The 143,140-nt window shown below is 44.1% G+C and overlaps 3 protein-coding genes across 5 annotated transcripts; all 3 read left to right on the plus strand.

Annotated features, from left to right (window-relative positions):
- The first annotated feature begins 1,461 nt into the window (after positions 1-1,461).
- Positions 1,462-2,497, plus strand: MTLN (mitoregulin). Of its 2 annotated transcripts, none has more exons than XM_080814236.1 (2): positions 1,462-1,820; positions 2,398-2,497. In XM_080814236.1, exon 1 carries the CDS (start codon positions 1,533-1,535, stop codon positions 1,701-1,703), a length of 171 nt encoding a protein of 56 aa, XP_080670362.1. In that variant the 5' UTR covers positions 1,462-1,532; the 3' UTR covers positions 1,704-1,820; positions 2,398-2,497. The 2 variants fall into 2 exon arrangements, with proteins under 2 accessions (XP_080670362.1, XP_080670363.1); XM_080814237.1 differs by having other exon boundaries at positions 1,469-1,820; positions 2,401-2,497.
- Positions 2,498-8,131: 5,634 nt separating this feature from the next.
- NPHP1 (nephrocystin 1) lies at positions 8,132-74,318 on the plus strand. Of its 2 annotated transcripts, none has more exons than XM_080812791.1 (20): positions 8,132-8,230; positions 11,331-11,404; positions 15,943-16,003; positions 17,053-17,177; positions 22,220-22,451; positions 22,758-22,859; positions 25,948-26,048; positions 26,380-26,422; positions 27,498-27,585; positions 28,897-28,991; positions 30,505-30,633; positions 40,709-40,783; positions 44,352-44,462; positions 45,921-46,003; positions 48,500-48,576; positions 49,945-50,044; positions 59,302-59,414; positions 68,875-68,948; positions 72,158-72,202; positions 73,828-74,318. In XM_080812791.1, the coding sequence occupies exons 1-20, from the start codon at positions 8,162-8,164 to the stop codon at positions 74,098-74,100; spliced, it is 2,070 nt and encodes a 689-aa protein (XP_080668917.1). In that variant the 5' UTR covers positions 8,132-8,161; the 3' UTR covers positions 74,101-74,318. The 2 variants fall into 2 exon arrangements, with proteins under 2 accessions (XP_080668917.1, XP_080668918.1); XM_080812792.1 differs by having other exon boundaries at positions 27,501-27,585.
- Positions 74,319-86,834: 12,516 nt separating this feature from the next.
- MALL (mal, T cell differentiation protein like) lies at positions 86,835-115,330 on the plus strand. Its single transcript, XM_080812793.1, has 4 exons — positions 86,835-87,038; positions 108,957-109,124; positions 111,057-111,179; positions 113,656-115,330. Exons 1-4 carry the CDS (start codon positions 86,931-86,933, stop codon positions 113,716-113,718), a joined length of 462 nt encoding a protein of 153 aa, XP_080668919.1. The 5' UTR covers positions 86,835-86,930; the 3' UTR covers positions 113,719-115,330.
- The last annotated feature ends 27,810 nt before the right edge of the window (positions 115,331-143,140 follow it).

Here is a 143,140-nt window from a genome sequence, read left to right on the forward strand (position 1 = left end):
CATTGGACCCAATGCCATCTTTATCGTCTGTCTGCCAAGATGCATTCTACCTCAAGTTTGAAAATCCATGTGCTAATATGAAGTCAGCCACACCCCAGTCTAAAAGAGTTTAGACTCCACACGCTGGTCTCTCTTTCCTGACTGTACTGGTTTTAAAATTACCACAATGTGTAACAAATTACCACAAATGTAGTGACTTAAAACATGCACATTTATAAAATCAGCTTTGCGTGGGTTAGAAGTCCAGGCACATTGTCCTCTGTTCGGTTCTCACAAGGCTACAATCGAGGCATCCACCAGGCTGTGTGTGTTCTTACTTGGAGGGTGACCTGGGGGAGATGCTGCATCCAAACTTATTCAGGTTGTGGGCAGTTTATTTCCTTGGACCACAGAACTGAAGGCTCCAGCTTTTTAGCTGTTGGCTGGAGGTATCCTGCTGTTTCTAGAAGCCACCTGCAGTGGCTACATGAGCTTCTTCAACACGTTCACTCACTTCATCAGGGCCACAAGGAGAGTCAGCAGTCTGTTGAAAAGAAATGTTGTAGAGCATAAAGGAATCCCAGGAGTGACATCCCAGCACCTTTGCTTTATTCTATCAGTTAGAAGCAAGTCACAGGTCAAGCCCACACTCAACAAGAAGAAACTACACAAAGGCATGCACATTGGGAAATGGAAATCATAGGGGACCACATTAGGGTCTACCACAATGACTTTTATCATTAGAATTTTTTTAACCATAGGTCTGGTATAGCATGGCACTCTAGACTTCACTATCCAATATTGTAGCCACTAGCCCCATCTGTGACAGGTGTGATGGAAGAGTGGAACTTTGAACTTCTTTTACAAATTTAATGAATTTAAATTAAATTTAAAAATTGATATTCAACTCAGTTATTGGAGAAATTTGTATGTGTCTTTGTAACAACCTGGGTATATGAATCTAATTTTTCAATGAACTTTTATGAAATCTAGAGACTGATCAAGTATTTTCACTGAAAATTTAGTGTTCCTATTGAGATATGCTGTTAATTATAAAATCACCAGATTTCAAACACTTAGTATAAAAAAATCTCATTAATCATTTTTATATTGATTACGTGTTGAAATAACATCCTGTATCTTTGGACTAAACAAAATATACTACTAAAATAATTTTAGTTTTAGAATGTTTCTTTTTTTTTTAATAGGTTACCAGTAAACTGAGTTACATATGCGGCTCGCAGTCTACTGCTGAGAGAAAAGACGGGTGATCTTACAATGTGGAAAGGCACACCATCAAAGTCAGCTAATAAGGCAAGACAACAGCTGTCTAATGCCAAACAGTAACCCCTGCAGCGGCCCTGAGGAAGGGAAATCCGGGCAGGGGACGCCCACAGGCCAGCCAGACTTCAGCAAGAAGAGAGCCTGACAAAGCTGTTTTGAGCCGCCGCGCCGCTGGCCGCGCAGCGCACGCACCGTTTGACCCCGGGAACGCGGTGCGCCGTTTGACCCCGCCGCCGCGCCGTAGGTCAGGCTGCACGCTGCCGGCAGCCATGGCGGACGTGTCCGAGCGGACGTTGCAGCTGTCTGTGCTGGTGGCCTTCGCGTCCGGAGTGCTCGTGGGCTGGCAGGCGAACCGGCTGCGGAGGCGCTACCTGGACTGGAGGAAGCGGAGGCTGCAGGACAAGCTGGCGACGACTCAGAAAAAGCTGGACCTGGCCTGAGACCCCGCGCTGTCGGTCGGCGCCGACCCCCGCGCGCCCTCCTCGCCTCGCCCACGTGGGGGCTCAGGCCGGGTTCACACTCACCGCCTGCCGCGCCTTGTTCTTTTTGGAGAGTTGGTGAGTAGTACTTACGGGGCTGTGACTAAGGAGACACTGGGAGCGGGCGAAAATCTTGCCCCAAGGATTCTGAGGAGGTTTTGCTTTCCCCAGTAACTTACTTTCCCCAGTTTTGCTTTCCTAGTTCAGTTCACTGCGTGCCTTTAGTGGGAATGTCTTACCCTGTGCAACATTGTTGCACCTTGACGTTAAACTTCAAAAAGGGAAATCCTGGAAAGAAGGAAAAGAAGAAAGAAAAGGGACCGTGGAGGTATTCCTGCCACCTCCTACCCCCTTATCATTCTTTTCAATAATATTCTTGGTAGACCATAGTACATCTTTGCATTCACGTTTTGTAATCTCCAATTCGAATTCTTTGGTTGTTAGCAGCCTGGTAAAGTGGAAAGACCCGTGGCCAGGAAGTTAGGAGCCTTGCATCTAGTGGTAGCTTATCTAGTGGTAGCTTTATCATCTGAGTTGTGCACATTTAATTATCTGTAAATCAAATCTTATAGTTCATAGTTCTTAACTACACAATAGAATAATTTGAAGTTAACGGTTGTATATTTCTGATTATTTTTCTCTTTTCTGTTTCCAGCAGTTTGTCGAAGATGGATATAGAGCGCTGGACGGATCTAATTTCTCCTTGCACTTTATGAGTCAATTTTATTTTCAAAATAAAAAAAAATCTAAACATCTCTGAATCTTCCATCAAAAGGAAAGGAATATCTTGCCAAGCAGTTTACTTCATCAAAAGATCTGGATTCTCAAAACAGATCTATTAGTGTTTTTGAGGAGATGGCCTTGTTCTTAAGGAATCTATGCCAGTTCTTTCATACAGCTGCAAAGCAGAGTTGGCCTAGTGACCATGTGAATCCTTTTGGCCAACTGTTACTGGATCTGTTCAGGAAAGCAAGTGGCTGTGTAAAAATAACTGAGTTAAGGGTGAGGTATATGTCCCAAGTATAGAATGATAACATACTCTGATTATTACTGGCAAAAATTTCATTTATATGTCAGTATAGAATATATATTAAAGGAAAAACCCTCTTGACTAAAGCTTAGTGATATATTCCAACTATTATCTAAAAATCAAGAGTTAGTGACTAAGTCCTTGGTTATTTTGGATTTGCAAGAAGTGTTTTCTATAACACTGTTCTTGCTCATTCTTGTAAAGATTAATTTTGTGTCTCAGCACATTTAACAGCAACTCCATATTAACATAAGAAAAGCTAGAAAAGTTGTTTCCACACAAAACTTTTTTTTTTTTTCCATTTTACTGGGCCATCATGATCTATTACTTCCAATTCTTGTTTTCATTCTGTGAATGCAAGGATTAAAATTTTGATTCTTAGAGCTCTTCCCATCTGGCCTGCAGTTTGCTTCTCAACCATATGAAAAGGTAAAAGCCATTAAGTGGGAATTTCCTCATCGTTCTTCCTGTCAATAGCACTGTTGAGGGCAGTGGTTTTCAACAGGGCTGCACAACATAATCATCTAGAGAGCTTTAAAAATACTGATCCACTCCCCACAGATTTGGATTTCCGTAGTTTGGGGTGTGCCTGGGCATTAGATTTTTAAAGCTCCGCAGGTGATTGTGATGCCCAGCAGAGGCTGAAAACCAATGGTTTTGAGGCTTTATCGCATTAGTTTTCCTTTCTCAGAAGAGAAGATGAATTCTGCATCCCATCCCTGCTAAGGACCTTCCTTGTTCTTTACTACACCATTTCTGTCTAGCATCTGCAGTCTCTCCCTGCTTTCCCTCTATTTACAAACATACAGTCAAGATCTTGACTTAAAAAAAAATCTTTAGTTGACCCCATCATTTGCTAATTAGAAAAAGTGGTCCACTATCACTTTCTTCCTAAATATTTTCCCATTTACCTGCTGCAGTCTGCTCTCTGTACCCCCCGAGAGCTATTGTTATCCAGTGGCCATTTCTGAATAATTAGTTTTCACCTTCAGAGTATTTGATAATGTCCGTGTCTCCTTGAAATTCTTCCCACACTTCCCTAATAATTTAAAACTTTTGCGTTTCCAAACTTTTACTACTGCTTCCTTTTGTAGGTTCCTTCAATTTCAATCCTTGGTCCTCTGCTCTGTCCTTTCCTTTTGACTACCCAACCAGTCCCTAGGATTAACTATTATATCCAAGCAGAACCCCCTCCAAGATATTTCTGTTCCACCTAATCCTTTTATTTCCAGCTTCACATTTAAACTGCCTAGTGGGTGTTTTCATTGGATAATCTTACTCAAGAACTCAAAATCAATGTGTACTGTTCACCTGGCAGGAAATTCTGCACACCAAGTGACACTTCTATGACAACCCTTGGTAGGTGGTACAGCTACATGATTCTAGTCTGTCACCGTAAGTCATAAGCTCTTTGAGGCCAGTGCCTTAAACATCTTGTATCACAGGTTCAACCACTGCTTTCCACCAAGGTGCTCACATATTTGATGCTTATATCTTGAGGTGAATTGTTTTAAGATCCTGAAATAGCCAACTTTCTCTTCTCTGCTGTAATTTCTTTTTAGTAGGTTCCTAATGATGTGGTTCCACTAGTTCTACATAATGAGTCTCTCAAAAGCTATTAATTTCTTTTTCAGTGTCTCATATGAGGTAGCAATACAAAGTTGGTATTCACTTTAACACACCGATGGAAGAAAATCATAATGAGTTTTACAAAATAGCTTGTTCGTAGGAGAAACAGTCGCCATGTTTTGCTTGGTTTCAGCTACCCCACTGCAAGACTTTCTTGTTTTAGGTTACTTTTGATGTAGGAAAAATGTTACGGTTCAGAGCTGATGGCTAAGAAAGAATTCTTGAGATACCTGTGGTGCAAAAGGTGGTTTTATTAAAGCATGGGGGCAGGACCCATGGGCAGAAAGAGCTGCACTAGGGTCATGCGAGAGTGGCAATTATATCCTTTCAAGTTGGGAGTGGGTTAGGGATAGGGTAAGTCTAAGGAATTTTGAAAACAAGGTTTCCAGGACCTTGAAGGGGTTAGCTATTGTTAGCAAAAAGTCATTTATTACTGTTTAGCTAAAACTCAGTCATGACAATTATATGATCTCTCTGATATGAGGAATTTAAGAGGCAGGGCGGGGGGTTGTATGGGGTACGAAAGGAAAAAATGAAACAAGATGGGATCGGGAGGGAGACAAACCCTAAGAGTCTCTTCATCTCAGGAAACAAACAGGGTTGCTGGGGGGTGGGGAGGTAGGGATAGGTGGCTGGGTTATGGACACTGGGGAGGGTACGTGCTATAGTGAGTGCTGTGAATTGTGGAAGCCTGATGATTCACAGACCTGTACCCCTGGGGCAAATAATACATTATGTGTTAGTTAAAAAAACAAAACAAAACAAAACCCCTATTATTAAAAAACAACTCAGTCATGAGACCCTTCAGATGTTGGGTCATATGCTTTGGGGATAATTGCCAACATGTATCTTATGAGGTAGAGATGAAGGAAGTTTCCAAAGTAATTTTTGTATGTTAAAGTAGACTTACAGAATCCTGGGGGTCAGGCTAATGATTGCCCTTTGCCCTTAGCAAAGTATTAACATTGAGGGAACGGTTCCTAAAGGAAGGTCACTGCCTGTTTCAGAGACTTGTCAATGTAAGTAGTAAGGAAATTCAGGTTTTCTTTTGCCTTTGTTTCCCACATCACTTTGATTTTCATAATGGCATCAAGGGATAACAAGAAAGCAGCAATGACTACTGTTAAGGTGACTGCTGATCATTACAAATCAAAAGAAATACAAATTAATGAAAAAGACAGCTGAGTAATCTCATCCCTATAGCACACTGAACACTTAAATAGAATTTTTCAGCCTTAAATGTACACATGAAACACAAGGGTATTATTAAAATACAGATTCTGATGCCGTAAGTCTGTGGTGGGGCCTGAGAATATGCATTTATGCTGATCCAAGATTCAAAGGAATAAATGGTTATAACCCTGAATATGGTAGGAAATGTATAAAATTAAAGTCATCTTTCCACCTGAGGTGAACAACAGTAGGAAGCTTTTCTGCATCCTTCCCCATTGCTTATACATATAAAAAACACGTAGGGGTTTTGTTTATTTTTATCAACATAGACTTACACTATATTCATGACCCTGTAACTTTTCCATTTAAAATATGGAAATCCTTACAAATCAGATAATAGAATATTTTTTTCTAATTTATAGATACATATATTTAAAATAAATAAGGATTTCATAAATGATTAATTTTGCTAAGCTCTTACAATATCGCTTAGAAGTACTGATTAAAAATATTTAAAAATATTTTATAGCAATCCTTTCTCATTTGTTGTTACAGGGTTTTTCGGTTTTGTTTTGTTTTGTTTTGTTTTGTTTTTTTAATATAGAATGCTTGGGGCACCTGGGTGGCTCAGTGGATTAAGCCTCTGCCTTCGGCTCAGGTCATGATCTCAGGGTACTGAGATCAAGCCCCGCATCGGGCTCTCTAAGCAGGGAGCCTGCTTCCCTCTCTCTCTCTCTGCCTACTTGTGGTCTCTGTCTGTCAAATAAATAAATAAAATATTTTTTAAAAATATAGAATGCTTCATGAATTTGCATGTCATCCTTGCACAGGGGCCATGGTAAGCTTCTCTGTATCAGTTCAATTTTAGTATATGTGCCACCCAAGTAAGCCCTGTTACATCCCCTTTCTTAAAAATGTTATTTATCTATTTGGGAGAGAGAGAGTGCCTGCACACAAGCAGGGGGAGGGCAAAGGGAGAAGCAGGCTCTCCGCTGAGCATGGAGTCCAACGTGGGGCATATCCCAGAACCCTGAGATCATGACCTGAGCTGAAGTCAAACGCTTAACCAACCAAACCACCCAGGTGCCCCGTTACAAACCTTTTTAATGAAAATACTATGTCTGGCTATTTAAGTGAATTTTTAAAGAGTCATAATGGAGAAGTTAATTCAAAATAAAGACATGAGCTAAAAAAGCAGATAATACCAAGTTTGTCAAGGATAAGAACAAAAACCCATAAAGGTAGAGTAAATTGGTACAACTTTGGGAAAATAGGCAGTATCTACTAAAGCGGAACATAAAACATGCCCTGTGGCCCAGCACTGTGTACATATGTTTGTACTATGCATATATGTAAGCGACAGTACTGTTTATAACAGCCTCAACTGAAAAAACTACCCACACGTCCAGCAATAGTGGAATGAGTTAAGTCTGTTGAGTGTATCATATACATAAAATACCAAAGAGCAATGAGAACTGAACAAATTGCAACTACATACCATGAGAGAGATGCATCTTACAGACATGTTGACTGAAAAAGGCCTAACAAGATGCCAGGACACACTGCATGGTTCCATTGTACAGTTTTAAAAGAGGCAAATCAAGTTTTTTTTGTTAGAAGTTAGGACAGTGTTTACTTATGGCATAGGGAGGTGGGTAGGGATTAGGAAGGGAAGACTACTTAGGGTACTGATAACCTGTATCCCATTCTGGGTGATGTGGCATGAGGGTGTGCTCAATATGAAAATGCAATGAGGTGGACACTTGTCACTTTTCTCTATGTATATTTGAAGAAAAAAGTACACAAATAACTAGCATAGTAGTTGGGCCTGTGGAATCAACCTGTTTTCTGTGCTGAAGATCATTCAGTTAGTGTAGTCCATCATTTGAAAAGTGAGCTCCACCATCATCATTCTTCTTCGGTGTAGTGCAAAGTTTGGGAACTGGGACTTAAAGGATTCAATACCACCTGGGAAAATGGTATTACAATCTCCCTGAGAGGATCATAATTATTTGCTCACATATTTGCTGAACAAACAAAATCACCGTCGTCCCAGAATTCAGGATGGACAACGCGCAAAACTAAAGTGAAACGGAACCAGCATTTCCCCAAACGGCAAAGAACTAAAAACTGTCCTTTTAAATGAGAATATGCGACAAAATCATGTATCCCATGAAGGCCACATAGGAAAGCTATTCTTGCAGTTAATTGAAGAGTTTAAGATGCTTAAATTAGACCTTAAGTTTCGTTTAGCAAAACTGGCATCAGAAAACAAATGCCGTAACACGGGAGAAACCCGACAGTAATGGCGTGGTAATACTGAGGTACCGTAGGACATGTAGTTCCCGACACTGTCGGGCATTCTCGCCCATCTCCACCCCAACCCTGCAGAACTGGCCGGTAAAAGAGGACTACCTGGGCAGCGGGCCTAATCTGAGCCTAGGACCTGCAGAGCGGCCACCACAACACACGACGACCTCCAGGTTCTTTTTTTGCGAAGTGGACGCGCAGTGATTGCGTCACCTTCCCACGCCGCCGCCGTGGTTTCCCTGGCGACCGGTGCGCGCTCAGCGCGGAGGCGAGGGAGATGCTGGCCAGGCGACAGCGCTATCCTCTGCAGGCCCTGCAGCGCCGAAGTCAGGAATTGAAGCTACAGGTAGCGTCTGGCTGTCCAGCGGGGGGGCCTGGGCACCGGCGGCGGGCGATATCTGGGGTGCACCCTAATCCTGGCAGCCTATCTCCAACCCACGTACCTTGCCGAGTTATAGCGCTCCCTCCTCCACCCCAGCGTCCCGGCACTAACCCCGATTCTAACCCCTCCTGCTTCTAAACTCAACCCCCGGGGAAGCTGAACCTCCCGAAAATCTTGACCCATCGACTAAGCGCCGTCCCCCTCCTCCTAACATCTCGGTCTCCAACCTGACAACTCCCTTAACCCACCTCACCGCCAAATCTAATCTTAACAACCTTTTCCAACCATCTCTGCGCCCATCGCTTTCCTCCACTCTCCATTGCCCCCTTACCTTCGAGCCGTCTTCCTTCCAGTAGGGGCTGTTTTTGCTTCACTTGAACTCAGACGAAATAGGCATCAAAGAATAATCCGAATACGTAAGAAAAATACTGGGATACGACAGATTAGCAAAGGACGTGAACTAAAGAAGTGCAAAGAACTCATAAACATGAGAAAAGTTCACTTAAAAAATAATCAAGTAAATGCGAAGGAAATAAAATATAACAAACATTTAAAAATGTGTGCTCAGTACTGGGGAGGGTATGATGAAACACGCACTGATATACGCTGCTCCAGAGTGTAAGGGACAGCATTTCTGGAAAGCAGTTTAACAAGATGTAGCAAATATTCACGCTCCTGGGCTCGGTAGTTACATTTCTAGGGATTTGCCATATATAATAATAAAAAATTTATTGGGACAGAGATTAAAGTGTTAAATGTTCATCATAGTGTTACTTAGAAAAGACTGGATATCATTTAAATGATCAGTAATAGGGGAATGGATAAATAACAGTATGGGATATAATAGTATGATTAAAATTTTGTTGAAAGATTTTAGCATGTTAGGGAAAATATTTGTGATAAAATCTTAAGTTAGAAAAAGAATATAAAATATAAAATTAAATATACAGCATTTCAATAAAATTATTTTATATCTAATATACATAGAAGAAAAAGTGAAGGAAACATCCCAGGATATTAACTGTGTGCTAGAATGCTGATGTTATGTTTCTCTTCATACTTTTTGATATTTTCATAATTTTGAACACCAACTGTATATGCCTTTAAACAATAAGAAGAAAAAGTAAGAAGTAATTACTGGTTTGTTAGTTTATTTTCCAAAATCCTTATTTCACTTTGCTAATTTTACTTTTTTTTCATTTGATCTGTTACTAAATAAAATTATTTTCTAATCTTTGACAGACAAGAGATTTACTGAGTGCTCGTATTTGGTCCTATTTTGGACCCTCATTTAAAAAGTACAAAGATTAGGGGTGCCTGGGTGGCTCAGTGGGGTTAAAGCCTCTGCCTTCGGCTCAGGTCATGATCCCAGGGTCCTGGGATCGAGCCCCACATCGGGCTCTCTGCTCAGCAGGGAGCCTGCTTCCCTCCTCTCTCTGCCTGTCTCTCTGCCTGCTTGTGCTCTCTGTCAAATAAATAAATAAAATCTTTAAAAAAAATAAAAAAGTATGAAGATAAAAAAAAAAAACTACAAAGATTTGGGGTGCCTGAGGCTCAGTGAGTTAAGCGTCTGCCTTTGGCTCAGGTCATGATCCCCAGGGTCCTGAGCTTGAGTCCCACATCAGGCTCCCTGCTCAGTGGGGAGCCTGCTTCTCCCTCTCCCTCTGTCTCCCGGCTCCTGCTTTCACTCTCTCTATCTCAAATAAATAAATACAATCTTAAAAAAATAAATAAAAATTAAAAAATTAGAAGTACAAAGATTTGATAGATAAATATTTCTTAAGTGACTTTTGGATTTTACAGTGGTACGATAAAAACGAAATACTCTTCTAGTAGAAATAAAACTTGATGAGGCTTTGACTTACGTTAGCTTTGGCTAGATGCTTAATATGGTTCTGTATCTGATTTTAAATTTCATGGGACATTAGGAGAATCAGGAAAGTTTCACAAGTAAACTGCAAAAAAATTATTACTAAAACAAAGATGAAACAAAGCAGTTACAAAAATTAGTCAAACTGCAGGAAGACTTGGCCCAGGGGTCTTCAGTAGCCTGAGTGTCTGGTGTTTGATAGTGGAAGCTATGTTTTCCCTGTCTCCACAGCCTACACCTGAAACAAAAAATGAACAGATTTCCAACTTGGTGTCCAAGTGGTGGACAAGTAATCAAGACACCATCTGGGTCACGCCTGTTATGACTGACTCTGTCAACAGCTGTGAATTTGTAACTAACACTCAGATGCAGAATAGGAAGAGTAGAGAAGAAACTAGTGAATTTCAATTTCTCTTCTTTTCCTCTTCTTTCATCTGCTTTATCTTCTCCACACCATCTTTAGAAAAAACCCCCAAAGAAATAAGCACCCACATAATAATATGGGTATACATGATATGTACCCATATCATCTTTAGAAAAGAACATATGTACCTATTTCTTTTGGGGGTATATTGGCAAATTTACATGTAGTGTTTAGAAAATGCTAAGTCAGGGTGTAAGATATAAGAATGAAGATAAACAAACTTGTGACATACTCATACAATACTACTGAGCAGTATGAAGGAATGAACTAATGATTCTCTATGACAGTGTCTCAGAAACACGCTGATTGAAAGGATGGTACAAAAGAGTACATCCTTTCTGGGAACTTTCTGGGTAATGGTAATTTTCTATATGCTGATAGGGGTTAGAGTTACATGAGTGTATGCATTTGCCAAAACTCAGCAAATATATATATTGAGATATGTGCACTTCATTGTATGTAAATTTTTTACTGAACTTTGAACTCTCGTTAGTGATACCTATAGTGCATCATTGATGAGGATTGCAGTTTATTTTGAAATACATAAAAAATAAGAGGGATTGATGAATAGAGGGATCAAAAAGATATAGTAAAATGTTAATAGTAGAATCTAGGTAGTGGGTATATGGGGGTTCTCTGTGAAATTCTTTAAACTTCATGTATGTTTAAAAGTGTTCATTGTGAAATATTAGGAAAAGAGAATTAAAATTTTATTTCCCAAGGTTATATGGTATTTAACAATATATTCTAACAGTCTCTATTTATTGTAGGTTGATAGCTTGCTTTCTGAGAGTCGATTGAAGGGAGCTCTAGATGCCAGTAAAAGGAGAGATATTTACCAAAGGTAAAATCTACTAAATTATATAAACTTCCCAGAAACCATACTTACATTTCAGTGGGCAGTATTTATAGCATAGAAATTGTTTGAGGCATTATTTCTTTCCTTATTTATGCTACAATTTCTAAAAAGACACAATAATGGGAAATAATAATAATAAATTAATAAAATAAATAATATTTATTTATTAATAAATATTTTATTAATATTTATTAATAAAATAATTAATAAAATAAATAAATAATAAAAATTAAGGTTCCCACAGTGGTATGTTATATGTCTACCTGAATTGCTATAAAACGTTAAAGTGGGCAGGCAATAAAAATATTTGAAGACTGCTGAGAACTGCAGAATTCAGTCAAGCAAAGGAGAGAATTTCACTGAGTGTCGTTGGAGTTGGAGGTTTTGGTCCACTTGAATCAAATGGAAGGATTACATCATGGTATAACTTGAATCTAGGAGAAACTAAGCTAAACCTGAAGGCTATGGACTTGCTGTTGTGACAATGGTTATAAAGACTGCTCAGTGTCCCAGACTGGGTGAGGCAGAGTTATGGTTCATCATTGGCCTACAGTAGCCTCAGATCCTGGGACCTGGTCAGAAAACTCTGTTAGCAGTTCTACCTTGCTTGAGATGGTAACCTTAACTCCCTTGACATCGGAAAACTGTTCTTTTGGTGGTTGTTTTTTGTTTTGTTTTGACAATTTAATCTCCCTAAGAGAGATTAAAATTAAATCAAGTTTGGAATTACATAGACATGATGAACTAAATCGTATTAGTCTATTCATACTGTTGTATTCAATTTAGGACATCATTAAGATAATCTGTGTGCTTTGGGTATTTAAGAGTGTGTAACATTCAAAAGAACATGAAATTCATTTTATTAGTTTAAATGATTCACCTGAACCATTTGAAAAAGTTTTACTTAATATAGGCATTCAAAGTGCTTACAAGCAAAATAAAATTAAAGTGAATTTTAAAATGTGGAAGGAAACTTAATTAACTACAGTTATTAGGATTGACTGTTTAAGGAATTCAGTTCAAATTAAATTAAATAATAAAGAAAGAAAAAGTGAAGGTGATTATACTTGCCTTACTAGATTTTAAAAATAGAATAAGGTTTATAGGCTGAATTTAAAGTCTAGAGAAAACTAAGTTTTTAAATTTTATTTTAATAAACTGATAATTATTACTTTTTAAAGATTTTACTTATTTACTTGACAGGCAGAGATCACAAGTAGGCAGACAGGCAGGCAGAGAGAGAGGGGTGGGGAGGCAGGCTCCCCACTAAGTAGAGAGCCTGATGTGGGGCTCGATCCCAGGACCCTGGGATCATGACCTGAGCAGAAGGCAGAGGCTTTAACCCACTGAGCCACCCAGGTGCCCCCTGATAATTATTTTTAAACCCAAGTAACTGGAAATAACCTTTTTCATGTATAAAAAGATCTGCATCACAGTCATTTAAAAATTCACATTGACATTTATATGTCTGAAAATATCAGTTAGCCCCGATGTTTGATTAATAATTGGCTGGATATACAGTAAAAATAATTTCTACTTAGACCTTTGAAGACATTGTCAGGTTTCTTTGTACTCAGTGACGTGAATAAGTTTGATGATTGTTCCTTTATAATTAACGTGTTTGGGGCTTTTCTCTTCAGCCTTGGTGTTTTGAAATTTCATCACAATGTATTCAGGTGTCGTTTTTATCTTGCTAAACATTCAGTGGGCCTTTTCAACTTGAAACTCTTGTCTCTCATGAGCTCTGGGAGATTTTCTTTTACTAAAAGATCATTCCTTTTTTTTTTTTTTAAGCTGTTGTTTGTCTGTTTCTTCCTGAAACACCTTTGAGTCAGATATTGAACCTCCTGGGCTATTCTTCTTGGTCTCTTATCTCCCCATTGGAAGTTTTTGTTTCTTTGTTTTTGTTTACACCTGGGAGATTCTCTTGTCTTTGGTTCCTCTGGACTTGTAAAATTTGTTGTAAACTTTATCTTCCATGTTCCTGGCTTACTTTATTGTATCTGGTGGTCCTTGGGTTATTCATTTTTATTTAAGAATGAGGAATTGATTTGATTGATTATTTTTTGATTTTTTTATTTGATTTTCTAAATAGCAGTCCAGGATTCTTCTACTGTTGTATATATAGGTCTCTTTCCGACAGTATTATCCCCTGAATAGTGAAGTTCTTTGTATGTGGGTGGGGATTTTCAGGGGGCTGGGAGCTAGGTGTTAGCCTAAGGGGTGCCCAAAGCCAGAATAGGGTGGACTTTAAACCTGGTATACAGAAAACTTATTTGGCAACTGTAATTGTCCTCAATTCATCAATTTTATTTTTTGGAGACAAATCTTCTGGTAAAGAGGGAGAGCAGAGGAGGTGAGAAAAGAGAAAGGGGAAGCTAGCTGGCTCAGATTTTCTGTAAACAGACTTTTTTAAAAGTCAGACTTCTTATAAAAGGGCCTTAATAAATCTAAACTTAATCAGTATCTTTACTCTCTTCCTAAATAACATAAAATTGCCTTTATAGCTTAGATGTTGTGAATATCATTTAATTAGTATAACACAGCATAATATGGAAAGCAAATCCCAGCCATTGCAGTTGTCCTCATCTGTAGAACTTCACGATATATTCCCTTAGACACACTTTAATTACCCAACCCCCCAGTCCTTCCTACCTGCTGACCCAAATCGTGGTGTTCTCTGCCTGGCAGATTTGTTCCTCTTAGGGGCTTCTTCCTCTCTTTATAGAAGAATATGCTTCCATCTTTCTTCCATGCAGCAGAAATTTGTTGAAATATTGACAGGTGGTCTCTCTTTCATTGTCTTATATTCGGAGTTTCTTATCTTTTAAAATGTTTTAATCATTTTTTGTGGGGTTTCAGGAGGTGGTGAAGATGAACATGTACTTGAGTTTTTAATCCTGATGCAGAAATCTTAAGATAGCTGAACAGTTAGAGGATTTTCACAATTTTATAGATATGAAGGAGATTATTATAATAGATTAATTTGTTTCATTGTTTTCTACTCTGGCTCTTAAGTGAACTTTTGAGTCTAGTTTCAGTTAGGATTCTTTTGGTCTGAGTAACAGGGCGCCTGTTAAAACTAGTGGCTCTACAGTCAGTCTCATTCCACAAAAAATCTGGAAGTAGGTTCTCTCAGGGTGGATAAGTGGCTCATAATGTTCTCAAGACTAGACCTTGCTGTCACTGTGCTCTGTCATCCCCATGTAGTCATGATGGCTCCTCTCACCTTTACAGAGTCCTCAGGAATCCAAATCCAAAAGCAGAAAGGGTGAAGGATTCTTTACATGCTGCACCAGGGAGGATAAAATGGGAGACAGTCCCCAAAATATTTCTTTCATGTTTTGTCGGCCAGCACTGGGCCATACACCCACCTGACCCGGATTGGATTCTGAGCACTGTCAGTGTCAGTGTCAGTCGGGGGCTGAGCCTGTCAGCACAGAAGAGCTTTTGGATAAGAAACTAGCAGGGTCAGCCACAGTTTAAGGGGTGCCCAAAGCCAGAATAGGGTAGGCTTTAAACCTGGTGTATAGAAAACTTATTTGGCAACTGTAATTGTCCTCAGGTTATTCATCAATTTTAAAGACAAATCCTCTGGTATTGATTTTTCCGATATTGATATTTTCCCTTCTTTCCTGCCTCTTTCACAAAGGATTTCTGTCCCCCTTTTTTTGCTACTTACTTTATTTCATTAGTTTCTATAAGGAAAAAAAGGCACTCAAACAGCATAAAAAATATTGACTCTTGCAGGTCAATATTACAATATTGCAATAAAAAAGTACACAAACAGCATAAAAATCTTGACTCTCACTGGTTCTTTTTTTAGAAAGCATTTGAATTTTGAGAGCCGTTATTATTAGAGGTGGCCCATTTCCAGTCATTTTTATACTTTACTTGGGTCTACGACTTAAGCTACAGTATATGAGCTGTCTGTGGAATAATTAAAACAGGATACCCATCTAGACAGGCCAAGCTCAAAGGGGGAACGCGCACTGCAGTGGGAAGAGGCCAGCTATAGAATCCTAAGCCCTGTCTTCACGTGTTTCCACCACCAACCAGCTGTGGCCCCTCCTTAGAAGTTCACCTTCCTTCTGCTGGAGTGAGAGTTGGCGTGAGGCTCAAATGAGGTGGCACTTGGGAAGCACCTAGCATTATCCGTGATGCTCAGTACACTTTGTCATTATCGTCCTTCGGGGTACCTCCTGGGCTAGATCCTGGGTTTATGGAATTTTAGAGCTGGAGAAGCATTTTGAAGTCCAGTGCTTTCCTTATTTTAGAGATGGGAAACTGAAACTCAGAGTCACTTAAGCTTTTGGAGCTGAGGCTGTCATACCTGTGTACCTTAGAGCGTGTGAGGATCACTTGAGCTGGTGGGTGGGAAAGCAGTTATGGGTGAGCTTTTCAACATCATGCATATAGTAATTGCCTTGCCAGCTTAAAGACTTATGTGTCATTCTATAAAACAACGTTCTAGTTTGACAATAGAAAAATTAATATTTTTTTCTTTCTTTTCAAAAATTTAGATGTGTCCAGTTAAAACAAGCAATAGATGAAAATAAAAATGCTCTTCAAAAATTAAACAAAGTGAGTATTACAGTTAATGATATTACAGAAAACCTGTTTGTATACAGATGTTATCATTAAGTGGGAATTCATTAGAGCAGGTAAGTTCCTAGGTTTGCTTTAGTGGTGGTGAAGTCTAACTGTGACCAGGGCCAGCTTGCCCGACTGGCTTACTGAGTGTGTGCTTGGAGCAGAAGAGGCAGGCCTCTGAAAGCTGAGAAAAGTTCAGCTTTGGTGAGCTTACCCAGCACTGAGGACCCAGAAAATCCAGGAAGAAGCTATTTTTATTTTTGCATTGTGTGAGTATTATGTTTTATAGTTTAGAATTGTCTTGATTTTCATTGCCCTGTGGGGAGAGTACATAATCTGGCCCTGAGGGTAAGTGGTAAAGAAGCTTCTTGTATCATATGGCAGCTCTAATATCAGTGACTCTGCAGAAATAGGAGGAACTAGAATTTACTCTTGGAAGTTCCTTCAGGATTTTCCCTATTAGTATGAGCCTGAGCTTCAGCCAAGTGTCCAGGGCCAGAGACTCACAGAGCATTTAAAGTGGAAGGCATCTCAAAGTCATCTCCCTACCTGTGTCTTGAGCATCATTCCGGAATTTCAGCGACACAGCACTCTTAAATTTAGGAGGCAGGCTGACCCTAAATTTGAAATCTAATTATGCCATTTCATGGGTGGGGAAGCTGAGTCTCCCAGAGGTGAAGCAGCTTTCTCAATGTCTCACTGCCAATAAGTGGCAAAATTTGGGATTGGACCTGTCTTTTTGACTCCAAGGCCTATCTTCTGTCTAGAACCTATCTCTTACTGACTGTAGAGGGTCTGGAATAGCTAGCAAGAAAACAAAACAAAAAACCAAGTAGTATAATTTTATTTCTTCATTTGGGTTACATTTCAACATAATAATCTATTTCTTTTCATCTTATTTCTCTAAGGTAGGCCTAGTCTCATATTGACTTTTACCTTGTCTTCTAGAACTTAAGGGTATATTTTTTTTCCTTCTAAAATAAGTATAATAGGAAACTGAAATAAATTCTTTGGTGAAATAAACTTATATTCTCTCATAGGCTGATGAACCTGCCCCTGTCGGGAACTATAATCAGAAAAAAGAGGAGGAGCACAATTTTTTGGATAAGCTTACCCATCAACTACAGGAACTCGCTGTGTCCATAAGTAGAGAAAATATAACTGAGTATGCTTCTTTCCTTACTTTCTTTGTCTCAGATATTATGTCACCAATAGTTTTAATGTTTGACTCAGAATAAAAACATATTAAGAGTATAGATATAAACAAATGGTGATAACAAGTATAATCAGTTGACATTTATTTATTATGTATAGTAGAAAGTCTTAGAGCCTGTAAAAGATGTAAAGAAGTGAAAATCACAATCTCTGCCCTTAGGTAATTAATCATTTAGTTGGGGAAACAAAAAGCGATCTGAATAGCTAAATAAACAGATGTTAGAAAATAAGGACAATGCCTTTAATGTCATTGTTGATACATAAAAAGAAATTATTTGGATTGTTTATTTGCTTCTTTCATAAACATTCCTTAAAAATTAGAGGCAGAAGTATGCATTGCTCTTCTGCTATAGTAGATGTTAATAATAGCCTTTGCAGAGTAGAAAGAAAACTTGATGGTATAAACAAACCCAATTTGTGGAAAGCAAAAAAGGAAAAAAATTAACTATTTAGACTCTTCAAGTGCTGTTCACATACTTTTACACTATATCCTGGGGAAAATGCCAAAGGATGTAGATCCAAGGATTCTAGAATTTCTACTAACTTCTAGTACTGAGAATGACAATGTAGTTGGTTTGGGACTTAACCTTCCTACTCTAAATAACTGTAGAATCTGGACAAAATATATGAAACAGCTGGTCGAAATCACTGAACATCAGTCCAAAAGGGCTGATGTCCTTAATAGAGGAAAACATAGGAACTGAGTTCAACATTCACCCGAATCCTCTCCCTGGGGAAAATTTATGGGCTGTGGCACAGGAAGGTGGATCCTAAACAGGGAGCAGCAATGTCACTGAGCTCAGGAGTCAGAGATCAAATTTTGGAGTTCCCAAGGCCACTGGGACTTGTGGGAGAGAGAAGGGAGTTGTAAGAGACAAGTATAGAAATCTGAATAGATTCCTGGGCTACACAGACTGTGATTCCATAAGCACTGGCAGAAAGTACCTGCTAGGAGACTGAGATTTTAAAAGATTCTGGAAATCAGACAATCCTGGAGAAATATTGGAGTTTGTACCCAGCTAGAATAAAAAGACTTTGGTGAATGCTTCAGGCATTTAGTGGAGATCACAGAGGGCCTTAGTCCTGCTGTCATTGTCATTGTCATTGCTCTTATTAAGAGTAATGAAAATACCCTAATACTGAGAACGGTGATCTTGAAATAAAGACAAGACTGAAGTAGATCTTGTCCATGCCTAAAACTAGACCTTAACAGGAACGTGATAATTTAACTGTGTAACAGAATAAAATTCAACACTTGATAAAGAAAGATGACATAATCCAAAGTCTCTAAATGTCTCATCTGTAATATCCCCTAATAGAGGAATTACTGGAAGTACAAAAAAGTAGGGGTGAATAAATAATCAGCAATTGAATAATAAGACAGTCAATAAAAGCAGACTTAGATCCGAACTAGATAATACAGTTAGCTGACAAAGACTTCTAAATAATGATTAATATGTTAAAAGAAGAAATGATGGATGAAATGGGAAAAAGTATTTTAAGTATTTTAAGAACATTCAGATGTAGAAAATGAACATTCTACAACTATAAAAATATCTGATGAAATAATGACTGAGAAGTTTCTCAGTCTGATTCAATATATAAATTCAAAGAGGTGGAAAATATCATATATTTAATAAAGAGAAAAAGTAATCGGTAGAAGCTCAGATGACCCAAATGTGAAAATTAGCAAGTAAGAACTATATAACAACTGTTTCCGACTTATTACAGAATTTGCTGGAAGAGATGGATAGCTTGGATGGATAAGGAGGAATCAAGCAGAGAAATGGCTGCTAACAAAATTTATAGCTTTAAGTGCATACCTTAGAAAAGAAGAAAAGTTGAGTATCAGTTATTGAAGTTTCCAACTTAAGAAAACAGAAGAAGAACAAGAAATAAACCCAAAGCAAGTAGAAAGGAGGAAATAATAGAAATAAGAGCAGAAAACAGGAAATAATAAAAAGACATACAGTAGATAACATCAATAATGCCAAAAGTTGATTCTAAGAATTAGTTAAATGGATAAATTCTTAGCAAGACTGATCAAGAAAAGAGAAAGAGAAGGGAAAACAACAACAACAAAAAAACCAGGGATGAAAACTAATCACTACGGATCTTACAGAAATTAAAAGGATGCCATGAAGATACTATGAATAAGTTTATGCCAATACGTTTGAAAATCTAGATAAAATAATTTTCTTGAGAAAAAAATGAAACAAGATGGGATCGGGAGGGAAACAAATCATAAGAGACTCTTAATCTCACAAAACAAACTGAGGGTTGCCGGGGGGGAGGGGCTTAAGGAAAGGGTTGTTGGGTGATGGACATTGGGGAGGGTATGTGCTATGGTGAGGGCTGTGAAGTGTGTAAGCCTGATGATTCACAGACCTGCACCCCTGGGGCAAATAATACATTATATGTTAATAAAAATAATTAAATTAAAAATAATAATAATTTCCCTGAAAAATAAAAGGTACTCAACACAAGCTGAAGAGAAAAATCTTAATAGTCCTACTAAAATATATATTAAGAAGTTGAATGTATGATTAAAAGACTGTCTTTGAGGGAAGTAGAAATGACTATCCTGCAAATGGCTCCTACCGCGTGTCTGCTGATGGAAGCCCTGGCGTCTTCAGAAAAACATCCCAAATCATCCACTAAGATTTATGTGCCTCTCATATATGAAATAAGAATGATTTCAGGGGCGCCTGGGTGGCTCAGTGGGTTAAAGCCTCTGCCTTCGGCTCAGGTCATGATCCCAGGGTCCTGGGATCGAGCCCCGCATCGGGCTGTCTGCTCAGCAGGGAGCCTGCCTCCCCCTCTCTCTGTGCCTGCCTCTCTGCCTACTTGTGATCTGTCTGTCAAATAAATAAATAAAATCTTTATTAAAAAAAAAAAACACCTTCCCACAGAATAAACTCTCAGGTGGTTTCACTGATAAATTGCTGCAAACATTTAAAAAAATAATACCAGGATTACAAACCTTTATAGAGAGTAGAAGAACATTTCCCAAGTCATTTTATGAGCTTTAGGTATCAAAACTTGACAAGAATATTGTAAGAAAAATGGCAAGGCCCTCATGAACACGTGAACAAACCCAATAGATGATATTAGCAAACAGAATCCAGTGTCTTTTCAAAATAACAATACAGCATAACTAAGTGGAATTTATTCCAGAACGCAGTGTTAGTTTAACATTCAAAAATCGATAATTGAAACTCACTCTCTTAACACAATGAAGAAGAACCATGAGTAATCGTTTGAAGTTCCCATTATCCTTGGCAACATTTCAGAATAATTGACTCATAAAATATGTGCAAAAGATCTCCTAAAAAAGGAAAAAAGCACATTGAAAATCAATATGACATATTTTGTGGATTTTTATTTTTATGGTATAAAAACTTCATTAAGTTACTGTTTATATTTAAGATCACTGTGTTATGAGTGTATCCTACAACTATTTTATACTAAGTGAACCCAGTACTCTTTATTCTGGACTATCTCATAACTGGCTGGTTTTATATTTAGCAATGTTCATTTGCATCAGTCTAAGTACATTGTTATCCCCGTTTTTAAGATAAGCTTCTCTAGTGCTTTCGGAGAACAAAGATCTGATTTATTCATTGTCATATCCCAGGCACATAGTGTCTGTCACACAGTAGGTGCCCAGCAAACGTTTGATGACTTTGCTGAGTGTTGAATGAACAAGGAGAGATTTAGTGACTCATCCACACTGGTATTATTTTAGTTCCTCTCTCTTCCTTCACCTCCCTTTGTACCTCCTTGATATCTTTCCAAATGTCTTTCTCTTCATCCTAAGGCTTGTTTTGTTTTGTTTTGTTTTGGTTTTTGGTTTTGGCTTTTTTTTTTTTAGTTTATACTGTTGTCTAGTTTCACTTTTCCCAGCTGTCTTTGCCTTTAGCCCTTTTTCCAATCTGTTCCCCACATTGTAGCCTAGTCATTTTCCAAAGTACAGATGAGATCATGGCCTTCTCTTACCTCATTTTTAGAGACCATGTTAGAAAGAAAGCTCGCTTGGGCTGCATTCTTCTCATCTCTTTTCAGCCTCATCTCTTTCTTACTCATTTCTTCAAAACTTGTCCTACCATTCATGAGCTACTTGAGGTTCTCCCAACTTGATCCTCCTTTCTCCACTCCCTCCCCCTCCTTTCTACACTCTTTTTAATTCATTAATTCCAAGTCATCCCTCCAGACCTAATTCTAAGCCTTTCCCCATCCCTACCCATGTATAGTGTAGGTTGAGTGTCCCTTTGTGTGTTTCCTTAATATTCTGTGTATACCTCTAATGTACCTATCGAATTATATTGTAATGACCCATTTTCTAGATTGTCTCTCTGTAAGCTCCTTGAAGACAGGGAATTGTTCACCTGGTTTACCAGGTTTTGCATCCAGGGTGTTTGACATGGACCTGACATACATCATTATCATCATAACTGACCTCTATTAAAGACTTGCGACAGGCAGGCACTGTTCTGAACCCTCTTTGGATTTGTAGCTCATGTAACCTTCATGACAGTCCTGTGAGGCAGGTTCTATTATTACCTTCACTTTACCAGTGAGGAATGGAAAACTTAAAAGAAAGCTATGCCAGGTCACTCAACGAGGAGACAATGGTGCCAGATGTGAACTCGGAGCCCATGCTCTAACCATGTGTTACAGTGCTCGAGCAGCATTTGCTGAATGGATGAATCCAAGACTTGAATACACGTCCCATACCCTCAAGTCCCGTGCATGCTCCGCAGTGTCCCATATGTGCCTCAGATACTCTGTAATCCCTTCCCCACTCAGTCCTTCAAGTCACACATTGTTCATTAGGTGGTGGAAACCATGAGTTGTGCTTTTTCCTTATCTCCTCTTTTTACCCAGTTCCAAATATGGGCAGGATCTTCTGTATGTAGAAGCTGTCCTCATACTCGATCTGTTCTTATACGTTATTTCAAGTGATCCTTATCATAGAACTGTTCTTCGCAGAATCAAGACACCTCCTGAAAGAGAGGAAGATGACGATTCTGCTGACGAAGATGAAGAAGCTGAAGAAGAAGAAGATGATGATGAAGAAGAAGAGAGTGAAGAAAGTGGTGGGGAGGAAGAAGAAACAGAGGAGGAAGAGAAACAGGAAAATGAATCCCACAGCCAGACAAGTAAAGAATACATTGCTGTTGGAGATTTTGCTGCTCAGCAAGCTGGGGATCTTACATTTAAGGTAGAAACAAGACTAAAACCTAACCTAAGGATAAGTTTGCATACCTGACAGAATAAGAAAACTCTACCTATGTGCCTATATTACATATTCCTGGTATTGTTTTTAAAGACTCCATCTGTTTTAATAAAATAAGTAAAAATTATGATTTACAAGCAGTAATCATGTAAAATTATGTCATCAAAGTTACCTGGTAGGAGAATGGTGAAATTAAATGCTATTCGATTTTAGAAAATAGTTTCAGTGTTGATAATTCCTGACTTAGGGGTCAATTTTAATTTAAAATGTCTTACTTTGTTTTGATTTAAGAAAGGGGAAATTCTCCTTATAATTGAAAAAAAACCTGATGGTTGGTGGATAGCTAAGAATGCCAAAGGAAACAAAGGTCTCATTCCCAGAACCTACGTGGAGGTTAGTCTTTATTGTTTATTCTTTCCCTTTTTCTCCTTTGAAAACATTTTTCCACTTAAAATTTTTTTTTCAAAACTTGTCTTCATTTTTAATAAAAGGTTCAGCTGTATTCTTTGATCAGTTGACTAGTGAATGACTTGGGATATAGAATTTACTTCAATTTTAGAGGGACAGGGCCTGGGGAAAACCTTGTGTGTTAACAGTGCTAGGGGTCTGTGAAGTGCTGTTATGCATGTGAGGCCTAGAATGTTATAACACAAAGTGCTTTGTGGATTCATGCTAATCAGAAAAATTAGTAAGAGTTTATTGTTTGTTGTCAAACGAAGCCACAGTTAACTTCCATTAATATATGATCCCTTATCAAGATGTACACGTACATATATGCATGTTTGCTGTCCTTTTTAAAAAAATATTTCATTACATAGCATGGTCGTTTTCTTTGCCAATATGTGTAGATATCTCTCTGGCTCAGCGCTGTCCAATAGGAAAATAATGCAAACTACAAATGTAATTTTAAATTTTCTCATAACCACACTGAGATGTCTTTTTTTCTGACACTACTTCTAACACTTAATTGTGTGATTTTTTTCTAACACCATATACATGTTGTTTTCCACACCAGTTCTCTGAAACCAATCAGGTGTCCGGTAATTCGATTTAATTCTGACACTAACTCCTGGAGTTTCTGCAGACCTGTCAAGTTAAGGGCTCACCCCACCAGCTGCTCTAATTCAGGTGCCAATCCCAAGTCCCATGGGCCACCTGTGCTTCTGAGTGACCAGCTGTAAATTTAGTTTCCACAGGCCTCCTCAAGCTTGATAACTTGCTCTAGGGACTCACAGAGCTCAGGAAAACACCTTACTTGTGTTTACCAGTTTATCATAAGGCTGCAGCTCAGGAACAGCCAAATGGAAGGCATGGATAGGGCAAGGTATGGGGAGATGGAAGGAGTGGGACCTGGATTTTCCATGCTTTTTCTGGGGCCACCCCACCCCCGTCACCCAGCACACTTCTTCGTGGTCACCAACCTGGAAGGCTTCCAAAACCCTGTCTTTTAGAGGTTTCAGTAGAGGTTTTGTTACATAAGCATGGCACGATTGATTAAGTGATTGCCCATTGGTGATTGAATTCAGTTTCCTACTCCTTTATCCTTGCTGAAGGTGAAGAGGGTGGTAGTGGTGGGGCCCTGAAAGTTCTAACCTTCTAACCACATGGTTGATTCCTCTGGCAGCCTGGGCCCCACCTATCACCTCATTAGCATAAACTCAAGTCTGGTTGAAGGGGGCTTGTTATGAATAACATAAGACACTCCTATCACTCAGGAAGTTCCAAGAGTTCCAGGAACTCTTGCCAAGAACTGGGAATAAGGACCAAATATATACATATTTTTTATTAGACCACATGCATTTGCAAAAAGGAAAAAAACAGGTGACTTTTTAAATAATGTATTTATATTATCTAATATATCAAAATATTATCATTTCAACTTATAATCAATATTTTAAAATATTTTCTTTTTTTTTTATACCAAGTCTTCAAATTCCAGTATATATTTTACACCTAAATAGCACATCTCAGTTTGAACTAGTCACACTTCAATGTCAGTAGCCCCACATAACAGATGTTTTACACAGTTCAAGTTTGAATCATCCTTTTCATTGGTAGCACAGTATTCCAATGCCATGTAGGTGGACATGTTGCTTCCAGCCTCTAAGAACTATAAATCATGTCAGATGGAGCTACAGTTAGCTTCCACTATGAGATACAAAAGATCCCCCCAAATAGTGGCGTAAGTAAGGTAGAAGCATATTTCTCTTGTGCATGGAAGAAGTATGGACGAAGGCAGTGAAGGGATGGTGAAGGACCATCTAATATTTTACTCTGTAATTAAGTGGGAGACAGGTCTTCCAAGGGTTATCTAAAGAGATAGATAAGTTGGCTGCTAGATCTTTTAATGATTTGAAGAACAAAAGAAGAAAGGGGAATAAGAGACCAAAAGGTATGAGCTGCTATCTTAAGACGGTTTCCTAGAATTTATACAAAAAACTTACAATGATATCTCCTTGATCAGAATTGAGTCTCTTGTTAACACCTAGACACAAGGAGGGTTTGAAAAATGTAGACTTTTAGCTGGCTCATTGCTAAAATCAGGGATTCTGTTAGAAAAGAAGAGGTGGAGATTAGGTGGTAGACAACCAGCAACCTGTGTTGTGATCAGTCAACACAGACATCTTTGTAGATTTGTCTGATTTATTGCCCTCAGACAAATTTCTGGGTGTTCATTGCTGGTTCAAAAGAGTTACACATTTATTTTCATTTAGTTTGCCATGTTGCCTTTCAGAAAAGCCACGCTTGTTTGTTCCCTCCTCCCCAGCATCTGACAGTACTTTTTCCCCACACATGTGCTGTGGATGGCTGCCATTCATCCTTTTGCCAGTGTGGTAGGCAAGAAAGAGGCCCGTTATTTTTATTTGCATTCATTGTACTGCTAATAAGGTTGAGCATCATTTCATACACTTTATGACCATTTCTACGTCTTCTTTGTAAATTGCCTTTTCAGTTCTTTTGACCATTTTTCTAACAGATTTGTTTAAATTGTATTGATTTATAAGAGTATTATAATATTTTCAGACTAAGGGTATTAAGCCTTAGAAATCTGTGACAGGTATTTTCTTTGTTGACTTAGAACAGTCTTTTTTTATGTTGCTAAGTCTGTCAGTGTTTCCATTTATGATTTTTGGTTTCGGTATTATAATTGGCAAGGACATCCCCATCTCAACATTACTTTCTTCTAACACTTTTCTTAACGCTTTCACACTTCTAACTTCTTTTATTTCTGCCTTCTTTTTTTATTCATTGTAATAAATTCCACTGGGAATTTATTTTGATTAAACTTGCTCTCTATCTCTATCCTTGTCATTTTTTCAGATAGTGAAGTTATTGACAATATGTTGAAATCTTTTTCCCACTGATTTTTTATACACCCATTGTATATATTCCCACCTATAGTTGAGCCTTTCTGAAAATATTTTTATTGGTTGATTTTTGCATTAGGTAAAAAGCACTTCATATTTTGATAATTTTCCAGCCCTATACTAAAGAAGGCAGCCAAGACTCAAGTGAAGAAGGCAGCGAAGAAGATGTGGAGGTGGAGGACCGAACAGCAGAGGGGGAAGAAGTTAAACAAAGGTAAAAGGTGTGAGAGGATATCAGAGTGAGTTTAAGAAACTTTTTGTTTATTTTTCTGTTGTAAATAATTCAAGAATTTTTGAAACGGAGACAACTTAACAGTTTGAGAACAGTGCTTTTTGTGTTACTATTTGCTTAAAGTTCAGTACTACTTTAATTTCATGATTATTTTTAGTGCACGATATTATTCTTTCTTGGTTTCATTTAGAGATGTAAATTTTTAGAACTTATTGACAATTAAGTGCTTTGTTCTTTGACTGGTGATGCTCCAAAATTGAGTCAATAAGCATGAGCTGTCTGTGCACTCACCTTGCTATTTTGGCCCCCCCAGAACTGATTCTCACTGGAGTGCTGTCCGAAAAGCTATCTCAGAGGTTGGTATCACCTGTTCTGTTAATGATGTCATGTTTTGTTACCTAACAGTTCTGATAGAGTGCAGAATCAAAACAGGATGGAGACTTTAGAAGATAACATCGGGTCTTAAATAGGGTCCAAGGCATGGAATGTACAGAGCATAAATCATATGGCTCTGGCTTAATAAGCCGTGCTCCAAGTAATGTTTCTCCTTAGGCCTTTTCTATAAGAAGAGTAGATTTGAGGGCTTACAACTATATCTTGATGATTCCACCTGAATTTTCTACCATTTGGATAAAGGCTGATGTTAAATTCCATTAATATGAAAAATTCCAGATGCACCTAGGTGGCTCAGTCATTAAGTGTCTGCTTTCAGCTCAGGTCATGATCCCAGGGTCCTGATATCGAGCCCCGCATCAGGCTCCCTGCTCAGCGGGAAGCCTGCTTCTCCCTCTCCCACTCCGTCTGTTTGTGTTCCCTCTCTCACTGCGTCACTCTCTGTCAAATAAATAAATAAAATCTTTTAAAAAAAAATTCCAAAAAGCTCAAGAAAGTAAGAAATTATCCATATTCCTATCATTTAAAAGAGTTACATAACAAAATGAAAATCCACTCCTTCCCTCCCATAAATAATCACCATTAATAGTTTAGTCAATATGCTTCCTGACCTCTTACCCTACCTATCGCTTACATGGACGTGCTCATATGTATGTATGTGTGTGTATGTACACATATACAAAAAGGCCATGAATTCTTCAGTGCATATCAGTTTCTGATGTTCACTCATCTGTTCGGGGCAGAGCACCACAGGGCGGGACCAGAGTAGGGACATTTTGATGAAAGATGTACAGGAAGCACCTGGTCTGGAGCACAGAGCTCTGCCCACCAGGCACTGCATGGGGCTGAGGTTCTTGGAAGTTACTAGGATTCAGTGATGGATGGCATCTTCTGGACTTTGGGCTTAAATTGCTGTATTTGTCCACTCAAGTCTACATGTTCGTGTTTTCCTTTTCTGCATCGTAGTTGCTATAGTGATAAGAGAAAGTATTATGGAGGTGAGGAAACAACTCAGTTTTTTGTCTTTACTGTCTTCAGCAGATAAACACTGTTGATGTGTTGACCACAATGGGAGCTATTCCTGCAGGGTTCAGGCCCTCCACACTCTTCCAGCTTCTGGAGGAAGGTAACAGTTGTCACTGAGCCACCACAAGCTTGTAGTTAAGCAGCGAAGTTTTATGTCTAATGTTATTGTTTTAGCCAAAATAAGCTGTTTAAAAAGTTGTTGAATATCACATCTCTTTGGTACTCCTCTATTCCTTCATCTTTCCTAGGGCAGATCCTTCCCTGATTCTGTTAGATGCCGATCTGTTTACCTGTGCTCTGGCTTCTAGACCCTTTGCTTTATTTCAAAAATATGACTGTTTTAATTATGAGCCCTTTTGTGTATCTTCAGCCCACCTTCCCCGCACTGGTTCCTGCCCTCATCAGTCTACGAGTGTGCCTGATACCCTTAAGACCCAGCTCCTCTCACCCTATCCCAACGTTAGCCAAAGCCTCCCTTTCTCTCCTTTTCTTTGCACAAAGACTTTTCTGAAGAGTTATTATCCATTTGCATTTCTGTTTTCTTATTTGTTCTTGGATTTTTCTGTACTAACAACATTTGTCCATAAGCTTGTTAAAAAGAAACAATGTTGGGGGAGTATCTCCTATATATCCTGAGTTGTTGAGTTATCTATGGAAAGGCTGCTTTGAGGCTCCTCTGCCGGAAAGGCTCTTCTCAGCCCTCCCTGAATGCCCAGCAATTTCTCATTCTTTGCATCCCAGGGAATTCCATCTTCCAAGAGATGCGTTCTTTCAGTAACACCCTTCCACTTGAGCACCCTTTATGGATCTAAGTTAGTTTATAATTTTTTTATTCTCTCTTCTACTTATTTTTTTTTAATTGTTTCCCCCACCCAACTGTAAATGACAGCGGCCGTATTTCTCTGATTCACATATGTATTTGCAGGTCCTGGCAGAGTGCCTAGCACACAGCAGGAACTCAGAAATTATTTCTCAAATGAATAAATGATTTTTAATCTGTATTCTTCATAACTAAAGTATGAGAAAACAGTATAATAATGGTTTTGTGTTAAGTAAAATTAATAATCATATATTTTTCTAAAAAGTCTTTATACATTTTCTGCTTTTTACAAAAATATTTGAATGGATCATCTTTATCACAGGGCACGCTGTTGGCCTAAAAGTTTTTAAGGTCTTTCTTAAAGCTACTTTAAGATCAGCTCTTATGTGCTTCTGTCTTTACTTTTTCTACAGTTATTCTTACCAGTAAGGAAATAGCCATTGGCATACATGTCTTAGAAAGCAAGTTCCTAGTGGGCAACTTGACATTTTGGATGTCTGTTTCCTAAATTTGTTGCATAAATTATACATTTTTGACTTTGTATTTCATTCCTTTCTTTGTAAGAAAATAAAGGAAAAATTATTTTTTCAGGGAATCAGTTTCGAGCAAGTTACTTCTTACAGCCAGAGCTCACTCCTTCACAACTGGCCTTCAGGGATCTAATGTGGGATGCTAAAACAGGCACTGTGAGTATGGTTGCTATCAGCAGAATTATACCTTTCCAGATTTGGTTATGGCTACAATACAGATAACGTGTAAATTGATTAATGCATTCTAGAAAATAAAAAAATTTTCTCTATTTTAATTTTTAATTACTCATGATCGTTTCATTACTAAGACAACAAAACTGTTGCTCTCTTCTTCCATTGTTACAAAGGAAGTAATATGAGGTATCTCTCTTACTCATTCTTTGCATCTGTATAAAAGGGAATGATAATAATACCTCTAACATAGGGTTATTATGAGAATTACATTATATGTGTGGAGGGCTTAGAACAGTGTCTGGCACATGATAACTTAATAAATGTTAGCCAGTATCACTAGTAGTGATAATATTTTTTTAATTAAATGGAAATGAGAAAGTTGAAAGAATTTTATGATTATACTTTTTTGGGGAGAGCTTAGGGTAAAAGATTCCTGGTATCCTGAGTACTTGAAGTAAGAAATACTCTGGATATATAATTCCACTCTCCTCCTTTTTAGCAGATATGAACCACATTAGAGTACGTCACTCTCTTTCCTGTTTACCTTCTGCCTTTTCTCCCTTCCTCTCTCAGAGCCTCAAGGGAAGAATAAGAGGGCCCAGTATGATTAGGTTTTGTGGGGAAAGGTGGTGTAGAACTTTCCCCTTACCCTGAGCATTGCCTGGGACCTTCTGAGTGTGAAGTATCTCTTATTGCAAGTCAGGAAAGACGTTGTGTTTGGTCTGCTTAGTGTACTAGTACTTGAATAATGGCGTTCAATGTCATGAACTTGTACCCAGAGAGCTAAATATTCAGCTCTCATTTCTTAAATTGAAAATGTTGTAAACTGTTAAGATATTGTCTTACTTTTTCCATGATATAAGGTCTTTGAATGAAAAGGCCAATGACCATAAAGCAGAATGTTAAGAGTTGAAGATGTTTTTAAATAAGAAACCTGATTGCCGATTTATTCATTGACCTTCTGAACTATACTTGTGAAATAGAACTGAATAATCTTATCCAACCGTCAGTGCATTCTGTCAAAACATCTGTGTAAGAAGCCAAGGAACATTGTAGGTACATGCTTAGAATTAAAACAAGGAGGAGCCAGCTGGATAATAGTAATGCTGGGTGTCACTGGTTATTATGCTATGGTGACCTTCTACACTTACCCACATTGTATATGAACTCTAAGAATGAACCCAGAATGCACTGATTCCATAGTCACATCCTCCGTTTTACCTAATTGTACTATTTTTTCATTATGATTTTTGTGTATTTACCCCCAAAATGCAAATATTTCAAATATAAAGGTTTATGGAAAATTTACCTAAGGTTTTTATTTTAAGTTGAACAGACTACTGAAACTTTTCATATATATATTTAGGTATAAATTTTTTTCTTTCATCCTTTTTTATTGTATGTACATTTTAAGTATTTATAAAAGATGCCTTGAAAATGAATTTGTCTTATAAGCCATAAAATAAACCTTTTTTATAACTAATTTCACTCTTAGATTAGGTCAAGACCAAGTCGTGTTTCATTCATTCTGACCCTCTGGAGCTGTAAAATGATTCCTCTTCCAGGAATGAGCATCCAGGTTCTCAGTAGACATGTACGCCTCTGTCTATTTGATGGTAATAAGGTGAGTTTACTGAGGAGTAAATCAGTTCACAGCAGTCTGGAAAAATATTTTGTTAAAGCCACATATTACACATGTACTGCATGGGGTATGTCTGTGTCTTTGTCTCACTCTCAATTTCTCTCTCTCTCTCTCTCTCTCTCTGTGTATACATATAAAATAGTATGTGGTAGAATGCAAACCATAAGGGTTCTGATGACATAGGCTTGATTCCTGGCTCTTTCAGTTGCTAAGTGCATGATGTTCATATGTATCTATCACAGTTAACTCCTCTGAAGCCTTAGATTTCTCACTTACGAAAAAGGTACCGATGCCTATCTTCTAGTATTGTATATAGTTCAGGTCTTGAGTGTACAGAGTATTGTGTTTTTGACAAATGTACATACCTGTATATCCAACACCTGAATCAAGATATGGAGCGTTACCATCGCCTTACAGTTTCTTTGTGTCCTTTTCCGTTTTACTCCTCCCTGATTCCTAAGAGAATATTTTTACCCCGAACCGAAGACTCTAAATGACTCTTAAAAAATTAATTGGTTTGTAAGATACAGCTTAAATACAGTGCTCAGCTGGAAATTTATAGCTCTAACTGAATAGACAAAAAGAAGGATTTAAAATCAGTAATCTAAGCTAACAACTCAAGAGGCTAGAAAAGGAAGAGTGCGTTAAACCAGAAGAAAGTAGAATGGAGGAAATATTAGAAATAAGAGTAGAATTTAATGAAAAAAGTTAAGCTTAAATAAAACAAACCTAAATTAAAATGCCAAAAAGGAGTAGAATTTAATGAAATAGAAAACAGGTGAATGAAAGAGAAAATTTAAAAAGGCAAAAGTTTATTTTTTGAAAAGATTACTAAATTGAAAGATGCTTAGTAACACTGATAAAGAAATTTTGAAAAGAGAAAAAGAAAACAAATGATCATTATCTGATATGAAAATGGAGATTTCACCACAGATCCACAGACATTAAAAGGATGATATAGGGATACCATAAACATCCTTATGCCAATAAATTGACAGTGCAGATAAATAGCTAAATGCCTTGAAAATCATAATTTACCAAAACTGACATAAGAAGAAATAGAAAAGTTGCAACCTCTGTTGAAAATGTAATTAAAAATCTTTCAACAAAGACGGGGCGCCTGGGTGGCTCAGTGGGTTAAAGCCTCTGCCTTCGGCTCAGGTCATGATCCCAGGGTCCTGGGATCGAGCCCCGCATCGGGCTCTCTGCTCAGCAGGGAGCCTGCTTCCTCCCCTCTCTCTCTCTGCCTGCCTCTCTGCCTACTTGTGATCTATGTCTGTCAAATAAAGAAATAAAATCTTTAAAAAAAAAAAAAAAATCTTTCAACAAAGAAAACTCTAGGCCCATACGGCTTCACTGGTGAATTTCTGTAAACACTTAAGGAAGAAATAATAGCAACAGTACATAAACTCTTCCAAAGAACAGATAAAGAGATAATGCTTCCCAACTCATTTTATAAGGCCAGGAAAAACATGACAAGACATTACAAGAAAGGGAAATTATAAGACCAGTATCCCTCATGAATGTAGACACTAAAACCCTAAACAAAATATTAGCACATTGAATCTAGCAATATATAAAAAGGACACTGTATCATGACTAATTGGAGTTTATTTTAGGAATTCAGTTGTACATACTTGTGTAACCAATATTTAACACTTGAAAATAGATCATTGTAATTTGCCATATTAACAGAACTAAAGTAGAAAAGTTATGTGGTCATCTCAAAAGATATAGAAAAAGCATTTGGCAAATTTCAATACCCATTCATGATTTTTAAAAAATTCTCAACAAAGTAGGAACAGAAGGGAACTTCCTCAAATTGGTAAAGGGCAATAAGAGAAAACTAAAGCTGATATCATCATACTTCCTGGTGAAATTTTGAATACTTTCCCCCTAAGATCAGGAACAAATCAAGGATGTCTAAGGAAAAAAAGACAACTCAGTTTTTTAAATTGGCAGAAGACTTGAGAACAGGCACTTAAACAAATATATCAAAAACCAAGAGACATAAAAAGATATGTATATAACATATAAGAAGTCCTCAAGGAAATGCAAGTTAAAATCACAGTGAGAGAGAGCCAACTATATATGTATATGTAGAGAGATCCATTTCTACATATGTATAAGAAACCCACCTTAAATATAATAAATATAGGCAGGTTAAAAGGAGAAGGATGAAAAGGGTAGACAATTCAAAAAGATAGTAATATTTAGAACAAGGAAAATTAGCAGGAATAAAGAAACACATTACATGATAAAAGAGACAGTTCACTAAGAGGATATAATAATTCTAAATATGTATATACCTAACATTAGAGCTTCAAAATACATGAAGTAAAACTTGATAAACTGAAAGGAGAAACAGGCAAAGCCATAGTTATAGTTGAAAACTTAACACTTCTCTCTCAGGAAACTGTGGGACAAGCAAACAGAAAATTAGTAAGTATATAGAAGAACTGAATTAACACCATCGACAAACTGGATCTAATAAACATTTGTACAACAGTTCACCCAAAATAGTAAAATACTCATTCTTTCAGGTGCTTGTGGAACATTCGCCGAGAGAGATGGCCCTGAACAAATTTAAAATTATTGGGTCGCCTGGGTAGCTCAGTGGGTTGAGGCCTCTGCCTTCGGCTCAGGTCACGGTCTCGGCGTCCTGGGATCGAGCCCCACATCGGGCTCTCTGCTCAGTTAGGGGGCTTGCTTCTCCCTCTCTCTCTCTCTCTGCCTCTGCCTACTTGTGATCTCTGTCTGTCAAATAAATAAATAAAATCTTTTTAAAATTTTTTAAAAGAATTGAAATCATACAATGAATCATCTTTGATTGCGTGGAATTGAATTAGAAATCAGTCACAGAAAGATAACTGAAAAAAATCCTTAAATACTTGGAAGTTAATGGATTAAAAGGAAGTTTCCAGGGAAATTAGAAAATGATGGAACTGAACAAAAAGTGAAAACGTGTCACATAATTTGTGGAGTGTTGATAAAGCATTGCTTAGGTGGAAATTTACAACTCTAGTTACATTAGAAAAGAATTTTCAAATTGATAGTCTAAGCTCCCTCCTGAGAAGATGATGCTTGGGTTGAGATCTAGGGATGAATAGGCCTTAAGAGAGTGAAGGGAAAGGGGAGTGTGAACCTGGCCAATGGAGCAGCACAGGCAAAGGCCTTAGTGGGAAACGACAGGGAAGGCCAGTGTGGCCCAGTGAAGAGAACAAGGGGAAGTATAGGACGGAATGAAATGGGCGATGTCAGGAAGGAGCACAGTGTAAGACACTGTAAGCCATGATGTGAGGGAGTTTTGTCTTTCTTCTAAAAACAGGGAAAGTCATTGGAGGAAGTGATATAGTTTAGATTTATGCTTTAGGAATATCTCTGGCTCTTCTTTGGAGATGAATTAGAGGGGTACCAGAAGATACATGAGTAGACCATTTAGGGGCTATGGCAAAGTGTGGTGGTCAAAGGGCAGCAATATCGTCTCCCAAAAAAGAAAACAAAATCTGGAGTCATTTGCCCCAGATTAACCATGGTTCCACCAGCCTGGTGTAAGACCCTGACCAGATTACTTGGCCTTGCTCTTTCCCTTTTGACATCTGGCACACACCTCTTGGGGCCCCTGTGAGGATGAAATGAGTTAGTATAACCAGTAAAGCACTTAGAACATACATAGAACATGTCACATGTGGATAGATGAGATATGAGGCTAACAACTTAGACTAGGGAGATAGAAATGGAGAGGAGAACTATGGCCAGAAGGATATTTAGACTGTAAAAACCACAATTTGGTAATGGCTTGGAAATGGTGGGTGAGGAATAGTGGGGTGTCCACCATGACCCACATCTGGGTGGATGGCTGTGACATTCAATGACATAGGAACATCAAGAGCCTATCAGGTTTGGAGGAGTTTGTGGGTTTAGCTTTGTGCATGCTGAGTATACTTCCTGCTCCCAGTGCCTGCCTTTCTCTTTTCTTTTCTTTTCTTTCTTTCTTTCTTTCTTTCTTTCTTTCTTTCTTTCTTTCTTTCTTTCTTTCTTTCTTTCTTTCTTTCTTCTTTCTGTACTTGTGCCATTATAGTGATCCTCCCTCGTTTCTACACGCCCCATACAAAGCCACTGCCACTAAGAAGCCAGTAGGTGTCATCAATGACCAAGAAAAGATGAATTCCCTTCTTAGCTCAGATCTGGTTTGATACTTCACTTTAGCTATTCCTAGTCTCATATATGAGAACCTAAAGATTGAAATTTTATTTAAATAACAAATCAGAATAATAGAAGTGATTCATTTAAAAATAATAGAAGTGAATTTATATAACTAATGTATATCAGATTTCCAATGGACAAGTTTTAGAAGATATTTAATAGTTACATAAATACTCATTGCTATTTACTTAAGAGTGCTTCCCTAGTTCCATTTAAAAAGCATTGTTATTAAAACCCTACATACGCTGACAACCACATCACACATTATTGTATTTACTTCAACAATTAAGCATAATTTAGAACACTCAAGAGGGTATTTACCATCACTTTTACTCTTTTCATTGTTCTTCCTTCCTTCCTTCCTGATGTTCAAAGATCATATCCTGTTTAGAGAATTCCCTTTAACCATTCTTTATGTCAGCTACAATTTCTCTTCGCTTTTCTTTATCCAAGAATGTTAGTTTCCTTTTCATTCCTGAAGAATGAAAAGATACGGAATTCTGGTTTGGCTTTTTTTTTTTTAAGCACTTGAGAAATATTGTTCCACTTCCTTCTGTGGTTTCTGATGGGAAATCCACTGTCACTAGAATGTGTTTCCCTGTTGGTAAATCTAAGTGTTATTTCTCACTGCTTTCAAGAAATGTGTGTTTAGTTTTTGTACTTGTCCTTGGGCATGGATTTCTTGGGTTTACCCTGTTTAAGGTTTGCTCAGCTTCTTGAACTGTAGGATTGTGTCCTTTGCCAAACTTGGGGATATTTTTTGCCGTTATTTTCTTGAACACTTTCCTAGCTCCAGACTCTTTTCTAGGACTCTGATGACATGAATGTGAGATCTTTTGTTATAGTCCCACCGGTTCCTGAGGCTCTGTTTACTTTTTTCCATCGATTTTATCTTAGTTGTTCAGAATGCATAATTTCTATTTTCCTATCTTCAAGTTCACTGATTCTTTTCTCTCTTTTTTATTCAGCATTTGAGTCTGTCCAGCGAGTTGTGTGTTTGTGCACATGTGTGTTTTTAACTGTGGTTATTATATTTTTCAGTTCTAGAATTTCCACTAGGTTCTTCATTTTATCTTCTATTTCTTTGTTGAGATTTCCTTATTTCTTTCTTAACACTTTGTAATTTCTTCTGTATTTTACATTTTTTCAGACATGTCTGTAGTTGCTTACTGAAGTATTTTTCAGTGTCTGCTTTAAAATGCTTGTCAGGTAATTCCAACATTTGTGTCATCTCAGTGTTGGTGTCTGTTGATTGTCTTTTCGCATTCAAGTTGAGATTTTCCTGATTCGTGGTATGATGAGTGGTTTTTTTTTTTTCTTATTGGATCTTAGACATTATGGGTGTTAGGAGTTTCTGGATCTTATTTTAATTTTCACTTTGGCATGCCTCTGACACCATGCTGTCAAGGGAAGGTGGTGCCACCTCACTACTCCAAGTGAGAATGGAAGTCCAGGTTCCCCACTTGGCTTCTGTTCACACCCCTGGGGGAACAGTGTACTTCCTGACTTCAGGGCCCTAGTAGAAGTTCAGGCTCCTCACTAGGCCTCCATTGACAGCACTCACTGAGTCATTCCTCAGGACCTATGATCCCTAGCCAGTCTGCTTTCATGTTTCCTTATTGGGCATTACTTATAAAATAAAAATAAGGCGGGGCACCTGGGTGGCTCAGTGGGTTAAAGCCTCTGCCTTCGGCTCAGGTTGTGATCCCAGGGTCCTGGGATCGAGCCCCGCATCGGGCTCTCTGTTCGGCGGGGAGCCTACTTCCTCCTCCCTCTCTGCCTGCCTCTCTGCCTACTTGTGATCTCTCTCTGTCAAATAAATAAATAAAATCTTTAAAAAAAATAAAAAATAAAAATAAAAAAAATAAAAATAAGGCTTGTAAATTTCATTATATCAAATTTTACATCAAAAAGTAAATAAATAATAAACTCGAGTTATAATATGCATGCTAAGTTAGGGAGAAGTTTACTAATGCCTGCAGGTTTCAGTGCATCAAAAAATGAGATGGGGAAGCCTGGGTGGCTCAGTGGGTTACGTGTCTGACTCTTGATTTCAGCTCAGGTCTTGATCTTAGGGTCCTGGGTTCAGGCCCCATGTTGGGCTCCAGCCTTCTTCTTCTTTTTTTTTTTTTTTAAAGATTTTATTTATTTATTTGACAGACAGAGATTACAAGTAGGCAGAGAGGCAGGCACAGAGAGAGAGGAGGAAGCAGGCTCCCCGCTCATGCGGGGCTTGATCCCAGGACCCTGGGATCATGACCTGAGCTGAAGGCAGAGGCTTTAACCCACTGAGCCACCCAGGCGCCCTGGGCTCCAACCTTCTTAAAAAAAAATAAAATAAAAAATAAGATGAATTGAAGGATGGATAGATGATAGATGATATATGTGTTAAAGCGACTATAGTAAAATGTTAATGGTAGAATCTAGGCGATGAGTATAAGGGAGTTCACCTTATGTTTCTTTTAACTTGTCTGATATGTTTGAAATACCATTGTGTATTTCACCCTTTTGAAAAAATAAATTGACAACCCTTCAGTACCCATTAAGAAATGATACATCAACTGATTACTCATCTGTTTTGCCAATAATAAGAGAAATAGAACACAAGTCTAAATCTCATATTTAGAATCTTTCTTATTTTGGAACATTATAATTTTCCAATTTGTTTACTTGTTTCCCTTTATATCAGTTTTATACTCCATCTTATTTTTATTGGAATTAGCAGTATTTTTTAAAATATGAACTATTTCGGGCACCTAGGTGGCTCAGACGGTTAGGTATCTGCCTTCGGCTTGGGTTAGGGTCCTGGGATTGAGTCCTGCATCTGGCTCCCTGCTTGGAAAGGAGCCTGCTTCTCCCTCTCCTCTGCCTCCCTGTGCTTGTGCTCTCTCTCTCTTCTGTCAAATAAATAAATAAAATCTTTTTTTAAAAAATAAACTATTTCAATATAGCAGTGTGCAAAGAATGACATAACAGACACCCATGGCCTTATCACCTAGTTCTGTTGAAGCCCCGCAGTTTGTAATATATACTCTGAGTTTTAAAACAAAAAAATAAGTGCTTTCTGCTCAATTTTTCTGTAAGCTTAAGACTTCTCTTTAAAAATAGTCTATTAATTGGGGCGCCTGGGTGGCTCAGTGGGTTAAAGCCTCTGCCTTCAGCTCAGGTCATGATCCCAGGGTCCTGGGATCAAGCCCCGCATTGGGCTCTCTGCTCAGCAGGGAGCCTGCTTCCCTTCTTCTCCCTCTGCCTGTCTCTTTGCCTACTTGTGATCTCTGTCTTTCAAATAAATAAAATCTTTAAAAAAAAATTTTTTTTAAGTAGTCTATTAATTTAAAAATAAATGCTGCAAGTATGATTGAAACCCTCAGTATACCCCTCCCACATCCTTTTGCTTTCCTCAAACTTCCATATGGGTAACCCCTATCCTGAACTTTATTTTATTAATTTTATACAGCCTAATTTTTAGTATTCTCATGCCTTATAAAATGGCATCATTTCCTTGTATCCTCTGCAACTTTCTTTTTTCTGTTTTCTGTTTTTAATCTGTGTGTGGTCCATTGAAGTATTCACCTTACATTTGAGTGCTACTCCGTCTCTAACCACCACTCCTTTATGTTTGGAGCAGAGCAGCTATGTTAAAGCATAAATTCAGCGTGCCATCTTCACTGGGAGTCCTTATGTATTCTTAATGCAGTTTACTAAGCGGAAGTTCTAAACTTTTTGAGTCCTTGATTACCTCATTCTTTGAGTTCTGGTTTTATGCAGGAAACAGAGAGATTCTAAGCCAGTCATTCACCCTGTCTAGCTGCAATTTTCTCAAATGTATGATGAGGTATTTGGACTAAGTCCTCTTTAGCTCTCAGCATCTGTAAATCAAGAAAGATATAAAATTGTCAAGTAGAAGAAGCTACTCCTGAATCAAAATCAGAATTCTCCAAGTTGGAAAGAGAAAAGCAGAGATAGTGTGAGATCTCAGTTTCAATGATTGCAAAGGACTTTTTGATTATAAGAAGTGGGAAACACTTCCTGAAAAACTATGAGGTAACTTAGAGTGGATAAGATACAGTCTTATACTGAATACCAGGTAATAATCAAAACAAGTTTGTACTCCAAGAGTTCAGGCTGAGAATATATATTGTTTTAGGAAGAGTTTAAATAAATTCCTATATATATTAGTTTATATATATATACATATATATTATATATGTGTATATATAATATATATTTATATATATATGTATATGTATATATTTATGTATGTATATGAAAGAAATGAGGGCTTTCTTTTTTGGAAAACAACTCTGCTGCCCACAAGATAATCCTAGTTGCCTACCAACAGGGACATAGAGGGCAGTGATTTGAATCTGAACTCATGGGATTCATAAGTAGAAACTATGTCTACTTATTTTTTAAAAGATTTTATTTATTTATTTGAGAGAGAGAGCATGAGAAGGAGGAGGGTAGAGGGAGGGAGCCGGATGCGGGACTCAATCTCAGGACTCCAGGATCATGAACTGAGCTGAAGGCAGTCACTTAACCAACTGAGCCACCCAGGTGCCCCTATCTACTTATTTTTAAAGCTTAGTTTTAACAGTGCTATACTAAAATACTGTTACCTAAAATAAAAATTGTAGGGGCACTTGGCTGGCTCAGTTAGAAGAGTATGCAACTTTGGGGGCACCTGGGTGGTTCAGTGGGTTAAACCTCTGCCTTTGGGTTGGGTCATGAGGGTCATGATCTCAGGGTTGGGCTCTCTGCTCAGCAGGGAGCCTGCTTCCCCCTCTCTCCCTGCCTGCCTCTCTGCCTACTTGCGATCTCTCTCTCTCTCTCTGTCAAATAAATAAATAAAATCTGAAAAAAAAAAAAAAGAAGAGCATGCAACTTTTGATCCTGGCGTCATGAGTTTAAGCCTCATATTGGGTGTAGAGATTACTTAAAATAAATGGATAAAGTTAAATAAAATAAAACAAAAATTTTATGTTTTCTATTTCTTTGGAAGATGGCAATTTTAGCCATATTTTTGTGGAATTTGAACTCTTCAGTTTTTGCTTCTTTTGTATTTCATTGCTTTTTGTACGTTGTAGGACTGACTTCTCACAGTAGCATTTTACAAGAGATAAGTCTCAGGAAGATTGTAACGTATTTGGCTGGAGATCTTGAAGAAAACTGAGGCTGTATATCTGGGCTATTATCAGCATTATCTGTCCTTAGTTGCAGGGTGATGGGCTACCATAAAACGCTCTTCTGGGTCACATTTCTTAAAAGGTCATTTGTATCTGGAATTTCACTTCCTTTTCTGATAAACCTGTTCCAGATAGTAAGTATTCCACTTACTATAATTTATTACTAGTGCCAGATCTGAGTCTGAATTTATCAGTTCTTTTGTTATTTTATAAATTAGTGCCACAACAGCTTTTTGTTACTCTTTTTTAAAGTTCTGTATGTCCTTGATGTAAAAAAAAACAGTCACAGAGTTGCACAAACTAAGAAGTGAAAGAACCCCCTGGAGGCCCTACGCTCCACACAGTATGTGGCCTGTTCAGTGTTAACTGTTTGGGATGTAGAAGTGGTGACCAGTTTGGGTTTTTTTCTTTTTAAATTATTTTAAATTTTATTTATTTTAGATGGCAGGGGGAGGGACAGGGGGAGATGGAGAAAAATCTTCAAGCAGACCATCCCCACCCAAGCATGGAACTCAGGGCTTGATTCCAGGATCCTACGATCATGACCCAACCCCAAATCAGAAGTCAGACGCCTAACCTACCCAGCCGGCCAGGCACCCCTAGAAGTGAGGATGTTTTAGAGTGCTCTCTACAACATCATCTCTAATAAGGAAATCTCATTTCAGGTTCTGAGCAATATCCACACAGTCAGAGCCACATGGCAACCTAAAAAGCCCAAAACATGGAACTTTTCTCCCCAGGTAAGGAATCTGCTAAGGGAATGGAATGAAACGTGAACATCTTTTACCTGTTAAGTGATATACAGTTAATTTCTGAAGCAAAGCTGTCCATGTGTATCCCTGAAATAACGTATTTATGTTAAGCACAGAATATATGGGGCCAGATTTGAATCTTTAGATTAATATTCTTTGAAGACTTTCATAAAAATTACTTTTGTTTCTGACTCATCAGAGTAATAATTCCTATGAATCATCTCATTCCGTGGATTTCGGGGTTCAATTCTAGGAAATGCCCCCTGATGAAAATGAAAACAGAGAGGTAAATTTAGGAAGTGTTTTTCACAAGTGAAATCAATCGTGCTAATGAAAGCTGGGCTTTCTTCAGATAAAATCAAGGGTGACGCCCGGGGCTGGTACATTATATCCAGGCACTGTCAAACCTGGAACAAAAAAAAGACTGGAATGAGGTTAGGTGACTTCAAACCTCAGAGTCTCTATGACGTAGATGTACGTGAACATGAAGATTTGATATCTGGATGTTCTTGTTATAATATTGTCTCTGGTTTATTTTACTTTACTTTTTTCCTACCTCTAAAGTTTCATGACTTTAGTATTCATTTCCCATAACTAATTCCCTTGGGGCACTGCACCCTAAAAATCCTCCTTGAACCTTTCTCTTACTGCAGTTGAAGATCTTCAAGCAGTAGGGGTTCAAAGAGAGGGCACAAGGCATAGAGGAGGCCCAGCCACCCGGCGTGTGTGCTGCACGTGCCCACGCTTGCCTGTCGCACATCTCCTGAAAGTCCAGTTTGATCTAAGTGCCCTACTGCTTGTATCTTGGCACAACGCCTCACAGTTCTGATGGTGCATCTCTGTGTATGTGAAGCATTTAGGGTTGAATTTTCTAATTTTTTTCTGGATGTAAAAACAAACTGTTTGGAAGAATAAATATTAAGAAATTGTTCCTTTTTGAGGGAAATTAAGCATCTGTTAGGTGCAAGACATTCTTCCTAGGCACTGTGGGAACTTACATGTTGGTAGAGAAGAAACATATATGGCTATAATAACAATAGCCTGTGTTTATGGAGCTGTGTCCACGTGCCAGGCATGGTGGTAGGGCCTCCTGGGCATGATGTATGATCTCATTTAATCCTTAGAATAGCCCTGTGGGGGTGGGGTGTGTTGATAACCACCACAAGGGCAAAATGTCATGGTTGCGGGACTCCCAAGGGTTGTGAAAGCGCAGGGGAGGGTGACCTTAATTCCAATCCTCAGGCTCAGGGAAGGTTTTGTAGAAGAGAAACCAGACTTTGAGGTCTGGGGAGGATTTTATAGGCAAGAGAGGGGTGTGGTTGTTCAGAGAGAGGAAAAGGAATGAGCGAAAGAGAAAGGAAAGGAAAATTTGCAAGGCACACCTTGGAAAAGTTGAGCAAATGTGTGTATGAAGTCTTCAATTTTGGTTCTGTTTACAAAAAACAAGGATTAATATAAATATCTTATTATATATGCAAACTATTTTTATAACACCTCTGCGGACTTAGGTACTGTATGTGTTTCACACTGGCCTCTCTTCTCACCAAAGAGTGGATGAAGATAAAGGTATTTCCCTCAACACAAAACTTAAATTTTTTTTTTTAAATTTTATTTATTTATTTATTTGACAGACAGAGATCACAAGTAGTCAGAGAGGCAGGCAGAGAATGGGAGAGGAGGAAGCAGGCTCCCTGCTGAGCAGAGAGCCCGATGTGGGGCTCGATCCCAGGACCCTGAGATCATGATCTGAGCAGAAGGCAGATGCTTCCACTGGATATTTTTTCCTGTTTTGTCAAAGATTATTTGACCATAGAGTTGAGGGTCCATATTTGGGCTCTCTACTCTGTTCCACTGGTCCATGTGTCTGTTTTTATGCCAGTACCATGCTGTCTTGGTGATCACAGCTTTGTAGTAAAGCTTGAAATCGGGTAACGTGATGCCACCAGTTTTATTTTTGTTTTTCAACATTTCCTTAGCAATTCGGGGTCTCTTCTGATTCCATACAAATTTTAGTATTATTTGCTCCAGCTCTTTGAAAAATACTGGTGGAATTTTGATTGGAATGGCATTAAAAGTATAGATTGCTCTGGGCAGTATAGACATTTTAACGATGTTTATTCTTCCCATCCAAGAGCATGGAATGGTCTTCCATCTTTTTGTGTCTTCTTCAATTTCTTTTAGGAGTGTTCTGTAGTTCCTCGAGTACAGATCTTTAACCTCTTTGGTTAGGTTTATTCCGAGGTATCTTATGGTTTTTGGTGCTATAGTAAATGGAATCGATTCTCTAATTTGCCTTTCTGTATTTTCATTGTTAGTGTATAAGAAAGCCACTGATTTCTGGACATTGACTTTGTATCCTGCTACATTACTGAATTGCTGTATGAGTTCTAGTAGTTTGGAGGTGGAGTCTTTCGGGTTTTCCATATAAAGAATCATGTCGTCTGCGAAGAGAGAGAGTTTGACTTCTTCCTTGCCAATCTGGATACCTTTTATTTCTCTTTGTTGTCTGATTGCTGTTGCTAGGACTTCTAATACTATGTTGAACAAGAGTGGTGAGAGTGGGCATCCTTGTCGTGTTCCTGATCTCAATGGGAAGGCTGCAAGCTTTTTCCCATTGAGGATGATATTTGCTGTGGGTTTTTCATAGATAGATTTGATGAAGTTCAGGAATGTTCCCTCTATCCCTATACTTTGAAGCGTTTTAATCAGGAACGGATGCTGGATTTTGTCAAAAGCTTTTTCTGCATCAATGGAGAGGATCATGTGGTTCTTCTCTCTTCTCTTATTGATTTGTTCTATCACATTGATTGATTTGCGAATGTTGAACCCCAATGTTTATAGCAGCAATGGCCACGGTCGCCAAACTGTGGAAAGAACCAAGATGCCCTTCAGCGGATGAATGGATAAGGAAGATGTGGTCCATATACACTATGGAGTATTATGCCTCCATCAGAAAGGACGAATACCCAACTTTTGTAGCAACATGGACAGGACTGGAAGAGATTATGCTGAGTGAAATAAGTCAAACAGAGAAAGTCAAGTATCATATGGTTTCACTTATTGGTGGAGCATAACAAATAATATAGAGGACAAGGGTAGATGGAGAGGAGAAGGGAGTTGAGGGAAATTGGAAGGGGAGGTGAACCATGAGAGACTATGGACTCTGAAAAACAACCTGAGGGTTTTGAAGGGGCGGGGTGGGAGGGTGGGGGAACCAGGTGGTGGGTATTAGGGAGGGCACAGATTGCATGGAGCACTGGGTGTGGTGAAAAAACAATGAATACTGTTACGCTGAAAATAAATAAAAAATTTAAAAAAAAAAAAAAAAAAAAAGAAGGCAGATGCTTAACCCACTGAGCCACCCAGGTGCCCAAAACTTAAATTTTTTTAACGTAAAATTATTGGTGTGGATGGGTCCCATCCATCTGCTCTCTGTTTCCTTTAAAAGGACCATAATTATGATGCAAAGGTATAAACTATGCACAAATGAGTAGAGCTGAAACCTCCCTCCCATTTTAAATTTTTATTCGTAACTTCGTTTTCTTTATTGTTCCAGGTTACTGGCATCTTGCCTTGCTTGCTCGATGGCGATTGTTTTATCAGATCCAATTCTTCATCTCCAGATCTTGGAATATTATTTGAACTTGGAATTTCTTATATTCGCAATGTATGTCAGTTGAAAGATAAAGCTTTCTAACGTATCAGTGAAAGGGAAGTTAAAAAAAAAGTCTATATTTACAAGTAAAATAATTGAGGCTTTTATGTGTAATAAAATTTTAATCTCTTGAGGAATGGGAATTGTGGTTCTAGTTTATACATAGTGCTGCTTTCTCAGTAGCACTTACAATAAAAGTATATTTGTTTATATGTATAGCTTGAGGGAACTTCAGTGCTTTTAAAGAATGAAGATTTGAAAAGGATGAGACTTTGCAGAAAGTGATGAGAGAGGTTCAGTGGCACTCCCACGGTGTTTTACCTCTGTCCTAGAGGGTCGGGGTATACTTAACCTTGTGACTGACAGCTCTAATTAAGGGACCTGTCAGAGTGGTAATTTTTATAAAGGGAGCACCAGAAAATTGGATTAACTCATGTCATATAAACAATTGAACCAGGAGGGTCTGTGATAGTTATTTTTATTTTATTAAGTCTTTTGTTTTAATTCCAGTATAATTAACATACAGTGTTGTATTAGTTTCAGGCATACAATATAGTGATTCAGAGTTCTATACGTTGTTCAGTGCTCGGCATGATAAATGTGCTCTTAATCATCTTCACCTACTTGACGTGATAGTAATTAAATGTCTCCACATTCTAATAATACCTTACTAGGTGTAGTATATATGCTTGGCCTCAAGGTGACCCAGAAAACCAACCGCTATTATATTAATACTATTACACCATCCTTTCATTTCTTTAAGGCAGATGCACCCATCTGTGTTATGGATGGTTAGGACAGGAGAGGGGAGCAGGGCCCCAAGCAAGTCCCCAGTGGCCTTCAGTAGGTAGAGATAAAGCTCTGATGGATGATTAAAAAATTAAAAATGATTTAATCTTTGCATTCTATCTCTCACTGAGACAAAGCTGCATAGTCCCATGTAGTACTGATGTGGTTTAGATCATTCCACAGAATGTTTATATCATTCAAGAAACAAACTGCTAGTTGCCACATTGTCAGGTTTAAGGGATTTTCTTTTTCTTTTTTTTTTTTTTTTTTAGATTTTATGTATTTATTGGAGAGACAGAGATCATAAGCAAGCAGAGAGGCAGGCAGAGAGAGAGGAGGAAGCAGGCTCCCCACAAAGCAGAGAGCCCCATGTGGGGCTCAATCCCAGGATGCTGGGACCACGACCCAAGCAGAAGACAGAGGCTTTAACCCACTGAGACACCCAGGTGCCCCGGGATTTTCAAAAGTAATTTGACAAGATAGGATTTTCACTTTACATACTACCTTTGCCATCTGGCCGGCAAGGAAAACGGGACCCACTGTGTTTCACTTTATTTTCTTGTGAAGAATTTTTTAGTCCTAGAAGTGAATGCTAATTTTGTTCCCTTTAAAGGACTTGGTATGTGCTTTTAAATTTGACTGGTTCACATATTAAGTTTTGTATGCCTGTTTATTTCTTAGTCAACTGGTGAAAGAGGAGAACTAAGTTGTGGCTGGGTGTTTCTTAAGCTTTTCGATGCTAGTGGAATTCCTATTCCAGCGAAGTAAGTTTCCTATATATTCCTTCCAAATGAATAATTTTGTAGAAATTCATTATTTAGAATCTGGATATGTCAGGTTTGCAGAGTGTATAATGAGTTAACATTTCAAAAACTTGGGGGAGAGGTTTTAATGTTCTTTGAGTGATATATGAAAACAGCATGAACAGGGTCATCTTAAAGAGGAAGAAATGCCACTTACAGAATAGGTATTTTAAAAGATGTTTACCCAGGGGGCCCTGGGTGGTTCAATCATTTGAGCATCCATCCGACTTGGTTGTGGCACAGGTCATGAACTCAGGGTGGTGAGACTGAGCCCTGCATCTGGCTTTGCTCTGAGCGTGGAGCCTGCTTGGGATTCTCTGTCTCCCTCTCCCTCTCCCTCTCCCTCTGTTCCTCTCCCACCCCTGCTCACTCCCTCGCGCACTCTCTCTCTCTCTCTTTCAAAAACAAACAAACAAACAAATAATAAAAGTTGTTTACTCTCTGCTGGAAATGTTTTTCAGTAATTTTCTATGGTATTAGCACATTTCACAGTGCTGAAACAGAACCTGATTCTCTCCAAAGAGTGGGAAAGCTAAGTCCAGGCTCCCCAGGTCCTTTGTGACTCTACCTTTCTCCTATAGGTGATACACTGAAATTGTAATGGCAGTCCCTGTAAATGAGTTTGGTTTTTTTTTTACAAGTGTCAGACTTTTTTTTTTTTTGTAAGATTTTTATTTATTTATTTGGCAGAGAGAGACACAATGAGAGAGGGAACAGAAGCAGAGGGAGTGAGAGAGGGAGAAGCAGGCTTCCGGCTGAGCAGGGAGCCCGATATGGGGCTCGATCCCAGGACCCTGGGATCATGACCTGAGCTGAAGGCAGACGCTTAACGACTGAGCCACCCAGGTGGCCCCCTGTAAATGAATTTAAAATTTAAAACCAAAAGGCAGACAGGTACCAAATATCCGTGTTATATACATAATGGTCAGATTTTTATCCATCATATAAAATGGGTTCTCAAAAATGAGTAAGAAAAAGTTCAAGTTTTTAAATGGGCATACACAAAAAATCTAAGTCTAAGATATAAACAAGAAATTCACAGAGGAGATACACGTGGGCAGTCATCAGGATGGTAATTAAGATCCAAGGTTTGGAAGTATACCATTCAGGGCTTGCCCCCTGGCTCTGTCTGTGTAACTGTAAGCCAGGTTCCAGGTTTCTTGCCTGCAAGCCCCAATTTCCTCTCTTCAGAATGGGAGATTTTAAAAGTTCCTAACCCTAAGGGTTATTATGAGGATTGATTTAGATATGTTCCCTGCCTTCTATAACTTATGCTTACACCACAGGGGTGGGCATGGCCTCTTTACTACAGGGAGAGGTGAAAGTCCAGACTCCACTTGTCTTGCTCCGACATCATCCCTGTGAGAGGGGGAGGGGCACACCCTCCCAGAATGTAAAAGTCCAGACTGCTTGTGATTTAAATTTGTCTTGTTTTGTTTTGTTTTTAAGAATGTCTAGAGTTTTTAACTGTACCTAGTGGGAGGGAAAAGGATGTCTACTCTATCTTTCCAAAAGGGAAGTCACAGCTATTTTTCTATGTGAGGTAGAAGCCCATGTATTGATACAGAAACATTTCCAGTGTATATTATTATATGGAAAAAGCAAGTTACAGAATAGTATGTGTACTGTGGCTCCACTTTTGTTCATGAAAAACTGTATTCGTCTGCATATGTGGGCAGGCCTGTGTAAAGTATTCCCAGAGGTTGCCACTGAGGAACAGAACTAGGGAGGTAACACAGTGGGATTGAAGAGGGCTTTTATCTTCTACTTTCTATACTTAAGTAATATGCAACTTTGAAAGAAAATGTATCCATTTTGAGATTTACTGTGTATATATATTTGTTTGCATTTGCGTAGAAAAAGGTAGGGCAAGGGCCTTACCAGACTAGAGGGGATGTGGGAAGGGATGTTTTAGGGGTTTTTTTGGTTTGAGTTTGTTTTTTTTTTTTAAGGTTTTATTTATTTATTTGAGAGAGAGCAAGAGCAGAGGAAGGAGCAGGGGAAAAGGGAAAAGCAGACTCACCACCAGGCAGGGAGCCTGACTCCACTAGGCCGATCCCAGGACCCTGAGATCATGACCTGAGCGGAAGGCAGACGCTGAACTGACTGAGCTACCCAGGCGCCCCTGTTTTGTTTTTTTACTTACCATTTCTATGCTATTTAAACATTTGAAAAATATATTTAAAATACATCATTAATACATTCATTAAGGTAAGTCATTAAAATCAAAGCACTTTAATGGCCTCAATTATTTTTTCTCATTTTAATGGGGAAATGTATTTTCTACAGTTCAAGGATAAGAAAAAAACTTTATTTAGAGGAATCAAGAACTTTTCATTCTCATTTACCAATGAGACAAATAAATGTCTGGGCATGTTATCTGTGCTAAAAAAATATTTCACTACTGAATTCATTGTTTCAAAATGGAAACATGTGTTTTTTGCTATTCTTTCATAGAACATATGAACTCTTCTTGAATGGTGGCACCCCTTATGAAAAAGGTGTTGAAGTGGACCCTTCCATATCCAGAAGAGGTACAACTATTAGGCATTGCTTTCTCTCCTTTCCTGAAAAAGTACACAGAATATGCATCAGCAAAGTGAGCTATATTCTAATAAATATAACATTCTTCACTTGAATTCACATTTTAAAAATAAGTCATTTGACAGTAAAATCCTAATTATTTTTATGTAAGTGTTTCTTTTCTTGGTAGCATATACAAGACTCTAATGTAGGAAATTGGAAAGCATGAGGACTGTTCATTAACGCTTCTCCTTGAACACTGGGCTGATACTTGCAACTGGCGTGGAATTAATGACATAGACTAATTCCCAGGTTGCCTGTTGCTGGGTTAAAAGATGGAGACATTTCAGGGGTGCCTGGGTGGCTCAGTGGGTTAAAGCCTCTGCCTTCAGCTCAGGTCATGATCCCAGGGTCCTGGGATCGAGCCCCGCATCAGGCTCTCTACTCAGCGGAGAGCCTGCTTCCTCCTCTCTCTCTCTCTCTCTCTCTGCCTGCCTCTCTGCCTACTTGTGATCTCTGTCTGTCAAATAGATAAATAAAATCTTAAAAAAAAAAAAGATGTAGGCATTTCAAATTGTGGTATACGTGCCGAGTTACCTTCCACAAATATTGAACACCTTTTAATACATTCATTGGCCAGGCACTGTACTAGATAATGGGAAAATGGAGAGTAAGACAGATACGATCCTTGCCTTGCAGAGCTCAGCTCCTGACAGATTTTGGACTCTCCTTGTTTCATGACTTAGAACACATAGCATTGTTGCCACCCTGGCGATGCCAGCCCCACCTTCTTGGAACAGGAAAGGGTTGGGGACCTGGGAAGCAGTTGGATCTACCTTGAGTTGGGTGTGCTTTTTTTTTATTTTAATTTTTTTAGGATTTTATTTATTTATTTGACAGAGACAGGGAAAGAGGGAATACAAGCAGGGGGAGTGGGAGAGGGAGAAGCAGGCTTCCCACTGAGCAGGGAGCCCGATGCAGGGCTCAATCCCAGGACCCTGAGATCATGACCTAAGTCCTGGGATCATGACCTGAGCGGAAGGCAGACAATTAATGACTGAGCTACCCAAGTGCTCCTGCGGGCATGCTTTTAAAACTCCCTTTTTCCCTTTATAAAATCTGGCAGCAATGCTGTCGATGCATCTGGTGTAGTGGTAGCTCCAGGGGCCAGTCAGATACCCTTAGGGAGGCCGGGAGGCTTTAATGCCATGCCTTATCTTATCAGCTCAATCAGGGTATGTGAGGGACTCCTCCTTTTCATACAGTTATGATTTTTTTTACCCCAAATCTTTGTTTTATTGTAAAAAGTATGTTGTTTTATTATACTCACCGTTTCAAGCACTTCAAGTTTTGACATTTATTTTTGATTTTTTTTAAAGCACATGGGAGTGTTTTCCATCAGATGATGACAATGAGAAGGCAGCCTCAACTCCTAGTAAAACTGAGATCTTTGAACAGAAGATCAAGAGACTTGCTGAGGTTGGTACCCACTTACCTGGCCAATGAACTTGAGGTCCTTCAGCATTTATAGACCATCTCTGCTTTCGGCTTCTCCTCCTGTATGGTCATCTTTTTTTGGTTAGTTTTTTCCTCTTTAATTCATCTGCCAAGGATCAGAAGAGAAATGGAATAGTAGGAAAATTCAAATCAGCTTACTCTTTTGTTTACTAGTTAACTCAAGTGATACATTTGGTCAGAAATAGTAGAGAAACTTGGCTTATTTGAGCTTGACAACCATGATCCTATCGTCAGGGAATTTTTTTTTTTTAATATCAGGTTAGTTGAGGTATATTTTACATGCAATAAAACTTACCTTTTTAGGTTTACAGTTCTCTGAGTCTTGACCAATGTATACAGTCATGTAACTACCACCACAACCAAGATGGAGAACATTCCCTTCACTCTAAACAGCTGTGTCCTTTGTGGTCAGCTCCTCAGCCTCAGCCTCAGGCAGCCACTCATCTGTCTTCTTTCCCAGCCACTTGGTTTTTGTTTTTCAGTTTTCACTTTTTAGTTTCAGAGGTAGAGTTTAGTGATTTATCAGCTGCATAGAACTATGCTCATCACAGGCTCATCACATCATGTGCCCTTTTTTTTTTTTAAAGATTTTATTTATCTGACAGATAGAGATCACAAGTAGGCTGAGAGGCAGGCAGAGAGAGAGAGGGAAGCAGGCTCCCCAACGAGTAGAGAGCCCAATGTGGGGCTTGATCCCAGGACCCCGGGATCATGACCCGAGCTGAAGGCAGAGGCTTTAACCCACTGAGCCACCCAGGCACCCCTCATGTGCCCTCTTTAATGCCTGTCCCCCAGTTACCCCCGATCCCCCTTCCCACCTCCCTTCCAGCAACCCTCAGTTTGTTTCCTGTAGTTAAGAGTCTCTCATGGTTGTCTCCCTTTCTGATTTTGTCTTATTTTTTTCCCCTCCCTTCCCCTATAATCCTCTGTTTTGTTTCCTAAATTCCACATATGAGTGAAATCATACGATAATTGCCTTTCTCTGATTGACTTATTTTGCTTAGCATAATACCCCCTAGTTCTTTTCATGTTGTTGCAAATGGTAAGATTCCATTTTCTGATGGCAGAGCAATATTCCATTGTATATACATATATACCACATCTTTTTTTTTGTTTTAATTTAATTTTTTTTCAGTGTTCTAAAATTCATTGTTTATGTACCACACCCAAACACACCACATCTTCTTTATCCATTCATCTGTCAATGAACATCTGGGCTCTTTCCATAGTTTGGCTATTGTGGACATTGCTGCTATAAGCATTGGGGTGCAGGTGCCCCTTTCAATCAGCGATAAATGCCCAGTAGTGCAATTCCTGGGTCATAAGAGAGCTCTATTTTTAACCTTTGAGGACCCTCCATACTGTTTCCCACAGTGGCTGGACAGTTTTCATTCCCACCAACAATGCAAAAGGATTCCCCTTTCTCCACATCCTTACCAACATCTGCCATTTCCTGAGTTGGTAACTTTAGACATTCTGACCTGTGTGAGGTGGTGTCTCATTGTGGTTTTGATTTGTATTTCCCTGGTGCCAAGTGATGCTGAACATTTTTTCAGGTGTCTATTGGCCATTTGTATTCCAAGCAGTTTTGCCTTTTCCAGAATGTCATACAAATGGAGTCATTCAGTATATAGCCTACTGAGTCTGCCTGCCTTCACCCAGCATACTGCTGCGCTGGAGGGTCATCCATGCCATTGCATGTAGGAGAAGTAGTTGTTCTTTGTTCTAAATAGTATTCCATTTGATGGATAGACCATGATGCATGTGTGCATTCACTAAGTGATAGACATCTGGGTTGTTTCTGAGTTTGGGCATTTATGTATAAAGCCACTCTAAATATTTACATATGAGTTTTTTGTGTGTGACCATCTGACTTTATTTCTCAGAGATGTAAATACCTAGGAGCAGGATTGCTGGGTCATCTCATGTCCTTCTAATTTTATAAGAAACTGCCAAACTGTTTTCCAAAGTGGCTATAGCATTTTACACTCCCAGCAGTAATGTATGAAAGTTCCAATTAATCATATTCTTGGTATTATCTATTTTTTTTCTATTATGGCAATTTTAGTAAGTGAGCAATGGTATCTCATGGTGGTTTTAATTTGCATTTTCTTTAGGGAGCTTTTTAAAATTTATTTTACTTTTTAGTCAATTTTCTCTTATTGATTTATAGAGCTCTTTTTAGATTTTTTTTAATGCTGGTATAATTAACATACAGTGCTACATCCATCTCAGGTGTATAATATAGTGATTTAACACTTCCATACATTCCATACATCATGATAAATGTACTCTTAATCCCCTTCACCTATTGCAAGGAACTTTTACACTAGTAGGTTCCCAGATCTATCACCTTCCAACTCCATAGCCTCTTGAACAAGTTATTTAACTATCTTTCTCAGGATCCCAATGTCTCCATCTTTAAATGGGCATAATAATATCTACTCCGTGAAGCTATAATGAGGTTCAATGAAAAGAAAGTATATAAAACACCTAGATTGTTTTTATAGGATATGGCACAGAGTAAAACACTAAGTGTTAGCTGTAATTATTTACTATTATTATCATATGTATAGATAAATGTAAATATAATTCCAGGTCCATGGTACAATATATCATAAAATTGGTTTAAATGAAGATGGGCTCTGTAGCTGGTAAGATCAGGAGGGATTTGAAACAGGCTTTGAAGGATGGGAGAGATGTGCACATGTGAAGATAGGAAGCTATGGAGGAAAGGAACCTAAGTATAGAGGGCATATGGTGGACAAGACGGGTGGAAGGGAAGAGCAGGGCCTGGGAACAAAAACTGATGAAGTTGACCTGTCCCACCATGACCTGATTCTTGCTTGCTGATTACCAAGAAACAGAGTAATAGACAAAAACTTGACATAGCCTCCTGAGTTGTTGCTTTTCTCATTCTGGATCATGATCCTAGTTTCCATATTCCTTGTTCTTATATCTGATACTGAAATGTGTTTTATAATTCTAGTATTGACAATTAAATCTTTCAATAACCATTAATAATGTGTTCATGGATATTATTCATTCTCTTGACTGTCCTTCCCCTCACCCCCGGATGTTTATAGCACTTGCAAATTCCCTTTTTTGGCCAGTATTTCCTTGGAAAATTGTTATTTTTCAAGATTTAAAAAAAAGAAGCACAGTAACAGTCTTTGTAAAAGAAAAGCCAAAATCCTGTTTGACTTCATTCTTCCTGCTTCTTCAGCCTCCCACTCCTCATCTCATTGGTAAGCTTCCAAGAGTCCCCAAGTACTCCCAAGTGTGTCTTTCAAGCACAGATCTTAATAGCGTTGCTTTGCCCCCAAATACTGGTTCCAAGACACTTTTACAATCAAGAGATCAGATTTGTCTGGGCTATACACAGGTCAGGTAGGCAGGCCCTTGCTTCCAAAGCAGTGAATGTTCTGTATGCTGATTCTTTTTTTTTTTTCCGACAGACAGAGATCACAAGTAAGCAGAGAGACAGGCAGAGAGAGGTGGGGAAGCAGGCTCCCTGCTGAGCAGAGAGCCCGATGCGGGGCTCAATCCCAGGACCCTGGGATCATGACCTGAGCCGAAGGCAGAGGCTTTAAACCACTGAGGCACCTAGGCGCCCCTGTATGCTGGTTCTCAGAGAGGGGTCCCGAGTCCTTGCCCTCCAGACCCCAGGAACCAAGGTGCTTGTTTGATCACAGTACACACTAGGTACCCGAAAAATGTTTGCTGAAGAATTTCTAAGTGGAAATCTTCCTGCTAGGTAAAAGTGTACTTCTTAGGACCTCTGTTCTGCCTCCTGCTGTCCCTAACATCCCTGTACCTTGTCTTGGTGTGTGCTCTTTTCTCCTCCTACAGCCCAGAGGGGGACCTGAGCATTGCCACTCTACTTCGCGTGATCCAGAAATGTGTATGCCTGGGTTGGGGCTACTCTCTGGTGCAGCCTAGGCTGGGGCTGGCTCTCACAAAGACCAGGCCATGGGCACAGAGAATCCAGAGCCCCATGCCTCCCTGCAGAGCCCAGGTGCTGTGATGTGAGGGCTGTGCTGTGGGTCCAGAGTGAGAGACTGGACACCAGCATGGGTGTTTTGGGGCATCTCTGCCCTGAGCCTGCACACCCTGGAGGTGACCCATCTCAGTCCCCTCCCCACCCCTGACTGCCACCTTCAAGTGGCTGGGAGAGGAGGGCAAATAATGGTACCAGCAGCCCTCCTCCTCTCCTTCAAAAGTACATCCCACCTGTCTCCCCATCCTCCTTTGCTCAAGAACTTCACCTTTGTTTGGCCAGAGTCCTCTGCTTCAAGGAGAAAGAACAGAGGCATTTAACATTATGCCAAGTGACATACAACAATGCGCAGACCCAAGGGTGGGAAGCCCAGTGAGAGTTTGCCTCCCGCCCATTTTTCCCCATACCCTTGCTAGCTGGCTTATACTAACCTCTCACCAGCCAGCAGTCTTGCCTGTGCATACCTTTGGATATCCAGAGACCCTCAAAAATGCAAATTAACCCATGTAGACTTGTCTCCTTTCCAAAGAAATAGCACCAGAATCCTGCCCGTGGGACTGCTTTCGTGGAGACAGTTGTAATCATGGTGACCCTCTCAGCATGAGATCAAAGAGGGAGCAAAGAGATCCTTCAGTTTCCCCAAGACTTGCCATTCTGATTTTGGAGGTATTTTTCAACGGGGTTTTTTACCCTGATGTGATTTGGCCAAGGCATGCTTTTAAGCCCCAGATGAGGGAAAGTGCTGAATTTTGACCCAGACTCCCAGTGCATGAGTTCAGAATCCCAAAAAATACCAGTCTGTAGAAGTAGGCTGTGTGCATATGTATGAATTTGCCATAAACCTGTTTGTTTGTCTTTGCCTTTTATGATGTCTCCCATTTTTTTTCTCTTTCACTTCCATTGTATTGTTTCTAAAAATAAATGAGGTAATCCTGTTACTAGCCTGGGGCCCATGATTACATTCACGGCACTTCCGCCATCAGCGTTTGCTGGTGTATCTGTGAGATCAGTAAGAAGCACATTTTTACTTCTTCAACAGAGCCAACCTCAGGAGCCCAGAACTTTCTGGTCATCTTAGATGTGGGAAATTCAGAGGATGTCCCTAAAAAAAACTAATAAAGTGCAGCAGCCCTGCCTCATGTCAAAGGAAGGGAGCGCCCAGGCTGTGGGAGGAACGAAGGCGTCTACCGCAGGCTGGCAACGATGGCAGCCAGACCGAACAGGCGGGTCTGTGAGAGGAGAGGGAAAAATGGAAGGAAGGTTACACCCCTTCCTCTAACAAAATCACTGGCTATTCTTCAGCATGAGCCATGGTTTGGGCATGCAGCTAAAACACTGCCCAAAATGGCCATAGACCAGAGGGCAGGATGTGGAACAAACCTTAGGAATCACAGCTGAGCCCTCAGCAGGCACGTGGTGGCCTCAGGGGAGCCTAACTGATCCTCCACGGCCAGACTTTGAAATCCAGGTCAGACACAAGACCAGCATCATAGCAGCAGTGGAAAACGATTTCTAACTTTGTGTACCACATGCCCTATATGAACGGCAGAGAAGCTGTCTGGCATTTTTTAGACGTTTCTAGAAGTGCAGGGATTAAGAAGTGGTCGAGGATATTTACAAAACTCGGTGAAACTACACCTGGGGAATCCATTGCTCTTGCATCACCATGGGGATTGCATTCATTCTGTTCTCTTCCAACCTCTTCCAGGGCAGGAAGCCTGACCATTACCTCTGTGACCAATGATCCCTTCTAAAATACTTATTCTGGGGGCACCTGGGTGGCTCAGTCGGTTAAGTGGCTGCCTTCAGCTCAGGTCATGATCCCAGGGTTCTGGGATCAAGTCCCACATTGGGCTCCTTGTTCAGCGGGGAGCCTGCTTCTCTCTCTCCCTCTGCCTGCTTATGTTCTCTCTCTCTCTCTGTGTCAAAAAAAAAAAGTCTTTAAAAAAAATAATAAAATACTTATTCTGGAAATTAAAATAAAGGATTCATTTACAAAAGTTGAAAGTCTCTTTTTTAACTTTTGGTGGATTTCTTAGTCTTCCTCCTTGATTAAGCACATGGTTTGCAAGGTTTTCAAGATCTCCTGTGTGGTCATTCTTCATGCTTAATGACAGAGTTCATGTATTTCCAAAAATAATACTTAGAAAATGTATATTTAGAATGATTCAAGACAATTTCTTGAGTATCTTCTAACTTTAGATCTTGTGCTCAGTGTATTTGCAGGAGGCATTTAGCATGTGTCTTGTGTCAGGATTTTCAAACACTCACTTGTCATGTTTCCAGATTATTATTTCTGAAATAATATTGAAATTTTGGTTCTATTTTTATAAAAATATTTTCTTCTTTTTGATGCTGTTGTGTATGGAACTGGTTGTAATTTTCTTTTCACATTGTTCTTTATTAGTGTATAGAAACATGACTAATATTTGTATGCTAATTCTATATTCTTCAGCTTTGCTGAATTTGTTTATTTGAACAGTTTTTTTGTGGAATCTTTAGAGTTTTCCATATATAAGACCATGTTGTCTGTGAACAGAGATAAGTTTACTTCTTCTTTTCTAATTTGGATGCCTTTTGTTCCTTTTTCTTGCCTGGGGCTCTGGCTAGGACTTCTAGTACTATGTTGAATAAAAGTAGTGAAAGCAGGCATCCTTGTGCTGTTTCTGATCTTAAAGAAAAAGCTAATGGCTTTTCACCATTGAATATGATGTTAGCTGTGGGATTTTCATATATGGCCTTTTATGTGGAGGTAGTTTTCTTCTATTCCTAAGATTGTTGAGTGTGTTTATTATGAAAAGGTATTGAATTTTGTAAAATTCTTTTTCAGTATCAGTTGAGAAGATCGTGTGGGTTTTTTCCTTCATTCTGTTAATGTCGCGTATCACACTGATTTGATTTTTTAATGTTGAACTGTCCTTGCATTCCAGGAATAGATTCCACTTGTTCATGATGTGTATAAACCCGCGAAGCCATCTGGTCGTGGGGTTTTATTCACTGGCAGGTCTTTGATTATTGATTCAGTCTCCTTACTAGTTATAAACTTATTCATATTTTCTATTTATTCCTGATTCAGCCTTGGTAGGTTTTGTGTTTCTAGGACTTTGTCCATTTCATCTAGATTATCCAACTTGTGGACATACAATTGTTCATAGTACTATCTTACAATCCTTTTTTATATTTGGAAAATCAGTAGTAACATCTCTTCATTTCTGATTTTATAACTTGAATCTTCTCTTTTTTTCTTAGTCCTCTAGCTAAAGGTGTCAATTTTGTTGATCTTTGCAAAGAACCAACTCTTGTTTTCACTGATATTCTCTGTTTTTTTCTTTTGTTATGTTCATCTCTGCTCTAATCTTTATTATTTCTTTCCTTTGCTACATTTAGTCTTCATTTGTTTTTTTCTGTCCTACTTCCTTAAGGTTTAAAGTTAGGTGGTTGATTTGAGATCTTTCTTAATAAAGAAGAATGTAAGCATTTATAGCTATAAACCTTTCTTCTTAGCACTGCTTTCACTGCATCCCATAAGTTTTGGTATGTTATGTTTTCATTTTATTGTCTCAAGATATTTTTTTTAATTTTCCTTGTGAGTTCCTCTTTGCGCCATTGATTGCTTGAGAGTATGATGTTTAATCTCCACATATTTGTGAATTTTCTAGTTTTCCTTCAGCTGATGATTTCTAATTTCATTCCATTGGTATCAGAAAAGATACTTTTGTATGAGTTCAGTCTTTTAAATTATTAAGACTGGTGTTGTAGCCTAACATATGTAAGCTAACATATGTAGCCTAACAGCCTAACATTAAGACTGGTATCATGTAGCCTGTCCTGGAGAATGTTCCTTGTACACTTGAGAAAAATGTGTATTGTGCAAAGTGTTCTGTGTATGTCTTAGTTACAGTTGGTCTACAGTGTTGTCTTCTATTTCCTTATTGATCTTTTGTTTGGTGGTTCTTTATTGAAAGTGGTGTAATAGAGTCTCCTACTATGATTGTTGATGTCTGCTTCATATATTTAGGATCTCTAATATTTGCTGCATATGTTATAATTTTTATAGCTTTTTGGTGCACTGACCCTTTTATCATCATATAATATCCTTCATCTCTTTTAACAGCTTTTTAAACTTTAAGTCTGTTTTGTCTGATATTATTATAGCCACCCCTGCTCTCTTATTTGCATGGAGTGTCTTTGTCTATCCTTTCATTTTCAACCTATGAGTGTCCATAGATCTAAAGTGAGCTTCTTGTAGATAGAATATAGTTAGATCCTGTTTTTCTGTTCATTCTGCCAATCTGTGTCTTTTGATTAGGGAGTTTAATTCATTTATGTTTAAAGTAATCACTGATAGGGAACAACTTGGTTTTGCTATTTTGTTATTTGCTTTTTGTACATCTTCTGGGGGACTTCTGGTGGGCTGTGCTTCATTTCTTCCCTTAATGACTTCCTTTGTGTTTGACAAATATTTTGTAGTGACACATTTTAATTCTTTTTTCATTTCCTTTGTGTATATTCTATAGATTTTTTTCTTTGTGGTTATCATAGGGATTACATATAACATCTTAAAGTTATAACAATCTATTTTAAACTGAAACCAACTTACCATCAATATTGAAATTTTCTTCGGTTTTTGAGCCCTTACTATGGAGCAGACATTACAGCAGGTATTACTGTCTGCCTTCTACAAATGAGGAAACCAAAACACAAGGACAATAATTAATTAACCCAAAGCCACAAGAGCTATGAAGAAGCAAAGTCAGAATTCAGTCCAGGTCTGCCTCACCCTCCCAAATTCCACCCAGCACCATGAATAGTCTGAATTCCTGTTTCCTGTTCATTCATCATGTTGGGAGGGGTGGGCACATAGCTTTGTCAAAACTTGCAGCTGACTAGTCCCTTTCTTCTCCAAACACGTAATTGATGGCCTTTCTTTTTTATTTAACATTTAACATAGGTGTATATGCTAAAATGGAAACACAAGAATGGCAAAACAGAGTTCAGACTTGAAGGTGTACACATAGAAATACTAGTTTAAAAAAAATACTAGTTTTCTGTAGGCAACTCATACTGGAAATTTTCTTTAAAATTGTTAAACATTTTTTTCAGTAATGAAGCCAAACTTGGATTTGTTCATTAAAGTAGTAAGTATATATTTCCAGAAACACTCTAAGTTGGATTGTAGGGGGTTGTTTAATGAATACATGTTCTTTTTCTTTAACAGTTTACTGCCAGAAACATTAATTGGAAGTATGTGTTCCATTCATTTGTTGATATTTTATCGCCAAATTCTTGGAGATGTACTCCTGAAAGACAGGATGACCATGCAAAGTGCTGGTAAGGGTCTTTGCAATTTCCTTATGTACAATAATGCATCGTGCTTTGAGTACATGTAACCTATGCCATCCTTTATCTTCTGCTTCTGAAGGTGACATGTGGAATAAAATATTTAGGCTAGCATCAGTGTTAATCAAATACCTCAGATGCACAGCATCATACTCCATTGCGCTCCTGTGTATATCCAGTGTGAGCTCAGTATATATTCAGTTCTTTACAATATACATATTTTCACATTACAAATTCTGGAAATTCGAGATCTTAAAACTCAGAAATAATTATCTTTCCCCTCAATGGCTTGAATAACCTGTTTTTACCACATGTTTGACATGTACATCATCTTTTTGGGAAGAGACCAAAATCATCCAAAATAATTGGTTCTTATGCATGAAGTTTAAATATCAACAGATTAAGAAAAATTGAATAAAGGCAAGAGATATTCAGGTGTTCTATTTTTATTCTTGCAACTTCTTTGTGAGCTTGAAACTTTCCAGTAAACTGTTAAAAAATAATTTTAAAAATCAATGAGTTGTCACACATGCTTGAACTTGAAAAAATATATATGTGTGTTATAATAGTTGCCTCTAGGTGTGCCTAAGTGACTCAGTTGGTTAAGCATCCAACTCTTGGTTTTGGCTCAGGTCATGATCTCACAGTCCTGGGACTGAGCCCCGTGTTGGGCTCCATGCTCAGCACAGAGTCTGCTTGTCCCTCTCCCTCTGCTCCTGCCTCCCCTTCCCTTGGAATAAATAACTAAAATCTTTTTCAAAAATTGCCTCTAAAATAAAAAGTTTAATTTTAATGAATAGTCTTTGAGTTCAGTGAATCAGTAAGCAGATGTGTATCACATGCCTCCTATATTCCAGGCATTGTACTAGGCCCAGTGATGGATGTGACAGGCATGGGCATCCCTACTCTGGTGTAGTGACAGACTTCAAACACAAAATTATGTTTTCTTTCCAACCTTCTAAAAATAAGTGTTCTAAAGGAAGAAAGCCAACAGGAACATACTCTAGGAAGACCTCAGAGAAGTCTCTAGGCAATTAATAATTAAGATAAGGCCTGAGAGAGGAGTTAGAAGTCTGTGGGAAGAACATGTCTGGGCAGAGGGGCCAGTGTATCTTGAACACCTGAGGCAAGACAACCCAAGTAAACTGGAGGGATCACAGTTGAAAGCAAGCCAGCGTGGCTAGAGCAGAGTGAGTTAAACCAAGATCCCTAGCACTTGTAGACAAGTAGAGTTCATGGTTAGACAGGAGTCCTTTCCCAGGGACTTAGCGCCCGATAGGGAGATAGAAATGGAACTCTACATCAGGGAAGTACCACCATTTCTCAAAGAATAATTATAACTCCAAGGGAGGGACACTTTAAGCTTTTTCATCATCTCTTGCCTTTGAATTTATATCAACGACTAGAAAAACTTCATGAATGGTATGGCTTCTTAGAGAAGATAAAGCTTATTAGCTTTTCTGTTGGGAGGAAGTTACTCAGAACTGTTGTCTTCATTGAATCTGACCATCAGAATAAACCTGGTAAGACCTAGAGGAAGGATTTTTCTCTACTGGGGACACAAGACTGTAGACTGTATTGCCCACGCCATTTCAAGAGTGTCCTTCCCGCTGTGCTTCTTTGAACAGGCTTTTCATGTGCCATTATTTCTTGTGGAATATCAGTATTCTCCTACATGGTATTTAGGCCTATGGCTAGAATCCTCAACTCCTAATTTCTTTCATTTTCATCCACCACCATCCATTGACCGCAAACACCAGTTTTTTTTTTTAATTTTTTTATTTTAATAAACATATAATGTATTTTTATCCCCAGGGGTACAGGTCTATGAATTGTCTGGTTTACACATTTCACAGCACTCATCATAGCCCATACCCTCCCCAATGTCCATTTCCCCACCACCCTCTCCCGTCCCCCTTCCCCCCCGCAACCCTCAGTCTGTTTCTTGAGATTGAGTCTTTTATGGTTTGTCTCCCTCCCAATCCCATCTTTTCATTTTTTCTTTTCCTACCTCCCCCCAACCCCCCCGCCTTGCATCTCCACTTCCTCATATCAAAGAGATCATATGATAGTTATATTTCTCCGATTGACTTATTTCGTTAAGCATGATACCCTCTAGTTCCATCCACGTCGTCGCAAATGGCAAGATTTCATGTCTTTTGATGGCTGCATAGTATTCCATTGTGTATATATACCACATCTTCTTTATCCATTCATCTGTTGATGGACATCTAGGCGCTTTCCACAGTTTGGCTATTGTGGACATTGCTGCTATAAACATCCGGGTGCACGTGCCCCTTCGGAGCACCACGTTTGTATCTTTAGGATATATACCCAGGAGTGCAATTGCTGGGTCGTAGGGTAGCTCTATTTTCAGTTTTTTGAGGAACCTCCACACTGTTTTCCAGAGTGGTTGCACCAGCTTGCATTCCCACCAACAGTGTAGGAGGGTTCCCCTCTCTCCGCATCCTCGCCAGCATCTGTCATTTCTTGACTTGTTAATTTTAGCCATTCTGACTGGTGTGAGGTGGTATCTCATTGTGGTTTTGATTTGTATTTCCCTGATGCCGAGTGATGTGGAGCATTTTTTCATGTGTCTGTTGGCCATCTGGATGTCTTCCTTGCAGAAATGTCTGTTCATGTCCTCTGCCCATTTCTTGACTGGATTATTTGTTCTTTGGGTATTGAGTTTGATAAGCTCTTTATAGATTTTGGATACGAGCCCTTTATCTGATATGTCGTTTGCAAATATCTTCTCCCATTCTGTCAGTTGTCTTTTGGTTTTGTTAACTGTTTCCTTTGCTGTGCAAAAGCTTTTGATCTTGATGAAATCCCAATAGTTCATTTTTGCCCTTGCTTCTGTTGCCTTTGGCGATGTTCCTAGGAAGAAGTTGCTGCGGTGGAGGTCAAAGAGGTTGCTGCCTGCATTGTCCTCAAGGATTTTGATAGATTCCTTTCGCACATTGAGGTCCTTCATCCACTTTGAGTCTATTTTCGTGTGTGGTGTAAGGAAATAGTCCAATTTCATTTTTCTGCATGTGGCTGTCCAATTTTCCCAGCACCATTTGTTGAAGAGGCTGTCTTTTTTCCATTGGATATTCTTTCCTGCTTTGTCAAAGATTAGTTGACCATAGAGTTGAGGGTCTATTTCTGGGCTCTCTATTCTGTTCCATTGGTCTATATGTCTGTTTTTGTGCCAGTACCATACTGTCTTGATGATGACAGCTTTGTAATAGAGCTTGAAGTCTGGAATTGTGATGCCACCGACTTTGGCTTTCTTTTTCAATATTCCTTTGGCTATTCGAGGTCTTTTCTGGTTCCATATAAATTTTAGGATTATTTGTTCTATTTCTTTAAAAAAAATGGATGGGATTTTGATAGGGATTGCATTAAATGTGTAGATTGCTTTAGGTAGAATAGACATTTTCACAATATTTGTTCTTCCAATCCATGAGCATGGAATATTTTTCCATTTCTTTGTGTCTTCCTCAATTTCTTTCATGAGTACTTTATAGTTTTCTGAGTATAGATTCTTTGCCTCTTTGGTTAGATTTATTCCTAGGTATCTTATGGTTTTGGGTATGATTGTAAATGGGACTGACTCCTCAATTTCTCTTTCTTCTGTCTTGTTGTTAGTGTAAAGAAATGCGACTGATTTCTGTGCATTGACTTTATATCCTGACACTTTACTGAATTCCTGTATAAGTTCTAGCAGTTTTGGAGTGGAGCCTTTTGGGTTTTCCACATATAGTATCATATCATCTGCAAAGAGTGATAGTTTGACTTCTTCTTTGCCGATTTGGATGCCTTTAATTTCTTTTTGTTGTCTGATTGCTGAGGCTAGGACTTCTAGTACTATATTGAACAGCAGTGGTGATAACGGACATCCCTGCCGTGTTCCTGACCTTAGCGGAAAAGCTTTCAGTTTTTCTCCACTGAGAAGGATATTTGCGGTGGGTTTTTCATAGATGGCTTTGATAATATTGAGGTATGTGCCTTCTATCCCTACACTTTGAAGAGTTTTAATCAGGAAGGGATGCTGCACTTTGTCAAATGCTTTTTCAGCATCTATTGAGAGTATCATATGGTTCTTACTCTTTCTTTTATTAATGTATTGTATCACATTGATGGATTTGCGGATGTTGAACCAACCTTGCAGCCCTGGAATAAATCCCACTTGGTCGTGGTGAATAATCCTTTTAATGTACTGTTGGATCCTATTGGCCAGTATTTTGGTGAGAATTTTCGCATCTGTATTCATCAAGGATATTGGTCTGTAATTCTCTTTTTTGGTGGGATCCTTGTCTGGTTTTGGGATCAAGGTGATGCTGGCCTCATAGAATGAGTTTGGAAGTTTTCCTTCCATTTCTATTTTTTGGAACAGTTTCAGGAGAATAGGAATTAATTCTTCTTTAAATGTTTGGTAGAATTCCCCTGGGAAGCCGTCTGGTCCTGGACTTTTGTTTGTTTGGAGATTTTTGATGACTGTTTCAATCTCCTTACTGGTTATGGGTCTGTTTAGGTTATCTATTTCTTCCTGGTTCAGTTGTGGTAGTTTATACATCTCTAGAAATGTATCCATTTCTTCCAGGTTGTCAAATTTGTTGCCATAGAGTTGCTCGTAGTATGTTCTTATAATTGTTTGTATTTCTTTGGTGTTGGTTGTGATCTCTCCTCTTTCATTCATGATTTTATTTATTTGCGTCCTTTCTCTTTTCTTTTTGATAAGTCTGGCCAGGGGCTTATCAATCTTATTAATTCTTTCAAAGAACCAGCTCCTAGTTTTGTTGATTTGTTATATTGTTTTTTTAGTTTCTATTTCATTGATTTCTGCTCTGATCTTTATGATTTCTCTTCTCCTGCTGGGTTTAGGCTTTCTTTGTTGTTCTCTCTCCAGCTCCTTTAGGTGTAGGGTTAGGTTGTGTATTTGAGACCTTTCTTGTTTCTTGAGAAAGGCTTGCACTGCTATATATTTTCCTCTCAGGACTGCCTTTGTTGTGTCCCACAGATTTTGAACTGTTGTGTTTTCATTATCATTTGTTTCCATGAATTTTTTCAATTCTTCTTTAATTTCCTGGTTGACCCATTCATTTTTTAGAAGGATGCTGTTTAGTCTCCATGTATTTGCGTTCTTTCCAAATTTCCTCTTGTGATTGAGTTCGAGCTTCAGAGCATTGTGGTCTGAAAATATGCAGGGAATGATCTCGATCTTTTGGTACCGATTGAGACCCGATTTATGACCCAGGATGTGGTCTATTCTGGAGAATGTTCCATGTGCACTAGAGAAGAATGTATATTCTGTTGCTTTGGGATGGAATGTTCTGAATATATCTGTGATGTCCATCCGGTCCAGTGTGTCATTTAAGGCCTTTATTTCCTTGTTGATCTTTTGCTTAGATGATCTGTCCATTTCAGTGAGGGGAGTGTTAAAGTCCCCTGCTATTATTGTATTACTGTCGATGTATTTCTTTGATTTTGTTACTAATTGGTTTATATAGTTGGCTGCTCCCTTGTTAGGGGCATAGATATTTAAGATTGTTAGATCTTCTTGTTGGACAGACCCTTTGAGTATGATATAGTGTCCTTCCTCATCTCTTATTATAGTCTTTGGCTTAAAATCTAATTGATCTGATATAAGGATTGCCACCCCAGCTTTCTTCTGATGTCCATTAGCATGGTACATTGTTTTCCACCCCCTCACTTTAAATCTGGAGGTGTCTTCGGGTCTAAAATGAGTTTCTTGTAGGCATCATATTGATGGGTTTTGTTTTTTAATCCATTCTGATACCCTGTGTCTTTTGATTGGGGCATTTAGCCCATTAACATTCAGGGTAACTATTGAGAGATATGAATTTAGTGCCATTGTATTGCCTGTAAGGTGATTGTTACTGTATATTGTTTCTGTTTCTTTCTGATCTACTACTTTTAGGGTCTCTCTTTGCTTAGAGGACCCCTTTCAATATTTCCTGTAGAGCTGGTTTGGTGTTTGCAAATTCTTTCAGCTTTTGTTTGTCCTGGAAGCTCTTTATCTCTCCTTCTATTTTCAATGATAGCCTAGCCGGATATAGTATTCTTGGCTGCATGTTTTTCTCGTTTAGTGCTCTGAATATATCATGCCAGTTCTTTCTGGCCTGCCAGGTCTCTGTGGATAGGTCCGCTGCCAATCTAATGTTTTTACCCTTGTATGTTACAGACTTCTTTTCCCGGGCTGCTTTCAGGATTTTCTCTTTGTCGCTAAGACTTGTAAATTTTACTATCAGGTGACGAGGTGTGGACCTATTTTTATTGATTTTGAGGGGCGTTCTTAGCATCTCCTGGATTTTGATGTTTGTTCCCTTTGCCATATTAGGGAAATTCTCTCCAATAATTGTCTCCAATATACCTTCTGCTCCCCTCTCTCTTTCTTCTTCTTCTGGAATCCCAATTATTCTAATGTTGTGTCGTCTTATGGTGTCACTTATCTCTCGAATCCTCTCCTCGTGTTCCAGTAGTTGTTTGTCTCTCTTTTGCTCAGCTTCTTTATTCTCTGTCATTTGGTCTTCTATGTCACTAATTCTTTCTTCTGCCTCATTTATCCTGGCAGTGAGAGCTTCCATTTTTGATTGCACCTCATGAATAGCTTTTTTGATTTCAACTTGGTTAGATTTTAGTTCTTTTATTTCTCCAGAAAGGGCTTTTATCTCTCCGGAGAGGGTTTCTCTAATATCTTCTATGCCTTTTTCGAGCCTGGCTAGAACCTTGAGAATTGTCATTCTGAACTCTAGATCTGTCATGCTACCTATGTCTGTATTGATTAGGTCTCCAGCCTTCGGTACGGCCTCTTGTTCTTTTTTTTGAGGTGAGTTTTTCCGCCTTGTCATTTTGTCCAGGTAGGATTTGCTTTCTCCTGCTGTGGAATTCCGCTGTTCTTGGTGACTGAAGTTGGTTTTGGATCGGTTTCTTGTTGATCTTCTGGGGGAGGGGCCTGTTGTAGTGATTCTCAAGTGTCCTTGCCGCAGGCGGAATTGCACCGCCCTTGCCAGGGGCCGGGCTAAGGAATCCGCTCGGGTTTGCTTTCGGGAGCTTTTGTTCCCTGAGCGCTTTCCGTAGAGTTCCGGAGGACGGGAATGAAGATGGCGGCCTCCCAATCTCTCGGCCCGGAGGAGCCAAGAGCTTGGGGTTCCGCTCCTCAGTGCGCTCTCAGAGCAAAGCGCCCAATAGCCCCTCCTCCCTGGCTTGCGGTCGCGCCTCGAGGAAAGCAGTCAATTGTTGGAGCTGGAGAAAAGCGCCGGGTCGCTTTTGTCTCCGTGGCCTCCGGCCGCGCTCCGAGCCCACCCAGCCTGCGACCGGCACAAGGTAACCCTGGGCTTAGAGCTCACTCCTCGGCTTTGTCGCTATAGCTGGCTTCCCCGCTCTAATACCTGCGAGCTCTGCGGCACTCAGACACCCCCAGTCCTTCTGTGACCCCGCGGGTCCTGGGGTTATGCTGACCCCGCCTGGGTTTCCCCCCAGTTTAGCCTCTGGAGCGATGTCTCCCAGTGGAGCCGACTTTTAAAAGTCCCGATTTTGTGCTCCGTCGCTCCGCCGCTTGCCGGGTGCCGGCCCCTCCCCCCGGGGTCTATCTTCCCGTCGCTTTGGATTCACTTCTCCGCAGGTCCTACCTTTCAGAAAGTGATCGATTTTCTGTTTCTGGGATTGTTGCTCTTCTTCTCTTCGATTTCCCGTTGGATTTGTAGGTGTTCACAATGGTTAGATAAGCTATCTAGCTGATCTCCTGCTACCCGATGTCGTCTCAGCCTGCTACTTCTCCGCCATCTTGACTCCTCAAACACCAGTTTTGAGCTCTGATGAACTGGAGTCAGGACTGAGCAGCCTATCCCGCATCTCCTGTCCCCCAGCACTTACTGGTTCCTGCTCAGCCTTCTGAGAGCAGGGGTGCCTAACTGCTGCTGGTTAGGGGAACCTAACTGGTTCCATGTCTCTCTTTTTTTTTTTTTAAATTCCTGTATAGTTAATATACAGCGTTATATTAGTTTCAGGTGTACCATATAGTGATTCAACAATTTTATACCTTACTCAGTGCATAAGTGTACTCTTCAATCCCTTCATCTATTTCACCCATCCCACCCCACCCATCTCCCATCTGGTAACCATCTGTTCTCTATAGTTAAGAGTCTTTTTCTTAGTTTGTCTCTTTTCTCCTTTGTTCATTTGTTTTGTTTCTTAAATTCCACATGTGAGTGAACTTATATGACTTACTTTGCTTAGCATTATACCTTCTGGATCCACCCATGTTGTTGCGGATGGCAAGATTTCCTTCTTTTTTATGGCTGACTAATATTCCTGTGTATTTGTGTTTGCATGTGTGTATGTCTGTGAGTGTATCTCTTCTTTATCCATTCATCCGTCTGTGGATACTGGGCTGCTTCCATAATTTGGGTATTGTGAATAATGCTGCAGTAAACATGGGGGGGCACATATACCTTTTCAAATTAGTGTTTTCAGATTCTTTGGGTAAATACCTACTGGCGGAATTGCTGGATCATATGAAAATTCCATTTTTAACTTTTTGAAGAACCTCTACATTGTTTCCCACAGTATCTGCACCAATTTGCATTCCCACCAATAGTGCATGGAGGTTCTATTTTCTCCACATCCTTGCCAGTACTTCTTGTTTCTTGTGTTTTTTATTTTAGCCATTGCGACAGCTGTGAGGTGATATCTCATTGTGGTCTGTTGTTGTTTTTTTAGAGAGAGAGAGACTGCAAGTGGGTGGGGGAGGGGCAAAGGGGGAGGGAGAGAACAAATCTGAAGCAGACTCCACATGCATTTATATAAGCATGGAGCCTGGTGCAGGGCTCGATCTTGCAATTCTGAGATCATGATCTGAGCTGAAATCAAGATTTGGACACTTAACTGACTGAGCCACCCAGGTGCCCCTCTCACTGTGGTTTTGATTTTCATGTCCTTGATAATTAGTGATATTGAGCATCTTTTCATGTGTCTGCTGGCCATCTGGATGTCATCTTTGGAGAAATGTCTGTTTATATCTTCTGCCCATTTTTTAATTGGATTATTTGGCTTTTTGGTGTTGAGTTGTATAAGTTCTCTAACTAGTTCCTTTACCATACCACAGTTATATCATAAGGAGGAAAGAGAGATTGGAAAACAGCAAAGAAAGAACAAAATTTTTCTAGTTTTATTCTATTCAGAGCTACTTTACTTTCACCCTAAAAGCTCTATCTACTTGGTACAAGACTCATATCAGAACTCCCTGGGATATGAATGTAGATGTGGATGGAGGTTGAGCAGACAGCTTTGAGCCCTCCTAGAGGTTAAGCTCTGTGGAATGTGTTATCGACAAATCATGTGGCACAATAATTTTCATCTGAATGAATGTTTTTATGTCTGTTGCAGTCAAACACATTGGATAAAGTTTATATAAAATCCTTTTTGTTCTTTTGTATTTCAGATTTAATTAGTAACCCTGTGTTGGCCACCTTCCCCAAGCTCTTGGAGCAGCCCGACATGATGGACGCACTCAGGGTGGGTAGCACACATCATGATGGAAACCGGATGGTTGACTCTTGTTTATTCCGTGACTTAAGATGGCCACTGATTGTGTCCTAAGAGCAAAAATCCAAAATGGTTTGTTAGACAAATCAACTGACCTTTCAGAGAAGAATCAGGGCACGCGTATCATTTTTTATTTTGATTCAACATATACTGTCTGCTATATGAAATAGCAACTGGGTATTAGTTTCAACCCTATGAAATCTCTAATTTCAGCCATTTTTTGAACTTAATTTATCAGAGTCAACAAATAGTAGGAGTCCATTATGCCTGCAAGATAGTTCTCCAATTCCATGATAAGTGCCATCAGGGATGTATAATTCAGGTCCTTGAAGATTTAAAGAGGGCAGCAAATGAGGATCAGGAACCTATTTCATAAGAGCTCCTCGGTGAGATAGACCTAATAAAAAGCTGGGGCCAAGTCGGATTTTGACATGCTGAGATAGGAGAGAAGACATTACAGGTAGAAGGATCAGCAATGAGCCAACATTTTGAAGCAGGAAGGAATAGAGAGTATTCTGTTTGCTTTTAAGAAGAGCAAAGGATCCAGTTTGGCATGTAGAATGCCATCGGCAGGTGGGCAAAGTGGATCGGAGTCTCACATTGAGTCTTCACACCGTGAAGAGGGTGTATGGAAGGCGATGGGTAATCTGTTCTGCTTTTGGAAAGCCTCTGATACATGGGCAGAAAAGTACCTGTGCAGGAGGGAGGTGAGCTGTGCTAGGAGGTGATTCCTGTCAATAAGGATAGAAATCCTGTGGGCCTGACAGAGAAATAGAAGCAATCACCAACGAAGACTTTTACTAGACTTTCAAGCTGATTTCATGTGTTGGTTTGGCTAGGTTTGGCATGTCAACAGTAACGATGAAGTTTTCTGCAAAAAGACTTAATGGCATATGACTATCCATAATTTCAGACAAGTTCATTTGACACTAGCGTTAGGTAATGCAGAATTTCTCTTTTTTCTTCTATAAAGTCATTAGTATCATAATATCTATTCATTATACAGAACACAGGTCCATTGATTCACTCAACAAGTATTTTGCAAGAGCTCACTGTGGCTGTGGCACTCTGTAAGTGCTGGCATTTTTCTCCAGGTGTGTAACACTCTTAGAACCTGGAGCTTTAGCACTAATCTCATCTAAAGTCGCATTTCCTGATGAGCAGATAGCCCAGACAAGTGCACTGCAGGTCAGCTCTGGGTGTGTCCAGATCCCCCATAAGCTCAAGAAAAGGCATATAGGTAAAGTTGTATACAGACATTATTAAAGTGGGGGGGAAAAAACCATTTGAGTTGTAGTAAGTGTATTTAAATATATATATTTACATTTATATATCTGCCTATAAAACTGTCTGGAAGAATATACTCTAGAAAGGTAATACTGATGACCTCTGGGTCATGAGTTATTTTGTTTATCTGTATCTCACTTTTCCATAGTTAATTATCTGTATGGTAAATAATAAAAATAAATAAGAGTGTTTTATTCCTATACTCTTGAGCCCTGTCTTCACGGCATACCTTGTTACTTAGGATAAACCGGCCTGAGAGGTGGTAGCTAATACAGGTTGATTTCTCACTCATGGTACCTTTCCAGCATGAATCAGTAGAGGACCCTTCTCCATAGTCACACAAGCATGCAGGCTGGTGGAGGCTCCACTTCTTTATAGCATCATCTAGAACAAGTGGCTTCCTCTGTTGCCAGTTGCACATGTAGGAAAAAAAGAGAATAGAGGATTGTCCTTGGACTTTCCACTGCCTTTGCCCTGAGGGGGCATAGGCCATTTCTGCTCACATTTCATTGACCTGTCACATGGCCCCACTTAACAGAGAGCTGGGAGATGGAGTCTTCTGTTTGCTCCAGAAGGAAGGAAGAAGTAGGTGTTGGTGTAGAGTAGTAACTCCCCCTACCGCCCCCCCAACACACACATGTTTGCTCTTCGCCACTGAGTTACTATAAGTGAAACACCTTACGGCTTGCTGGCAGCTCAGTGAAAAATGAGGTGGGACCTTGACACAACAAACAATAGGCACATTTTACCAGATGTTAAGTCTAAAGTTGCTAAGTGATGGTCATGTGAAGCCAGATACCTTTTTAAAAGTTTATATCATGAAGTATGTGAGCCTCCTAGAGTCAACTTAGCTAAGTTTAGTTTGTTGGTGGTGTTTTAATAATAATAATAATAGTACCTGCCTGTTCAGTAAAGCACACTGGCTCTCTAAGGGTCCTCTTCAAACTCTCCAGGACCCATAGGTGCTGCAATCAATAGGTTGGTGGACCCCAGTCTCAGAAGGTAGCTCTTCCATGGTAATAACTGACCATTCATGGTAACAGATCATGGTAAATGGGACCATTCCAAGACGTGGCTCATTAGGGGTACAGCCTGTGATCTCTTGGAAGGAAATGTCTCCTTCATTTCAGGGAGACTCTTGTTCTTGGTGCCATATGTCATCTTCACCCTGGGACCTCCCTACTGAGACAAGGGCTGATGCTTTCATGGGATCCGTGACATCAGGCACCAAAAGGAAAATCCCTGCAGGCAGGCACAAAACAGAGGCCTGGAGTAATGGACACATTCCCCCCTTGCTCACAGTTTGCCCAGAACTGGAGCTGAGAAAGTCTTCAATTCATACTTCTGTGGGATTAATTGAATACTGGGTTGTTTTTTTTGTTTGTTTGTTTGTTTGTTTGTTTTACTTTTAATTTTTTTAAAGAAGCTTGTGTGAAGCTTTGTGGGCAGATTGGGATGTTTGCAAAGCTGTACTTCATTTTCTCTCCCCCAATCCCTGTCATCATCACCATAGACAGAATTGCAGAGAAATATGGTATTTGGCAGAGTTCTCTATTTTCATTATTATCTGACCTTAAAACCTTAGTAGTATTTTACTGTTCAGGCACTATGTTTCTGCATTTTCATGGATATGGTTGATGTTTCACTGATTCTGTTCTTAAATTTGTTCTAGCTTGGAAGAATCATGATGGTTCCACGGTAGCTTTCACTGCCTGGTGGGTCTGGTTCTGGTCGTTAACAGCAGGTGCCTACAGATTCACTTTTTACACGTGTAGGGTCCTGTGTAGAGTGTTTTTAACCCTGTCCATACATTTAATTACCATGAAGTTGCAGAAGTGTGGCATAGGCTTGTGAATACTGGGATTAATATAACGTATTGATTTGCTTTTTAGAGTTCATGGGCTGAGAAAGAAAGCACATTAAAAAGATCAGAGAAGGTAATGTGATTTTCCACACTGAACTGAATATTTGCAGTGCTCACTATTTGCTTACACATGCTAATAATACCTCTGTCTTAGCCAAAGTAACCATAGTCATAATCCCTCTTAGCCAGTTAATCTGTGTCATCGTGGTTGCAGAGACATGTTCCAAGAAGAATAAGGGTGAGCAATTCCCAATGTGAAAAGAAACACTTGATCAAAACTATTGTTTCAGATGACTGAGTGTTATTTGAGGAGAAGTTTCTAAAGAAAGTCTCCAGTTGGCTATCCTCTTTCTCTTACTTTAAAAAAATTCCTCTAGCTCTCAAAGTCCGTATTGCTTAAGGAGAAGGAAAAGGGAAATTGGCCTAACCAGTGTAATACACTGAAAAAATGTATGGCTCATGCTTACGTCACCATAGAAGCTTGGTGATTACCCAACAGAGCTTGTATTAACCAGTGAGTAATGGCTTCACTGCTCTGATCCAGGGTTGACCAACTTTTTCTATAAAGAGTCACACAGCAAATATTTGGAGTTTGCAGGCTGTGCGGTCTCTGGTACAATATACTCACCTCTGCCGGTGCAGCATGAAGGCAGCTGCAGACTGCGTTTAAACTCTGAGCCAGGCTGTGTTTCTCTAAAACTTTATTACAAAAACAGATAGAGGGCTGCATTTGACTCATGGTCCATGGTTTTTGGACTTCAGGTCTAAAGTGTTAATTATCTACAAGGAACATGGGAGAGCAAACCAAAACTCCTAAAAATTTTTAAGAAGCATAAACTGTGTATTATACATAATATATGTGGTTATACACACGCAGATACACACACTATTTATTGTAAAATTGTGTTGTATCCTTATTTGCACTTCCATTTGACCGTACCGTCTACACTTGACCTTTGCCAAAACTGGCAGGTTTAATGCTTTTCTAGGACAGCAGTGGACAAGGTGCTGGGCCTCAGGTCTGTACAAATGGCCCCCCCACACGTGGTTGCTTGGAGGGCCACATCTATGTGTGGATCTGCTGTGTATAGATATCTCTCCTTCAGACTGCCGTGCTCCCTGAGAGTCCCACCCCAGCCTGTCAGTGTCAGGGGTTGACTGGTCGTGTCCGTACTGCAGCACTCTTGCTTTCTGGAAAGAGTCTACACATTCTTACTCCTGGGGTCTCCTTTCTCTGGATTTCATGCCACCCTTCTCTTACATCAACTTGACATTGTCTCTGATATGCTGTAATCGAATTAAGTGACTACAGCTGACTTCACATTGTGTTTTAGTTGTGTTTACCTAGAACCACACCCTTGTCGCCAGAATTAGATTTCAGCACCCCAGTGTCCTCGATGGAATGTGTGAGACACCCTCAGGGGAGCTTAGGAGACATGCTGGTCCCAAGTCTTTCCCAGGCTCCTAGGGGGAGCAGCTCATCTCTCCCCCATAATGACTCTTGCTTGCTTCTCCTTCAGAGAGTGCTGTTTCCTGACTGAGCAGCTGGTTCACAGCCTGTTCCTTGCCACACACTAATGGCACCCTCCACCCCACCCCTTAGATGGATTTTAGTTTACAGAGTTCATAGTATTTAACACTTAAAAAGTAACGATATGAATCATTTCACATTTATCTATGGTGGTGGTGTTTTCCCAGAGAGACAAAGAGTTCCTGAAGGCCACGTTTCTCCTTGTCTACCATGACTGTGTGATCCCTCTTCTGCACTCCACACTCCTGCCCCCGTTCAGGTGGGCAGAAGAGGAGACAGAGGCTGCCCGGTGGAAAGTTATTGCTGACTTCCTTAAGCAAAACCACGAAAACGAGGGCGCCCTCCAAGCTCTGCTGTCACCAGATGGAGTCCACGAACCTTTCGACATTTCAGAGCAGACATATGACTTCTTGGGTGAAATAAGAAAGAACGCAGCCTGACATTGGTGACCCTTGACCCTCAGCTTCCCACTAATCTGATGGACCCTCCTTGATGACCTGAATAAAACGACAGGACCAAAAGTAACTGTCACGTTATCACTTGGGCTTTATTCTTTTTTGTACAGACCACATTCTATAAGAAATACTTACCTGATAATTTGAATATGTGTTAACACAATAAAATACATTTTATATGGAGTGCCATTATTGAAATTTAGAGAAAGTGTTTTTCAAAACCAACTAACTTAAATTTAAGTTGACTATATCCATAGATTTGTATAAAAGCAAGATTTTATCAAAAGCTAAATTTATGATAATTCAAGAAAGTGAAAATACAAATAAGCTGTTGGGACTACATCAAAATAAAAAGCTTCTGCACAGTGAAGGAAACAATAGAACTAAAAGGCAACCTACTGAATGGGAGAAGATACTTGCAAATGACATATCCAATAAAGGGTTAATATCCAAAACATATAAAAAATTGATATAACTTCGTACCCAAAAAACAATCCAGTTAGAAAATGGTCAGAAGGCACGAACAGACATTTCTCCAAAGAAGACACCCAGATGGCCAATGACACATAAAAAGATGCTCCACATCACTCATTATCAGGGAAATGCAAATCAAAATACAATGAAATATCACCTCATACCTGTCAGAATGGCTAAAATCAAAAACACAAGAAACAAGTGTTGGTGAGGATGTGGAGAAAGGGGAACCCTTATGCACTGTTGGTGGGAGTGCAAACTGGCACAGCCACTGTGGAAAACAGTACGGAAGTTCCTCAAAAAATTAAAAATAGAACTACTCTACAATCCAGTAATTGCACTACTGGGTATTTACCCCCAAAACACAAAAACTAATTCCAAAGGATATTTGGAATTATGTTTTGTTTTGTTTTTTTAAAGATTTTATTTATTTATTTGACAGACGGAGATCACAGGTGGGCAGAGTGAGAGGGGGGAAGCAGGCTCCCCGCTGAGCAGAGAGCCCAATGTGGGGCTTGATCCCAGAACCCTGGGATCATGACCTGAGTGGAAGGCAGAGGCTTTAACCCACTGAGCCACCCAGGCGCCCCAACACCTCTATGTTTATAGCAACATTATTCACGATAGCTAAACTATGGAAAGAGCCCAAGTGTCCATCAGTAGATGAATGGATAATGAAGATGTGGTATATACATACAATGGAATATTTTCCAGCCATAAAAAAGAATGAAATCTTGCCATTTGCAACAACATGGATGGATCTAGAGGGTATAATGCTGAGGGAAATTAGTCAGAGAAAGACAAATGCTATATGATCCCACTCATGTGGAATTTAAGAAAATAAATGAGCAAGGGAGAAAAGAGAGACAAACCAAGAAACAGAATCTTAACTATAGAGAACAAAGTAATGTTTACCCTAAGTAAAGTAGTGGGGACAGGGGAAATAGGGGATGAAAATTAAAGAGTGCACTCATCATGATGAAAAAAATAAAATGATTCAGAAAAAGAAAGTGAAAATACAATCCACAGAATGGGAGAAAATAATTGCAAATCATCTCGGGTTTAAGAAGCTAGTATCTAGCATATATCATTGTATGATTATTGCTAATAAAATTTATATTGTGAAATGAAGGGGAAATCAGAGAAAATTGTGCTGTTAATCACTTGATACAATCTAGTATTTGAATGTGCTTTTCCAAATTAGATATAAAAGAGAGATCTGGTTTTGCCTTTTCAAGTCTGTATAAGTGCTCAGGGGCGCCTGGTGGCTGAGCTGGTTGAGCACCTGACTCTTGGTTTCAGCTCAGGTCCTGATCTCACGGGTTCTGGGATCCAGCCCCACGTCAGACCCCACACTTAGCAGGGAGTCTGCTTGAAGATTCTTTCCCTCTGCCCCTCTCCTCTCTCTCTCTCTCTCTCTCTCTCTCTCTCTCTCTCGTATGTAGGCGTGCATGCTCTTTCTCTCAAATAAAATAAATAAATCTCAGGGTGCGTGGGTGGTTCAGTCAGTAAAGCATCTGCCTTCAGCTCAGGTCATGATCTCAGGGTCCTAGGGTCAAGCCCTGCATCAGCTCCCTGCTCAGCGGAAAGCCTGCTTCTCCCTCTCCCTCTGCCTGCTGCTCTGCCTGCTTGTTCTCACTCTGTCTCTCTGTCAAATAAATAAATAAAATCGTTAAAAATCAATCAATCAATCTCAAGCCCATATTATAGTGTTCTTTCAAAAAAAAAAAATGCTTTCAGACTTTGAGGAATGAGTTAACCCACCCCTATGTCAAAGAACAAAGGTTTTGTTGTATTTCAAATAAACTTCTGACTGCTGGTGAGTTGTACCAAGCCTTCACTGTCAGTAGTAATAGTACAGCTGGCATTTATGAAATTCCTACTGTGCATGTTCACAGTTAACTAGGTTAATCCCCACAACTACTATCAGAAGTAGGTACCGGTTTGTTCCTGTAATACTGCTGAAGCAACAGGTTAGGGAGGCTAAGCACTTTGTCCAATGTCAGAGTAAACAGCGCAGCTAATATACCAAGTAGAGCTATCAAGTATAATTTTCTGCAACCAAAGATACTCCTCTCATCAGGACAAAGGTTGAGGAATTGCATGTGCAAATAAAACATGAGCGGACCATTTGGCAAAAAACATGACCAATTCGAGTTTAACCTAAATAGCCCAAGTACGAACTGAGGTACTTTTTCTGCCCACAAGCTGCCTTAGAAGAGGCATTTACTTGTAGAGAGCCGTCGTATCATGAAACTCCTCAGCTTTGTCTTAGCTTGCCCTAAACCCTTAATCTAAACCCCACTTGGGCCTTCATCTCAGAAATTAACATGGTGTGACAGGGGTCCCAGCCACAAATCTGACAAGGGAACTTGGCCTTGAAAAAGTGATTTCACTATAACTCCAAAAGGGGTTTTCTGGAAATCTCTCCGTCTCCGCTCCATGCCGTGTGGGCAACTGGACGTCCAGACACCATTCATATGGCCGTCGTGATACAGCTGCCCCATCCCCTTCCCAGGCACTGCCTCCCCAAGTCCTGCTTCAAGGGAAAGGGGTTCCCGCCTTTCCAAACGGAGGTGGCGAGAGTGTGTGCAGGGACTTTTCCCCATTCTGTCACTAAGCTGCCTCATCTAAGGTCCCTGTAGTCTTGTTTGAAGGCACCATGAAACCAGGTCACTCGCCATTGTGAAGGTCATATTTTTGTAGAATCTTTACTTTTTTTTTTTAGATTTTATTTATTTGCTTGAGAGAGATGGTGAGTGGGAGAGAGAGAGCACAAGCTAGGGAGAGGGGCAGAGAGAAATGGAGAAATCTCCCCGCTAAGCAGGGAGCCTGATGTGGGACTTGATCACAGGACCCAGGGATCATGACCTGAGCCAGAGGCTTTAACCCACTGAGCCACCCAGAGGCCCCTTTGTAGAATCTTTAATTACCTATTCTACCTTTTTTTTTTTTTTAATCACTTCGCTTAGTATTAAACCAGAGGTTGGGCATTTTGAATGAAAGAAAATATTGCTGGTGAATTCCTTTCAGCGAAATGTACGCATGAAAAGGGCAAGCTTTCTTTGGAGTGCGTTTTCAGACTGTCTTCTGTGTTCATTTGAAATGTGTCATGATTAACAAATAGGAGCAACTTCATAGTCTCTGACACATGAGGAAAATACGGGAACATGGGAGAAAACAGTTTCAAAAATGATTAGGCCAAAAAGCGAGGAGGCATGAAGGCAGTTAATGTAAGTGGAGGCGACAGTTCCTCAGGGGTGAGCCCATCTCTGCCATTGAGAGACTCCACATTCTCTCTTCAGTCAATGGAATCTTTTTAAAAAAAAAAAATAATGAAACCTCCCTGGCTTTTTAAATGTCACTTTCTAGCTTCCAAAACAGGAAGAGGTTGTCAGGCAGCCAAAAACATCCTGGAAATGAGTCCTGGGGTCTGTTTCAAGGAGCGTGACTTGGCAACGCAGAATTAATTGTGAGAGCCTTAGTGGGGGAGCAGCAATGGGGGGTTAGCAGGCCTTTGGCGAATGACCCCGTATGTGCTGCCTTCCTGTGAGGCCATGGGGACTCTGCGCTTCAGAACCACTGGGGTGCAGGGCAGGGATTTGACACTGGAAACTACATGGCCCTCTTTCCCCCAACCTCCCCACCTCTTATGAGTGACTGAGTGTCAGATCCCTCAGATCCACTGGAGGTGAAAAATGATTCCCTTGTCTGCGTGCATGGGCTGGATGGTGAGGGGACAGGGCGTGGACTGAAGAGCGGGGACAGTCTCTGTCTCGAGTGGTTTTTCTGGTGTGAGGTATGGGGCCAGAACAACTCGCAGGGAACCATTGGAAATACACCACACACAAACAGAGCAGGTTTAACTTGCCAACCCAGTAGCATCTGGGAAACCCATCAGCAGAGGGAGGGAACTGGAAGTGTCATCCACCGGCCGAGGGCTTTGTCACTTTGCAGGATTATAGGATATCCTTTGCCGTGACCTGGCCCCGCTTCCTCTTGTGTGAAGCCTTCCAAGTTGGGAGGTTCTCTTGGGGCGTGGAAGTGATCAGCGCTAGCTATCACCCAGCTGCTTTCTGTTTTGTTTCCTCAAAGCAGAGAACCAGAGCCTGCACCCTCCTTCCTTAAGGCCCTGTGCATCTGAGGTTTGTATCATCCGTTCCTTTATTCATTCAGCGGGTACTCCCTGAGCACCTACTATGCTCCGGGCACAGAATTCAACTTTGAGGACGCAGGGCGGCGGGGCGGGGGGCAGCCCTGACCCGATCCCTGTCCTAACTTACGAAGCATGAGGTAGACAGTAATCACACACAAGAACCACGAAGGAAGAGCACAGGCCTTTCGAAGAGGCTCTCCTTGTGTCTTTTTATTGTTGCTGTTCCACCACATTCCGACACTGCCGTGGCCCAGACTGTTCATAGCACCACAGCAGGCCCAAGTAAGTGGCCGGGGTAGCTATTTTTCCTGATCTGCCTCCTTCCTCCCCCAACTCAGCTGTCTGACCCTTGGGGACCAGCTTGATTCCAGTCAGTGTTCGGACGTGTGCCTGACTATCCCGCCACCCGCTCTGCAGCTCAGGAACGCATGGGTTTGACAACCTAGTATCTCTCAACACCAGACTCACTGTCAACTGCTGATACTTGAACATGGTCGTCAAATAGATTTGGAGAGGGAAGGTGTGTTGGGGCCCTAAGTGAGTGGCAGGTGAAGGGCTGCGCCCTCTGACTAAGGAAAATGGCGGCCTCGGGCTGTATGCCTCCCCTACGGCACACCAGATGAGGGCGCGCAGGTCTGGAGGCAGCAATGCAAAACGAAAAATCATTAATGGAATACAGCTCAAATTCAGGACTTTGGTAGTGTGTCTATCACTTAGTCTATTCCTCATGCTCGGGAGACAGACTGGACCTTAACCTGCTCACTTGTGTCTGGCTTTGCCAGCAAAGATTGACTTTGCAGAACTTTGTCCTTTCGAAGAAGCCATTTTGGGGGATAGCTGAAAAAGGCTCCAAGCTTTCTGAGCTCTCCTCCAGGTAGGTATCTCTGTCGCAGTGAGTCCTTCCTCTTTCCTTGAAGCTACCCTTTGGCCCTGACGTGTTCTGTGCCTGCCCAGAGCCCACACAGATCCTGGGAGCCAGACTCTGTCCTGCCCGATGGCCTCAGAGATAGCATGAACCAGAGCCCCCCTCCCAAGTGGGGGCCTATCCATGTGCATGCTAACTCCCTGATCTGAAAGTCGAGGTGACCTTTATTTGTAGAGACAGTAGTTGCTGCAGTCCCGCTGTGTCTGAATCAAGAGACTGGAGCTAGTGGGGTATATGTGTCCCTGTAGCATTAAGGGGATCTGTGTGCCTTTATCTGCCATGGAAAGTTGTTGTAGTAGCCAGCTGGGGCTTTTGTTCCTGGTAGCTTTATACATCTTCTCCTGGTAGCTTTATGCATCTTCTCTTTCTAGAGGAACCACCTTGACACACACATGCACGCACACATGCACCCTTCTCTCCCAGCTCCAGGGGGGCTCTGACTGCCCCAAGTGGATCAGCATGTCCCATTCCCCTGTCACAACTAGGGGACTGGGGAATGGACCAACAGAGAGCAAATCAATCCCAGGAGATTTACTCACCAGAGCACTTTCATCTGCTGCCTGGTTGGACAGATGAGACTTGAAGCCACTGTGTACTGTAGGAATATTGCCACCAGGAAGAGAGAGTTTACAACTGTGTGTAGGTGGCGGTAGCACTGAATGAGGTTAAGAACAAGGCCAACTGCTGGGACTGTGACAGGTGGAGCTGACAGGCAGAATGGATCTAGACCCATGGAAGCATTGTTTGAGTCACTGGATCCAGCCTCACCTGAAGGCAGCCTTCCCTCTGAACTTCTCACTTGCCTAAAGTAATATATTCCCTCCATTGTTCACATTAGAATGGTTCTCCTAACCCTTGCAATGGGAAGAGTCCAAGTGGCTACAGCTGCTCTCCTGTCCCCAACCATCTCTAGCTTTCTCCTGGCCTGCTCCTTATCTATCAGGCAACCAGTAAATCTTTTCTGAAAAATGTCTGAGGCAGTGTATTGGTGGGCAGAGAGGTTGAGACAGAGGAGTCAGAAATATAAGCAGTTGTCTCCAGAGTTGTTATGACTGAAAGTGTAGACCCAGTTATTCGAAAACATTTATTGAGCGCCAACTGTGTTCTCAGCAGTTTTCAATATGAACAAGACTGCTGTCCTGAAGCCAGCATCGTACGGAGGGGTGGGAAGGACAGGGAGGCAAACAATATGCAAATGAATCCATAACCAAGAAAAATACTAGGTGGGGATAAGTGCTGTTGAGAGAATCCAAACAGGCTGGTGTAGTTCTGGTTCCGGGCAAATAGAGAATAGTGGTGACTTACCCATTTTCTTTCCTCTTCTATCCCCAGGCTTGGCTCAGAGACACTGTGAAACCAGAACAGTGCACAGCTTACAAACCAAACCTATCTGCAGAAGGAGCCCTCAGTTTCGGTCTGAGGGATGAGAAAGAGAGCCCCTTCTGGTCAGAGGTTTCTATTTGCTTTTCTCATTCTTTCCTAGCCCAGCCCCCAGCTATCTAGTGACAGTAGTGGTGAAAGGCAGTGGCAGCCAGACAGGTGAAGAGGACTCAGGGGAGACCTTCTCTCCCACCATAGAAATGGGGGTCCTAAGAGCACTGGGGAGAAATCCCTGATGCTCCCCCCAATCTGTCTCTGTCTCGGTTTCCATCCCTCTGTCTCTTGGGGTGTGTGGATGTGGGTGTTGGTGTGGGTGTATGTGTGTTGGCAGAGCAGAGAAACTAAAACCCTGACTTTTTAGCCAGAAGACCAAGGTGAGAGGGGAGGGGAGCAGGGTCTCCTGGGAATTGGAAAGCATTGGAGAATTCATGGAAAGAAGAGAGCTCAAGAAAATGATTCCTTAAAATAGCCCATGAATGCCCGAGCTAACCCCAAAACTGACCCTACACAGAGTACTAAAGGGTTTAGAACTGAGCTCCAGGGTCCCAGATTGGTCCAAAGTCCTGGAAGAGCGCGCACACATACACACACACACACACACTGCGCACATTGGAATCGCACTGCAAAACCTTAAAAACATTGGTCAGGGGTTACAGCCCAGAGATGACAAAGAACAACTTGCAGCAGGAACCTAAGCAGGCATTTGCCTGATAAAACAAAAAATCAACATTTGTGTAGGATTTAAACAAGACCCAGAATCTCCTAACAGTATTCCCAATGTCCAGATATAATCCAAAATTACATGATATTTGAAGACCCAGGAAAATCTCCACATCTCCCAAGGAAAAAGACAAAAGGACAACCAAGAGATAATTCTGGGATGACGCAAGAGTTAAAATTGAGACATTAAAGGAACTATTATAATCATGTTCCAAGAAATACAGGCAAATCTTGAAATAAATAGGAAGATAGTCTCATCAGAGAAATAAACAATACAAAAGAACCGAATTGAAGTCTGGGGAATAAATACAATAACCAAACGGAAAACATTCATTGCACAGACTCAGTATTTTTCCTCCAAGTTCTTTAAAACTTGTATGATAGTTGAAAGCAAAAGTCATAACATTTTCTGGTGGAGTTTGAATGTTTGCATATATACACTACAAACGACAATTGTGATTGGAAAACAAGAGGGTAAAGGGGACCTACGTGGTCATAAGGTTTCTGCCCTCCCTTTGAAGTGACAAAATATTAATTCTGAGTAGACTGGAAAGTTAACTGTGAATATCGTATAACTCCCGGAGCAAACTTCAAAATAAACAGTGCGAAGAGACGTAGTCAAAACTCAGTAGACGAGTTAAAGTGGAACACTAAAAATATTCCCAAAATCCAAAGGAATGCAAGAAAGAGGAAACAAAGAAATGAAACACAAAGCAAACAAACAAAAAACCAAAAATAAACGGTAGACCTAAATCCAAACATACCAATAATTCTATTGTAGATTCAATATAGAATCTAAACCCATTGAAAGTAGCAGACTTCAGATTTTTGAAAGAAAAAAGACCCATTTAAATCACAAACACAGCAAAACCCCTATAAATATAAGTAAAAGTAAAAGGGTGAGAAACAAAATAAAAGGCTGGAAAAAATATATACCATGTAAATACCAAGTGTGTTATAATACACATGTAGATATCAGTTACCAGCAACAGTCCTTGCATACATTGCTGGTGGGAATATAAATAGTTTAAACCACTTTGTAAAATAGCTTGACGTCATCTGCAAAAAACACACACCGCATGACCCAGGGGCACCTGGGTGGCCCAGTGGGTTAAGCATCTGACTTTGGCTCAGGTCATATTCTCAGGGTCCTGGGATTGAGTCCTGCATCAGGCTCCACACTCAGTGGGGAGTCTGCTTCTCCCTCTGCCCCTCCCCCTGCTCATGCTCACTCACTCTCCCCATCTTTCTCAAATAAATAAAATCTTAAAAAAAAAAAGTATACATAAATACCCTGAAAGACATGTTCTAGAATGTTCATAGTATTGTTCATAGTATTGTTCTTCATTAGAACCCCAATTGAAAGAACTCAAATGTCCAAAAAAAAAAAAACCAAAAAAACCCTCAAATGTCCAAAAAACAACAGGTTGATGAAGTTTACCATATTCATAAAGTGGGACACAAGGCAGCAGTGAATGAGCCACAGCAGGACACAGTGATGGATGAGTTTCAGAGACCTCAGGCTGAGGAGTGAAAGAAGCCAGGCACAAAGGAATCCATTCAAAAACAGGCAAAACCAGCCTACGGTTAAGACGGCTTGAGAGCAGGTATTCAGGAGGAGGGCGGGAGAAATGACTGGGAGTCTGGCAACATACTATGCCTGGGTGGCAGTTTCATGGTCTGTGTGTTTTGTGTACTTTTTCTATAAGGGTATTATGCACCAATAAAAACAATTTTGAAACTATTTTTAAAAATCAGGGTGGAAGTATGAACAGGGGAGGTTCTGTTGTGGAGAGGAAAGAAAGCCAGAAGAGAAATGATTTCAGGATTAGAATTAGAAAAATAAGCAAGTACTTACTAAGCATCTGCCATATGCCTGAACTGTCCTAAGCGCTTTTGTGTGCGTCATCTCCTTTAACCCACCCTCATGAACAAAAGAGAGTGTGGACATCACGATAACAGAAATCAGGAGCGTTGAGGACTATTGCACGATTTTCAAGATTAATGCCAATTCTCCATCCAGGAGGTGGAAACCAGCCGGCCCTTTGCAGAAGAGTCTGGAAGACCCCTCTCCTGAGCCCTGGCATTCCCCCACAGCCTCACAGCAGACTGCTGACCTTGTCTTCAAGGGCTTATATACCCATAGTCCCAGAGATGCCTCTCTTTACCATGCTTCGCAATTTTATTGTTACTTAAAAATATTATCTTGCACAAAACTTAAATCTGCTGTATGGCATGGAAAGCATGGCAGAGGTGTTCTTTTGTTCATTTTTCTTTGAGCTTTTCTGTGAAAAAGATTTATTTCCTAATATATTCTCAGATAATACAACTTTTTACATAGAATGTTTAACAGTATGTTGGTTAAGAAGTGTCCCGGGACATAAGCTAGAAGTATAAAAGCCAATCCAAAAAGAAAGAAGGAGAAAAAAAAAAACAAAACCCAGCCAGGAGGAAGAAGACACGACCCAAGAATTAGTTCCAAGAGCATCATTGCACCCTGCCGTCCTAGGCAAGGCAGATAGGGGGGTGGGGGGTTCAGGACCAGTATCGCGCTGATCACGTGGTCTGATTATCTGAAGCCCTTTGCTGATACTCAGCCAGACCTGACGCATCTGGGATACTGCCTCTTCCTGAAACACATGTCGGCAGGACGGCCGTCCGGAGTGCCTCCTGGAGTGTTCTGTGATACCTTCTCCAGGAATACGATACAAAAATCAGAACCATTTCAGGAACGCGTGAGCTGTTTTCTATTTCTTCCCAGTTGCAGCTGTTCTTACAGCTCTAAACTGCTGTCCCTGCGGGGCTCTGGCTCCCTGGGGTGCATTATGAATCCTGTAGCTTTCTCATCAACTGCCTAAGTCGAGTGTGCTACGCTTTGTCACAGATGATACAGCATCACTTGATTATATGTAAAATGTTGAAAATATGCCCAGGTTTTTAGAACCACGGTTTGTCACATCTTCGTTTCTTTCTTTCTTTCTTTCTTTCTTTCTTTTTTCTTTTCTTAGAGGGAGAGAGTGCAAGTGCAAAGGGGAGGAGAGGCAGAGATAGGGAGAGAGAGAATCCCAAGCAGGCTCCAAGCTAGGCACAGAGCCTGATTCGAGGTTCCATCTCATAACCCTGAGATTGTGACCTGAGCCAAAATCAAGAGTTGGTCGCTCAACCGACTGGGCCCCCCAAGAGCCTCCAAGTTCATTTCTCTCTCTCTCTCTCTTAAGATTTTATTTATTTATTTGACAGAGAGAGAGAGACAGCCGGAGAGGGAGCACAAGCAGGGCGAGCGGGAGAGGGAGAAGCAGGCTTCCCACTGAGCAGGGAGCCAGATGCAGGGCTCGATCCCAGGACCCTGAGATCATGACCTGAGCCGAAGGCAGAGGTTCAACCGACTGAGCCACCCAGGTGCCCCCCCATCTTCATTTCTTAATACACTAACTCCTGAGGAAGTGAAAGTGGCTCAGGCTCTGTCAGCATCAAAGGTTCTACTATTCCTGCTGCTTCATAGATGAGAGCTGCACCTAAGGACCACAGGTTCCTTCTTGCTTTCCCTAAGCTTCTCCCAGGATGCCGTGTTGTCAGTAGTCAAGTCCAAGTATCCTACAGGCCAGAAGCATGTCACGGAGCTTATACAACCTGCAGGAGAGGTGGCAAGAGGTGGGATTCCTGAGGCAATGCCCGCTTAGCTTGAGTTCATCCTGTGAAGGAGGTGGGGTCAGACGGCAGGTGGAACGAGGGTCTCACTTTCCCCCCAGGTCTCTGCGGGCCTGACGGGAGGGAATGACCAGGCTGGCTTGAGGTTTAGTCAGTGTGCTCTTCGCCCCTCCTTGCAGCGCTTTGCTTCGGGCTTCATTTGTCCCAAACCCCACTCTCTGCTGACTGTCCCTAGACCAGGCAAAGGCCCAGCTGGCGGTTCCACTGACTTACCTGTGCCCGGGGAGGGCAGGCCCTGGAATGCACAACTCTTGCTTATGAACAGATACTGGCCTCTTGTGGAAGACACTAGTGACCCCAGGACAGCGATCCTTCCCACATCCCCTCCTCACGAAGGAGCATCTCCCGAACTGGCCTTCCCCAGGGCTGAAATTGACCATGGATGGCAGGGAGAAAGGACCCCAATCCCAGGCACCCCGAGCAGATTCTTGGGGTTCCAGGCCTTTCTGCAGATGGTCAACTCGAAGGTAGAGGAGAAAAGGCCTCAAGTCTCCAGGACCTGTCTTTAGAGTGAGAGGAATTGCTTGGCCACTGGGTCACAGCCCCCCTGAGTGGCCAGCGGGGGGGGCGGGAGGCAGGAAGGAACTGCCTGGCCCCAAGCCCAGCTCCTGGAGACACTGACTGGGGGCCGTGGCAGGGAGGAAGAAAGGCTCAAACTCGGGACAGCACCCAGCCAACTGAGCCCTTCTCAGGTGCCTGCTGGGGTGGACTTCTCCTAGGGAGGGAGAACTCCTCCAACTGCTGTGTGAGCAGAGAGGAGAGGACGGTGGTGAAGGGGATGCAGGGAGAGAAGGAAAGGCCAGTTTCCTGGGGACAGGAGCTGGAAGTGAGGACGGCTTCTCTCCCTGTTTGAGACAGAGGGTGGCCCCAAGAGTGGAGAAGGAGGGACCCAGGCAGCAGGGTCGGCCGGATTTAAGACCCAGCATCGTCCGTCACCAGCTTTGTGACCTTAACTAAACCTAACAGATTCTCGGTCTCCTCACTTGGGAAAGAGATGACATCGCCTTGAGCGTGGCTGTGGGGAGCGCCAGAGTCTGCCTGCAGATCGCTTAGCTCCTAGTAGGTCCTCCAGAAACAATCCTGGTCGAAGCAGGTGGCCTTCCCCTGGACTCTGGCCACAGACGGGGTGGTGGCTGTAGCTGGCATCCCTGGAGTAATCCGCTCCCGGATTCAAAATTCCTGCGGGGGGGAAAAGGGTAGACAGAGATTCCTGCCCTCAGTGCCTCAGTGTCTCTGCCCTGGGAGCCAGGGCCCATCGGATGCAAATCCGAATCCGCATTCGCGTTTCACTGAGGAGTCTGTTGGCTGCAGCCAGTGGAAGGACCTGCTCGGCTGGAACTTTTTTTTTCCTCCCAGGCGACGTCCGATGGGTGTGTCGGGCAGGAGGTGATATTTGACGGGGCGGCGCGGGCCAGCCGTGCGGAGCCAAGGGCACCAGGCAGCGGGTGAGAGATGGCCTCCCCGGACCTGCCGCCCCCCACCAGCTATGCCCCGCCGGAGGTGCCCCTGGGGGTCGTGCTGTTCTTCACCATCCCCTACGCCTTCTTCTTGCCGGAGCTGGTGAGTGCTGCCGCGTGGGTCACCTGCGGAAGGGGAGGGCCCCGGGAGAAGCCGGCACTCTCTGGGAAAGGGGGACGGGGCTCTCTCGCTGTTGTGGTTTCCGATCTCCCCCACCAGACTCACCCGGGGTGGTCCCTAATCCCTCCAGGTGCTCCTCCCAACTCCTGCAGTATGGGGTGGGTTTCCTCCTTCCAAAACAAACCCACTCCCCACTCACCGGTGGGTGACAGGCAGGCCCCCTGGTGATCGGAGGGGCCGGTGAGGGGTAAGGGGGATGCTGCTAAAGTGTCCCGGGTCCTCGGAAAGATGCTGGCAATGGACTTTTCTATGATGTCTTTTCTCCAACTACTTGCTTGTTTCTGCTTTTTCTAAAGTTCAAAAACGGTGGGGGGGGGGGGGGTAGTGGCTCTGTCTTTCCTTCTGAGAGGAGGTATTAATATTAATAGTATTAATAGTATTAATAGTCATGTGCGCTGACTTTGAACTTTGACTTGTAGACTCTGTGCAAGAGGTAGTTTGTGACAACATCTGCCATAAAACAGTTGTGTGAGCCACCCCTGTGGCACACGGGGATCTGTCACTGTGTGACACTTTCTGAGATGCCCTGCAGCTGGGTTGCCGCTGGAACCCCTGCAAGGGGCTGGGAGTGGCTCTTGCATGTGGCAGTCTGCCGGGCTCTGTAGACACAGTGTCCATCTGAGCCAGCCGCCACCATCCCCTTTCTACTCACGGGGACACTGAATTCTGGGGAACCATTCAGGGCAAAGGAGTCTGTTTTGTGTTTTGAACATGTCCAAAAATATCTAGCTTGTGGGTGACACGCTTACCGGCTCTGAATTTGGCAGTGCTGACCCCGGGCCTGGGAGGGGAAGGTGGAAGGTTGTTCCAGCTTTCAATCTGATGTGACCAGCCCTCTCTCATCATCTGCCTGAAGGCTGGGACCGAGCGAGTGACCCTGTGGCAAACAGGTTAAAGGGAGCCTATGGATGGCACCAAGAAAGGGACACCAGGCAGTGTGCACCCAGCATTTGGGTAGCTCTGGCTGAAACCCCACCCAAGAGGCAGGTTTCTGCCAAGCCTGACCCCCGAGGGCAGGGAGGAGTGGGGGAGGGCATAAGCACAGGCATCCCGCCAGGCTGATGACATCTAAGTGCTCTTGCGAGTTCTCTGTGCCCGGACCCGGGCGTGTCCCTCACCTCAGAACAACCACATGAATCTCCAGGATTGCGGTTCACGCCACCAGTGCGTACTGAGCACAGGCTTTATGCCAATCTTGCAAACCCCTGGTGGAGGGCCCTGCCCTCCCAGGTTCCCTGAATGCCGGAGACAGATTCCTGAGCACTCCTCCACGGTCAGACTGTGTTTGAGGCAGTGACTGTTCTGGGCTGTGGCATCAGCAAGGAGAGACCATCTGACCTTGTCAAGTCAGGGAGGGGTCCAGACCTACCACAGAGGGGCCCATATTGGTGCTGGACCTCAAAGGACAGGCTGGATTTCCAGGCTGGGGGCCAAGAACAGGGAAGGCCTGGAGTCCAGGAGAGCCCAGCAGGCAGGAGCCTGGAGGGAAGGGGCTTACAGAACCCAGAAACACCCGGGATAACCTTGTCGTGATGGCCCATCGCCTGCACCCGGCCCCATTAGGCTGGGCTCCGTATGCGTAGGCGCGTACTCTGGAGCCTTAAGTATCTAGGAGGTGTGACGTTGTCACTGGCTCAGCTGTACTCATTTATTTTTCTTTAGAAGTAATTTTAGATTTATAGCAAAGCTGTGTGAATGGGACAGAGTGTTCTTATACACTCTTTACTCAGCTTCCCTTAAAGGCCACATCTTGAGCAATACAACTATCAAAATCAGGAAATCAGCACGGATACTTTCATTGATCAGCTGCTCTAATAAACTTCATTCAGATTGTGCTAATTGCTCCCCTCATGTCATTTTTCTTTTTTTTTTTTAAGATTTTATTTATCTATCTACTTGACAGAGAGAAAGAGATCACAAGTTAAGCAGAGAGGCAGGCAGAGAGAGAGAGGCAGAAACAGGCTCCCTGCTGAGCAGAGAGCCCGATGCGGGGCTCGATCCTAAGACCCTGGGATCATGACCTGAGCCAAAGGCAGAGGCTTTAACCCACTGAGCCACCCAGGTGCCCCTCATGTCATTTTTCTGGTCCAGTTTCCAGTCCAGGATTCAGCATTGCATTTGGGAGTCTTACCTCCTCCGTCTCCTTCAGTCTGTATCTTTACACTTTTGAAGAATAGAGATCAGTTATTTTGCAAATGTCCTTTCATTTGGCCTTGTCTAATGTTTCCTTATTTACAATTTTAGGGTTTTTTTAAAAAGATTTATTTATTTATTTATTTTGAAAGAGAGAGCATGAGTGCGAGGGGCAGAGGGAGAGGGAGAGAGAATCTCAAGTAGACCACACGCTGAGTAGGGAGGCTGACATGGGGTTCGATCGTAGGACCTTGAGATCACGACCTGAGCCGAAATCAAGATTGGGACCCTTAACCGGCTGCACCACCCAGGTGCCCCTACGATTTTAGTTTTAATTCACAAGTGATCCTTATTCATTGTGGAATATTTAGAAAATATATATAGAAGTATTATAATCTATACATATGGATAATAATATAATCCATATTCATGTACATATACACACATACGTTTGTATTTAAAGGAGTTATTCTGTACATGATATTTTGCATCATCTTTTTCTTAAGTGAGTGTTCCTAGCACAGACTGTAGACTCAAGTATGCCTGCCTCGTATCTGGGACCAGGGATGAGAGGTAAACGGGAGAGGAGGGAGAATATCAAGTTGGTCGGTCGATTCTGATCCCATTGAGCAGAAGATATGCTGGGCTGGAGAGGAGGGTGAGAATCAGCCTACCAGGAACCCCTCTGTCCCTGGTCACCTGGCCATGCTGCCTGCTGCTGCACACTGGGGTTGACCACGGAGCACTAGGCCTTGGGGGCCCAGCAGATTCTCAGTCCGGGGGCCTGAGGCATCCTAGGCAGCCGTATGTTTTTCTAAGGACATGAGTCTAGAGAGTGGATCCTAAAACCAGGAGCTCAGGCCAGCGAAAAGGGGCAGTTAGCAGGTGAAATCCATACCTGGATTCAGATGTAGTCTGTGACGGGGGTGGCCCAGGGTGGACATTGGTGGTGTCTGCAGGCTCACTTCCCTCCAGCCCTGCTCATCGAGCTCCCACTGTGAGGTCTGGAGAGCAGCAGGCGGCCAGCTCGGGCTCTTTCGCAGTAACGACAGTGACAAAGTACCGTGGCAAGAGGGTCTGCATGTTCCCTACCGGCTCTGCCCCTGGAGCCTGCTCGTACAGATCTTTGCCTAAGTTGCTTTGTTTTAGACTCTTTAGCGTTAAAATGCACATTTTAAACATTTATTTTGCTATAATTAGAGATTCATAGGCAGTTGCAAAATAGTTCAGAGAGGTCTCCCACAGCCTTCCCCTACCTTCCCCCAGTGGTTTCGTAATGCTTGTCCCATCAAAACCAAGTAACCCATTTTGGTCGGGTATGTCCACGTGTCTGTGCCATCTTCTCACACCACCACCATGATCAAGAGAACTACTCCGTCACCACAGAGATCTTCCTCCTGCTTCCTTTTTACAGTCACCAACCCCCACCCAGTCTTCCCTCATCCCCTCCAGAACCCCTGGAAACCACTAATTTCATCTCTATAATTTTGTTATTTCAAGAAAGTTATATAAACAGGGGTGCCTGGGTGGCTCAGTCGGTTAAGCGTCCAGCTCTTGGTTTCGGCTCAAGTCATGATCTCAGCATGCTGAGATGGAGCCCCATGTTGGGTTCCGTGCTCAATTCAAAGTCTGCCTGAGATCCTCGTTCCCTCTGCCCCTCCCCGTGCTCATGCTTGCTCTCTTTCTCTCTCTCTAAGATAAATAAATAAATCTTTTTAAAAAAATTTATATAAATAAATGGAGTCACAGAGTATGTGGCCTTTTGAGACTGGCCTCTTGCACACAGCATAACGCCCTTGGACATCTGCCCAAGTTGTGTGCATCAGTAGTTCCTTTGATGGCTGCATAGTATTCCACGGTATGGACGTATCATTGTTGATTTCACCATGGACCCATTGAGACACACCGTGGTTGCTTACAGTTTTTAGCTCTTCTAAATCTAACCCTATGAACGTTCACATACATTAGTGTGGGTCTTGCTTTCACCCCTCCGGGAGAGTGCCCGAGTGTGACTGTTGGGTTGCACACAATAAGTGTATGCTCACGTTTTATTAAGAAACTGACAAACTTTTCCAGAATGCCAGCACCATTTTACTTTCCTATCAGCGGTGGAGGAGACTGAGATTTTAACACTAAAATTCATATTTTGTTCAGTTTACTGTTGAGTTCAGATTTCTCACTTGAAAATGATATTGATTTCAAAACGTAATCTCCATGTGTGGAACAGTGCATTTTAAGGTGAGAACGGACATGGTGTGTTCCATCTGTCTTTCGTTCAGATAGTGTGAGAGCCTGCTGGTGCTAGTGCTGGGCGGGGTTGGGGACCAGGTGAGTCACAGCAGCGCACTTCCCTCCCCCCACCCCCAGCACCCGCTCTTCAGAGCACACAGTGTGCAGGTGGCTAAGGGATGGAGATTGCCTGTATGCTGTGAGCTGACTCATCAACTTTTTTATAAGTGGACGGAGAATGCTGAGAGCTGACCCAGGCGACTGTGACCTGAGGAGTGCTATATGAATCAGAGTCCAAGATGTCTTTTGACTTTAATCTCTTCATTAGTTAACTTAATTGACTCAATGTTTATTTAAAAAGAAACAGCTAAGAAGATTCCTAGAGTCAGCCAGTAAAAGGTGAAACAATTCAGACACACTGGTGTTTAATGTTCTCAGCTTCTTAACTCGCTTGCTCGGTGGCCAGAGGGAAATTCTCTGATTCCCCTAGAAGCTCATTCCAGAATCCCTGAGCTGGGGAAGCTCACCTTTATATTTTACTTAATATAGTAAGTATATATAAGTATATATATGTATAGTAAGTGTGTGTATATATATATATATATATATATATATATACACTTCACCTTATTTTTACCCTGCTTTTTCTTCTGCTTTGTTTATATATAAAAGCCTGTCTGAGAGGCATCTGGGGGGCTCAGTTGGTTAAGTATCTGACTCTTGATTTCAGCTCAGGTCATGATCTCAGGATCGTGGGATCTAGCACCTCGTGGAGCTCTCGGCTTAGCTTAGCGGGGAGTCTGCTTGGGATTCTTTCTCTTCCTCTCCCTCTGCCCCTCCTCACCCTGTAAAATAAATAAATAAGTAAAAGCCTGTCTGAAAACTTCCTGACCCCCAGAGCTGTCTCTGGTCACCCCTGCCGACTGAAGTTACCGTGGGGGCTGAGGGTAGACACCCTCCCCTCTCATATCATTCCCGTGCGTTCAGTTTCCAAAAGGAGAAATCTTTTCCCCTGTTTTCAGTGCTTCCCATTCAATTCTCCATACTGTGGGGAGGGCTTACCCAAAAGTTAATTCAGTTTACCAGTTTTACTTCATCTTTGTTGCTTTTGTCCCTCCTTTCACACCCCACCTCACCACCATGCAACTTCCCCCGACCTGCTCTTGCAGGACAAGGGAGCTAGCGATCTCCAGGCCCAGGGTGCCACTGGTTCCCACCACCATACTCCCAGGATGCCTCCTGGACGAGAAAACAGGGTACAGGGAGGAAAGACTGCAGAGCGTTGGGGTGCCTGGGTGGCTCAGTGGGTGAAGCCTCTGCCTTCGGCTCAGGTCATGATCATGATCTCAGGGTCCTGGGATCGAGCCCCGCATCGGGCTCTCTGCTCAACGGGAAGCCTGGTTCCCCCTCTCTCTCTGCCTGCCTTTCTGCCTACTTATGCTCTCTTTCTCTGTGTCAAATAAATAAATAAAATCTTAAAAAAAAAAAAAAATATTGCAGAGCACGAGGCAGGGGAGGAGCGAGGCCCTGGGAGGGAAGGCCGGGAGGGGCGATGTGAGAAGCAGTCGATGTCAACCTCCCTATGTTGCCTGGACCCACACTGACCGCCCTGCACCAGCCCCACCCTTACTCTCAAGGATGCCAGTGTGCTCAGGTTCAGTAACAAAATCAGTCGGTGCAGGGTCAAGAGCCTGGCTGTGCTGCTTCATCACTGTGAGAACCTGGGCAGATTCCTTAACCACTCTGAGCCGATGCGATGGAAAGAGTAACAGTAAAGATCTTGTAAGACAGCTCTGGGGGTTCAATAACGACATTCCCAGGAGACAACAGCATGTCCAACCGCTCTAGAAATGTGAGCCTGCGTATTTTATTGTTGTTGGTCGTCTGGACCTTTTCGTAGAAAGTGTGGGTCTCCTGTGAGCAACTTCCAACTGTGAACCAACAGGTGTTCACTGAGATGCGAAACTGCGCTCTGCTTTCAGGGTCCACAGGAGCGTGAAGGTCTTAAGAAGGGGGATGAGGGGGGCCCCTGGGTGGCTCAGTGGGTTAAAGCCTCTGCCTTCGGCTCAGGTCATGATCTCAGGGTCCTGGGATCGAGCCCCACATCGGGCTCTCTGCTCAGCGGGAAGCCTGCTTCCCTTCCTCTCTCTCTAAAAAAAAAAAAAAAAGAAGAAGGGGGATGAGGTAAATCAGGAGCCCCGTCTTAAGGGAGCGGCGTGTGAACATGTGGCGAACACCCCAAGAGAGGAAAGAGTGAAAAGCCAGGGCGCAGAGCCCCAACTGCTGAAGGCTCTGAGAGCTCGGGAGTTGTCAGGATAAGCTTACTCAAGGCGGAGTCTTGGTCTTCTTGAACCGTTTGGATTGAGGGATTAGATGTGTGCTGGTTCAGACAAGCACTTCCTCTGACCGGGAGGATCACAGATAGAAGAAATCCGGCTGTGAGGAAAGAGGAGATGGCCATGTTTAATCCTATGTATTCCCTCAGCAAGTACTTACTGAACACCTACTCGGTGCCAAGCGTGGGGATATAAAGACGAAGGCAGACACCACCCCTACCTTCTGGAGGGTGACGCCTCATGGGGCAGAGGGAGACTAGCCCAGGAGACTCGCAAATGGAGCTGCGCTGTCAGGGTGCTGTCAGGGCATGGGAGGACATAGAGGCCGCCATGGGTGCTGCGCACAGAGGAGATTCAATACAGGGAAAAGTTTCTGCCACCGTTGAGAAGCTGAACGAGCAGAAAGGAGATGCTAAGGCCAGAGAAGAATCACATGAAGGGTTTGGAGTCTAGGGAGGGGGACCAGTGCTTGGGCCTCCAGAGTAAGACCACCTACTGCTTCTCTGGCCTCTGAGGGGAAGGTGCCGTGAGAGAATGGGTACAGCGAGGGAGACAGGGACCTTGGGGTTGGAGCCAAGTGCTACTGCTGCTGCTGGAGTGGTAGCAGGACCTGGACCAGCCAACAGGAAGTCCCCATCCCTCTCCTCCCATTCCAGGTCCCTTCCAGCCCCCCTCCCCTTTGCAAAAACCCAACTTCTAAGGGAGCTGGGCATTGTGGCTTACAGAGTTCCTGTCCCTGTCGCAGAGCAGACCACAGAAGGGTGGGCTGGAGCCACGAGACCCGGGAATGAACTGGCACCATCCCCATCTGCACACTCCCCTCTGCCTGAGTCTGGACTTCTGGTCCTTTCCTTCCCCTGACCATGGCCAAACCATGCACAGCTTTCTCTGAACTAGCGGACTCTCTCAGTTCTGAGAAGGCAGACACCCAGCTGCGGCTGGCAGGTCGGCCCACCGGGAGGATTTCACTTAACAGGTGCTCCAAAGGAAATAACCCAGGGCCTCCCTGGGTAGCAGGGAGGGGCCTGGCACATTCTGACCTGCTGGAATGCAGGGAGCCCCAGATAAGCAGTCTCACCAGTAAGAAGAGCCCCGCCTGCTGCCAGTGCCCTTCCAGGAGCTTTTGCCTAGAGGACTTTCCCCTGGGGTAAGGCAGCTCTGTGGGAGGCAGGAGAAGTTTCTGGAGTGTTGTCCAGATTGGCAAGTAGCAGGAAGCAGGCCAGAATAGGGAGGGGTGGAGGAGCCACACCCAGGTCCCCTGGCCTTTACCCCTCTCTTCTCTCCGAGCCCCTCCCTTGCATCCTCCCACCCCTGCCAGCCAGCCCTGCCCCTCAGATGTCACCACTAGGTCAGATCTCCCCCGTCTCAGCCAGAATAAATGTCCGCTTGGGGCCCACACAGGGCCTGGCCCTATAGCCAGGTGCCACATCTTCCTAAGGCTTCTTGGGCCCACTCTCCTGCCTCAAGCTATACCTAGAAGGTTCCCCGTGGGTCGGAGAGTGGGCCCAGATACCCTAGGTTTGGGACTCCAGAGTCTTCTGACCTGTATCAAGGGAGCCTGCCTCAGCTCCTCCCCACAGAGGGATTCTCTGAACTTTGCTTTCCTGCTTCTGTGCTGCTCACAGCCCCCGCCCCCGCCTACCATGCCCATCTGTACCCTCTCTTGGCCCAGGGGACGCTGGATGGATGTGAGGGGGGCGGTGTGCCTAGTCGAACACCACCCTCACTGACAGCACATGTTTGTCTAGTCCTTCCTACACGCCAGGGGAGAAGGCAAAGGGGTAGGAAAACCTCCCAGGGAATCCTCTCCTCTCTCTGAGGGAAGATGCAGCCGATCTGGAGAAATTCTCGAGCCTGTGAGGTAATGGAGCAGGAAATGGGAGGGGATGAAACAAATGGGTGTTTGTCTCCATTCTGTCCTGGCTCCTGGCAGAAAATGCCAGTCTGTGGTTGGGACACAGTGGCAGGCCCTGAAGTCGTTAGCTGGTGCCACCTGCATGGGAATCAGGCCCAGACAGACGACGAGACTGAGCGGCTAGGGAGTGGAGGGTCCAGCAGCCCACCACCCGCCGCCTCCTCCGGCCAGCAGCATGTACAGACCACCCACTTTGTGCCAGGCTCTGTGCCCTACACAGGGGACACAAAAACCACACGGCAGAGTCCATCCAGGAGCTTGGGGCCTGGGGAGAAGGTAGAGGAGAGAGACAATAAGCATGAGGGAGGTCACCAAGTGGTGCACTGGGGACTTCACAGTCAAGAATGGCTTCCTGGAGGAGGTGATCCTGGTCTGGGTCCTGCCCTGAAAGGTCTGGTCATAGACAAGTCGGGGAGGAGGAGCTGAGCAGAAGTCAATGAGGACAGAATAAATGAATGGTGATCTCCTTGGGTCCTCAGTGCCTGACAAAGTTCAGGATCATAGCCATTGGTCGCCAAATGTCTGTGGGTTCCTGAGGGAAGCAGGAAGTGGGGGACCTCCCCTGAGCCCAACTCTTGGGCTCATCCAGCAACCTTCTGGAAACATGTGAAGGAACACGAGATTAATAACCATAGTGGAAACCAAAGAGAAAGAGACCATGGTGGGAGGGAGCCTGTCCACCAGGCCACCATGGGGACTGGGGAGTGGGATGCATTTATCTGCTTTTTCATCTTTTTTTTTCTTTTTTTTTTTTTTTTGCTTTTTCATCTTTTATCTCTGCTTTCTAACTTGTCTAAGGTACACAAGTTAAAAAAAAAAAAAGTAGAAACATTTTTCCCTAAAAAGTCTTAGTTTTGTTTGGTTTTGTCTTAAGAGATAAGAAGGAAAAAGCTCTTTAGACTTTGGATGGATAAGAATGTTTTTATGATCATACTTTCTGTAAATCTGTACTGCTCAGTTAATAAAAAGCTGGGTCTGTGGGGGTGCTGAGGTCTGAATGGGTGGGCGCGGTCCTGGGGGAGGAAGCCAGGAGGGAGGGGAGGAAGGCAGAGGAGGCCCCGCTGACTCACCAGTCCCTCCTGGGCCTTGGCATCCTGCCTCTCCCAAGCACAAACCCCAAGGTAGGCACAGCTTTTCCTTGGCCTGCGGCCAGCCCTGTCCTGAGAGCACTTGTAGGTACTAAGGTCTCCTTATAGGACTCATTCTGCCAGGAGCAATGGTGGACGGAGCTTTGGCCAGCACTATTGTTCCTGGAGTGGACCGGATAAGACACGGGCCCTCACCGGAGGCCAGGGGGCCTGGGCCACAATTTCCTGCTAACCTTAAAGCCAGAGAGAAAATTCTCACTCTGAATCAGGATGTAGTGACTCAGTGTTTGGAAGTGTCCTAGGTGAAATTAGGGAGCATTGCACTCCCATACAATGCTAGATGTGTGCGGGTACAGGAGTCCAGTCCAGGCCTGGCGCGCTCCCAGGGGTAACTGGGTAGGTCCCTTGGCCTCTCAGAACAGGTTTCCTCCCCTGTACGAAGGAGGGAAAGATTCTTGTCCAGAAGCTTCACAGGCTGCCAGGCCCCAGGTACAGGCCTGGGAGCCACCTCGTGGGCAGTGGACAGCACCCTCATGGGCGCTAGGGTGTCCAAGCTGCCGGCACAGAGGCCCGCCGCCAGTCAAGGTGTCCAGGAGGTCCTGGCTCCCGAGGCACCCTAGAGGAGGCCAGCACCACCCAGCTGTGAGGGCCCCAGCTCCTCCACACTGAGTTTCTGTCACTGCAGATATGGGATACTTCAGGTCCCTGTCCCTGTCCTGTCAGCAGCGTTTCTGCTCCCTTCCTGTCCCAGGCTCCCGCTGCCCACTGCCCACTCCCCACACGGGCCCCACTGTGGCCCCAGATCCCTGGGGGTCTCCTGCTGCAGCAGCCAGGCTGTCTTCAGCCCCGGGGACAGAGCCATGGAGGAAAGGACGGGGCTGGGGGTGCACACTAGCACAGGCAGAGGCCCTTGGCTAGAGGAAGGAAGGCGTTCCGGAGCAAAGGTCTCCACACACCGACTGTGGCCCACAGAAAGAGATTTTCATGGCAACCCCATACACACGTATGTGTGTGTGTTAAAACAACAGATTCAGGACACTCTTTCCCTTTCCCATGGGCAATGTACTCTGGTTTACTAATCTAGTCTACATAATCTTTTAATGCTGTTGCTAACTAAATGGATTTCACCACCCACAATGAATCTCAGCCCACCGTTGGGAAGCCCCAGGGCTGGGGATGCTGACCGAGGCTCAGGGAGACCCTCCCAGAAGGGGAGGGTGAGGCAGGCTGGGCTTGCTGGGCTGCGGCCCGAGTTTGGTCTGAGGGGCACCTGGAGTCAGCGAGGTGTTCGAAGGGGGGTGAGGTCCTGGGTACCAGCTGGTCCCTAGCAGTGCTGTGACAAGGGCTGTCGCCGGCTCCAGCTGGCTTGGATGGAAGGGAGGGGGACTAAGTCACGTGCTAGGAAGTCGGAGTCCGCCAGCTATACCTCAGCACTGATTTTTCCGCAGCAGAGCTGTGTCCCCGGGGCCCTGGCTTTTTCTCGCCGCCTCTCTCCTCTTCCATTTCATAGCTCCAGGCCTACTACCAGGCACAGCGATGGCCAGAGTGAGAATGGGGACTGTCTCATCTGGGTCTCCTGAGGCAGAAGGATCGCTTTCCCAGGGGCCCCCCAAAGGTGGTCCTCTGGAAGGGCTGGACAAAGTCACACAAGTGTCCCAGCCAGGGCAAGTAATGAGCCTAGTGAATGTCGGAAAGTCACCACCTACACCCTGTTCCTTCCCATACCCCCTACCAGTAAGCCCAGTTGGGGAGTTTAAGGAAACAATTTAAATGGAGACAACCATCTCTGCAACATTATTCACTGGGGCATCGTCTCTGTTGGGGAAAGCTGGAGACAGGGGCCTACTGGGGTACATGATGTTTACTGACTTGATGGAATGTAACTGTGGCTTGGAAGTGCAATCAACCCTTGGGGCACCTGGGTGGCTCAGTCAGTTAAGCATCCAACTCTTGATTTCAGCTCAGGTCGTGATCTTGGGGTCCTGGGACCGAGCCCTAAGTCAGGGTCTGTGCCCAGTGGGAAGTCTGCTTGAGATTCTCTCTCTCTCTGCCCCTCCGCCCCCACTTGTGCTCTCTTGCTCTCTCTCTCTCTAAAAGAAAAATGTACAGTCAATCCTCATTACTCACAGATTCTCTATTTGCAAATTTACCTATTCACTAAAATTTCTTTGCAACCCGCAAATCAGTACTCACTGCGCTTTCGTGTACAGAGCAGCAAGAAGTCTGGGTTTTCTGATGTGCGTGTTCCCGCTTGAGACTGAACAAGTTGACGCTCTCCCTGTTTCCGCTCTCACACTGCAAACAAGTGTTCTTTTCAAAGTTTGTCTGGTGCCATGTCTTTCGTATTTGGGGGCTTTTTGTTGGTGATTTTGCTGTTTATAATAGCCCCTAAGTTAGTGCTGAAGTTTGACCTAGTGTTTCAGCTCAGGAAGGCTGTGATTTATTTGCCTTTCAGTGACAACACACGTTCGATGAGTGTATAATGCTGTTGGCCAAGAGTCCAGGGTTAGTGAATCAACACTATATATTAAATGAGGTGTCTTTAAACAGAAACACACCTAAAATAGAGGTATTTGTTGATCAGTTTTTGGAAATATTGTGGCCAAAGGTGTGTAGGAACCTTAATTCCTCTTCATCCTGGGAGCAAGGGTCTGGTGTTCATGGGTTCAGTGTTCAGGCCAACTCTGTAGAACTATCTTGAGTAACAAGAACCAATTTTATTATGAAGCCCTGTAGCAAAATACAAAATATTAAAAGTAAGAATACAAAACTTAGTTCATCATGCTTTATACCTTTATAGAAAATATGTATGCCTAAACACAGGGCTTAGGAGGGAAGGTAACATAACAGAAAATTCCTTTACTGTTACAATTATTTTTACAACCAATTTAAAATCTTCCCATTGAAAACTAGTAACAGCTCTACCTCCTGCCATATGGTTTTGGTTGGCGTCATTAAAACCGCCGTGCGGTGGAGGCATTTTGAGTTGACGACATCACACTCCCAAGGGACACTGTCTCCAGCCACCGTGGCACAAACACAGAGGTGTATCTGTTTGAGGGAGTATTTTGTGGGGTCCAAAGCACAGTCCCAGGATGGGTTTTGTCTTGTGTTTCCCTTTTTTTTAAAATTACTTTTTATTATTATTATTATTATGCTATGTTCGTCACCATACCGTACCGTAACCTTCAAGTTCTTAGCAGCACTATTCACAACAGTCAAAAAGTGGAAGCAGCCCATGCATCCGTCAATGGACGAATGGCTAAGTAAACATATATGTGGTATATTCACATAACGGAACATCATTCAGTCTTTAAAAAGGAAGGAAAGTCTGACACAGACCGCAACATGAATGAACCTTGAGGACATTTGTTCGGTGAAACGAGCCAGTCTCAAGAAGACAAATCCTATACAGTTCCACGTACGGGATCTACTTAGAGCGAACAAATTCACAGAGACCAAATATTGGGACAGGGGAGCACCTGGATGACTCCGTCGGTGAAGCATCTGACTTTTGGTATTAGCTCAGGTGTTGATCTCAGGGATATGAGATGGTGCCGCACTTTGGGGTCCATGCTTTGAGGAGCCTACTTACAAAAACCTAAATAATAAATACATACATACATAAATAAATAAGAAAGACAGGGACTGGGGGGAAGGGGAGACGTGGCGAGTGAATGTGCAATGGGCACAGAGTTTTCAGTTGTGCAGGATGGAAAGCATTCTGGACATGAATGGTGGTGACAGCCACACAACCCTGGGAATTAACGCCACTGAACTGTACACTTAAAAATGGTTAAGATGACCAAAAAAATGGTTAAGATGGTAAATTTCGTTCTGCGTATTTTATACAACTTTCTAAAAGTTGGCCCAAAGCCAAGAGACGCTGCACTTATACCTCATAGGCCAAGGGTTCCTGAGTGTAAGGCACTCTGGAGTCCTTCGTCCTGAGGGAGTCTTCAGGGAGTCCCGGTTCCCACCATGGGCAAGGCCGGAGCATCGCTTGATACCTCGGACCTCCTAGACCTCACTGTCCCGATTTGGGCCTTTCCCTCCCAGCCCGAAGTTTCTGAGACTTTGTGGGAGAGCCTGCGTTCCGCCAAGTTCCAGGGAAGGGAAGGAGAGGCAGCACTTCCTGAACATGAAGACAGGTGGCAAAAAGAGGGCGGCAGCGCTGGTGGGGAACTCCGCCATGCTGAGATACTGCCCAGCTATGCAGAAAAACCTGCCACCGGGGTATCGCCCTGGTGCTCCTCCCGGGCTCCCAGCCCCTGACCTGCCCCACCCGAGCCCACACCGCCCTGCCCCAGCCAGGAGCCCGGGCCGTGCACATCAGAGACCAGGCCTCCTTTTGACCCTGCTTGGCCTTTCACATGGGGTCATCTCGAGGGCAGCATCTTTCTCTAGAACCTCTCAGGGCATGACATTCCTCTGCCCTGCACATCAGAGGCCTCAGCTCCCAGCTGCTCCATCCGGGCGGACAGAGTCCTCCTCCCCAAAGAACCGGTGGTTCTCCTGACTCTCCCATTAAAAAGTCCTGACCTTGGAAGCCAGCCTCCAACATCCAGCACAGCATCTTCTATCTTCGTAAATGTAAACATTGGTTTTTTTTTTTTTTTAATTCATTTAAACACTCAAAACCCTGTCGAGCAGTTCTCCCGGGAGCCTAGGACATGATTGGTTTATTCGGTCTCAATCTGGAAATTGTCTGTGCATCTATAAACAAAAGCAGATACACACACACACACACACACACACACACACACACACACATTTTCTCCTTTATCTACATAAATCATAGCACAGTGGGCACACTGGTCTGAGCCTTATACCGTTCTTGAGCTTGTTCCATTTGGTATATAAGGATTTTTTTTTTCATTCTTTTTGAAGGCTGCCGAGTGTTCCACTGGGCAGACATAATTGCTTTGACTGGTCCTCTCTGGTTGAATATTTAGGATGTATCTTATCTTTTCTGTAACCAGCAAGGCTCCAATAAACAATGTTGTACATTTATCATTTTGTTCCTGTGTGTTATTTATAGGACAGATTCCAAAAAGTGAAATTATTGGATCAAACAATATGTGTGTTTCGCGTTTTGATTGATATTGTCAAAATAATACAGCAGTTGATGGCACTCTTACTTAACCTGGAGATGGCAATGGATTTCAACCTGGGAGCTGTACGGGGGCTTTGAGGGTCTGTGAGTCCCCAGATCTGTAGATAAAAATCATGCATGGGGACGCCTGGGTGGCTCAGTTGTTTAAGCAGCTGCCTTTGGCTCAGGTCATGATCCCAGCGTCCTGGGATCGAGTCCCACATCGGGCTCCTTGCAAGTGGGGAGCCTGCTTCTCCCTCTGCCTCTGCCTACCACTCTGTCTGCCTGTGCACGCTCTCTCTCTCTCTCTCTAACAAATAAATAAATTAAAAAAAAATCATGCATGTACATAGGTACACCTTTCTAGGTGACCAAATTTTTCATCAACCTCTCAGAAGGATCTGTGCCCCTGAATGTTCTCTCACTCACCCAGCTGATTAGTCTCCCAGCTCTCCCAGAAGCGAACTTCCCTTTCTTTAGAAAGATTGGCCTTGGACATCCCCTCCTCTGGGTCTTTCCTCGGGAACATTCTCTCCTGTCTTCTGTACCATTCCATATGGTTATGGCTAACATGGTCAACAGTGGTTACCCCAGACTGTGTGCCAGGAGGACTTAGCTAGTTCTCATAAGAATCAGATGAAAGAGTTCATCCGTACCTCATCTGCGAGGTAGACTGCGACATGGAGGTACTGATGAGTCAAGTAACCCGCCCAGCAGGCAGAGCTGGAATCGGAACCCAGAGGGAGGAACGGTACTGCGTGCCCAGCCACATCAACCGGTGGGTAGGACGAGAAACAGAGAGACAAGCTCCAGGGGTTCTCAGACCAAACTGCACCCTCTGGGGAATTTTAATCTCTCTCACCGGCTCAGGCAGAATCTCTGGGGCAGGATCCAGACCCCGAGGGTTACTCAAAGAGTCCGGGAGTGACGGGACTCAAAGCACAGCTCTGAGGGGAAGCCCCGGGTACCCGTGTCTTTCAGAATCTCCTTACCCCTACTCCATATTTTTTGTTGATTCTTTTCCTTGTGAAGCAGTTTGCATAGTAATAAGCATTGGTGGTATAATGACGAGCATAGCTGCCTTCCAAAATAATAAGCACCCCCCCCCCACAAAAGCGACCGAAACTGGGCTTTTCTCGAAGTATTGTTTTCAACCCACGGATTTCAACTTCGTTGCTGCATTTCGATCCATGGCTGTTCTCTTTATTTGAAGCTCAATTGTCCCATCTTGGGTCAGCAAGAGCCTTCTGAAACCTCCTGACCTAACCCTGGGTGCCTTCAAAAGTTCTCTCACTGTCTGGTTTGGTAAGATGCTTGGGCCCAACTTCTCTGCCCCGGCCCTGGAATCAGCATTTCTCCCAGAGCACCGTCTCAGCACTGCTGCTCCGCTCCTGTATCCTACCTAGTGCTTTAACCAGCTCTCCACACCCGAGGAGCCGTTCGCCGTTGCTCCAGGGAAGAATCAGTGGCCAAACCAAACGTTAAGCTCCACCCTACCTGAACAGATCTCTTCAAATTTCAAGTTAGCCTTTGGACAATGTAGAGACGACTGATCTGTGTTTGTTCATAAGAAACAGGTTCTGAGGGGTGCCTGGGTGGCTCAGTCGTTAAGCATCTGCCTTTGGCTCAGGTCATGATCCCAGAGACCTGGGATCGAGCCCCGCATCGGGCTCTCTGCTCTGCGGGAAGCCTGCTTCTCCCTCTCCCACTCCCCCTGCTTGTGTTTCCTCTCTCACTGTGTCTCTCTCTGTCAGATAAATAAATAAAATCTTAAAAAAAAAAAAAAAAAGAAAAGAAAGAAACAGGTTCTGAACAAAACTGCTCTTGGAATCTGCTCGATCCCGATATCTTCCTACAGTCAACCGTTTTTCCAGTTTGAGGGCCAGCCTCAAACATCTCAAAATATCTCCTGCTCTTGGGAAATACAAACTGAAGGTTAAAATAAAAGAGCAGTTCAGCCTGCCAAGAAAATTTGGAAAGCTAAATAAGAGTTAAAAAATAAATAAATAAAGACAACAACTTGAAACTGCCTTACCTATAAAAGAATCCAACCTAGACTGCTCGGGGCAGAAATGAGATAACAAATACTGGGTTTAAATTTACCTGGAGTTTGTCCTTGGCCCTGGTCCCTCCTTCTGTCCAGAAGGTAGAGGGTGTGGAAATAAAAAAAATAACATTCCTCTGTGTCACGTGGATTATGCAACACTAAAGCCATTTCAGAAAATTCTCATGCAATTTGAGTAGATACCCAAATGCTCAGAGGCCACACAGCCCACAGGGGTGAGCTCGGTTGTGAGAAGAGGTCCAGAGCTGTCCTACCTCACGTCCTGTGTGACCTCAGGCTCGGGCCCCTCCAGTACCACATCACCTCACACCCTGTAGTGAGAATTTAGCACGGATGTGTAAATAGTGTACATTCAGCAATGTCTGCCCAGAGCAGCCTCTGATGGTAGGAGAGGGGCCGGGGCGGACCCCTCTGCAGGCACTGACAAGCACAGTAACCCTGAGCCCCCTGGCCCACCCCCCAGGTCTAGCAGAGGTGAACTGGCAGTGATCAGGGGCAGGAATCAAGTGGCTGCTCTCTGGTCTCAGAAAGCCCAAGTGAATTAGAATTGCCATGGAGACTAAATGAGGCCATCTGAGCCAGAAAGATATGCAGCTGTAAAGCACCTGGTGAATGTGAGATGGTGGTGGTGTCACCACCAATTCGTTCTAAAGAATGTTCTTTGACTCCATCCCCACCCACTTTGGTTCAGGCCCCATGCTAGGCACCTGGTGTGTAGTGGAAAACGGCCCAGAGCATTCTCTGCCCTTGGAGGTCTGGTGTGAGCCCCAAATTTTACAAGTTCTGGTGCAGTCACTAAATCCCAAATACCATTCGCATGAAGAGCCAGCACTGTTTGAGTGTTGACAGCGCGCCGGCAATTTTATGCAAGTCCCAAATGTGGGTAGGGAGGATGCTTGGCAGGTGCAGCCCCTGTCACTGAGGTCAATACGAAAGAGCCCAGTTCTGGGGAGGGAGGGGGGGCAGTGGCTTCTGTCCTTCAACAACTGCTCTTTAGAGCAAGCTGGCCAACTCACAGGCAGTCCCAGGCCCAACCTAAGATTTCTGTAATTCCGGATTATTAAGATCTGGGGAAATGTATGGGCACCTGGGTGGTTAAGCATCCACTCTTGATTTCAGCTCAAGTCATAATCTCAGGGTCATGAGATCAAGCCCCATGTCGATGGGCATCCCACACTGGGTGTGGAGCCTGCTTAGGATTCTCTCTCTCCCTCTCCCTCTGTCTCTGCCCCCTGAACCCAGCTCATGCTCTCTCTCTCTCTCTCTCTCTCTCTCTCATTCTCTCTTAAAATAGGGCACCTAGGCAGCTCAGTTGGTTCAGCAGCTGCCTTTGGCTCAGGTCATAATCCTGGAGTCCTGGGATCGAGTCCCACATCAGGCTTCCTGATCGGTGGGGAGTCTGCTTCTCCTGCTGACCTCTCATGTGCTCTCTCTCTCTCTCTCTTTCAAATAAATAGACAAAAACAACAACAATAAATCTTTAAAAAATAAATGAAATAAAATAAACCTGGGGAAATGTGCTCCTGGAGCTGGTGCTTTAAGTGGAGTCCAAGCTTCCAGTGGTGTTGTCCAGCCCAGTAAGAGCTTTGTTGTCCCCCTCTTAGTCGATTTTGGCTCCTCGTCTCCTGTTTCTTTTCTCTTCTTAAGAACCTATGAAAGCTCTATAAATTCAAAAGTGCTTTTCCTCTCCAGGACAACAGCAGTAGAAGCCTCACAGGGGATGTTTGTCATATCTCTATGTATTGTTTTTTGTAAGATGTATTGTCATTTGTAAGATGAGAACTGCTAGTCCCATAAAGCCAGGGATATGTTATGAAAATCAGAACTGAACATTGCATATCTTTCAGCTGAGCTAGACAGAAGTTGTGTGGACTTGTTTCATCCGGTAACATTCAGAAATAAGCTGCCTCCACAGTCATTCAAAACTACAGAAGCAATACCAAGACTGAGGAAATGGAATTATCAGCTATAGAATATGAAATTGACACCAAGAAAAATTAATATAAAGACACCCACACTTCAATACATGGTATAACTATTGCAAAAACCGTGGAACACCAAAGACAGAAGACTCCCAAAGCAACCAGACACCAAAGGCAGATTCCTCCAGAAGAGCAGCAGGAACAATGGCAGCTGGAACAATGGAATAATGTAGAAGGTTGCAGAACACAGTGGGAAAATATCTTAAAAGTGCTGAGAGAAAAAAATGATCAGGGCAAAAGTAACGTTTTTATGACAAACTGAATACTACCAGCTGACCTTTCCTAAAGAAACTACCAATGATTGTACTGCAGGAAGAAAGAAAGTAATCCCAGGAGGAATATCTGAGATACAAGAATATCTTCATGACTCAAGGCAGGGAAAGATTTCTTAAATTCCATCTGTATGGAATCGTCTATAAAGGAAAAGATGAACATATTCAGTTACATTAAAATTAAGAACTCATTTCATCAAAAGGCATCATCAAATGTGTGAGACACATCCTGAAGGAATATATTTGCAATAATTGTAACAGTCAACAAGATCCACACTATGAGAAAGAATTACTCTGAATCAGTAAGAAAGAGGCAAACCCACAAGAAATTTGTAACCAGTAAAAAGCAGCTTAAAATTTTACAGAAGGTAAAAAACATGAAAGTAAATTCAATCTTTTTTTTTAAGATTTTATTTATTTATTTGACAGACAGAGATCACAAGCAGGCAGAGATGCAGGCAGAGAGGAAGGGGGAAAGCAGGCTCCCCACTGAGCAGAAAGCCCAATGTGGGGCTCAATCCCAGGACCCTGGAATCACGACCTGAGATGAAAGCAGAGGCTTTAACCCACTGAGCCACCCAGGCACCCCAGTAAACTCAATCTTATCTATAACCGTAAAAAATTAAAACCTAATGAGATACATAAAAAATCCCAAGGAATACGCCAAATGACAACAACCACCACCACCACAACAAAAAACCCTTCTTGAACTGATAAGTGAGTTTAGCAAGTTGTAAGATACAATATTAATACACAAGAAATTGATCATGTTTCTATCTACTGGTATTGAACAATTAGGAAATGAAATTTATAAAAAACGATACTATTGACAATAGCTTCCCAAAATGAAATATTTAGGCATAAATATAGGAGGTGTGTATAGTATCTGTATGCTAAAAAGAACAAAATATTGATAAAAGAAGTCAAAGAACATCTCAGTTGTTGGAGAAGCATACCATGTTCATGGATTGGAAAACTCATCATAGTAAAGATGTCAATTCTCCCCCCAAACTGATCTATAGATTTAACCCAAAATCACAACAGATAGATATTGTAGATATAAAAAGTCTGCTTCTAAAATTTGTGTGGAAGCAACAGAACTGGGGAAGGGGATGAGCTATCTCCTGAGATGGGCAGAAATGTGAGCCACCTGCACCGACAACTCTTTTGATTACTGTAACTTTACCGAAAGTTTTAAAATCTGGTAGTGTGATTCCTCCATACCAAGATGGTTCCCTCTTCCCATTATGCCAAATCTCCAGTGGTCTCATAGTCCAAAACATTCTCTCTCTCTCTCTTTTTTTTTTTTTTCAAAATTATTTTGTTGCTTTATAAAAGAAAAAATTACCCACTGTGCCATCTAAGAAATAGAACTTTACCACTGTCTTTGGAGGTTTCAGTACACTCATACCCAATCCCATCACACTCTCCTCAGAAGGGTCATTTTCAGAAGGTGCTGAGGAGAATAGGTTCTGAGGGATTTGAGGAGTGGCAGTGAGTTCAGATTTTGTAATTTGTTGCATTTGAGGAGCTTGAGGGGCAAATGAGGTGCTCAGGGTGCAAAATTTAATAAGGCATTCACCCTCAGGATCCTGCCAGAGCATGGTTGGCCCCTGCAGTGAAATATCTGAATGGAGACTTCCAAGTGGGCCAGTGGATATGTGGGACTGAAGGCCTGGGATTGCCGGCCTATATGGTGCTTAGATTGAACAGGTGCACAGATTTAATAGGGTGCACAGATTTAACAGGAGTGAGAAGAGGGAGAACCGAGGAGGCTCACAGGGACATCCTAAGGAGACCCCAGGAAGGAGAGGAGCCTAGAAAATCTGAAACAGGGGCGCCTGGGTGGCTCAGTGGGTTAGGCCTCTGCCTTCGGCTCAGGCCAAGGTCTCAGGGTCCTAGGATCGAGCCCCGCATGGGGCTCTCTGCTCAGCAGGGAGCCTGCTTCCCCCTCTCTCTCTGCCTGCCTCTCTGCCTACTTGTGATCTCTGTCTGTCAAATAAATAAAATCTTTAAAAAAAAAAAAAGAAAGAAAAAGAAAGGAAGGAAGTCTGAGACAAACCAATAACAACAAAACCACTTGGTGCTCCCTCAGGCCTCTAACTGGACGTGCTACCAGGTGGACATTTATTTAATTCTTTCCCTGGGCTGACCCATATGGGTATAAACCCAGCACAAAAGCAAACAAATGCAGAGCCCAGAGAGAACGGGGAGAAGGGTTGGTTTCTCCACCAAGGGGATAGTAACAGCCTGGACAGGGCTGAGAGGTGATCAAACTGGAATGGTATTGCCCAGGGTATCAGATACTATAACCCAGGGGCGCAAACCAAATGCCACAGGGCCAGGCTGGCACTGTGAGTAGGTAAAGGGAGCCAGGAAAAGGAAATAGTATTCCATAGTGAAAGGGAGCAACAGAAAACATGCCACACAATGGCATGGGGTTGGGGATAAAAGGGAGGTGGTCCACTGAGGATGTCAAGTCGTCTTTTTTTTTTTTTAATTTTATTTATTTATACCTCTATGTTAACCACTTGACTTTTCAAAAAAAAAAAAAAAAATCTACTCTTCTCCCAGGGCCAGGCTTCCTTCCCCACTTCCATCTTGTTCCACCTAACTTCACCTGAAGAGCTTTTAACCAGACAGAAGAAAAGAGAGATGCTGTGCAAAGGGAAGTATGCCCTACATGAGCAAATTAAAGTTCTTCTTTTATGGTTTCTTCTTGCAGATATTTGGCTGCTGGGTCTGGATCCTGGTAGCTGCCACCCAGGTAGCAAATCCATTGCTGCAAGGATGGGTGATGTACGTCTCGCTCACCTCCTTTCTCATCTCCCTGATGCTCCTGTTGTCTTACCTGTTTGGATTTTACAAAAGATACGAGTCCTGGCGAGTCCTGGTAAGAACCGGAGGGAGTGATCCAGACCCTTGGGCTTCTCCTGATGTCCGTTCTGGGTATTGTGAGGACAAAGGTCCTTCTGGGCTGAGAGGGGAGTTGGGCACGGGGTGGGGGGGGCGGGGGGGGGGAGCAGGTTGGGACCAGAGACCAGACACCAGGGACCAGAGGCCTTGTTCTGGCTGGGCCACTATGGAACCAAGGCTTTTTTATCTTACTAGTAAGGCAGAATGAAAGCACTCCTTTGCCACAGTAAATGTTTCATTGTATTCCCCTCCATTGTCTTCCTTGTTAGGAATATACATATTCTCTATCAAGCACATCTTTACTCGTTTACCCTTAAGCTTTATTTATGGTTAAATCATTGGAGCTGGATTGAAGGACATGATAGTGGGGGGGGGGGGGGATCACCCCAGTCCTACAGCGATTCCTCTATTCCTTGCGCATTTTATGTAAAAGTGTATATATAATCATGCTGAACCAATAATTTTGGTGTCAATTCTTTCATTAACATTATGTCATTAAATTGTTTTCATGTCACGTATCTTGAAAACCATTTAAAATGTTTCTGTATGGAACATTTTAAAACATATACAAAAATAGTGAACATCACATCATAGACCCTCAAGAAACCACAACCCAGATTCCTGCACTATTCACATTTTCCCACACTAGCTGCACCTAGCCACCTAGCCTTTTTTTCCTAAAGAATTTTAAAGCAAACCCAAAACATCATGTTGTTCCCTTCTACACACTTCAGTATGACTCCAAAAAAATATGCACACATTCTTATGTCATCATGCTTATATAAAGTTACTAACAATCATTTCTCCATATCACCGAAGACCCAGGCCATGATCAGATTTACTCCATTACACTTGAAACATCTCTTTACCGTTGACCTGTTTGATCGGGATCCTCCCAGGGGCACTGCGTTGCCCTTGGCAGTCATGGTTCTTGGGTACATTTAACCCAGAATGGCTTTCCCTGCCAGTGACTGTTTGAAGAAGGCGGGTCAGCTGTCCTACAGAAGGTCTGATGTTTTGGGGTTTTCTTTGCTTCTTCCCAGTGTGATGTGACTTGCTCCTCCAAGTCCCTGAATTAAAGATGGGTGAACTTTTCTGGCATTAACATGCCAGAAACATGACAGGCTTACCCCCCATCAACTATTTCCCTCATGCTTTTTTTCACCTCTTATTGAGCTTCCCCCGAACTGAGTATCTCATTAGAGATTGTAAAACGCCAGTGATGACATTCCTTCCCGAATTGATAACCCTTTTAAATGACTGCCTGACATTCTCGGGTTGAGAAAGCACGCTGCTGAGTGTTCAGCGCAGAGGCTCAGCTGCTGGACTCTGGAGTCCGATAAGCCTGACTCTACCCACTCCGCCACGTGTTAGCTCAGCCCCAGTCTTATCACCTGCACATCGGGGTGCCCAGAGCTGCAGCCTTACGGCGTTAGCTGTGGGAATGAATGAGGCGGCGTGACATACTGTTAGGACATAGCAGGTCTTCATAATGCTAATGGTTAAGAGCACAAGCTCGGAGTTTATCTGGCCTAGGTTCAAATCCTGACTTGGCTGTTTTTTCCTAGACCTTGACCTTGAGCTCCTACTTCTTCAAAATGGCACTAATGTTAAGTGTTGCCGACCCCATAGCTGGCAAGCTTACATGAGGTACAGGAGGAAAGACTTAGCACGAACAAGCACTCAGCCAAATGCTGGCTGGGACAGATGTCACTATTGGCATTTATTAATCCACTGTGGTTCACTGCATCTCGAGTTTATCAGAAACACTGCAGAAGGAAAGAGCAGGAGTCTGGGGAGCAGGCTGGGCTCTTTGGCTCACTCCTCCCAGCTGTATGGTGCGAGGGGCAAGTGTCCACCTGCTTCCATGCCCCCGTGACGCCGGCCGTGGCCCCCTCTGCCTTTCCAGGACAGCCTGTACCACGGCACCACCGGCATCCTGTACATGAGCGCCGCGGTCCTGCAGGCACACGCCACCATCATGTCCGAGATCCAGGACCTGAAGAACTACTTCATCAACACCGCAGCCTCGGTGAGCGCGGGACAGAACTCAGAGCCGCTGGGTGGGGGGCACCTTGCCGGAGACTCCATTCTGCTCCTGCGGACAGATGACCCCAAACCTCAGGCTGACTGGGCCTTGGAAGACAGGAGAAGCTGTGTGTGTATGTTTGTGTGTGTGTGTGTGTGAGTGTGTGTCTATGTGTCTGTGTGTGTCTGTGTGTGTCTATGTGTGTCTGTGGGTGTGTATGCTGTATGTGTGTGTGTGTCTGTGTGTCTATGTGTGTCTGTGTGTGTCTGTGCCTATCTATGTGTGTCTGTCTGTCTGTGTCTGTATGTGTGTGCTGCCATTATCTGTGTGTGTCTGTGCCTGTTTATGTGTGTCTGTGTCTGTCTATGTGCGTCTGTGTCTGTCTGTGTGTGTGTCTGTGTGTGCACACATGCACATGTCAACAGCCATGTGCTGTTCAGGTTCAGGGGTCATCTCTCATTTTCTGCTTTTCCCGCCTCAGGCTTACTCACCCATACACCCACTATACCGCCCTCAGAACCTTTTTTCTAAAACACAAATTGGAACGCTTCTCTCTCTCCTATTGAAAGTTCTTCCATGGTCCCTCTGTTTGTGGAATGGAGCCCGAATTCCTCAGCGTGGCCAAACGGCGTCAGTGTCCTTTTATTCAGTGACGGAAGTGCGCAGGGCTAACTGTTGGCTGATGGAATCCAGGGGCCAGGTGGTCCAGCCAGCCGCAGGGAGAGCAGGACCTTCAAGACCTTAGGTCCACTAGGACCAGAGACTCAGCCGGTTCGCCTGCCTTCCTAGCCAGCGGCAGCCTCTCTTCTCCTGTGGGGGAATGGCGCCCTCACGTGGCAGCTCGCTCACAGCCAGCAGCTTCCTCCTCTAGTAGCCTAACCTTCCTTATTTCCTGCTTGAAAACTTCTCAGAAAGGATCTAACACCCACACTGTGGTAAGCCCTACAGCAACCAGTCACTGGCACCAGAAAGGTCATGGCCTGTGTCAGTGTGGGGGCTCCTGCAAGGATCAGGTGGCAGGAGGAAGGGGTGGGGCGTGGAGTGCCGTTCTCCACTGTAAGAATGGGGTGCCGGGCAGACACAAAGGGTGGCTACACGTATTCAGCTGCCTTTGCAGCCCGTCTGCCTCCTTTCCCTCCTCCTCAAACTATTCTAACTCCCCTAAACTCCTGGCTCTGGCAGGATCCACACACCACCCTTCCACAGTCTGGCCCGGCGCCCTCTGAGCTCTGTCCTGCGGCTCACCGTCGGCCTGCTCCAGCCGCCGGCCGTCTCCAGCCACGCCTGAACACACGACACCTGCTCTCGCCTCTCCCTGGCAGGGACACCCCTGCTCCAGGAGCCAAACCCCTTGCCTCCTTCTGTTCCCTTCTCACCGACAGACCACCTTGTCAGGGAAGCCTCGTCCTTCCCCCTCCCCAGCAGGCCCTGTTTGTCTCTGGCTTATTTTCTCTGGGGTGTTTATCCCCATCGAACCTGCTGCTCTCCTGGTTTATCTTGCTTACTTTCTGCTCCTGCCGCTGGAATGTGAGCCCCGTGAGGGTAGATATTTTTGAACGTTTTGTTCGCTGTTAGGGCGGCTGTCATTTTTGAAGTACAGCAGGTGCTTGAAAGAGGTTTGTTGAATGAGTGAGTGGACGAATGAGGATAGGATGTGAGTGGACAGTGGGGCGATTCGAGGCTGGAGTGGTCATCCGGCCCTGGAAGGCCTGTTAAGGGCAGTGGCCTCTATCCTGAGAAGCCGGGACTCCTCACACAGTTTCAAACATGTGACAGGAGCGGCTTGATCACATTTTCCTCCTGGGACAGATTAGAGGGGACGAGGGAGCAGAAGTGGGCGAGTTGAAGCCCGGAGAAGTCTTGGGGAGGGATGACGGCAGCCGAGACGAGGGAGAAGTGAGCGTACAACAGATGGTCAGGCCGTACACGCAGATGAGTTTGGGATGGCTTTGGACGTGGCGGTGGGGGAAGGGAGGCATCAGGCTGGTTTCTGTCAGGCAGCGGGATGAGATGGGGGTCCTGTAGACCCCCTGAGCGAGTGAGGCTGGAGAGGAAAGCCCAGCAGTCCGTTCTGGACCACTGAGAGCTGGAGGGGCCTCCAGAGCGCTCACGGGGTGCTGGCAAGCAGGGCGCTCAGAGCAGGGTGCTGGGCTACTGGGTGGACACGTGGGGGAAGTCATCGGAGTCCAGACTGGCGGGGACAAGGGGACAGTGAGGGAGACAGGACCCAGGACAGGGATGGAGCGAGCCTGCTCTCTGCCCAGGATCAGGAGGACACGTGTGCCCAGGAGAGTCGGAGCCGGAACCCAGGAGGGTGCCCGGGGACGGCGAATATCAAGGAGAGGAGCGGGCAGGGCAGGGTGTGGGGCAGACAGGGGAGCAGGGTCAGGACACGCGACCTCCCGGGCTGCAGGGAAGGGGTGGGGGCGGCCGTTGGCCCTGGCCATCGCTGACACCAGAACCTCCCGTCTCCTTCCAGTTCTTTGCCTTCATCACCGCCCTGCTCTACATCCTCCACGCCTTCAGCATCTACTACCACTGAAGCGGCAGGAGCCGGGCGCCGTGGGGGAGAAGCACCCCGGCAGCACCTAATACGGGCTCCCGAAGCTCGCGCTCGACAGCGGCCGCATGGGTGACAAACAGAACATCCGCAAGACCCTCAGTGGGCTGACGACAGACCAGCTTCTCACACTGAGGGACGAAGTCGCGCTCTGGCATCTCCGTTTGGACATTTTAATTCATTATGGCAAATATGAAAAAGATTGGGGGGCGGGGGTGTTGTTTGCTTGTTTGGTTGGTTGGTTGGTTTGGGTTTTGCCTGGGCGAGTAACTGTCCCTTCTCACAGGGAACCTCACTCTCCTGGAAAACTGGTATCCGACGTCCTCACCGGGGAGAATCCCAGGTCGGCCATTTGTCACACCTGTTTGGGGATTCTACCTCAGCAGTGAGGTTCCCCCAGAGCAGGTTTAAGGGAACACTCAGTCTTGTTTTGTTCAAATCAAAATGGTGCTGCCGATGCCTTCGGAAGAAGACCCACAGACCTTGTCCCTGATGCCTGGTTCTGACCTTGTTTTGGAGCGGTGGTCCAAATCCGCTCTCCCATGCCCCCCTGGGAGCTGATGGGGGACGGGCCACACAGCCCACCCCCCCATTCCACTCCCCCTTCCCTTTTCTCCCCAGTTTTGGGATCCAAGGAAAATCTTCATAAAAGCAACTCTGAGGGTAGATTTGTGGGGAAAATAAGTGACTGACTCTACAAAATTGTTATGTAGTAAGACATGGGGGAGGGGCGTGATGGGGGGAGGGGCGGCCTGCTTCTCCACAAGTCAAGCCTGTCAGAAAACTGCAAGGTTGCAGGACACCTGTGCCAGGCCTCCAGAAACCTGCCTCCTGAGGACTCGAAGCCACCTTTTCCCTGAGAAAAGACCATCAAGGAAATGAGGCAGGACGTTCCCGGCAAGGATTCTTCTGTGGGCTTCTGTCCCACCCCGTGGGACATGTCAGGAGGCCAGAAAGGACTCCCGTCCCAGGGTCCGTGCTCTTCCACGTGCCCCCATGGCCCCCTGCGTCCCCCCGAGTGGTGCCAGCTGCGTGGAGCCTCATTCGGGAAAGGGCTCGCAAACCCCAACATCCAAAGGCCTCCATGATTTGGGGTCATTTTCAAACAAAAGGGGGGGTGTTATGCATATAGAAACATAAAATCGAGGTGCTTGATGTCAAAGTAAATGGTTTTCAAAAGGAAGCTGCGCTCTCTGGCCTGTCTTCCTCCGTGCAAGGCTGCCAGCCCCCGTCCTCCGTCTGAGCACCGGGCCTCCTGACCCTGGCGAGTGGGACGCAACCCCACAGCCACACGTGTCTGCTCTGGTTTTGAAATGAAATAAATTATTACGGAAAAGGGACTAGGCTCAGCCGATTGTGGGGCTTACAGTTTTGTACCAATTTTTTTGCTGCTCCTGGTTGGGGGTGGGGGGCGGGTACAGGGAGCCACCAAAGAGAAAATTCTGGCTTATTCTTGTTGACCACTCAACTCTCCAACCACCATGTTATCTTGAAAAGCCACCATTTACCCCTCATTTTATTGCCTGGGATGATTACTGTTCAATATTTACCGAGTAGCCATATCCAAATAAAAGTTGTTTGTACAGTAAGAAGTATTAAGTTGGTCCGTTTTGTGACGTTAGCGGCTGGAACTGGCCACCATCCCCCCACATCCTGAGAGCAGTTTCACCCAAACACCCAGGGGAGGGTCTGAGGGCCCAGCCCACCAGCCTTGCTCCTGGGCAGCTGCAAGGGAGGCCGAGTTTGTCTCCAGGGCTTGAGGCCTGTGCCATTTCCACTTCAGTAAGGACAGTTTGAGTGCAAGTTCCAGAAACCAAATTCCCAGCTTAGGCAAAGCTGGGGTGCACTAGCTGGGCCTGGGAGGTGAAGAGGCCCCCATAGACGCAGTGGACCCCTTGCCCGGCCCTCTGCGCCATTCCCACTCTTCCTGACAGAGTGCCATCCTTCTCGCTTGCCACAATGCAAGGCACCCACCCATGACCCACAGTGGACCAGACCCTGAGCCCCAGCTCCCCCAAGTTCACTACAGTGGCCGTACCGCCCAGTCTGCCAGCACCTTCCAGTCCGGGAGGCCAGCTCCCTGTGTAGGGGTCTTCCCAAGCTCAGAGACCTTCCAGTCCCTCATCACTGGGTATCGTGCGACCTGGGTCCCCAGAGCCAGGCACCACCCCCAGGAACACTCAGCCATTCCTCCAGCCATGGGTCAAATTCTGTCCCTCCCTGCCCTCATGGTGGCGCCGTGTCAGGACGGGGCCAGCTCAGTCCTGCTGTTGCCTCCATGCCCGTGCCAGACATTATGTCCCCTTCGTGGGAACACGAAGGCCCTGTCCCTCTTGCACAGGAGAAACCCTCGTTAATCTTGCGAGAGATCTTCCTCATCCCCTAGAGTCAATCACTGTCTCCTTGGGTTGCCTCTGCTCCAGGGGTGTGTGCTGATGTCGCAGAGTTGCCCCCTGTACCTCGGGGTTTCCCTGACTAGACGACGAGATCTTCAAGGGCAGGGCTTTAGCTCTTGGATATTTTACCATCATTGCCCTTCCCTCCCCTCCCTGGCTGGCCCCCACCAGTCTCAGTTCTGCCCCGGTACGGTTGACCAGGATGAGGCCAAAGCCAGTCTTCAGGGACTGAAGGCAGAGCTGGTTCCTGAGCCCTCCCTGTCTTCACCTCCAACCCACAGTCTGATATCCTGAGTAGAAAAAGCTGTTCTCTGCTCGGTCCTCTACTCCCGACTCCCATGGGGCAATTTAGCTCCTTCCATCCTAAAACCACAGTGAGGTAAGCCCAGTCACCACCACCAGGGCCAGGCCAGGTCTGGCAGGCTGTGGGGCCCCGAGCCAGGCAGCGCCATGTCTGATCAGAGCTACCGGCTTGGCTGCCTTGCTGGTTGTGAGTCCAGCACGCAGTAGGGCTAATGAAAAGGTTAATGACCCTCTATTAGGGAGCCCTTCTGAGGCAGCTACTCAAACCTGGCCTCCAAAACTGTCTGACCCAAGCTTGAGAGGCACAAGGATTGCGGGCTAGGGGCAGCTATGGCCTTGAGTGTGACGAGGCAGGGTCTTCTGTATTCTCTGCGTGGAGAACCCCGGAGCTGGGGGCAGCTGCTCTTTGTCAGGTGTTGATTCCTTACATGGGTATCCACTCTGACCTCTAGGAAGAAGGAAATGCAGTGGACAGTTGTCTCAAGGTCAACTCCACAAGGTACCTGCCCCGGATCCTGAATTGGGAGATCAGGGAGGGCAGGGAGGAAAGTCCAAAGGATGCTGCTTCCGCATCTTTCTGTGAACTCAGGCAAGGCATGCCGCTGCTTCCGAACCTGTGCTCTCCGTAAGATGGGATGCGTGTCTAAGGATAACACGTCAAGATGGAGAGATATCAGCATGAGGTCATGCCAAGGGGAAGTTGGTTCCAGGTCCAGCTGGGTTAAAGTGTTCATACCAACCTGTAGGACTGTCAAGGTGTGTTTATGTCAGGTCATCTTAAGGAGGACATAGGGGAAGGGGCGGCTGTGGGGCACAGGGAGAAACAGCGTGGGCAGTAGGTTTGGGAGCCCGCGAAGCGTAATCGTTATGGACTTGTTTGATCGAAACTGGCAGGAACCATAAGACACCCCTGAGGTCACGTCCCTTCCTTCCGCAATGATAGGAAACAACCTCACCATCATAAAGATGATGGAACTATTTCTCCTTCCTGAGTTAAGACTCTTTTTTAATGGATAATCATTCAGGAGCCAGATGCAGGTGGGAAAAAGGACGAAAGCGTTCAGTGCAGTTACCCAGATACGCCACTGGGTGGCATCTGGGCTCCACTGTAATACCCAGAGAGGTCCCGGTGACAGCAGGTGGCCAGTCAGAAGTTGCAGGACTCTGGTGGGATCTTTGGGGAATCTCACCAGGGAGGGAGAAGCCGCTCCAGCACGCACCAACACCCACAGTCTTGTGTACGTGCCTTCTCTCTGCCTCAGGCTCCTTCGCTGTGTACTGAGGTGCATGCAAAGATGTCCTCAGAGGCCAACTGGAGCCACTCCCTCGTCCTCGGCAGGGGGACAAGGAGGGTGGAAGGCAGAATCTAAGAGGGAGACCCTAAGCCACTTTCACGTACTGAGAGGGCAGTTCTTGCCGCCTGAGTCAAATCCTGGGGGTCCCGCCAAGCCAGGCTCCCTTGGTATGGATTCAGGAGACACAGCAGTGGAAGAAGCTGGGATCTTCCGGCAAGAGCAGAGCCCTGCAGGAGCACATACCTTCTGGGAGCAGCCATGATGTCTGCTTGCAGCAAAAATTCAGATTTAGTTGTGTTGCATGCATTTTTGCTGTATATCTCCTGCGTGCTCAGCGCTGGGCTGAATGAACCCTCCTGCTCTTAAGAACGTGGGATGGGTATGGCAGGGACCGGAGAGCTCATGTCCTATAGGGACAAGGGAGTGACTCCAACTGGAAGTAGAGGGGAGGAATTTATGAGGGGTCGCCTAGAAAATGGGACCTCGGGGAAGTTACCAGAATGATCAGTCGTCAGCCACATACCCTTTCCCGGCCTAGAGCCACCCAGATGGTGTTTTAAAGGATAAGATGCGGCCAGGTGGGGAGGGCAGTTAGGATAGGGAACAGTGTAAGGATGGCCCCGGAGCTCAGAGCAGCCCTGCTCCAGGAGCCAACAGTAGCCAGGTTGGCTTGTGTGAGAAACGGGCTAGTCATACCTCCCACATGTTCCAGAAGACAGCCAGATAAAGCAGGGTGTGAATGGCCCCAGCTCCGGGGGGAGCTTTGTCTGTAAACCAGTGCGCCTCCTCCAGGAAGCAGCTGGCTCCGCTCAGGCCTCTAGTGCAGACCATTCCCAACAGACCTGTGTTCTCTGTGCTGAATTAGACCAGAGTATTCTAGAGCTCTGGTCAAAACACTTGTGTGGCAGGGACGCCTGGGTGGCTCAGTTGGTTAAGCGGCTGCCTTCGGCTCAGGTCATGATCCCAGTGTCCTGGGATCGAGTCCCGCATCGGGCTCCTTGCTCAGGTCATGATCCCAGTGTCCTGGGATCGAGTCCCGCATCGGGCTCCTTGCTCAGCAGGGAGCCTGCTTCTCCCTCTGCCTCTACCTGCCACTCTGCCTGCCTGTGCTCGTTCGCTCTCTCTCCCTCTCTCTCTCTGACAAATAAATAAAATCTTTAAAACAATAAAAATAAAAAAATAAAAAAATAAAAACACTTGTGTGGCTGAAACCAGCCAAACTGGGATCGCTGACTGGTGAAGTTTAAATGAAATATTCACCTTTTATTTCATGAGTAGAGGGGAAAGGATGCTCTAGAAATAAATTCACGCTAAAGCATAAATGGTTGCTACAGGCCATTTCTTCTTCTGCTCATGTTTATTGAGAAGCAGTCAGAGGCTTCGACCTGGGCTGTTCACTCTCCTTCTGGACGCTCTGCTGTAGGAATGAAGTAAGGGGGGGTGGGGTCAGCGGCCGGGCCCTGCTACACCCACCTTACATCTTCTCGACCCTTTGCCATCCAGGAACACACAGAAAATAATACAGTTTATTGCACATTGGGACAAAGTGGGAAAACTACATGAGACTTAGTGAAAACATTCATTACATTATCTTTATAGGTACATTTAATTATAATAAAAAAATAATTCAAAACTATTAGGGGAGATAGTAAAAGTGGAATTGGTATGAAACATCAAAATAGAGCCTTATCAGAAGAACTCATGCTGGTATTTAGGTACATATTTTTTGGTGTAAGTTTGCTTGCTTGAATAGGCTACAATCAATTCCTGATCCAGACTTTTTTTTTTTTTTAAGATTTTATTTATTGGGATGTCTGGATGGCTCAGTCATTAAGCATCTGCCTTTGGTTCAGGTCATGATCCCAGAATCCTGGGATGGAGCCCTGAATCAGGCTCCCTGCTCAGTGAGAACCCTTCCTCTCCCTCTCCCACTCCCCCTGCTTGTGTTCCAATCTCTTGCTGTGTCTCTTTCTGTCAAATAAATAAAATCTTTTTTTAAAATTTTATTTATTTATTTGACAGAAAGAGAGCACAAACAGGGGGCGCAGCAGGTGGAGGGAGAGGGAAAAGCGGACTCCCTGCTGAGCAGGGAGCCCAACGTGGGACTTGATCCCAGGACCCTGGGACCATGACCCGAGCTGAAGACAGATGCCCAACTGACAGAGCCACCCAGGTACCCCTGATCCAGACTTTTAGATGATTCCTCAGTCGAGTGAATGGAATTGTCCCCAAGGTCGGCAGGTGACTGCCCTTCCCAGCAGGCACCCAAACGCCCACGTTAGAAGGACTGTACATGAGTTCAGAAATATTTAGTTATTAGGATCTGGGTGTCAAGAAAGACTCTCATCTCTGGAATTTTATGTAAGTAATGTATTAGAGCTTTGGGACCGTCAGATGCTTGTATGTAACTGCATAGCTGCTTTCAACTTGTGGCTTTACGCAGAAATCTAAGTTCGTAAACAGCATTGCAACACTTCAAAGAATGTAAAATTCATCATATTTCAAATTCAGTATTTGAAATTAAAAGGCTCAAAAATGACTTTATGAGACCATTAAAGTACTTCAGAAGGAAAACACATATATTAAACTTACCAAGACAGTTTAAAATATGGGAAGGTATTAACTAAGTTTTCAGCTGAAGCTGACTGTTGATCAAAGGCCCATGAAAAGTGATTGCTGGCTATACACTAGCACCAGATAATCCAAAATAAAACCAGGAAAACAATTCCAATAGTATCAAAAAAATAATAATAAAACACTTGGGAATAAATTCAATTTAAAAAGTACTGGATCTGTAAAGTGAAAACTGCAAAAAGTTGTCAAGATAAAATTTTTTAAAATTTAAGTAAATAAAAGGTATCCCATGTTTAATGGGTCAGAAGACTTTTTTAAAGATTTATTTATTTATTTATTTGACAGAGAGAGAGAGAGAGAGAGGGAACACAAGCAGGGGGAGTGGGAGAGAAAGAGAGAAGCAGACTCCCTGCTGTGCAGAGAGCCTGATGTGGGGCTTGATATCAGGACCCTGGGATCATGACCTGAGCTGAAGGCAGATGCTTAACAACTGAGCCATCCAGGCATCCCTGGGTCAGAAGATTTAATATCCTTTTTTTTCTTTTTTTAGATCTTATTTATTTACTTGAGAGTGAGAGAGCAGGAGTGCAAGAGAGAGCACCAGGGAAGGGGCAGAGGAAGAGGGAGAAGCAGACTCCCTGCTGAGCAGAGAGCCTGATGTGGGACTCGATCCCAGGACCCTGAGATCATGACCTGAGCAGAAGGCAGACGCTTAACAACTGAACCACCCAGGCACTCCAAGATTTAGTATTCTTAAGATGACAATATTTCCCCCAATTAACCAACAGATTCCACACAATCCCTATCAAAACCCCAATGGCAGTTTTGCAAAAATTGATAAACTGACCCCCCCAATTCATGTGGAAATTTGAAGGACCTAGAATAAACAAAACAATTCTGAAAAAGAAAAACAAAGCTGGAGGACTCACATTTCCCAATATCAGAACTTAATACGGGATACCTGGGTGGCTCAGTGGGTTAAAGCCTCTGCCTTCGGCTCAGGTCATGATCCCAGGGTTCTGGGATTGAGCCCTGCATCGGGCTCTCTGCTCAGCAGGGAGCCTGCTTCCCCCTCTCTCTCTCTGCCTGCCTCTCTGCCTACAAGGGATCTCTGTCTGTCAAATAAATAAATAAAATCTTTTTTAAAAAGAAAAGAACTTAATACAAACTATACTAATCAATATAGTTGGGTACTGGCAAAGGTTAGACATATGGAGGAAAGGAATACAAGTGAAAATGCAGAATTGAATCCTCAAGTTTATGGTCAACTGATTTTTGACAAGAGTGCAAAGACAGTTCAACGGGAAGAACTCAGCTTTTTGACAGACGATGCTGGGACAGTTAGATATCCATGTGCAAAGAATGAAGTTGGAGCCCTACCTCGCACCAGATACAGAAATTAACTCCAGATGTGTCAAAAACCTAAAACAAGAACTGAAACTGCTAACGTCGTATGAGAAAACATAGGAGTTAATGTTTGTGACCTTGGATTAGGCAATGGTTTCTTCAATACGCCACCAAAAGGACAAACAAAAAAAGAAAGAAAGAAAGAAAGAAAGAAAAATTAGATTTGATGAAAAATTTAAAGTTTATGCTTCAAAGGACACTATTAAAAGAGTAAAATGACAACTCACAAAATGGGAGAGGATACGTCCAAATCAGGTATCTGATAAGGGACTTGTACCTAGAATATAAAAAGAACTCCTGCCACTCAACAATTTTTTAAAATTCCCATTAAAATGTGGACAAAGGATCTAAATGGAAAAAGATACATAAGTAGTCAATAAGCATGTGTCCAGCATTTTAACTCTATTCACCAGTCCAGAAATGCAAATTAAACTCGCATGCTTATCACAAGAGTGATAAGCAGATTTGAAGTAATGACGACGCCCAAAGCAGGCAGCGAGGCCGAAAACCCAGGTCTGTTCTACATCCCTGGTGGAATGTGAGTCAGACGGCACAGCGCTCTGCAAGATTGAACATGCTCCTTCTATGAGACCCGCTGGCTGCCTCCTAGGGTCTTGTCCCAGAGAAATGAAACCTACATGCACACAAGTGCTCTCCTTGGCTGTATTTGTAATAGCCCCCAACTGGAAACAACCCAGATGGCCTTCAACAGAAGATGGTCAACCGGGGCGCCTGGGTGGCTCAGTGGGCTAAGGCCTCTGCTTCAGCTCAGGTCATGATCCCGGAGTCCTGGGATTGAGCCCCGCATCGGGCTCTCTGCTCAGTGGAGCCTGCTTCCCCCGCCCCCCTTCTCTGCCTGCTTCTCTGCCTACTTGTGATTTCTCTCTGTCAAATAAATAAATAAAATCTTAAAAATAAAAAAAGAAGATGGTCAACCAGCTGTGGCACATCCATAACACAGGGTAGGACTCACTCATGAAAAGGAATGAATTATTGATACAGAATCTTGGAGGAGTCTCTGGAGAATTATGCTGGATCTAAAAAAAAAAAATCCCCAAATATTATATACTGTAGGATTCCATTGAAATAATACTCTTGAAATGACAAAAATAGAATAAATTAGCAGTCTCTGGGGTTAAGGATGGGGTGGGGCAGGAGGGAAGTGGATATGGTTATAAAAGGACACACGTCAGGGACCCTCCTGTATGTTGACCATGGGGATGGATAGACAGATCTACCTGTAATCAAACCGGGTAGAACTAAATACGCAGACACACACACACACACACACACACACACACACACACGCACACGCACACACACACACCCACGAGCACAAGTCAGCCGGGAACATCCGAGCCTGACCCCAACGTGAACATCCTGGTAGCGATATTGTCCGACATTGTTGCAAAACGTCACTATTAAGGAAAACTGGGCAAAGAGCACACGTGATCTCTCTGCATTTTTTCTTACAACCTCATGGGCATCTATGATGGTCCAAAGTTATGTTTTTTATTTTGTTTCGAAGTGTTTTAGGTCAGGAGGCAGGAGGCCTGGGATCTGGCCGTGGCTGTTCCTGTATGAGTCACTTGGGTGACCCAGGGCGGGACACTTCTCTTCCATTTCACTTTGTCTCCTTACCCGGAAGGTAAAGGTTTCTACATCCCCAAGGCGTCTGGCAGTGTGGACAGTCGAGTCACAGCTGTGGATTTGGCGTGGCCTGAGGCCATGGATGAGAGGCTGCTCAGAACAGACAGGCCCGTGGGAACGTGTCCTATCCCCGCAGGGGCTTGGGGTGATGGGGGCGAGGGGACTCAGGGCCAGGCAAAGCACAGGATGAGAGGTGCTGGGGAAGAGGAGTCCCGGCCTGGGAGTCACTCGTGCTGCAGGCCCAGGGCCAAGCTAGCCGAGGGCCAGCTGTTCCGTGTTAGGATGGTGTGCCTGCTCCCTGTGCGTGGCAGAGAACCCTGCCGTGGCAGGGGCAGCAGGGAGCAGAGCGGAGAGCCACAAGAAGGCTGCCATGGCCTTGTAGAGACCAGGGCGCACATCGGCCACGCACTTGGCTGAGCTGGCCAGAGTCCATTTTGGAAAACAGAAACCACATTAGGTATTTCACAGAGAGAGGATTTAATTCGGGGACCTGTGACAAATGGCTTGAAGGGCTGAAGGAGTAAAAAAGGAGCATGAGAGGTAACCCAGAGATTAGTAACTGCAGGAGGTCAGCACAGCCCTGAGGGCCAAAGGGGCACACAAGGGGATGGGGTGACCCTGTAGCCCAGAAGGGCATCACTGCTTCTCCTGCAGCAGGGGGCCGGCTGCCGAGGGAGAAATCACCAGAAGCCCCTGGTGCCCATAGCTCCCTGTGGCAGCCGCAACCACCTCCCTAGCAGAGGGCAAGAACAGAGGTTCGGCCCCTGCACCATCTGCCCACCTTCCGGTGTCCTGCCAGAGCCTACCACTGGCAAACAACAAAACACAAGCAGTCAGGAGCCTGGGAGATGATGCAGACCAGAACAGAAGAAGGCCAGAGAGCTGCTGTTGGAGAAGTTTGAGTCTCCGAATACATAGCTTTTTGTTTCCCCCTGTGTGTGTGTACAAAGACACCACACACACACACACACACACACACACAACACACACACACGATTCTGCCGTTTACTTCCCTCTAGATGTAGATGTTATTTAGAATATTCCTATTTTTACCTTACTCGACTCCTAGAAGTCACTGGTTTTCCCAAGAAAAAAAAAATTCTCATTTAGAAATAATAAATTGTAGGCATTTAAAAAATATTTTAGGGACTCCTGGGTGGCTCAGTCAGTTAAGCGTCTGCCTTCAGCTCAGGTTATGATCCCAGGGTCCTAGGATTGAGCCCTTTGTCAGGTTCCTTGCTCGGGGGCAGGGCGGGGGGGGGGGGGAGTCTGCTTCTCCCTCTCCCTCCCCCTGCTCATGCTCTCTCTCTCTCTGACAAATAAATAAATAAAATCTTAAAAAAAAAATCTGTCAAAAAAACAATCCAAGATGTAAAAAGTGAAATGAAATATCACCTGGAACGCTACTAGCCAGGGGCGGCCAATGTTAGTATTTTGGTACAGGCGCGCCCTTCCTGGCTGTATTTGTAAGTGTGACAGGGTGACAATGGGGTCTTGGCATGTCCATGGAGAGCAGACGCTGCCAAGAATCCCCACAACAGGAAGTCCAGCCAGCCGGACTCACCAAACGGGTGCTCTGCTAGCTACTATTCGTCCGTTGCCTACTTTGATGATGGAGGGAAGGCAGGAGGGTGCTCTCAAACCATCAAGAGAGCTGCCACAGAACTTGGTTGGGTCCCCTGGAGTGCAGGGAGGTGGGCAGCACGAGGTCTGTGCCTGGGAAATCAAAGAGCAAGAGTTGTGGCGGGAGCTGCCTCTCCAGGAGAGCGGGGGGAGAGACAGAGTCATGGAGGGCACACAGCCTTCCATGGATGCGGGGGGCCAACGGGGGGGGGGGAGTCGTAGGAGTGGGATCTCCAAGGGGCCTGGGAGGACCAGAGAGGTACGAAGACCTCCCCCAGGGGAGTTCAGGGTAGGTGGAGAGCCGGCAGCCCAAAACTGAGTTGCAAAGGGCGAGCAAAGCAGGAAACCCCATTGGGGGGCAGCTGGTGGAGTCCCCCAGCACAAAGGCACACAGTGAGAGAGTGGCTGCCCAGGGCGGGACCCTCACAGGACTCTGGTGAAGACCAGTACTGGACCTGGGCAGAGGAAAGGGGTGAAGGTGGGGAGACAACAGCTATCAGATGGAAGAAAAGACAAAGTGAGGAAGAGAGAACATCTCTGCTCTTCCTGCCATGCCCAGCCCTTCCTACAGGTGACCAAAGCAATCGATAAGCAGCCACATCTTAACTCCCTTCTGTCCCTTTAACTCACTTTTTGGGGCTAGTTCTTACCTGGTGGAAAACCCAGCAGGGTGTCAGGTCTGGCTCCAACCCCACCCATATCCCACCCTCACCTGCTGCAGCCCGGGAGGGGTGACACGGTGGGCTTCTCCCCTCGTCCTCACACCCCTGCTTGCTAACCTAGCTTCTGACCCTCCTGGGGGGAATCAGGAAAGAGGACAGAATGGTGGTGGGAAGGACTCTAGGAGCCAGGTCCTGTGGTGTGATCCCGCCCTGGCTTTCTCAGGCAGGTGTTTGCAGGATTTCTACAGAGATTCCCCACCCCCGCTCCTCCCCGCCCTTCAGGGGCCTCCCTGTGCACCCTTGGCCGGCAGACCCTCAATGAGGAGGACATGGCTCTGTCCAGTTGGGCTGCTTTCCGGAGAAACTTGGGCTGCCAACTTCCCCACTCCTCCCAGCCCCTCCATGCGGTCATCTTTTCGCAGGAGCTAACACCACTCCAGCCCTGTCCCTTGCTGCCTCTCCCCAGTCTGGTCCATGGCAAGCCTTTCTGGCATCGTCTGCCATGACCCACTTGGGTTCCAACATGAAAGCAGACTGGCCAGCCTGTCGCTCCTCTCTGGGCTCTTCAAGTTTGAATCTGAAAGCGGTCTGTACGCCCCTTACACTTCCGGGTCACAGGTGAAACTCTTCAAACAGGCTCCCGAAAGCCCCTGACTTGATACCAGCTCCCCACCTGTGCTCTAACCTCCTCCCCAACAGCCGAAGAACCAGACTTCCCACCTTCTTTTTTTTTTTTTAAAGATGTATTTATTTACTTATTTGACAGAGAGATCACAAGCAGGCAGAGAGGCAGGCAGAGAGAGAGGAAGGGAAGCAGGCTCCCCGCTGAGCAGAGAGCCTGATGCGGGGCTCGATCCCAGGACCCTGAGATCAGGACCTGAGCCGAAGGCAGAGGATTTAACCCACTGAACCACCCAGGCACCCCTGGACTTCCCAATTTCTAAAACAGACGGCATTTGGCCCCTCCTCGTTCTCTGCTCTAGGGTCCAGCCCCTCTCCTGACACGCAGCCTCTCCTGTCTACGGTGCTTCCGAGGACATTTCCAGGTTCATACGTGCTGCACGCACGTGAAGCCAAACGGCTTCACACCGTGTCCACTCCCGGAACATCTTCCCACGTTACTGTGGGTTCACACTGTCGTTTCCACATGGCAGATCCCAGAACACCTGCAAGGCAGGTAGGTCGAAACCCCCGGTAGGCTGGCTGGAGGCGGCCCTCTGTTCCTGCGACACCTGGCCTGGGGGAGAAACCTCCCCAGGGCCTGACCACGGGCTGCCGGCCACTCAGGCCCGCTGGGCGCCTCCAGCAGCACCTTCGCTCCCACCCCAGCCGTCTGCTCTGCCGGCCTCTCTCCTCTCTGTCTGTGCAACCACAGCCTAGGAAGGTTCAGAATGAAGAACAGAACTATTTGAGAATGAATCAAACTCATAATAATTGTTCACATAAATGTGTGCGTATCTCATGTTCTAGGTGTCTTGTCAAGTTCCAGAGAACGCGGCCCAGTACAGATGGAAATGTGTCATCAATTGAGGTCTGTGATTTTAAGTCAGAACATCCGAAATTTACCAACCGTGTTAAAGTATTTGAGAGAGGTTGGGGCGCCTGGCTGGCTTAGTCGCTGGAGCAGGTGACTCTGGGTCTCGGGGTGGCACATTCGAGCCCCATGTTGGGTGTAGAGATCACTTAAAAATAAAATCCTCAAGGGGCGCCTGGGTGGCTCAGTGGGTTAAGCCTCTGCCTTCGACTCAGGTCATGGTCTCAGAGTCCTGGGATCAAGCCCCGTGTCGGGCTCTCTGCTCAGCAGGGAGCCTGCTTCCCCCTCTCTCTCTACCTGCCTCTCTGCCTACTGGTGATCTCTCTCTGTCAAAATAAACAAATAAAATCTTAAAAAAAAATAAAATCCTCAAAACAAAATATTTGCAAGAACTTAAAACACATGGTATTTCTAAATTTAATGTTTTAGGTTATGAGATTTATTTGACTATTCAGGAAGATTTTAGATAAATGAAATAACTGAACTATGTAAAGGGAAAATAAAAACGATCATATTTATAGATATAATTTTAAGGGCTTAAGGGTGTTTAATTATCAAGAAATAAAGGCACCCTTAAAATGATTGCTAAATAAATGAGATAAAATAGGCAAAATCTAAAAATGGGTTGGTTACATTAAATGCTTAAGCAAGAACTAGGTTTTTGAGAGTTTCATGAGTTGGATATTAAGCCCGTCAAGGAGGGTAACCTTGCACCATAAACCTTCATCACAGATGATAGAAGACTCCGGACAAGAGGCTTTGTGCATGGGGCGAGCCAGGGGGAGCCAGAGTGACCCCAAAGCCATGATGAATACAGCCATGATTAGATTAGTCGAGAGAAGGCCTGATTTCTTTCCCGAAGTCACAATTTTTATCTATTGCTCTTCAAATGTCGTTGGGAAGGCTGGCATAGCGGATCCTGTTGTGTAACAAATCTTCTCTTCGGTTATTTGTAAGGTCGGATGGCCTCGAGCAGGAACTGGGGAGGATTTGCCACGAAGCTGTGAAGCCTCAGCTTCCAGGCCCTTCCGCGGCCCTGGGAGGGAGCCCTGGCAATAAGCATAGCTGTGTGTTGTGTACATTTTGCCAACTGCGAGTGTACAAATCATCATTTTAAATTTGCATGCCTGAGACCAAGAGGCCGCTGTGCTGGTTTGCGGCAAAACCTGGCTATGCGGTTCAGACGGGGAGCCCCCCGGAACCAGGTGCGCATCCCCGTTCTGCCACGTTCCATCTCTAAAACCATCCCCTGGTGCCTCTGATTCTTACCTTGACAACGGACGTTCCAGCAACACTTCCCCGACAGAGCCGCTGTGGGCTAACCTACAACAAGCTTCAGCACAGGGGTCCCTGAGCAGAGGGCACGGTTGCGGCTGTACAGTCCAGTCAAAGGGTGGAGGTCCTGCTCTTGCGTATTAATCAGCTCAGGCCACTAACCAAACCCCAGAGACAGCGTGGCATAACCAAAAACACTAATGTCTCACCGTTCCGGAAGCTGGGAAGGTGAAGAGCAAGGAGTCCGCAGTTTCGGTCTTTGGGGCGGGCTCTCTTCCCGGCTGTAGACGGCTGCCTTCTCTGCCCCACGTGGAAGAGAGAGAGGGAGCCCTGGACTCCCTTCTCATCTTCTAAGGATATGAAGCCCGCGGTGGGGCCGCACCCTCATGACCTCAGCTAAACCTCATTCCTTCAGAAGTCTGCACTCCAAATGCCACACGAATTTGGGGGAACACACTTTGGCAGCTGAAGGCCTCATGGAGGGTGAGCATAGGGTGAGGGGACATGGCAAGGGGCGAGATCTCTGCTGAGAAAAGGCAGGAAGAAGAGAAAGCGGAAGCAGGCCCAGAAAATACCCAGGCCGTGAGACAGACACCAGAGGAGGCCTCCTTCAGTCAGGAAAGTCCTCTGTGACCCCACACTGCTGTATCTGGCTCCCACTGTGGATGAAATAATGTCACAAATGAGTGTGTTCCGTCTGGGCCCTGAGGCTCCTGCAGGCGGGAAGCTTCTTGGAGGAGCTTGCAAGAGGGACAGGGTGTGGGGAGTGGAGAGGAAGCGTCCTGGGCCAGGGGAAGGTTCTATCAAGCAGGGAGAGACAGGAAGGCTCTCCGATCACAGCGAGGGCCTGGGGCTCTCCTTGAGTAGCCACTCATATGGGATGGGCACCAGACAGGAAGGACTTCCCTCAGCAACCCCAAGGGGAGGTACCCCGAGCCTGCTTCACGGGTGAGGGGGCTGAGGCTTAGTGGAGCACAATGACTTCCCGCAGCAGTGACCTCACAGGGCCTGCTGAGGGCCAGTCCCTTAGCACCCCTGAGTCCCTGCCCCATAACCGCCATACACAAACCTATCCACCCCGCGAGTCCCGCCGCTAGATTGGGCCCTCTCCTGAGCTCTGCCTCTGGTGCTGCCGGAGTGTGGGGAGCTGCAGGGGTGGGGACCCTGCCCTCCCCCGAGTCACTCAGTCCTGCCCTGGGTTCCCTGGGCTCCGGGCCCACAGGTCTGGAGCAGACGGAGTATTAAGACACCCGGTGAGCAGCGGCCCAGCCCAGCACGGGCCAGTGATGGCCAGTTCCTCTCCAGCAGAGGAGGGGATGGGAACGCAGCTCACATTCCAGGGTCTGCAGCCAGGCTATAAAAGCTGGAGGCTATGGGCCACCCCACCCCTGTGCATACGCAGTTGCTCCAGCTGTCAGCCTACTGGCTGCGGGGAGGCCAGAGGCCTTCTGCCTGGGCCCTCAGCGGGGGAAACAAGAGGATGGATTCATCTGTGATTTGCCTGAAGGCCTTGGGCCTGACTCCATGATGCCATCATTAGCTCGGCCTCCTCCTCTTTTTCCTCTGATAAATGAAATTTTATTTTATTTTATTTATCTTTTTTTTAAAGATTTTATTTATTTATTTGACAGGTAGAGATCACAAGTAGGCAGAAAGGCAGGCAGAGAGAGAGAGAGGAGGAAGCAGGCTCCCTGCCAAGCAGAGAGCCCGATGCGGGGCTCAATCCCAGGACCCTGAGATCGCGACCTGAGCCGAAGGCAGAGGCTTAACCCACTGAGCCACCCAGGTGCCCCGATAAATGGAATTTTAAAAGAGGCTGTCCAGCAGGATGCAGGTGTCTCATTGGTCCAGGGCTGCCCTGTGTCGAGCACCAGACACATCCATCCCAAATCTTATGAGCTGCACCACCCCCACTTTACAGATGGGGAGACTGAGGCTCAGGAGCCAGGTAATGGTCCAGCCTGCCTATGTCCCAGGCTGGCCACTGCAACTGCTGCCTCAGGCTTTAGATACCCAGGATGGTGGCCGGGGGTTGGGAGGTGGGAGAGGGGGGAGGGGAGAGGGGAGGGTGGGAGCAGGCTCTGCATTCTGGGTCAGATATGGATTTCAACCAGGCTCCTCCTCTTCCCTGATGTGTGGGCTTAGGGAGTCACTGGCCTCTCTGAACATCACTCTCATTATTTATAGGATGGTTGTGAAGATTAGTGATCATGGGTAGAAAGCCCGTGTCCTTAATATGTGCTCAATAAAGATCCATTTCCACCTTCTAATTCTCAGAAGGGGAGGTGAGACATGGCTTTCGACACCAACTTCTCACACCAACAACCTTGCCTAGAAGTCATGGGCCCCGAGGGAGAGCCCCCAACCACCAACCAGTGCACAGGTGAGTTTTCTCTGGCCCCAGGACAGGTTGCCAGGGCCTCTCCCCTTACAAAACTCCCCTACTTTCTGTGTGCAGTACCCCTTGTGGTCTAGAGGTCAAGTCATTGGTGCTCAGGGCTTAGACCTTCTTGGGTCTTCAGGTCTTCACTGACAACAGAGAGGACATTCCCCTCTTCTGTAGTTTCCTCTTGTCTGGTTAAGTGTGGGTACTGAGGCTGAGCTCTCCCACTGCTGGGATGACCTGTGACCCATCTTAGTGCTGCTGAAATCCAAGTTCTTTTCAGACAGGGGATATCCTTCCTAGTGGACCATACCTGGCCTCTCCAGGTCTAGGTAGCCTCCTGATGTATTTCTTCTCCCCAGTACCCTCCAGTGAGACATTGGGGTTTCTGGATTTTTTTTGTATAAATGGCACAACAGACATACCCAGAGACAGGGAACCCGTAATTGCTCTAAGTTCCTTGGTGTTGTAGAGTCAGGGCCCCTGAAATGCGTAGAATCATACAGTATGAACACTGAGTCAGGCTGCTCCTCAGTACAAGGGACTGAACCCCCAAACCAAAATGGCTTAAATTATAAGAAACTTAGTGCCATAGCTCACATAACAAAAAGACTGGAGCCATGCACCTCGGGGTTCATTAATTCTGGAGCTCAACCACAGCTGGGTCCTAGGTCAGCCTCTCTGTTGTTTCCATGGCTTTTCCCCATTATCTCAGGGAGGCTGCCATAGCTCCAAGCATCGTATCTTCAATAATAAGGTCCAAAGACATAAAGAAATCACATCACAGGAGCATCCCGTTGCCGTAGAAGGCCTGAAACTAAGGCCTCTTATCACGTGCCACCTTGGCCTCTGGTGAAACTGGAAGGGGCATCAATGGCCTAACTCCTCACTCCCTCCCCCGGGGCCCTCCTAGCCAAACAACCCTCCCAAGCCGGACCCAGCTCCAGCTCATCCCAAGGATCAGGCGTCAGTTCCAACAGAATGAATGGAAGGACTCCAACATCCTCCCCCACCCCAGGAGACCTCCCCTGCTAGAGAGTGAGCTCCATGAAGAAGGGCCTCCGTTCTGTCCAGTGCAAACTTCCCAGCGCCCACAGCCACGCCTGGGAAAGAGCGGGGGCTCAGTAGATAGGAGTGGCATAAATGTACAAATGAACAGAACAGTGAATTTTATAATTGACCAGGGTTGTGGCACCTGCCCAGGCCTGAACTAAGAACTGGGAATCACTTGGCCACGATTGACCCAGACCAGAGCTTCCCATCTAGTGCGTTTCAGTGAGCAGGTCCCACCGGTGCTGGGACAGTCCTCCCCCAGCCCTGGAAGGGGCCCCCGCCACCTGCACTAGTTGTAACACAGAGTTTTGTGTTTTTTATTTTTTAATGCTGTCTGGAGCCAGTTTTGAGGTCCTGGCTCGAGGCTGGCCAGCTACCTTCAACAGCTAAGTCCCCCCACTTCTGTTCTGGGGCTTTCCCATTCCAGACCCTACGTACACAGCCCTAATTCCCTGGGCTGGAGACCAGACAACTGGACACAGCCCCTCCACTGTCCTTTAGGCTTTCTCAGACTCCTGAGAGATACTTCAATTTAGCCAATCCATAGGGAGCCCAAGAAACTCGCTATCCCCACCCCACTGGCCACCCATAAGCTGCCCCCTGCAGCTCCAGCCACTGGTTACCTTGGCCCCGGCTGCCAGCCCCTGAGCGGCCCTGCCCGGCAGCCTGCTCTCGTTTGAAGCTGTAAGTAACAGAGTCCGCCTTTCATCGGAGTGTCTTTGTGCTGTGTCCACCATCAAAGGAAGCTTTACATCTTCGGGAACAATGGGTGCTGTGAGCAGGATGGCGTGGCCGGGACGGCTGGCCCGTGGAGACTTTGGTCGGGACACTGCTCTGGGTGGATTCTTTGGTTCCAGACCAAGGCAAGAGGAGGGGCTTGGGATGGAACTCAAGCTCGGCTGTGAGCCCGTGGCTGCCACTCTGTCCTTCCCCAGACTTCATCAGCATGGGAATGCTGCAAATGACAGGGCTGAGAGACCAGACTCGGGCCCTGACTCCCAGCTCAGGCAATAGGTCACCTGGGCCACGCTTGCTCTTTCGGGCTGGGGGTGTTCCAGTGTGTTTCCAGAACAGCCCGTGTAGAGTAGAGGTCGCTTCCAGGAGCTGGTCACTTCTTCGGTGTCATTTTTCTTTGTTAATATTTAGCGTAGAACCCTGGTTTGTCTGTGTGTTTCGGGGACCCCTGTGGAAGAAGGTGTTGGTTGGACTCCCAACAAAATGAAAGAAAAATGAGAATCGGGTGCTGGGTCTCACTGTCAGTTTGTTTCCAGGGGTTGGGAGGGGGTGCAGGCTACCTGTCCCCCCTCTGTCACCTGCCCCCCAGACCCTCAAGGGCTTGTGGGTCACACCTTTTCCCCACCCCAATTCCTGCCAAAGTTACCCAAGTACTTAAATTGCAAGTCCACTGGCCAGTGTGCTGGGACCCCAGTAAGTGCCCCTGCCTATTAACATGCAGACAGACTGAACCTCAGATGGGACAGGTGGGGGAGGGGGCCTAAGGCACTGGTCGGAGGACAGGCTGCTATCCACTCTCCTAAGTGCAAACCCTGATCTCTGGCCTCCCCTCCTCTTTCCTTAACCTCCTAGACTGTCCAGACTAGCAGTATGGAGTTATCAGAGACTAAAAGTAAAACACCACATTTTAGCCTTCTAGAAGCATCTCTCCAAACCCCTGCCAAAAAAAAAAAAAAGAAACAAACAAACTTGGACCCAGGTAGAGGAGTGTGTGTATATATATATGTGTGTGTGTGTGTATAAAAATTTTAATATTTATATAATTAAATTATACATTTATATACACATATATGTATAATTAAGTGGAAACAAAGATCCATAGTCTGACTGTATTGAAAATCCAAGATCTACTTTAAAAATTATGTAACTCCTCTTGGGAACTGTGAGTAGCAACCGTCTTTTCAATGGCAATCTGAAACCCGATCTGTGGGCCTCGCTGTACCTGAATAATAATAAAATCTGCATTTTAAAACACTGCAAAGGGACATAGTGCCCCTTTCCGGGACAACCCACAGGACACCACAGTGGCTCTGTCATTAGCGCGTGGGTCACAAACAAGATCTTGATTGCGTCCACCTTGGTCTAGCTGTGACATCCCATGAACAACGTCCCCCTCCAAGGGATTCTGTTATCTTGGAAGACATAAAAGTCCAACTTCTTTTAGTCATTTTGGGTTCTGCAGGTAACCTACTCCTCATTTACAAGTTCTATTGAATCTCACTGATGCTGCTACTTACAAATCAGCCTTCCTTAAATGGGGCTGTCACCAACAAAAGGTTCTAAAAGCTGTCCAAACGAAAATCAGCAGGCACTCCTGTTAGTGCGCTCAGAAATTCCTTCATTATAGACGTTTAGCAACCTCTCTGTACATCTTCGGGGCTCTCTGGATGGCTCATGCTATCCAGAAGTTGTCTATGGGCTTCTGATGCAAAAACAAACACAAAAACAAAAACCCTGCCCTTCTTAGCTCCATGCTCTGTACCATAAGTTGCTATTAGTAGGTCTTCTCCAGTTTGGAGGTGTAAGTAAAAAAAACCTCTGCTTTCACTTCTCCAAGTGTGAGAGTATTGTGTTCACCATTAAAATAATCTTTAAATTTTATAAGAGACCAGTACACTAAATGCTCTTTGACTCAGGAAAGGATGGGAAGCACTGGGCCTGGGAAGGAGCCATGGAGCTTATGGGGGCCCAGGATCTGACCAAACTCAGTGTCTTGAACGAAGAAGAAGGCAAGGTGGGGATGGGTGTGAGTAGGCTGCAGTCAAGGTCAGCCAGAAAGGACAAACTTGGCTGCTGACCATATTCATCCCCTGCAATCCTGGTCAGAAGCCCCATGAACTTGCCAGGACAGCCACCTAAGGACAGAGCACTCACCCATTCACAGAGTCAGTCACTCACTGGTTTATCAAAAATGCATGCCTGGGGCACCTGGGTGGCTCAGTGGGTTAAGCCTCTGCCTTCAGCTCAGGTCATGGTCTCAGGGTCCTGGGATGGAACCTCAAGTCGGGCTCTCTGCTCAGCAGGGAGCCTGCTTCTCTCTCTCTCTCTGCCTGCCTCTCTGCCTACTTGTGCTCTGTCAAATAAATAAAGCTTTAAAAAAAAAAAAAAGCACATGCCCTACACCTTAAGGATAGAAAAACGACTAAGCCCGTGTTCTCCTTGAAAAGTTCCCATGCTCTTCCCATGGGATAATAAATACTAATTGTAGGAGAGATGCCAGGTGAATAAAGTGTCAATAGAGGTCTGGGAAGGAGCTCTCCCAGGGAGCGCAGGAAAGAGAGGTAGTGGGGGGCACCCAGGTGGTAACTGGGATCGAGGTGCTACATGGAAGAGAGGGCAGGAGGCAAATGCGCCGACACAGAGAAAGGTAAGGAAGGTGCTGGTCCCTGGGCAAAGGACCTGTGCGCGTCACATCAGATATTAGGGCAAAATGAGGGCAGACCGAGAGGATTCTGAATGGTCCTCAAGGGGGAGGAAATGTGTCCTGTGCTTTGACAGAGAAAATGAGGATATTGATGAGAGAATTAAGAAAGCTGGGCAGCATCACGCAAGCAGCACAGATGACCAACCAGAGCTTCGACAGTTGGGAACGGGGTGCTTCCTGACCCCTGCTTGTCTCCATCCCCACAGACCTGCCAGTCCCCAGCCCAGGACATAGATGCTCAGCATCAAGGGTGACTGCAGATTAATTCTCATCCGTAGAAACCTCGAGGAACGGCAACGCTTGATGAGTCCGCCGGCTTCCTGTTTCCCGGATGTTCTCACGATATTACCTTATGGGATCCATTTACTCGCTCCACAGCTATTTCGGAGGACTTTCTCTGGGCCAGCGTTATTTCGGGCTCAGAGAACAAGACAGGCATTCCAGAAGGCAAGCATTCCTTCAACAAGTACGTGTTTGACAATTTTCTGTTAAAGAAAGCGCCATGAGAAGTGATGTAGGGAGCAAGAAGCTTCTGGGCTGGGAGGAGCTTGTCAGGAAAGATATCGCCAAAAGGAGATCACGTGACTGAGCCCTCTGCTTTCACTGTTACTTCTGATTTCTAGGACTCCATCTGCCCTCCTTTCCCACCATTCTTTTCCTTACGGTCCTGCCCATCCTACCCCTGCGCAGAGCCACAGTTTCCACCCCTGCTGTTTGAAAACTGGACTCTCTTCTCCACACTGTCAACTCTGTCCGTCAGGCCACAGCTGATGAAAACAAACCCAAGTCATTCTTTTCTTCTACCGGATGCCCTGACAGACAGAACTCAGGGCCAGGAGCTAAGAATACAGCTCCCCTTCTGGTCCCAACCTGTGGGCTTTTGAGCCAAGGGTTGCAAGGTTTTTGGTGACCAGTCACCTGGCTTGTTCCTGCTTTCCAGTGCAAGGAGAACTTGGTGACCACAAAGACCATAACAGAGTGGAAATATACCCTGACACCAAAACAAAGCAATCAACAAAAGAAAACTGCTCGGGGTGCCTGGGTGGCTCAGTGGGTTAAAGCCTCTGCCTTCGGCTCAGTTCATGTTCCCAAGGTCCTGGGATCAAGCCCCGCATTGGGCTCTCTGCTCGGCAGGGAGCCTGCTTCCTCCTCGCTCTCCGCCTGCCTCTCTACCTACTTGTGATCCCTGTCTGTCAAATAAATAAATAAAATCTTTTAAAAAAAAAAGAAAGAAAACTGCTCTAAGGTTATAGGAATTAATTAATATGAATGTAGGAGCAATTAAATGCATGAGAAACTCAGAACAACACTTGCAATATGGTGACCTTTTCCAAAACTGTAAATATAATAACCATTCGCACGGTATTCAAATTAGAAGAAAACTATCTCTGTGTGTAGACCACACGATCTTATATGTAGAAAACCCTGGGGATTCCACCCAAAAGCTGTTAGAACTAACGAATTCAGAAAAGCAGAGGGACACAAAGTCAACACACAAAAATCAGTTGCATTTCTATACACAAACAACAAACAATCTGCAAAGGAAATTAACAAAAGCAATTCCATTTACAATAGCATCAAGAAGAATAAAATATTTAGGAATTAACTTCACCAAGGAGGCGAAAGACTTGTACAATGAAAACTATAAAACACTGCTGAAAGAAATGAAAGAAGATATAAGTAAATGGAAACATGACCTATGTTTATAAATTGGAAGACTTGATGTTAAAATGTCAGTACTACCCAAAGTGATCTATAGATTCCATGCAATTCCTATCAAAATCCCAATGATTTTATTGCAGATATACAAACACTTATCCTAAAATTCGTACAGAATCTCAAGGATCCCCAAATAATCAACAGGTTCTGGAAAAAAAAGAACAAAACTGGAGACTCACACTTCCTGATTTCAAGCCTTATTACAAAGCTACAGTAATCAAAATCATGTGTTATTGGCAAAAATACAGACGATAGACCAATGGGATAGAATAGAATTAAATCCCTGCTTTATGGTCCATTGATTTTTGACAAGGGTGCCAAGACCATTCAGTGGGGAAAGGACAGTCTTTTCAATAAATAGCGCTGAGAGAACAGGATATCCACATGTAATAGAATGATGGATGCTTACCTAACACCATATACAAAAATTAACTCACACTTGATTAAGAATCTAAATGTAAGACCTGAAACCCTTGAAAAAGAACATAGGACGAAGCTTCATGACCTTGGATTTGGCAGTGATTTCTTGGATAGAACGCTAAAGGCACAGGCAATAAAAGAAAAAAAAGTAGTAAGTTGAACTTCATGAAGATTGTCAAATTGTGTGTGAGAGTCACTATCCACAGAGTAAGAAGGCAACCCACAAAATGAGACAGAATCTTTGCATATACTTGACATGTTTGATATCATATATTTGATAAGGGGCTGACATCCAGAATATATAGAGAATTCCTAAAACTCCGACAACGTTCAACAAACTCAGCAAACAACCCAATACAAACACGGGCAAAGGACCTGACCAGACATCTCTCCGAAGATGTACAAATGGCCAATAAACACATGAGAAGATGCTCAGCATCACTAATCATTAGGAAAATGCAAATCAAAACTACCAAGAGATACAATGTCCCCTCACACCTATTGGGATGTCTGCTATAAAAAAAAGACCAAAACATAACAAGTGTTGGCAAGGTTGTGGAGAAATTGGAACCCTCAGACCCTGTAGGTGGGAATGTAAAATAGTTGAGCCACTATGGGAAAAAAAAAAAAAACAACATTAAAATTAAAACTACAGCAATTGCCCTTCTGGGTGTATATCTACCAGAATGAGAAGCAGGGTCTTAACAATAACACACCCAAGTTCATAGCAGTGTCATTCACAATAGCTAAAATAGGGAAGCAACCCAAGTGTCCATCAGAGGATAAAGATGGAAACAGAATGAGGTAGAGGCACACAATGGGATAGTATTGAGCCTTAAGTAGGAAGGGAAGTCTGACTCATGCAATGACGTGGATGGACCTTAAGGGCCTTATGCTCTGTGAAATAAGCCAGTCACAGAAAGACAGATATTGCGTGATTCCACTTATATGAGTAGAGTAGTCAGAATCATACAGACAGGGACATCAGGGGCAGTGGGGAGGGAGGGATGAGCAGTTGGTGCTTAACAGGTACAGAATTTTGGTTTTACAAGATGAGAGTTCTAGGGATGGGTTATGATGCTGGTTGCATAGTGATGTTATTGTATTTACTACCATTGAAGGTAAAGGTTTAAAAATGGTTAAGATGGGGGTGCCTGGGTGGCTCAGTGGGTTAAACCTCTGCCTTTGGCTCAGATCATGATTTCAGGGTCCTGGGATCGAGACCCGCATCGGGCTCTCTGCTCAGTGGGGAGCCTGCTTCCCCCTCTCTCTCTGCCAGCCTCTCTGCCTACTTGTGATCTCTCTCTCTGTTAAATAAATAAATAAAACCTTTTAAACAATGGCTAAGATGGTAACTTTTATATCAGGTATATTTTACCACAATTAAAAAAATGTTTTAAAGCAGAATTATTGGACAATTATAACTATGTAAAATAGTGAGCACAGGAAAATACTTGACAAAAGGGAGCCGGTTACTGTTCATATACGTAGCAACACACACTTCCACGCAGTATCACCAGAAGAAAGATGTAAACCTATTTTGTAACTACGAGCAATCTCCAGGGCCGCCTGGGTGGTTCAGTCAGTTAAGCATCTGACTCTTGATTTCAGCTCATGTCATGATCTCAGGGTCATGAGATCGAGCCTTGTGTGGGGCTCCATGCTCAGTGGGGAGAGGTGGGGGCAGGGGAGAGGGCAGGTGCAGGCGCAGACAAAGGTAATCACGCTGGGCCCTCAGCCTCCCAGGGCCTGAACTCAGAAGCTAGCCAGACACAATTGCAAGATGAGGGAGAGGACCCAGGCCCTCTGAGCAGGTGATACAAAGCGGGAGGTGAGAGCTTTTCATGAAAGCAAAATGGAGCCTTCTGGGCGGGGCGGCTGCTCAGGACCCCAGTGAAATAGGCAGAACCCGAGGGGCTGCTGGATGGCCCCCAGTCCACCCCCACAGATCCAAGAATGTGAACCATCCAGAGCAGGCTGGCTGGGAGACTCAAACCAGGGGAGGTAGGAGAAGATGCCTCCCACCGGCACCCAGTGTCATCTGTTCCATCAGCAGATGGCCGAGTGGGGGCAATGAGAGAGAACCACGGGCTGCGTTTCTACTGGGCTGAGGGATTTTATTTGTTGCTAAAACTTCTGGGACCTTTTCTAATTTGTTGTTTTTCCTGAGCATTGTCAGGCCACGAGGACCCCTTTAAAAACTCAAAGTTAGGCAGCAGAGACACTCACACCTTGTCATCCCCTGGTTTCATTCTCACCTGCTAATGACGGGATTGGCTCTCAGTTCTGAGTTACCAGAATTCACAGCTGGTGGCTCCTGCGGTGAGTAGAACAGAAACTTCTACTAACTGAAGAATAAGGAACAGAAACAGCCTCTGGCTATGGCGGTGACTACCAAATGAGGCAGTGAGACAGGTGAGTGAACAAGAGCCAGAATGTTCTCTAATGGAATCTGCATCTAGGTCAGGCAGAAAATGTCTAAGAGTGAAGGTACGTGAAAGGCACACACATCAGTGATAAATCCCAGGGGCATTTTGTGAGCACCGCTTAATATCTCAAAGTTCACCTCACGGCAGGCACTGAGAGGGCACTCGACACACATTATCTCGTGTGATCCACAGATCATCCTGTGAGGGAGGGATTGCTGTGGCCATTTTACAGACAAGGAAACCAAGGCACAGAAATCAAGTGATCCGTCTGGCATTGTGCAGCGAGTAAATACAGAAGGGAAACTCTAAACCCAAGTCTCGAGTTCAACTGTCTATGAACGGAGGGCGCTCCAAGGTCTCCCGTTGTATGTTGTATATTCAACATGGGACCATTGGGAGATCGGCGTTTGTGATAAAATGAGGGGCACAGCCCTGACCCTGGCTGGGGCCACCTTTGTGGGAGGAAATACACAGAAGAGAAAGCCAGAGGTCAAAATTCAGTAGGTCAGATGCCTGAATGCTCAGTTTCTTCTTGTGGGAAGGAAACCCCAAGCCGGGAAGGCTGTCACAACCAGATGACCTGAGGCAGCCCAAGTGAGCAAAGAAAATGGGGTGTTCATCAGCCAGGGGCCTCCAGGGGCCGGGAGGTGTGCCGTCCTGCCCCTGAGCCTCAGGTGTGCAACCAACTCTGTCCAGCCTCTAGCCCGCTAGAGGCTGGGGCCATTTGGGTATAGAGAGAAGAAAAATGACGTTTCTGGAAGTGGGGAGCTTTGAGATCCTGCCCCCAGCTCCACAGCATACAAGAGTTCCCAACGCAGCAGAACAGAGACCTCCAGACGCCAGCAGGCTGGAGCCCCGATGGGCTTCCTGGGATGCGTTTTCCAATGGCAAGTTCGCTTGCTACGTCCACTATTTAAGAAAAAAGTGACATCTCGGGGTGCCTGGGTGGCTCAGTGGGTTAAGCCTCTGCCTTCGGCTCAGGTCATGATCTCAGGGTCCTAGGATCGAGTTCTGCATCGGGCTCTCTGCTCAGCAGGGAACCTGCTTCCCCCCCCCCAAACCCGCCCCTGCCTCTCTGCCTACTTGTGATCTGTCTCTGTCAAATAAATAAATAAAATCTTTAAAAAAAAAAGAAAAGTGACATCTCTCTCCTACCCTCAGCCCCACCTCTCCCTCACCCACCCATTTGGCCCCCAGAGGGAACCACTGTGAAAAGCGTGGCTTCTGTCCTTCTTTATTTATCTACGCATTTACAAACTTAAGTTTCCTTAAAAGAAAAGACACGGATTCTGCTTCATGTATTTTTCTGCAGTTTCCTCTTTTCACCTCCAAAAAATACTCCCCTGGCCATCTTTCTCAGTCAGCACACAGATGTCCACTGTCCCTTTTCTGGCACTGGCATGGGCTTCTACGGGAGGAACACAGACCTCATGTGTCTGGGTGACTGGGTGACTTGTCCTGTGCTGGGTGGATGGGTCACAAGGCCTCCTTTCCCACATGGACAAATGGATCGTCCTTTCCCACAGAGTTGTCCCCTCTGAGCAACTGACCAGAGTGGGGCTGGGGTGAAGAAGAAGTCGTGTCTCAGAGAAAGTGTTAATGCCTGGATCCCAGGCTCTTCGATTTTTTTAAAAAATTTGTATCTATTTCTTTATTTGAGAGAGAGAGAGAGAGAGGAACAAGCAGACTCAGCCGAGCATGAAGCCCCACCACGCAGGGCTTGATCCCACAACGCTGATGGGGTCTGGGAAGTGATGGTTTGGGAAAAAGGTGGGGTCTGCGAGGTGATGGGTTTGTGAGGAGGTGAGTCAGGGAGGTGATGCAGAAGTGATGGGATCTGAGCCATTTCCCATGACCCAATGGCCAGCTCTGCGCAGTTGGAACTGCTCCCCAGACCAGTTGGGCTGGTCAGAGAAGTGTCCGACCCTCCGCCCCGCAGGCTATGGTTCCCGTCCACCTCATCAGCCAGGCCCTTTCCTGCACACATCTGGCACGCACCTCTCTGGGGACTCCTCCTCTATCATCCAGGGGAGGAAGCAGGGGATCCCTGCTCTTTCTTCCAAGATCTTGGCTGCTCTGAGTCATAGACCAGTACCCAAGGCAGTTCAGAGCAGGAAAAACAGGTCTGTTTGACGTGATAGGAATCAGTTTACCCAAAGGATATGCTTTGTGTCATGGCTGGCAAGTTTAGGAAACCCAATGGGACAACACTGGAAACTAGAAGAGGTTGGGAATAAACAAAAAAGATCAGTGGAACCTGAGGGTTCATCAGCTTTCCAGAAGCCTTCCTGCAGACTTAATTTTCCCTCTCCCTTTCCTCCTCTGCCTTCCCGCCACTGGCCCTTCCTCCCTGTCTACCAAACACTCACAGCCCCTCCTCTGCCCCAGGCACTGTGCTAAGCACTGGGAACCCAGAGATAAATTAGCAAGTCCCTACTCTTCTCCATAAGACTATTCCATTCTTCTTCTGCACCAAGTTTCATATTCTATTTGGTTGAAGTTTTACAGTTTTATTGTGTTTTCTGATCTCATGCTATTCCAGATCTCCAGGGTCCCTGGGCCAATTTTGAGATCTCCCGACTGGTCCCTAGACCCCTGTTTCTTTTGGCTCTGTTTTGAGCGGTGGGTACTGACCAAGGATTCCCAAGACCAAAGAAACATGGGCACCTGCTGGATTCCCCTCTCTTCCTCCAGAGGAAAACTCCCACTGGCCTTGGCAGAGGCCTTGATGGCTTACAGTATGTTGACCTCATTTCCACCACCGAGGTTCCCACACCTGCCTCCCTTTCCAGCCTAGTTACCTGCGCCCAGACACTGGAGTGTTTTGGTGGGAACATGCATTTGAATCTGAATGAATGAGTAAGTGACTACGTGGATATAGGATCTCCAGGAGGTAACAAGTCAGCTTCTTCAGAGCCAACCTCTTCTAGTTTCCAATGTTGCTCCATTGGGTTTCTTCTTCTAGGAGATAATATGCAGAGATGAAAAGAGTTGCCTTGATTTGGAAGAATCAAGGGGCCCTAGTACAGGGACGCCTGGGTGGCTCAGTCCGTTGAACTTCTGACTCTTGATTTCAGTTTGGCTCAGGTCACGATCTCAGGGCTGTGAGGTCGAGCCCTACATCAGGCTGGATGCTCAGCGTGGAGTCTGCTTGAGTTTCTCTCTCTCCTTCTTTCTCTGCCCCTCCCCCCGCAACTTTCTCTTTCTCTCTAAATAAATAAATAATTAAAATCTTTAAAAAG

The sequence above is a fragment of the Martes martes genome (assembly GCF_963455335.1).
Source record: "Martes martes genome assembly, chromosome: 9".
Taxonomy (NCBI): domain Eukaryota; kingdom Metazoa; phylum Chordata; class Mammalia; order Carnivora; family Mustelidae; genus Martes; species Martes martes.

Excerpts from the sequence above, each read along its gene's own strand:
- MALL (XM_080812793.1), top strand. The coding sequence starts at position 86,931 with ATGGCCTCCCCGGACCTGCCGCCCCCCACCAGCTATGCCCCGCCGGAG. Across the intron at positions 87,039-108,956 it reads CCTTCTTCTTGCCGGAGCTG|ATATTTGGCTGCTGGGTCTG; the intron begins GTGAGTGCTGCC and ends TTCTTCTTGCAG. Across the intron at positions 111,180-113,655 it reads TCATCAACACCGCAGCCTCG|TTCTTTGCCTTCATCACCGC; the intron begins GTGAGCGCGGGA and ends GTCTCCTTCCAG.
- NPHP1 (XM_080812791.1), top strand. The coding sequence starts at position 8,162 with ATGCTGGCCAGGCGACAGCGCTATCCTCTGCAGGCCCTGCAGCGCCGA. Across the intron at positions 27,586-28,896 it reads CTTCCAGCTTCTGGAGGAAG|GGAATCAGTTTCGAGCAAGT; the intron begins GTAACAGTTGTC and ends TTATTTTTTCAG. Across the intron at positions 44,463-45,920 it reads GAATTTCTTATATTCGCAAT|TCAACTGGTGAAAGAGGAGA; the intron begins GTATGTCAGTTG and ends TTTATTTCTTAG.
- MTLN (XM_080814236.1), top strand. The coding sequence starts at position 1,533 with ATGGCGGACGTGTCCGAGCGGACGTTGCAGCTGTCTGTGCTGGTGGCC.